The 124,898-nt window shown below is 41.4% G+C and overlaps 5 protein-coding genes across 7 annotated transcripts; 2 read left to right on the forward strand and 3 right to left on the reverse strand.

Annotated features, from left to right (window-relative positions):
• The first annotated feature begins 11,919 nt into the window (after positions 1–11,919).
• On the forward strand, positions 11,920–33,404 carry cntnap1 (contactin associated protein 1). Its single transcript, XM_080512050.1, has 24 exons — positions 11,920–12,523; positions 16,852–16,953; positions 19,503–19,696; positions 19,983–20,136; positions 20,783–20,986; positions 21,167–21,351; positions 21,440–21,589; positions 21,770–22,031; positions 22,187–22,336; positions 22,435–22,609; positions 23,421–23,527; positions 23,648–23,770; positions 24,052–24,252; positions 24,341–24,497; positions 24,579–24,706; positions 24,800–24,973; positions 25,066–25,284; positions 25,363–25,602; positions 25,675–25,914; positions 25,996–26,123; positions 27,146–27,239; positions 27,363–27,593; positions 27,674–27,718; positions 30,076–33,404. The coding sequence occupies exons 1-24, from the start codon at positions 12,463–12,465 to the stop codon at positions 30,273–30,275; spliced, it is 3,924 nt and encodes a 1,307-aa protein (XP_080368176.1). The 5' UTR covers positions 11,920–12,462; the 3' UTR covers positions 30,276–33,404.
• An 873-nt stretch (positions 33,405–34,277) lies between these two features.
• On the reverse strand, positions 34,278–52,874 carry ezh1 (enhancer of zeste 1 polycomb repressive complex 2 subunit). Of its 2 annotated transcripts, none has more exons than XM_080511557.1 (20): positions 52,495–52,874; positions 50,554–50,737; positions 49,553–49,678; positions 48,988–49,110; positions 48,666–48,783; positions 47,842–48,075; positions 47,334–47,436; positions 46,901–47,064; positions 45,704–45,795; positions 45,433–45,595; positions 43,431–43,615; positions 40,966–41,057; positions 40,742–40,770; positions 40,505–40,630; positions 38,441–38,619; positions 36,262–36,357; positions 36,086–36,167; positions 35,913–35,993; positions 35,742–35,826; positions 34,278–35,642 (listed from the first exon to the last, which is right to left on the reverse strand). In XM_080511557.1, the coding sequence occupies exons 2-20, from the start codon at positions 50,731–50,733 to the stop codon at positions 35,582–35,584; spliced, it is 2,319 nt and encodes a 772-aa protein (XP_080367683.1). In that variant the 5' UTR covers positions 50,734–50,737; positions 52,495–52,874; the 3' UTR covers positions 34,278–35,581. The 2 variants fall into 2 exon arrangements, with proteins under 2 accessions (XP_080367683.1, XP_080367682.1); XM_080511556.1 differs by having other exon boundaries at positions 35,913–35,996.
• Positions 52,875–58,609: 5,735 nt separating this feature from the next.
• ramp2 (receptor (G protein-coupled) activity modifying protein 2) lies at positions 58,610–63,278 on the forward strand. The gene is made up of 6 exons (XM_080512041.1): positions 58,610–58,684; positions 59,276–59,338; positions 59,434–59,463; positions 61,342–61,371; positions 61,477–61,654; positions 61,737–63,278. The coding sequence occupies exons 1-6, from the start codon at positions 58,624–58,626 to the stop codon at positions 61,984–61,986; spliced, it is 612 nt and encodes a 203-aa protein (XP_080368167.1). The 5' UTR covers positions 58,610–58,623; the 3' UTR covers positions 61,987–63,278.
• Positions 63,279–72,204: 8,926 nt separating this feature from the next.
• Positions 72,205–73,909, reverse strand: LOC308140853 (echotoxin-2-like). Of its 2 annotated transcripts, none has more exons than XM_080510803.1 (3): positions 73,845–73,909; positions 73,259–73,392; positions 72,205–73,051 (listed from the first exon to the last, which is right to left on the reverse strand). In XM_080510803.1, the coding sequence occupies exons 2-3, from the start codon at positions 73,360–73,362 to the stop codon at positions 72,598–72,600; spliced, it is 558 nt and encodes a 185-aa protein (XP_080366929.1). In that variant the 5' UTR covers positions 73,363–73,392; positions 73,845–73,909; the 3' UTR covers positions 72,205–72,597. The 2 variants fall into 2 exon arrangements, with proteins under 2 accessions (XP_080366929.1, XP_080366928.1); XM_080510802.1 differs by having other exon boundaries at positions 73,799–73,859.
• Positions 73,910–74,556: 647 nt separating this feature from the next.
• LOC308140852 (uncharacterized protein) lies at positions 74,557–76,373 on the reverse strand. The gene is made up of 3 exons (XM_080510801.1): positions 76,263–76,373; positions 76,022–76,130; positions 74,557–75,216 (listed from the first exon to the last, which is right to left on the reverse strand). Exons 2-3 carry the CDS (start codon positions 76,123–76,125, stop codon positions 74,787–74,789), a joined length of 534 nt encoding a protein of 177 aa, XP_080366927.1. The 5' UTR covers positions 76,126–76,130; positions 76,263–76,373; the 3' UTR covers positions 74,557–74,786.
• Between the last annotated feature and the right edge of the window lie 48,525 nt (positions 76,374–124,898).

Raw genomic sequence — 124,898 nt, forward strand, 5'->3', positions numbered from 1 at the left:
GAGCAGTGATTCCCAACCTTAGTCTTTGGAGGACCCACATTTTTAACATTGTAAGTCTAGGCAACCCCACCAAACCACGCCAGGCCCTGTACAAGTACAGAAAAAGTTGAAGCAAGTTCATAACAATGATAAGTTCCTTTTCTCCGAGGGTAAACACTTTGGGTTTACACACATTATCAGTGTGTGGTGGACTGGTGCCACTTTCATTTGCTGGTTCTTCAACAGATGCATTTACCTCTAAATGCGTCTATTGCTTCTATTAAGACATATTCTATGCAACTCTCTTTGTACACTCGTTTCCTTTTTGACCTTTTTCCTCTTTTATGTCTGCCATTTTATCCTTCCGCCATTTACTCATTGAATGTTAACCCTTAAAGCTACTGCTGTGACATAAGTGACATTACTTTCCTTATGTTCCTATTTCATTTGAAGCACCATTATCCTGGTACCGTTGTCTCCAGGTGATGGAAGGAGTAGTTTTGAATCCCACCGTTGTGGTTCCCTCGACTGATCAGGTTTGTATCCAGGACGGCATCAGGTGTAAATCTTCAACTGATCAATTCGTGTGAATCACATTATTAACTGTGGTGTCTCCAGAAAGCAGCTGAAACATATTCACTCTCTCATCTGTCTGATATCCTCATGCCAGCTATCAATGTGTATGTAGGTCTGGCTCCCTGTAAAGCATCTTAAGAGTAGTTTTTTTTTCTTTTGGTGGATTTCCCAAAGGCCATATGGGAGAACCTCCAATGAGGAGGAGGTTCCAGACCCTACTGTCCGTTTCCAGTGATTTCTGCCTCATGTCCTTGTTGGATCAGTTGAGTTATTAGTGAGTGTGTGATTAACAGTATATATAGTATAAATCACCATATACATTAAACCCATTTATGATTTATATCCTGTATTGTTTCTCATGAGACGCGGTGTTCTACTTTTGGATCCCATTCATTCCCTCTTTGTTTGATTCCAACTTAAATTAATTTGATATATATTTAATGCTTCTGTTTGATTTCCACCATCTCTTAATGGTTGCTTTCGATTCTCAACTTCCTCCCTTTGACATCATTGGTTGTGGATCAAGTAGAAGATAACAGGCAGGCTGTAGAGATAAAGTCACCTTTATTTTTTGCATTCTCTGTTTATATTCATCATGTTCCTTTTACTTGTCGTTCTTTCTCTTGCTTTTCTTGCTCAAACTCTCCTCCCCCACTCTTTCCTCTTCCACTTTACTAGACGGTCCACAAAGATGCAGCAGTAGGAGGTAAGGGAGCTGGTGCTAAATCGACACACGTGACATATTCAGCCCCCTCAGCACTCATGCTTATTCCTCCCTTAATATCCCTTCATTTCCCCTTCTCAGCTCTGTGCACACTCCCCCCACACATCTAAGTCAGCTGGCTTTAACTCATTCCTCACCAAGAGGAGCCGTGAAGCTCTTCCTGTCTGCTTCATTCACTTTGGCGTGATGGAAACGCTTCTTCAATTTAGTTTTTCCGCCAACTCCTGCATGCATGCACAAACACGCAACCCCCTATCTGATACTTTTAGCCCGTGTTTCCCTGAGGGCTTTGTAAATCAATAAAGAAGCTCATGGATGCACCTTTTCAGCTCGCTTGTACTTAGCATTATGGACAGTAAGCCTGGCCGCCCCTCACCCCATCTCAGAAACACACACACACATACACATTGCCCCAATTTTAACACTGAATACACAAGAGAAGAGAGGAAACAAACTGGTTTCATGTTTGAATTTGATAAGCATTCATTCCAAAGTACTTCATTGAAAGCCAAAGAGAAGATTTCCTTGTTCCTATGGTTGAAACTCCAGCAGCTCCTGTCTCCCTCAGTATCTCTCTCTAGGCCAGATCCTCCCCCATATCCCAAAACAATACGCTGGGGGCCCCTGCTCCCACAGACCTGGAGGAACATATGTTTTATTTTTAGAGCTCACTCCCTCAGCCCACACTAGTAAAGTGAAAAAAGAGAAAAGCCCTCCCTCCCTATATGGTTTCTGAAAGAGTTGAAGTACAAGGAGCAAAAGTATACCAGCACACAATCCTTTAAATATCATTAAAGTGTGTTACTCACAAAGTGTCTGACACAACTTTTTTTTTATGTCTTGTTGTGGAGACAAAAGCAGAAACTGGAGTGACTGCAACCGTCCTACTTTCCCTGTCAAACGTTGGTTTCAGGCTTTCAGTCTTTTTCACTGTCTTCTTCTTCTTTTTCTACCCCCCCCTCCTGTCCCTCTTTTCCCTTCTTACCGGGAGATGACACACAATTCTCCATTTACACACACACACACACACACACACACACACACACACACACACACACACACACACACACACACACACACACACACACACACACACACACACACACACACACACACACACACACACACACACACAGTTGAATACACGCGAGATAACCTGATACAGTGTGTCAGGTTGAGGCTCCAGATCAGGAGTGGGCCACTTTGCTGTATCGACCCCGATCAGACCGGCCGACTTCCAGCTGCTGCAGGACAGAGGAGGATGAATCTGGACTGACAGTCTTGCTACAAAAGACTCGTTTGAGATTCATCTAAAAGGCAATATTGCTTTAAAAGCACTTGAGTGTCTCAACCGTGGGGTTGTGAGAAGTTTCTCAATCTTTTCTTTGTTGGTCTCCTCTCACTTCCTGCCCGCCGCTCCTCACAGCTCTATTGAAATTGGCACATGAGGTTTCCACAGAGACGAGGAGTCGACGCAAATCGCACATGTCAAGTTGATCAGACGCAGAGCAGAGGAGAGTGCCGTTCCCTCTGCTCTCCGTCTGTCTCCTTCCTTTTCGCCTTTGAGTTTCTGCCCGCGGGATCCGGTTTCACTGCAGCCCGCATCACAGCCAGACTCTGGTGTTGGTGAACCAAATTGATTGTCAACTGAAATGGATGTGAAGCCTGGCCTGCCAGAAAACTCCTTCTATGGTTCACATTTGGGTAGCTTGTTTTTTTCTCTTTACTCGACGATTGATGATGAAATTGTACATTGTCCTGAAAGGGTATGGCAGAGATTTCTGCTTTTGAGGGTTGATGTAGTCAAAAGGCATAGGGGGTGTGGTGGGGGCAATGATGAAGTGCTGCTTCCCTTCAGAAGTCAGGTCCAAGGTCAAAGTTTATCTGACAACTTCAAACTGAGGATTTAGGAAAGGAACCGACTCTCCGTGACCCTCACCTCTGACTTCGGCAGGATTTCCTTCCTGCTGTGTTCACCATTGAACTTAACCCTGGTCCCGCTGTGCCACCGTCCCTTCGGCCATCACTCCGGCGTGTTCAGGCCAGGCAGGATTGTCGGCTATAGGCTGGTGAACAGAGGGCTGCTGTTTGATGGCTGATGGTCCATGTAATGGGATCCGGCTACAGTGAAGCCCTTTAACTACTGCACCACTTGACCTGAAGTTCTCACTGTGCAACATCCAGCAGTGCAAGAGGATTGTTTGTGACAGACTGGATGTTTTTTTAGAAATAATGCTGGAAGATAACTAAGTAAAACATTAATAAAGTCACACACATCCTGCCACAAAGAGTCCTGTAATGAGGATTGTAAAGGAGCTGGTGAGGCTTCATGTGCGGCTCTTTGGCACACCACCGGGCTCGCATGGATAACAAGTCGAGGATGTTCATTTTTTCTGTACTCATGTGTTTCAGAGACAGTATTTAACGGTATTACCGACACCACAGGGAGGTTGGTGTTTCTAACCCTGGCTCTGGGCACATCTGTTCCTTGGGACTGTGTGGCACAAGGGCTTCTATCGGTGGCAGGCCAGGTTAAGGAAAACATTCCCAGCTTCAACTTCTGACCCTTTTGGCCCAGTTAACCCCTCACATTCCCCATTTCCCCTCCTCGCCTGGCTTCATTACAGTGACCCTTAGCACTCCAGACTCCTGCACACCGGCTAAGCCTGTCAATACATAAACTGCCTGCTGCATTTGTGTAATGGATGAATGTATTGCAAGGAGCCTTCTCAGGTTTTAAGAGACTGTGTGATATTTTATACCTGAGGCATCTGTTGTGAGCACCGTTACACCAGATATCCATTATTGACCGCATATTACTGCAGCGAGTGAGGAGAAAGTGACCGAGTCGTTGCCGGTAATTTCCCAAAGCTGATGTGCTTTGGCCAAAAGTTTAACTGTGGGGAACATACGACCATCTTCTTTCCAAGAAGTATATCATGCTTCCATGTTTTTAAAAGGTTTGCACTTAAGTCTTCAGGTATTTTACAACAGTTTCTCAAGCCATTTGTTGAACACAGATAATTCAGTTCTGTGAGCTACGAACAGAACCCACATACAGGTGGCTACAGGTGATTATAATTTCAAAATGTAATCTTTTTTTCAGTTATTTCTCCACTCACAACTTCCATCCATCCATCGCCTACACTGCTTCATCTATCTTTTATTCTGCGAGTTGCTGGAGCCGATAACGGCTCACTGTGGGCGAAGGCAGAGTGCAACCTGCACAGATCACCAGTCCATGGCCAAGCAAACACGTCGGGTCAGATACACACCTACCTTCAAACCTACAGGTAATTTAGAGTCATCAATTCCAACGGAAATCCATAGTTTCCCTCCCAGCTACTGTGTAGCTGAAGAAATAGTCATTCTCCACTCGAAGACCACAGGCTTGAGCTTGGAAAGAAAAGAAAAATATTTGTTCTCTTCCATTAGTGTAATAATTAGAATTAAAAAGGAAATTAAATATGTCATCTTTTGAGTAAAGAATCTAAACTTCATGACCGATAGATGGATTTTCATTTTATAGTAATTTATGGGTTTGGGACAACTGAAATATGAACAGCAAACATTCCTCTGCATGGAGCAAAATGAAAATAAAGTCAAACCCAATGCCAGACCAACATTATCTCTCGCTGTCATCACAAGGCGTGTGGAGGAGTTGTAAAGGATTACAGAGGAAGAGAGATAGATGTGAGATTGATCAGAATCAGCTGATAAAGAGCCGAGACTACAACTTGCAGAATAGACACAACAATTGGCAATGCACACAAACAGCACAGATCTGCCCTCATATTGTCTGGTATTTTCACATCAAAGGTAAAGAATAGACAAGCCCACCTTCAGCACTTGTGCTCAAAACATGGTCTTATTTCTGCTTATGCTTATGCTTATTTCTTCCCAGACTAAGATTCTCCTAAACTCAAGACTACTTGGTATCACACACTGTACATGAGACCGTTTAAATGGCAACAGTTTTGTGATGATTTTGTGGTTTTGGGGCAAAGTGTTGCTGCTACTTGTGGCCCAGTCAAGTTAGAAAGTGTTGGAGTGGAGTGGAAGATAACGTATTGACAGTTAGGTCGACCGGGCAGAGAGCCAGAGTCCTTCAACTATTTTTAGGGTGCTGAGTGTGTGAAAGTGCGTTGAATGCAGAATTGATGACACACGGCCATACTCTGAACTTGTGTCGGATTAGCGGTGTGTGTGGCTGCACAAACAGCATGAAAAAAAAATTAAAAAGTGGGTCAATGTTTAATAATGAGGGACAGTCGTCCTGGGCAGAGAACACAGGGCTGACTTCACGTATGCACATGTGCGGATGGGTGGTCAGTATGGAGAGCGACTGAGAGAAGGATGTGTCGAGACGATTTGCAGAATCACCATAGAAAGGCCGCGGTTTGTCAGAGAGCGTGGCCGCGTGTGCCTGTGCTCGGTCGTGTTTCCTGTGTTTAGATATCGACCTTGAGAGTGGCTGTTACCCGGTACACGCTGTATAATTACTGAATATGGAAAAAAAAAAAGTGCCCACTGCTTTACCTCAGTCTGAGAGCAGCCCTTCACAGAGCGACTGGGCAAAACCTTGATTCCCTGAGTCCACATCGCAGTAGCCGGGTGTCTTTTAATGAGATTCCTCCTGTGAATCCTCCACATCTGAAATATGTAAACAGGAAATCTCAAAGCAAGAATCCAAAACCAAAGCTTAAGTGACTGACATGAATGGAAAACTAATTTCCTGGATGATTTCGTTTCATGTTTGAAGTTTTCACACTTTGATTATATAGTTCAGAAGTTTATTGCGTATAATGTGACACTCCACACTATGACATTTTGAGATTCTCAGTTGAGACGACGGGTCGACTGAAAGGAGACACATTTTATTGTTTTTTATTGAAACGTTCATATGAAAGAACAAAACAGAGAGTAACATGAAACATTAGGAGAGAAGGACTTACAAGATCCAGGCTTCAAACTCAAGTCAGCTGGTTAAATGCTGTGGTCTTATAATGTGTTTGCAATGGTTGTTGTAAAAGATGATGGTCAGATTTATAGATCCATAGAATAAATGGTCTAGGTAGTCAGTGAGATATATATAATATAATATGACAAAGAAGACTTTAAATGCATTTATTTTCATTTTTCAATAAGAACACTGCAGGTCCTAATTTGTACACTTGAAGTCCAGCTATTTTTACAAGAGTAGAAGAAGTAACCCAACACAAATGTTGGGATCCAAGAGATCAGCAGTGAAAACCTGGCAACCCTGTTTCTAGTGAAATAATAGCATCAAAGACACGCTTTGTGATTCAGTCCATAAACTTCAGAAATCCAGTTTTCGGAGAAGTGACAAGCATTTCCCAACATAATTGATGAGCAGAGCTACAGCAGACAGGATTTCAGACTATTTTCTTCTTAAGACCAGAGAAATGAGAAAAAAAAGTGCTTAAGATATGAACAATTCTAGGATCTATTCTTACTTCATCATAAAAATTGAACTGTAACAATTATCATTTATAGATCATAACACTCTCGTCTTTTTGATCCAATTGAGATCAAACTGAACTGTATTTGACCCCTGAACTAAAAAGAGTTTGACACCCCGCTTCTAATCCTCCATTAATGGTACTGAACTATGAGCACGGTTACAAACTTAATCTGTGTTAGAGAAAATGTCACTGCATAAACTGTGTGTGTGTGTGTGTGTGTGTGTGTGTGTGTGTGTGTGTGTGTGTGTGTGTGAGCTGTCTCATGTTTGCTTCAGGACCTGATCCAGGCCGTTGCCATGGCGCTATGACCTCCAACAGCAACATTCGCGGACAGAGGGTGAACACGGTAAGTAGGAGCGGGACTGTATTTTGTTTCCGCACCTCCCCCTCGGTCCCTCCACCCCAAACACTCGCTGTAGACCACAGACCCATCCTGTGACGGAGCTTGTTCACTAATGGTTCATCGTCTTGAACAAAAGCTTCAGGTCACAAGGCACGACTCCTCTCCTCGATCTCCACCCTTTCACCCTTGTTTTTAGTATTAAATTCTTCCCATATTGTAAAAAGGCCTTCCTTTCTATTAGGGGGTCATCAGATACTCATTACCTCCACATTACCTGCAGGTTAAAAGTCCAACATTGAGCGGACAAGCTGTCCCGTGACGCCTCTGCCAAAGGTACCTTACAGGAGCTCCATTCCACGGAAGTGAGCCAGTGAGTGGGAGGACACCAGTATCTTAGAGTGTGTACGTGTGCATAGGCTTAAGTTTGTGAGAAAAGCAGACCTTAAAAATTAGCCTTGCTATTTTACAATTACAGGAGTATTTTCCAATGCTCATTTTAGTCCAAAAACAACCATTTGGACATCACTTTTGAACTGAAACAAACAAACAAAAAAACCCAACCAAGTTGCTGTTTATACACTTTGATCGCCGTCATATTTTGTTCCATAGCATAACCCTCGTCCTCCCCGCTCAGTCATCATCCTTCCAGCTGAAAGAGGCGGCAGCTCTCTTCAAACAAAGCCCAGGGCAGAGCAACAAAAGATGAAAGATGGTGGGCAAACAAGCTCCCAGACAGACTAAATAGCTGTGGCTTGTTTGCTGCGTGAGGAAAATACAGCCTGGTGTCTGTGTGCGTGTCACTGAATGGGGCTTTACATCTGTGTACTTCAATGTATGTGTGTGTGGTTGTGTGTAGGTTGTATCTATTGTGGTTTTTTTTTTTTTTTTACTTTATGCAGGTGGTGGTGCTGTTTTCTTTGTGTAGCTGTCTTCACGTGCATATATCATGTCAGTGCATCAGAAATGCTGACAAACTAAACCCATACATCTCCCATATCAATGCAGTCTCACGGCGGAGCTGATCCCATCTCACTGCGAGTGAAAAGACCGGACAGGTCAACAGTCCAAACACAAAGAAACACACACACTCACATTCACTCTTAAAGGCCATCTAGAATTATTAATTTACATCAAATGTATGTTTTGAGATTTTTACTGGAGTAACAGGAAACATTCCAGGCACCCTAAACAGAAGACGTAATTATAAAAAAAAAAAAAAAAAAGGTTTAAATTTAAAGTGAATTTAATTAATTGAATCCCGCTTTTTTCAAACTTTTTAAAGATACTTGTAATTGTGGAGAGGAGAAAGTACAAAAACCCATAAGAGACACAGTTATGACAGTTACAAAATATTAAAAAAGAAATCATAAAAAATAACCTCTGGATTATTAAATAAAACAAGCACAAAAAAGCCTTTTATTGCATCTGGGTCCACTTTTTGAAGACATCTGGACTAAAACATAATTGGACTGTAACCAATGATTGGTTTTGCCAGTTTCAGATTGTTTTCTTGGGTTTTCCAGATTAAATTCTTCCCCTGAAATAGGTAGAAAACATTGATTAGTGTTTCTCAAACCTTGTGATACAGCCTCGAGTGTTTCCCCCTCTTACCCAGCAGTTCTCCATGCAAAGATAAGAGTTTATTATTAGAAAGGACAAAGACTCAGATAACATATTTCCATTTTTAAATCAGAGGACAACTGAAATGTTACTTTAGGTTTCCGACTGTTGTTTGACACCAAAGATCCGACTTTATGGATTGTTTGTTGAAGCCGCATTCATTAGAATTAGGTGTGCTAAAGCTGGGAGACATATAGAACATGCAGGATTGTGGCCCTCCAAGGCAGAGATTGGACTCAAATGCCCTACATCATCATGCTTTGTGTCTGTGCATACCCGTCTGCAAACGGGATATACTGTATAACTACAATTACTTCAAAGATCGTAACATTTGCAAGTGTCCTTTCATGGTTATTTGGCAAAGTCTAAACATGCCATTTCTTTGTGTGATGGCAGCTGATCATGAAGGTTTTCGTCACTATGCAAACTGAATGCACTGTTAAGCACATATTTGAGCTGCATCATGGTGTTCAAACAGGACATTGTGCAGTAAGGTGAGGCAGATTAACACTTCTGTAAAACAAAGCAAAAAACAGATGTCACAGCACATTACAATATTGCTTGCTAAGTATGCGTCTTTATGAAATATTGTGCGTTTTTTTTTACTGGTCACTGCTGAATTACACCCTCTGACAGGAAAAGGCAAAGTCATCATGTGTCGTTCCCATTAAAACTTTACTTTACATGATATCTTTAATGTCTCAGTTGTCTGAATTAGTGAGAAAAGTTATTTTTTAACATCTGCCTTAGATTAAAATTTAAATCACTTTAGCTTAGGAGTGGATGACTATTTCATTAAGTTGATTGAGACAGTTAATTATATTTTAACATAATATCATTTTTTTCTCCAATAGTCACATAAGTGAAAGAAATCCATACATGGTTGCCTTTAATAGCATGCATGTCTCTAATTGTAATTTAATTACTTTCGCACAAATAAATCAGGGACAAACGGATATTTTTAGCAGCCTAATGTCCTCAACAAAGCCATTAAATTAGGTTAAATCATGAACAAGACTTGGACACATGTTTACTTGTCAACTCATTCCCAGAATCTGTAAGATCCAAAACTGGGCTTCATATGACACCTAGTGGTGAATAGCGAGAGTGTAGCATAGTTCCCATGTATTACGTGCTTTACACAGAATGGAAACGTCACAGGAAGTTGGAGCCCACGCCGACTGACATTATGTGAAAGGCAGCGCAGAGAGGTGAGCGGTCCACCACAGGGCCAGCAAACAGGGACAATCATACACAGTTATAAATGTCAATTTAGAGTTGTCCCTTAACCAAATAAAAATGTCTTTGAACGGAAAGAAGCCAGAGTGCCATGAAACAACCTCACACGCAAACTCACTATGAAAAACTCTGTTTCAGTCCATGAATCTGTATGCTGTGAAAATAACTGTGCAGATAAGGTCTATTAGCATTTCTGCTTCTTATAGTTTAATGTGCGCTTGATCCAAATGAACAGCACCCCATCATATGACTGCACATTACAAAAGAAAGTGAAGAAATAGCAGCATCTTAATGAGCATCACTGACAGCTCAAGGCATATTGTTTTTCAATCGCATTGTCACTCCTGATTTGTTTGATCCATATGAGAGGTTTAACACCAGTGAAATCGCATTAGGTCTTCCCTGAATGGGTCTCCATGGTTACCATGGGGTCAAATGTAAAAGGCCGTAATAGAAACAGATGGCAAAGCAGTCCAAAGACAAGGCTCTCATAAACAAATGTGCAGATGTGTGAAAGAGAGGGAGAAGGTATAGCTGTGCGTATTCGGAAGACAGTGTTGTCTTTACAAGTTGTAAAGGTCACAGGGTAAACACAGAGAGACACACACACTCACATTCACACACAAAGGCTCACGAGGCCGGATTTGAACTGGTGATATTTATACGTTGAGGAGCGAGTGCTTACCAATGCACAACTCTGCTAGTCCTTGTCTTTTTAAGCATGGGTTTACAAAGTGACAAAAAATATATTAAATTATAATGTCATGAGGCTTACTGCATACCACTGGCGTAACATTGTGTGTAATAATATGAACTCCCGGGAGAGTGAAGATTTCCACTGTGACTGAGATAGTTCACGCCTCCTAATTATTTCAGTATGTCTGGCACTTTTCAGTTAAATTGATTCTCCCGCAATGCCTGCTGCATGGGGCCACGTGTGCAGACACTTTCCCCTGCTGACTTCATGTCCCACTTCACCTTCTACAGGCCATCTTCTACCATTTATTCCCTCTGATGATACATTTCTACACTCTTACGGTGTTACAGGAGCAAAACCGGTGGCAGGGAGCTTACAAACTGACAATCTGATTTGATTGAAAACAGGATAAATCCTACGCTGGCGGGGCCATTCAATCTCACATCATCACTGACACACTGCCGTCCCATAAACCCACTTCTTAATCCCAAAGCCTTTTTATTTTGTGGTCAGTGTGCCACCCATTCCCTTATAAATCCTTCTCGGCCTCAGTGTCACCCTGCCCCCACTCCATTGTGTGTCTGTGCGTGCGTGTGTGTGTGTGTGTGTGTGTTTGTGTGTGTGTATCTCTCTTATTGTGGGGACTAAAAATGTTGCTTTAAACTCAGGGTTAGATTAACATTAGGATAATTGTTTAAAGCAAGAAACCATTGCAACATCCCCAGAAGGTGTGCCATTCCATCTCTCTGTGTGTGTATGTATGTGTGTGTGTGTGCGTGTGTGTGTGTGTGTGTGTGTGTGTGTGTGTGTGTGTGTGTGTGTGTGTGTGTGTGTGTGTGTGTGTGTGTGTGTGTGTGTGTGTGTGTGTGTGTGTGTGTGTGTGTGTGTGTGTGTGTGTGTGTGTGTGTGTGTGTGTGTGTGTGTATGCGCGCAGGGATGATTCTGGGTTCAGGCACAGCTGGCATCTCATTCTGTAACCTGTTCTCTTCAGGGCACATTGATGCTGCACTATGAACTGATCCAGTCGCCGCCAGCAGACCTGAGCAGCCTGCAGCTTTCACGTGATTGCCATTTATTTATTATTCTTTTTTACTTCTTCTAGAGGATGTTACCAACCGCCATCCTAATTGTCGGATAAGTTCTGATCTGCATTCCTGGAGAGAAAGACTTCCTAAACACCCACTGACTCAAGCAGGGTGCATCGAGCATGAGAGCAGTGCCAGATGAAGATGGAACAAGCTTGGGCCAAAGGAAAGAGGAATAAATCTGTCCTGCTTTCATGTCCACTGCCCTGATGGAAAGCTAAATGCTGTTAACTGGCTCCAGGATACTGATTTAGGGATTGGAAGAGCAACCATATATTTTGTGGATTATTTTGAGAATATACTATCATTCTGCAGAGAAAAGTTTTTTTTTTTTGTTTTTTTTTTTTGCCATTGGCTCCGACCTGCGGGACAAATCTGAAAATCCAAACAGGAAGGGACGTCCCACCCATCAAGCAGGGTTCTTCACATTTACAAATATGACAAATGCAGGGGCCTCGCACGACGCTCATATAAATAAAACAATTTAAAAAGGATATAAAAGGAAGAAGTGCGCGCTCTCGGCGAAGCGCAGCATCGGCGCCAGCAACCGATGCGCGTCCCCGTCCCGGCAGAGGCTGCCCGAGATCCCGGGGAGAGGAGTTGGAGCCGCGCGAGTTAAAGTTGGGCTTAAAGGGGGATGAGAGGATGCTGCAGACCAACCTACGACCTTAAATAACATAGCCTGTGGCGGAGAAACGCGTCCTAAGTGAAGGATGACTTGCAAAATACTGAGCATATGCCTCTTGGTTTTGGGTTTTCAACAAGGCTCATCACGTAAGTCCTGTGAAACAGCCACTCTTCATGCTCTTGTCGCTTGTTTCGAGTCTAATTTAAGAAAAAAAAAGAAAAAGAATCCAAGATGTTTATAGCCTGCGGATTGTTTGTTGTCGGATCATTTTCTAAAAAGTTACAGGTCTTAATAAGTGTAAAATACCACCGGGGGGGCAAAATGTAGCCTGAGGTTGGGATGTTTGAAGGGCAGCAGCAGCAGCAGCAGAAGATGGTTGCGCCAGAAGAGAATATAGTGTTGAAACTGAGCTTATTCGGGTTTTTTTTCCTTCATTAATTGTTTCAAGATGTTGCAAATTCTCCAAATTGGTTTTGCGCAATAACGCATAAAAAAAAAAAAAAAAAGCAAAGTGCGGCGGTCAGGCAGGAGGCGCGCACGCCGCTCCGCTCCGCTCAGCGCTGCACTGTCTGCATTGCAGTGCTTTCCTCTCAGCCAGCACGCAAGTTTCTGCAGCCCTGCAGCCCCTCATCTACTTCTCAATCACGATTGTCTTTCTCTCAGAGAGAAAAACCATCATATTTTGGTGATAAGTGTGAGTGTGCGCTCTCGTGTAATGCACAGGAGCTGAACATTGTTTTGTGCATGGTGACGGCTGAGAGCGCAGCGGCGCTCCTGACCGGGACCAGCCCACTGCAGTACTTTTTTTTTTTGGGAAGCCTTGCGTACCCATCACCTCCCCAGAAAGCCTTGCATCCCGCGGCCACCTTGCAAAGTAATCACTGTACAAAAAAAAAAAAAAAAATCACTGATCATCTTTTGGTGCATTTAGTTTTGCAGAGAGGTGGGGTTTGCTTTTGGGGCGAGAAAAGGTGCAACATTTAGCCAGGAGATTGTATGAGAATACTAATAAGCTTTATTTGTGATGTCAGCGGAATATATCTAGGGGGATCTTCTTGTTATTTTTGTCGGTGCCATTGCGTGACTCGTTAGTTTAGGTAGGAGGGAGGGGCTGCCACGTGACATTATGGACTGACTGTGAAATTTGGGATTTGGGTATAACAGTGAATCACTTCCTGTCAACATTGCATATGAAATATATATATATATATATATATATATATATATATATATATATATATATATATATATATATATATATATATATATATATATATATAATATTATAATATTATTTTATTATAGTGAATCCATATGAGGGATGCACAGTAGTGGTTTTCATTCCCCGGGCTCGGGGTCCTTTCTGATAGAGATTGCATGTTCTTCCCTGGGTATGCACGCGTCTTCTCTCACAAAGTTAAACATCATGCATTGCTCCATGACGGCCTGGTGATGTCTCTAGGCTAAATTAGACACTGATCGCATCGAAGATGGATAGATACAATTATTAGGTATCAGCTGCATTCCTCCAAGCAGTGTTTGCCTGTTAAATCCCAGGAAGAAAGTTTCCACTATAAACTCCCTTTCTTTATCTTTTCATGGTAACAGCCTCAAGGGCTGGGTTCATACTATTTGGCTTGAATTGCACATCACTTTCTAATTTGCTCATGCACTAATACAACAATTAAATTATTTTGGATACTTGAAGGTCCTTCACACATTTGTGTAGGACTGCACTTGTTTTGCGATTCGACTGGGAAAAGACAGCCGTGTATGAGGATGTATGTGAACCGAGTTTGCTCTCGGATTTCTCGCCCACAAGTGGATGCTTGAGTGTATGGCTTGTAAATGTCCATATGATGCTTTACAACTGGCCTGCAGTATATCTCCAGTGGCTGGGATTGTACAGTGGAGCTGTGCCAGATGTAAATGGAGCCTAAGGCCCCAGGCCATTGCTGTCCATCCTGGGGTGTGGTTGAGGCATATTCTCTATAGTGAATTTGTGTTTTGAAATCAGGGGTGTGTGATATATATATATATACAGTATATATGGATAAATGGGAAATATATGTATTTTGGAACTGACCTTGAGGGGAATTTGTCTTTAAGAGCAGATTCTTGATTATTCTAGGGAGCAAAATGAAGATAAAGTTAAGCCCAAAAGTATTCAGTTTCTCACTGGTTACTAGTTTTCATCCCTGGCAGCAGTAGACACCACCCGCAGCGATGCCTCCTGTGGTATGAATTATTCAGTCAAACTCTTATATGAGAACATGCTGTGTTTTTACTCCCTTACGTCCTCTTCCTGTATTTTTTTTGGACGAGGTATTGGAAGATCCTTTAATTCAGCTGACGTCTACACCTCAGCCACGCTTTGCAGGCCGCTGACAGCCAGGAGGAGGTGTGCTACCATGCATACTGGATGCAACCGGCAGCAATGATGTGTCAAGCCAGACAGGCCAGCCTACACTTACAGCAGACTGATGATTCAGCAGGAGTGCTGCCAGAGCAGTGCATCGCCATGCAGCTCGCCACAGCCCCTTAATGATGAACAGAGAGAGAGAGAGAGAGAGAGAGCCTTCTCTTTGTGGTGCAGAGAAGGGAGGGGGGTGCGAGATGAGAGGGGATAAAGGGTGAAAACCTGGTGACTGGATGCTTCAGGTGCACTTCAACTGCAGCAACATGACAACGCCCACTGGGGGAGAGGGAAGCACTGAGCCGCTAAAAAATAAAAATAAAATGGCGAGATGGTGATAAGCCAGGGTATGAGGTAATGGGATTCAGCGAGGGGAGCCTTTTGAGAGTTTTGGATGGAGATGAAGAGAGAGGAGTCAGGGTGGAGAGAAGGAGGAGAGACAGTGAAAAGGCGGGGGTGCAGAGTGCGTGACAATCCTGTCATATGGAGGTGTGGAGGAGCTGAGTGGCCTGGATTAACCTGCCGCAGTCTGGGACGAGGCTGTTCTTCTATTTTAAAGCCAAACTACCTTCCCCTTTAGTTCTCGCTGGGGAATTAAAGCAAATCAATGTGCAAGCTATTAGCAGCAACTCAGCTTGGCTTGTGTAAGTGCACCACACGTCTTCTAAATATTTTGTGTGTGAATGGGCCTTTCAACAATGGATGTCGTGAGCTGCTTCGCCAGCCTGCATCGCTGAGATTTAGGGAAAGTCACTGTGGAGACAGAGGCAGGAAGTCAAGGTCACATTTCACTTGCTCAGCATGTTTCCTCCACCTGAATGCACAGCGTGTCCTTGATGGAAAGGTGACAGAGCCTGTGAAAGCTTTTACCATTGTATACAAATAACACACTCTCTTTATGAACTTTAACTCATCCAGAAGAGGCGGAAAATGTTGCCTTCATGCTCATCGCCGGTATGTTTCACGCTTCATTTATTGCAGAGTAAGGCAGTGAATGAAAAATCCCTCATTCATATTTCTGCTCTGACACTCGGGGAAGTTATTTAAAATTTGAGGCTCCTCTTGCGTCATCTGCAGTCTGCATGCTAATCCTCCCAACATCTCTCGACTGTAGCAATTGTTTACTGCTCCTTCTCTTGTGCTCCATGACCTCTGTGATTGGAGGCACGAGAATTACTCTGCCAAACTCCTGCTTACCAATGAACAGCCCCCAATGTTTTTCAGAGGATTATACTGATGAAAGGCAAAGAACAGACTTGAGCTGCTCGCTATGATTTCATAGTTACAGATTGAAACACTCATTTCTTTTTTAAATGTGCTATCTCTTTCAAGAATTAAATCCGCACATCTGTGGTTATATTTTATCTATATTAAATCTCCTGTGTGGATATTAGAGGTCATACTCGAAATGAGACCGTGTTTCTTTGGCTGCCTGAGGTGTAAGCATGAAGTATTCATTCTCAGTCACGACAGAGGCGAGATTAGGCTAAATTATGGTCACTTTTAACGGCCTGATTGTGGGGAGAGAGCCTGAACAGATGGGTGGCAACCCTATCAGTCTCATAGCCACATGCTGAATAACAATTCACCGTGACAACACCACAGCCTCACATACATTTGCATGCAAACAAAAATGCCCCAAGTGTGAACAACTACCTCAACGAGCTTGTTCCACACACCCGTGAAGAAATGAGACCAACACGCTGTTCGATGCTTGGGCTTGGTTAGTTCGACATATAAGTTCTGCTCCATCTGCTTAAAAGGAGGCTATTAACAGACAGACTGCTGTCTGTGTACTGGTGCTTGCAATAATCCAAAATGTGTTTTTACTTTGCTTGGAATTGAATGAAACAGATTTGGGTAAATGTGTTGTTCTGTTGTGCAAAGTGTGAAGCAAACCTCTAATTAAACTCCAAACAGTGTTGTCTTATCGGGCCCTCCCTGCCCGACAGACTGCGTCGGACTTTGTTACCCAGAACTGTGAAATCTGAATGCCGCCTTATGAGAAGTTCTTATTAATAACTCCTCACCCTTGTGCCCTACATGTTGTCACTGCAGAAGAATGTGTGGATCCGCTCATCTCCGGGCTCTACGCCTCCTCCTTCCTGGCCTCCTCCAGATATAACTTCCTGTACTCGGCCAATTTTGCCAAACTGTATGGTAAGTTTATGGATCCCAGACTTTACTCACTCTGAATGCAGTGTAGGTACAAAGCATGTGAAGTATTGATTAGCTTCTTTCTTTTTGGTACTGCTGGGTGATGTCAGTGTACACACGTAGAATAAATATTGTATCCCAGGTTTTGAATGGTTCTAATGTCAATATTTACATTAAATACACACTATAGTGGATATTTATTTATATTTTTCAGATGAGGATTTTCCTTTTTATTTTGAACAAAAAAATGGGCAAAAGTGCTGGCATTTTAAAAAATTATTGTCTATTTTATATCATTATGGCTGCAACCATAGTTGGTAGGCTCATATTTCATGAAAAAAAAATATAAATCCTGATATAGGTTTCTCAGCTGCCCTGAAAAAGAGACACAGTATTTCACACTCAAATACAAACCAGTATTTGGATACCTGAGAATCCTAAAAAAAAGTGCTGTCACAATTTATAATTGTTCATGGATTCTACAAAATAAATGAACATTTCAAATCAATAACTATTCACAGTTTTCCTAAGATTTGCTCTGCAACGCAACCTGTTACAGATGGTGACTCATCGCTTTTACCCTGATGAACAATCACCTGAATCGGCAGCTCTTTATCGAACGATTCTGTAATCTGTCTTGTTTCTGGTTGCAGCAGTTGGCTAGCAACATCTCTAAAATATGTTATACTGTACATTAGCTGCTTGGCTCTTAATGGAAGAATGAAGATTTAAAAAGGAGCTGGTAAATTTGGACACCTCGTCATGGACCTGATGAAAAACCCGTGCCATAACTGGACAGTTATTGAAAATACTTTATATGCTTGTCATTTGCAAGTACCTTCATGATTTCTGTGTATCCCTCTAAGAATAAGTAAGTAGTCATGTGAGTGCAACTCACAAATAAATTGAACAACAATATTTATTTGGTTACCTGGTTGGTGGACACAAAATCTTTGGCAACATGAGAACATTCTGTTCTCATTTTGAGTTAGACGTTGTAAAAGTGATGAAATGTAAGAATTTAAGAGGGTTGGACAGCACGAAACGATAAATGAGTTGGACGAGTCTATTAAACTGCTCTGCAGTGGTTTCTATTTTTCAAAAGTAGTGGTAAGAAAGATGGACTTACAGGACTTGAAGAATCACCATCAGAAGTTTAGTGAAGTCAATGTCTCAATGGTTATAATGTTATGTATACAAAGAGGTCCTTAAATTTGAGCTGCTAAAATTGACCAATTCTGCATATTTTGAGTAATTCTTTCTCCAGTCAGTCAGAAATTGCTTAACCAAGTTTCATTAATATAAAAATTCTTGATAAGAAAAATTTACTTTTTAGGAGAACATATTTCATTTATGTGGCTTTAGTCCTCAGTGAGCTACAATCATACTCAAAAATATTCACACCCTATGTAAAATAGCATACATTTTTAGATTTATTTTTTTGTAAAAGCTCTTATTTTGGTGTTTTCTGTGTACTTGTTACTACAGTCGGCCAGACTTCATTTACATAACGATGATATGGCCAGAACCTTGCGTACAGAATTATTCATTCTAGTGACAAAATATTTACACAAATGTGGTTTTCTGATCATGCCCATTGTTTTCACTTCTTGTAAATGTGCTAATCTTTGTCCTTTAGTGATTTCAAGATGTTCAGCATCGTTCTGGGAGTTTAGGAATGAGGTTTAGGAAAAGTGTTCTTGTCACTCTCACTTTCCAGGCAAGAACATGGAGTTCAGTGAGGACCTGCATTAAAGTCTTGTATGAGCCCACAGTGGACCAAAGGGTTACAAGGTCATTTTGAAGCAGTATGATCTCCTTGTTGAACCGTTCAGGGCTTAATCAACAAAAACAGGAAGTTCAACACAGATCAAAACATCAGTGCACATGAGAAAAAGTGCAAGACATTCTTTAAACTTGGAAAATCTGATGAGAGGTCAACAACAACCTCCAGGCCACAACCGAGGCTATAATTGAAATGCTTGAGAAGGCAGGGACAAAGATGTCACTGTCCACGACACAGTTCTCGGAAGACACTGCTGCTCAGAAAAGAAAAAAAAATTTAAATTAAACAAGATCTCAGTTTTTAGTCAACCGTCCTGTGATCTGATGAGATGAAGATGGAGGATGGGATGACAATTACTTCAGGAGAAAGAAAGGAGCATACAAGCTGGAGAACAGTGTGTCCACTATTGAGCATGGTGATGGAAACATAGTTCTATAGAGATGCTACTTTTCCAGTGGTGCAGGAAGCCTCATCAAGGTCTGAGGAATCATGGGAAAGGAGGATTACATCAAGATCCTTGATGAAAACATGTAGGAATCTGCTGAGACACTCCAGCTTGGCCTTTACTGGAAGTACCAGGACAATGAAATACCTCTGGAATGAAGAATAGTCTTTAATTGTCTATTGTTGTTATTCTTGTTGGTCACAAACTTGACAAAATGCATTCATTCCGTCACAAAAATTCACAGGGGTACGAATGATCATGATGAAAACTGTATCTGTTCATTCTATATCAACCCCCCTCCTCCCCCCCCCCCCCCCCCAGGCAGCAGTGGCTGGTCGCCTTCCTCCAGGGACAGACAACCATGGCTGCAGGTGGACCTGGGCAGGAAGTACAGACTGAGGGCAATCGCCACCCAGGGGACCTTCAACTCCTACGACTGGGTGACGCGCTACACGCTGCTGTACGGAGACCGCCCCGACTCCTGGACGCCATACATCATGAAAGGAGGCAACTCAGTAGGTGTCAGTGGGCTGCGGCGGCTGGGGGAGAGGGATGATGGCCTTAATGGGGATTAACTGGTCTATCGTAATCTTTATAGCCGAGTCTGGATTCGCAGTGGAATGTATCATATTTATTGTTGTCGGAGCCCAAACAAAGACAGTGCCGCATATTATCTCTCGCCGCGCTGACAAACCTAATCTCATCATCACTTCATCTCCACTCACTTAATAAGGCGCTAACATTGTCGCAGTGACTTAATAACTTCCCCCTCCGTCCTCGCCCTGCCTCTTCTGTCTGCAGACCATGCCTGGGAACTGGAATTATTATCAGGTGAAAAGAAATGTCTTCCATTACGCCTTCACCGCTAAACACATCCGTCTGCTGCCTCTGGAGTGGAACACAGAGAACGGGGGGAAGATCGGGGTGAGGCTGGAGCTGTTTGGCTGTTCGTACGGTAAGGACCGACGCCACACCAATTCACTGATTCTCATTCACATCCAGGGACGGTCTACAATCCCGGTGGCCTAAACCTCTTTGACAATAAGCCACTGGTTCTTAATTCCAAATATGTTCCTGCTGGATTATTGTTTCTAGCATCACCTGATTTACATTATGGACCAGGAACAGTTGGAATATTTCTCTCAATATCTCAAGGCTTTAATAAGAATATTGTACAAACTAGTTACACATGTCTGATATTGAATGGTGGAAGTGTTTTTGCAAGAAGTGAAATGTTACAAGTGACTTCATTGTTTGGGTTAATTGTAACATGGAACTTTGTTGTTTGTTTCTATTAGTCAACAGAAAATACAGAGATTTAGCGTTTTTCGAGTTCAGGCTCTCACCTACACTCTTGTCTTTACGTCTTAGACAGATGCTTGATTTACCACAACACATCGGAATAAAACACATCACAAGAATTATAATTAAAGGGGATTCAATGTGGCTTCAAAGTGATCTATGATATCATAAAAAATGAAGTAAAAATGAGGTCTTCCATTCCACATGTCTACAGTGGATCCAGTGAAGTGTCTCTTGTTCTTTGCTGGAGAAGTTTGAAAAGGTCACGTCAGTTTGAGATCTTTTTCACCTCGTTTCAGATTCCTATGTGCTGCAGTACAATGGAGACGACTCGGTGGCGTACACGTACCCTGGGAAAAGGTCCCGCACGCTGAGCGATCACATTGCGATAAACTTTAAAACTCTGGAGCAGGACGGTCTGCTGCTACACGGCGAGGGGATTCAGGGAGACCTCTTCACCTTGGAGCTGAAGCGAGGCCGTCTCTACCTGCACATCAGTCTCGGTACGGTCTGAGATCACATCCTGAACATTTATTGAGGGGATTTTGTTGTAGCAGGTAAAGTAAATGATGAAAGTGACAGCAACATCCATCGAAAAGAAAAATGGTCATGTTCAATCAAGCGGAGCTGTCTAAAGTTCCTCACTTGTAAATGATGCATTATTTTTCTTTGTCTTTGTTCAGGAAGTAGCAATGTACACAAAGTTAATGGTCGAACTACCTTGACTGCTGGAAGCCTCCTGGATAATCTCCACTGGCACTATGTCACCATTAAGCGCTATGGTCGACAGGTGAACTTCACAGTGGACAGTCAGACAGTGACAGCCATCTGTAACGGGAAATTCACTCATCTGGATCTGGATTCACAGGTGCCTTGGCGTCTGAATACGTGCAGAGGGGTGAGGGGCGATGGTCGGCTTTAAAAGGATAACTTAAGTCTCGTTGTTTGTCACTCAGATGTATGTAGGGGGCGTAATAGAGCAAAACGTGCCCCACCTTCCGACCACACCAAACTTCCGAGGCTGCCTGGAAAATGTCTTCATCAATGACATCAATGTGATCGACAAGGCGAAGAGAGAAGAAAGTGACATCCGCATACCGAGGAAGGTAAGTCTTCCCAGCGAAAACACAAGTGCCTCATTAAGAAGGATGTCTATTCCTTGTAATTAACTCCGGTATTGGCAATTTGATCTCTTCTTAATTTGTCGTGCCTGCTGCGCAATTGCAATCACAGGAAACTCTGTGTGCCACTGTGATGAATCGGGTCTTGTCTCTCGTTCCGCCTAGAAAAAGATGCATTTCGCCTGCCGAGACATTCTCCTCAAACCAATGACGTTCGCCGGGCCGAACAACTACCTGCAGGTGCCGGGCTTCTTCAGGAGGCCTCGCATGTTTGTGAAGTTCAAGTTTCGCTCCTGGGACTACACCGGCCTACTGATGTTCACGCGCTTCGCCGACGACCTGGGTGCCCTTGAACTGGGTCTGAGTGAGGGACAGATCAACGTCACCATATTCCAGCCTGGCAAGAAGAAACTCCAGTTTGCTGCAGGTGGGATTACAGAACATAAAAGTCATTTCTAGTTGTATAATTAACTGTGCTAAGCTTTGGCTTGAAAGACTCAATCCAGCGAATAACTCAACTTTGTGATTTTCACTGTAACTGTAATGGCCGCGCATCATGACAGGCTTGCCATTGTGTTTTAGGATACAGGCTGAACGATGGCTACTGGCACACGGTGGATTTAGCAGCCAGAGACAATCTGATGACTCTGACTATTGATGAGGAGGAAGCTTCTCCACTAAAGATTACCAACCCTTTCACTATCCGGACAGGAGACCGATACTTTTTTGGAGGTGAGGCGATGACTTCAATTTAATGAAAGAGCAAAAAAAACAAAAACAAAACAAAAAATCACATTTGCCACTTTAAACATTTATTTTCTCCCACTCAGGTTGTCCAAAAACCAACAACACGATACGGAAGTGTGAGACGAAGCTGAATCGCTTCCATGGCTGCATGCAACACATCTTCATAGACAATGAGCAGCTTGATATTGACATCATTCTACAGCGGCAGTGGGGACGTTATGCTGAGCTGTTGTTAGGGACCTGTGGGATCACTGACAGGTAGGACATCCTGTTACATGCACCACTGGGCACATCTGACCGGTTCTACTTTATTGTGAAAGGACTGGTTTTGTGAATAACCATTTATAAAGTTACAGCCACACAAGAAACTCCACCACTTGCTCACTAAAGACTATGTTCAAGCCATTGAGAGCATGCTACTATTAATTGTAATATTAGACAAATCTAGTGGATAGGTGGTTGCTATTTCACTAAACTCCCAAAGGAGAAGAACTTGTTATTCCTAAATTAAAAAGAAAACCATTGGTATGCAACAATCATTCATGAATACATTATTCCATGCCCACATTGTTTGCGGTACCTTTGAGGCACATTACCTTGCTTTTATATGGGCGACCTGCTGTCTCCATGTTTGTAGTGTTTTTCAGCTGTTTTGTTGCAAGTTTCTCATCATTACTTTGTATTTGTTTTAGTTTTAAGATACGTTGACGTACACGTTATAGAGCATCTTCCACCAGCCAGTTGATGTATTTTCCGGTGAATTCAATGAGTGAATCAGTCATTGGCCATATGACAGCAAGGCCTCACAGAACTGTGAAGTAGCTCCATTACTTTTTGAAGAAATCTAATTAATCAAGCACTGATTTTCACCGACTTGAATAAAGACACTCAAAAGTACAAATTTAGCACTGCAGATGGCACTTTATCAAGTAATTATATCCTTTTTATAAAGTGTTTTGTGCTAAGAACTGGATTAACAATAACGTATTTGGTTGCATTTTCCTACCTCATATTCTCCTCATGAATCACCAAATGTGAAAATAAACAGAAACATGCCTTTTACGTACAGATGTACTCCAAATCCATGTGAACATGAAGGCAGATGCATCCAGTCATGGGACGACTTCATCTGCCTGTGTGAGAATACAGGGTATAAAGGAGAAGTTTGTCACATGTGTAAGTGCCTGTTGAAAAATGTCATCACTGTAGTAATTCTTACTTTACACCTAATTGCACCTGGCCGGTGTTGTATTTATTCCTCATGATAACAAATGGCTCGTCCCTCTCCTCGAGCAGCGGTTTATAAAGAATCGTGTGAGGCCTACAGACTCAGCGGCAAGTATTGGTCTGGAAACTACACCATCGATCCTGATCTGAGTGGACCGCTGAAACCATTTGAAGTGTACTGCAAAATGAAATGTGAGTAATCACCGGAACGATGATAAAATACACTCTTTACCAGCATATTTGACAAACCATCTGTGGACTGCTTGATAACGTTGTGTCAAGATATTCTACTTCAGTTATGACAAAATTTGCAGTGATATTTCAAGGGAAATAAAAGGGTTTATATCGCACTGTGTAGAAATATTCTTTTTTTTTAATCAGAAATTTCGTAGATTTGCATTTGCTTGTTTGTTTTTTTCTCTCTTTCCTTCCCTCTCTGGACAGTGACCCATATCTGTCATACCTCTTTACAGCATATAAAGCATGGACAGTAATAATGCATGATCGAGCGGATGGAACCAAGGTGAGTGGAAGTTCAATAGACCGGCCGTACATCGGAAACGTCAACTACTGGAACGCCTCGTGGGATGAAGTCACCGCTCTGGCCAATGCCTCCTTGTACTGTGAGCAATGGATTGATTACTCCTGCTATAAGTCTCGTCTCAACGCCCCCAGTAAGTAGGGTTTTGTGCTAGTAGTTCCTTCTAGTCATTAAGAGAGGCTTCGATGACAAAATCTGGCACAATTTCTGTTCTAAACTAGATGGAAGGCCTTTCGGTTACTGGGTTGGTCGTAACAACGAGAGTCACTATTACTGGGGTGGAACATTCAGGGAAGTCCAGAAATGTGGTTGTGCCATCAACCGAACCTGCGTCGACCCCAAGTTCCAATGCAACTGTGACGCTGACTACCGACAATGGTGAGAGGAGGCCACGTTAAGGAGGTTAACTTGGCTTTCATGATGATTTCAGTGCTCTAAAACACCTTTTGTGGTTTTCAGGTATTCAGACAAGGGCTACTTGGACTTCAGAGACCACCTGCCCGTGAGGAAGGTGGTGGTTGGAGACACCAACAGAACTGGCTCAGAGGCACAGTTTACAGTTGGCCCGCTCCGCTGCCATGGCGACAGTGAGCTTAAAAATGACGGATTGTGATAACACATACACTCACACGTTGATCTCACTGCCTAAATCCGCTAGTCTTTTTTTTTTTTTTTCACAGGGAACATCTGGAACACCATCGCCTTTACTAAGCCCACCTACATTACCTTCCCCACCCTGCGTCCGGGGAACACAATTGACATCTCCTTCCACTTTAAAACCTACCGCGAACACTGCGTCTTCCTGGAGAACTCAGACGACCATCTCAAAAACTTCATTCGAGTGGAGCTCAACAGTGAGTGGACTTTAACCTGTTGGCTGTAGTTTGACGAGATTCTCCTAAACTTGAGGTGAAGTGGAACTATTCTGTCTCTTCTTTCTGTTCAGCCACCCATAATCTTGCCTTGGTGTTTATGGTCGGCGATGGCATCCTTAACGTGACCTTGAAGTCTCCCGTGCTTCTCAATGACAACGAGTGGCACTTTGTCCAGGCTGAGCTGAACGTGAAGGTAGCACGCATCAAGGTAGATTATCAGCCCTGGACCGTCAAACGGCTGCCGGGTCAGACCTTCGTCACCATGGACTTCACGCACCCTCTGCTCGTTGGTAGGTTTTGCTTAACGTGAGCTCACATTTTTAAATAGATCCCTGGATAACCACTGACTAAGACTTTCTTTGTCGTAGGTGCGGCAAACCGCACCCTCAGACCTTTCCTGGGCTGCCTGCGAGGCTTACGGATAAATGGAGTTCCTCTTGACTTACAAGGGAAAGTAAATGAAGAGCAGGGCATCAGGAGGAACTGTACTGGGCAGTGTCTCAATGCCACCATACCATGTCGAAACAGTGGCCAGTGTATCGAGGGCTACGCTTCCTATACCTGTGACTGCAACAACACAGCCTTTGATGGCTTCTACTGCCATAAAGGTGAGTTCACAATCAACATACATCCCTCTACAGCCCCAGTGTCCAGTGTACTAATCCCATGAATCCTCTAAGATATTGGCGCCTACTTTGAGATTGGATCGTGGCTAAAGTATAACATACGTAAGAAACCCGTATCGGATGAAGCAGCGTGGGCCAACTGGATAGATCCACACTACGACAACTTCAGCCTCGGCTACAACGACACGGCCGAAGAGATAGAGTTCAGTTTCAGTACGGTTCACAAGCCCGCTGTGTTGCTCTACATCAGCTCCTTCGTTCAGGACTACATCGCTATCCTCCTCAAGTATGACGGTAGGTGACGCTCAGTATGAACATTCTTTACACCAAAGCAGCTTCTGCTTTTGATGCGTTTTGTTGCGTCTTATCCCGCAGGTAGCGTTGATCTGAGGTATAAACTGGGACTCATAACACACAAGTACCAGCTGACCAACCGAAACCTGGCAGACGGATACCCTCACTATGTCAACATAACCAGACACAACAGAACCATCAAAACACAGGTTTTTAATCCCACTGCCTCCACCTTTTACACCAGAGCTCCAGTTTTGCATCTCGAATGACAAAACTCACAAACGTGAAGGAAAGCAAGAGGATCAGCCAGACCTTGGCGCTGCAATTCTACCTTCCAGGACTAGATCTCTGGTTAGATAGAGACGCTGATACCACTCTTATCAGTAGAAACAACCTGCATCCGACAATCTCAGCTCAGTGTAATAAGTGAAAACAGCTACGTTGCTGCAAAGGAAATCACAAGCAGGTGTGCCATTACCTCCACAATCACAGATTTGATTACTTTCTCTGAGAGAGCCAGACTGGCTACTCTTCATATTGTTCCCAATCATGGCTCAACATTTACAATGCAGACGTAAAAGTGGCATAAATGTTTTGAACTGAACCTCACAAAATTATTAAGACCTGTTGAGTGCGTCTCTATTATTAGTATTACTACTAGTAGAATTTGAAAGCAAAATCCTGCATCATTTATTTGAAAGAACCTTCATGTAAATCATCATTTCAAGAAAAAGGTTTTTTCAAGTCACGGGCCGGAATTTTTCTGGTTTCATTTTCTTTTCATGGTAAAATTACGTTTGGATGACAAATCTATTGATTCTTTTTTTCATATACACTTTTGAAATATTCATTGGAAGTGAAAAACAATTGAAAATGATAAAATAAGCTTTAATGAGTGTAACACAGTTGTGACACTTGCAGGACTATGTGGAAAAGCGAGTATTGTTTTTAAAAGCATGTAACCAACATGAGGTAACTTAAGGTTTTGATTGCTGATAGATTCCAAAAACTATTAAATTATATTATATAATATGGAACATATTAGACAGTCTGGTAAGACAACGAATGTGCTGCATAAGTGTTAAAAGACAGGAGTTCAAACTGAACTCCTTCATTTTCTAACACTTAGAAAAGCTCTGTTATATATCCTGACGATTTACAGGCTTTTCATTCACAAGTGTATTTAATGTCAAAGATGAGGTAATACAACTCTCTTATTGCCTGCATATAGGTGGATTATATGGAACCTATAGTGGAAAAAATCACTTTGGTGGAAGATGCAAGATTCGACTCTCCTAAGTCCATGTTCCTCGGGCGCGTGATGGGTAAAAGTCTTATTTACTATTGCTGTCAGTAAGAAGTTACAATGTATTTCCTATGCTGGCAGAATTATAGCTGGGTGACTCACTTGAAGCCTTAAATTGTGTTTAATATATTTTCTCCTTCAGAGGTTGGTGACATCGATTATGAGATCCAGAAGCATAACGCTCCAGGTTTCATTGGCTGCATATCCGGGGTGCGATACAATGTCTACGCCCCTCTGAAGGCCTTTTTCCGCCCGAATGAAACAGACCCTCCGGTTACGACACAAGGTTATGTCTCTGAGTCCAACTGTGGTGCCTTCCCTCCTGTGCTGGGTTACGTTCCATGGGAGGTGGATCCCTGGTTCACGAGCATAGGTCAGTACAACTCAAAAAGTACACAGAGAAAATATTACCGAAAGTGTTCATCCACTCAACTGTGTGTCTGTTTGTTACAGAATATATTTATATCCACGATGACCTCGGTCTGTTCTGGATAACAGGTAGGATCCGTCTCAACCGACTGACTCCATCAGAACAAACACCAGTCACTGAACATTTAGCCGTTTCTTCAGGTTATTCTGAGGCACCACTCCTCCCTCTCATTTCTATTTTATTCACTTCTTTCCATCCCGTCCCAGATGACACAAATCAGCCTTTTAAAACTCTTTCTTCTTTTTTTCCTAAAATCCTCTAATCCTAAATTAGAGTCGAGCCCTCAGATTCCAGCGAAAGCTTCTAAGTGTGTACTCAAGCACCCGACTGGAGGCATGATTAGAATACATATGGGAGAAAACCAAAGAGCCCAAATACAGGAAATAAACAAACAAAGTCTGACTCTTGAAATATTTTTATTTCATGCCAAACAACAGAATTGATTCCTTTTAGATTAAGACAGATTCATTTCTTTGCTGCGGTTGCGAATGCAGGAAATACTGTGAACTGCGAAATGCAGGCATTCTGTGATGATGTGGCATCGCTTAAATACCTGAATAGGTTATAGATTCATTCTAACACGTAATTTATTACAGAATGGGGACTATTGTGGACTGAATGTGCAAAAGACTGAAAATAAAATGTGACTTTTGTCCAGCTCAAATCCTAACTTATTACTTAACCTATGTAATCCACATTATAACCTTATAAGAAGTGGACATGTTGAACGATGAGGGCAGATCAGCGGCCTGCAGCGCAGCATTACAGATGATGGGAAAATTAGAGCAGGTCCCGCTGATGAGCAGGAGAGGCTGGAGACTGGGATTATACTGCGGCACAGAGACGCCCTGCTCCATCCCTGTCTGAGACCTTCACCGGATCAGCTATATTTAGTCTGCACCGGCCCGGATTACTCGTCACCATTGATAGATGCTGAGGATTAATAGATCATTTATTATCAGAGTTATTATGCTAATGCAGGACATCAGCACGCCATTAAAGATTAGGGCTCAATTCTGGCATCCAAACAATAGTGCATCCTTCCATAGCACATATTGTCCCCGTCTTGTGAAAACCCTTTGAGTAAAGATATGAACCTGAGCTTTGCCAACACACATCTGTTGGGAGTTTTCATCACTTCGTCACACAGTGAACGGCCTGACTGACAAACAAACACACACCCAGAGGCAGTTTCAAGTCTCCACTTCTCCTGACCAGCATTTGAAGGCAGAGCAGGTGGAAATACTGTGATGTTGAAACATTGAGCTGCGAGGCCACGAACCACTGAGCAACAATTCAGGAAAGAAGGCTAACAGCTGTTAATGGAATATGTCATATCGCTGGCTTGTAGAATGAACAGCCACAGTGCAGGTTTGGATTTTAATTAAGTCTATAACTCATCCAAGCATTTCCACAACATGTTCATACAACATTCAGCTGAAGTCTTGCATGAAATGCTGCTATTTCAGAAAGTAGCGGCTTGACGAAGCACTGCAGTCTTCTGATGTCTTGACCTTCTGCTCTGCTCATTTCCGTTCTGGCATCGCTGCATGTATGAGATAATCTTCTCAAATTACAAAAGTAGCCGGCCCATGAGGTCAAAAGATACAAATCTGTCTTATTTCCTGAAAGCCAACTCAGAGTCTACATTCGATATTCATGAAGGGAAAACATATACTCGCTGACGAGGTTGTCTTCAAACTGTCATTTCACTTGAAGTCATCCTTCAGGACATTCAAGAGTTCATGTTGTTATTATTGTCTGCTGTGATTACTATTTTCTTCTCGTTTCGCTTAAATGGGTCAATGTGACAGGAGAAAATCTGAGACAGTAAGACAATGAGCAACAAGGGTTCACATTGTGCCACATGTTGCAGATGTGCAAACAACTACATAATTATTATCATTAATCTATCAGATCAAACATAACATCAAGTTTTTACTATAAAAGTGACAGTCAAGTGGGTGGTGTCTTATATATAGACTGTAACTGCCACACCAAGTATTCTGATTCTTCACTGTCGCTTGAATTGTATGTTATTATTCATCATCATTACATGAAGACTTTATACATTACATGAAGACTACTTTATGAAATAGATAGCATTTTGATCAAATAAATGACAATTGTGAATGTCCCTTTTGTTTTTATCCTTATTTCTTGCTAAATGGATCAGTGGTAAGACAATCAGGAAAAAATTAGCATTGCGCGGCCCAGTAGTTAACTATACGTATATCTTCAAATCATATTTCTATGATTGTGGGAGATGTGAAGGCGATAATTTTGCAGTGGCCTTAATTAACCCAGAGGCTCTGTCTGATTGCTGATTTACCTCTGGAAACTCAGCGCTGCCGCCTCCTCCTCCTCATCAGTATTTCACAGGGCATCTTTTCCCTCAGAGTCTGTGTCTATTTTTATCCTCCAGTTATTGTCATCCTGGCGCTGCTGCTGCTGTTCGGGGGCCTGTACAGCATCTACGTCTACGCTTACCAGCAGAAGGGCAGTTATCACACCAATGAACCCAAAAACCTGGAGTCTCCCAGCAGCTCGCGGCCACTGACGGAGACGCTGAGGAGAGAAAAAAAGAACCTTCCAGAAATCGAAGAGGAGTTCAGGAGTGACTAGCATCACCGGACCTCTGGGACAATGGGTGGGCTTTGACTGGGGGTTGGAATGGGAAATAGCACTAACAAAAACCACAGATACCTGTTCTGAGTTTCTTTTTGTTCTTTTTGATTGTTTTTTTTCTTTACATTTTGCTTTGTGTCCTGTTCCCCAGGTGAGTGGGAAATGATGCCTGGTGCTCTACACAGTATGTATTTTGGTGAATTCTAGTTTTGATGGGTTTAACGTTCAAAAATCAAGCCCCATGTTGCATGAGGAGCCAACAAGTCTCACACTGTATTGCAGGGTGAAATACTGAAGTGCCTCATCTGAGTGAGCTTGATCTGAAGTAACTATGTACATTCAGATATAGGGTTTGGATTCGACTCTGTAGGAAAGAAGATTTTACAGAAAGTTAAATTGGCACCATCGACTTTAAACATTCAGCCTTATATTGACTGATTTATTTTCTGATCCATTTTTGAGAACGATGAAGGCTATCAATAGCTTACTGCATAGATTTATTGCCATCTAAAATGTACCTTTTAATGACAATCTCTCACAGAGCCATTTTTCTCATCACTGCTTGCGATCTGTCCGGGGTTTGAACAGTGTGCGCATCTAGAAGCTGGTGAAGTCAACCAGCACCACAAGGGCACAAAATCTAAGAGGACAGAATTAATGAGCGATCAGAGACCGTTTCACAAGCACGGAGCTCTGAGAGGTTGAGCTTTGAGATGACTCATATAAAGACTGTAAAAGGTATATCTGCTTTGTTGTATTGCAGCCTATAACTGTGCATTACCTATACAGAACGACACACGTACGTGGTTCAGATTTGCCCTATAGTGTCAGTAGATAGCAGCTTTTCCAATCGCATTGTGCTCAGATCTCTAGATTTTTAACTATTGGGCTTTGGAAATGCAAATATGACCGCAGGTGTGGGGCAGAAAACTGAAGGAGGGTCATGAAGCTTGTCAGGGACAGAGAGACTGAAATATCCAAGTACTTATTCCTTCCGTTTTATGTGTAGTTACGTATTGGGATCAAGCTGTCAATAGCTTGGTGCTACAGGGTGCTTGACTTGGCAGACACCTCAAAAGGAATCACACTTCAATAAAGAACAACATTCAGGGAACAGCTATGGTAATGTGGAGAAGCAAACATCTAAACACATACACACACACACAATATCTTATGTACAGTGGACCACAGGAGTGTAAATCTTTTACTTCCAACTCTGCTTGACTATGTTTGCATATTGCTATAGGACAGTGGCGGACCACATCATTTCTGCCGCCGCTGCTGCTTGTTTAGCTGCTTCCAGTGGAAAGTTTAAAAATAATGTATGAAAATATAAAATCCCACCAATAGTTATATGAAAATTTCCCTCCTTGGTGAGATGAAATTTCATTTGCTGTGTGGCGCAACCAAAGCTTCGGGCTCTCACCCCTCACTCCCGCTCACTATGTGGAAAAAAAATATAAATAAATCTAAAAACAAACAAAAAAAGGAATACATTTGCACCATGATAGCTATGCACATGTAGAGCATGAGTGCACTTTGCAGTAACATGCAATAATAATAATAACAGCTTCTTTCCACCACCAATGATGTTATTAATGTCTTGGTTTAGTTTGCAGAATATCAAGTAGGATGTACTGAGTGTATACGTGAATATATGACTAATGTGTTAGGCGACTTTTTTATCGTATTTTTTTTTAAACTCAAAAACAGCTGAATTGGAGCGTTGAATGTAAATCCTTTGACTCTGTAATGTATGAACAGTGGCATTCTCATTGTAGACTGCTGAGCAATGACACGTATTCATGGTAGCTTTTCATTTGGTAATGCTCAGGATAAAGAAAGTACAGTACTTGTTCTCTGTAGCACTGATACACCTCCAAAAACGCAACGTTGTTGGTTTGCTTCCATTACAGATGGGCAGGGCTGTGCGATCTTGTACAGTGAAAATAAAAGAGAGAGAGAGAGAGAGAGATGTACAAAGAACCTGTACAGATTTGGCTAAAAAAAACCTGGCATACACAGGCTATATTTTTCGGGAATGTTCTGTGACAGAATGAATGAAAGTGAAAAGTGAGCAAACAGATTGGAGCTGGTTGTTTGTGAGCAATGCAAAGATTTATGTTTCTATTACATGGACAATCATCACACAGACTCTTATGTCATTCACAACAAACATGCCTGTTGTGGAAAAAAGTCGACTTCTGTTTTTATATAAATGTATACACCTCACTGTATTCACTGGTAAATGAACTATAAACATTCAGCCTAGCAGTGTCACATTATTGCAACTGTACTGGTTCATTCATGTGTGGTCCCTGGAGCGTGTGTTTGTGTGATGGACTGGATGCTTCCATGTTTGTGCTTTGACAGTTTTTCCCCACCACCAACGTGCAACCTGATGATGTTTATGTGCACTCATGCCAACTCTCACTTAATGTAGTGCACCAACAGTGACCAGAGTGAGACAAGAACAAGGCTTGGCGTTTGATTCAGTGTGGCTCCTCCACCTGTAGTCCAGAGTGTCTGTGCTCAGTTATTTCTGGAGTGACCTTTCAAAAATGGAGGCATGGGCTGTGGTTAAAATGGATTCAATAAAACGGCCACTAGAGGGAGCCACCGTCCTTATCTCAGACAGGGTATCTGCTTAACCTTTAACATGCAATACTTACTGACTAATGCTCCCTGGAGATGAATATTAACTGATTTTCAATTATAGAAACTAATCTATTCAAAAGCAAAATGAAGTTAAATGACGCTCTTTAAAGGATTAATAGCCTGCATGTGATTCTGTTCCGCATTCTTAGAGATTTCAATACCTACCAAGGCCTTAATACATGTGCAGACGCCCTGTCAGTGTGTGAAATCGGGTGAAGCGGCGCCAGAGAGGAGCAGGCAGGTTAGACCAGGTTAGACTTATCTGCACCATCTAAGTAAATCCCACTGGAACAAGTACTAGACATGAAGATTGCAGCTGTGTTGTTTTCAATCACGTTGGAATTTAGAAAATTGTTTCGGTTGTTTTCTGTATGCTCAAGTTTGTTTTTGTAATAATTTCACTGTAAATGACCATTACTGTGTAAATTCAAGGCAAAGCCAAACTGTCATCCCAATAAAAGACGCTTGAAGGAAGATGTCTACGTGTTATTTAAGCTGGGTGCAGGCAATATATTGGTACTGTGCTGAGTAAAGTGTTTCTTGTGACTAATAACAGAGCTGCAGACCGTCGGAGGAGCGACAGCACACATGCATGTTCAAGGCCGCAAGGATGAGATTTTTAGGTGTTTCACTGTATTATGCAACAATGTCATTAACATTGGCTTTACATGCCGGTTGTATGGATATGCAGGTTTTTTTTGCAGCCTGCAATATAATTTCCAAAGATTGTGATGCAATGTTGAAAGTCAAATATCCATATTTAAATCCGTTGCAATTATTTCTTCAATATTGTGAGCTAAATCTATTTTACATGGAAAATATTCACATGTAATAAGCTGAATTTACAGCCATTTAGTTCACTCGTCATCATATTACTGTCTCTCTATTCTGACCACAACGTTATTTTATTACATCTCCTTTATATTTATTTTGAACACTTGTTGATCGGCTTGTCATCAATCCTGAAATAACTCGGGTCTCATTAATATTTGCCCGTAACCATGGTGACATTAGTTTACCTTTAAGGACCCGTTTATATCGGCTGTTATTAGTTTTTTGTTACTTTTAAGAGCTGATAACATCCAGATTACAGAGCATCGGTAACTTCATCTGAATTAAATGAGTATCCGTCCTTACCTGACCAACACAGTGTGTCTGTGTCAGAGATGCTACAATAACACAAATGTTCAAGAATAGTTTTACACTGGCTTGATCGTATGAGAATGAAAGTAAAGCACAAGCCTTTAACTTTCAGTTGCTGAAATTGGCTTTCAAAGAAGTAACAACTACAGAATACAGTATTTATATTAACTTGCACGACACAACACAAGACAGCATTGATATTGTATAAAGTTAAACCTTTATTTTTATAGGCATACACTGTACATAGCATTAAACTTTCATTTTGCTCATCTCTACTGAAAATGATCTCATTTCAAAGTGAGCCTTCAATGATTTCAAATTCCAAAACAGCGAATGAAAAATCTGGAGGTAAAAAAATGAAAATAAAAGATGGCAAGTGATACTTTACATTCACATGTTGGGGGACTTTGATATTTGGTCGAAAGATACAGATTTTCATTTTTCCATGGTTAAAAACTTGTGAAGGTCAGCTTTAAAAGAGCTCACTTCATTATACATCTCCATCCACGTCGTTTTCAGCAGTTTTCTCTGTAGACTCATTTGGCACTTTCTGTGACTTTTAAAGGAAGACGTTTAGTCTGTGACTGGTTTCATAACAAGAAGTGAAGATCTCATGATCATGTAAACACAATGAGAAATGTTTGTTTTGAGTACCAAAAAAAAACAAACAAAAAAAACAGGACAATGTTTCAAATGAAAAGAAAGATGAGACCTCTTCACCATCGTCTGGTTACATTCAGTCAGTCGGTCGGTTTCTTGTCTGGTTGCCTATTTTTGCAGAACAGTGATATAAATGCACAATAACTTATTTTTACCACAGAGGTGGAGATGCGAGCTGTTGAGAAGTTTCTCCGAGAAACGACCAGAGGGGAAAAACATCCTACTACGATACCGAGTGACTGCACGGGAACAGCGGCTGACGGAAGCTAAATTCTGCGGCTAACATGTTCAACGGATGGTTTGTCAAAAAACAGCACATGCATTTTACTGATCATCATCATCATTTAGATACGATGGGAAAGCTTGCAGTACGTATTGAGATGTCGAACGAAAAGCCGGTCTATAAGTACAGAAACTAAACTGCTGAGAGCACACATCGTAATAATCTGACTGCAGCCTCTCGTTACCTGGTGGAATAAAATAAACCGAGTGTGATCCTCTTGAGTGCAGTAAGCTATATGGATTAATAGTATTTCCACTTTAAATAGTTGAGTTTAATAAGCTTGGCGTATACAGCCTTACAGGTAGGTGAGAGGGTTTGGGAGCAGAGGGGGGGAGATCTCTTCCTGGCAGAGGTGATGCAGCGTTTGCAGAGTCGGAGCACCTGCAAACAGCATGGAGGGAGGGTTGGGGGGGGTGGGGGTTCTATTTTTGGAAATGCAGCAGTGAGGGCAGAGACGGTGACTGTTGGTGGAAATTTGTCAGCTTGATGTGACGCTGCGGAGAGGAACTGAAGCATTAGTGGGTGGCCGAGGAGTTGAGGACGGGTTGTGTCGGTAGAACTAAGTCATGTCTACCTCCCGCTCTATTCCCACATATTTGAGGGCATCGGCTTGGCTGTATCTGTGGAAGGAATGATCGGAGAGTTTTTACACAAGTAACACAGGCCCAGCGTTTCTTTTCCCCCCCCATTTTAAAGACGTGATCGTGCCGCATTTCTACCTGTAGTCGAAGAAGAGCTCCTCTCCTTGCAGGATAGCACGCTTGGCGAAGATTCCGATGCGGTGGTCTCCGTTCACCATCACCACTGCAACGTCAGCACGCACACACAGTCAGCCAACAGACCAATCCTCAATCCTCAAGAGTTCACACACATCACACACTCGCGCTCACCTTTGGCGTAGCAGTTGGGATTAACCGAATGATTTGCAAAGCGGATTTTGTTCCCCTTCCGTGTGGCATCCACAACAAAGTCTACTGAGAGAGACAGGCGCAGACATTTAGGATATCTCAATACAGGGATGTGTCAGGCTTAAGGCGCGGGGGCGGCAGCAGGGAATACTTGCCATTGTTCAGGTTGAAAAGGAAGCTCGACATGTATTTGTCATAGATCCTTCCACGTCGGTCGGCCTCATCCTGGGAGATCAGCTGCTCGAGAAAACACACAGGAACAGTGAGACTCCAAGTAAAAAAAAAAAAGTTTAATAATTCATGTCGGAATCAAATCTGCCAAGGGACTTGCCTCTCCGCAATACTCGGAGATGAACTCATTCTTCTGAACGGGCTCTTTGATGAAGGTGCCCCACCCGGCCACGTCCGACGGGGCCAACAGCAGGTGCTAGGGGAGAGGTCAAAGGTCAGGGAGGGGCACAAGGTGCTTTGCCTGCTATGACATTGTCAAAATTTGATTTGTCATAGAAATCCAGAATCATTTGTAAAACATGGTGCAGACCTGGGAAACTTTGGTTCAGTTTCAAGAGTCAAGTTAGTCAGAGTGGGTCCGTCTGAAACCGTTTCCCTTCACTGTGATGATCTGACAAATTAGCTCTCATATATACGACAATGTTTTCAAGTGAAAAGGGAAAACTTCTGTTGCGCTTTTGGTGGGAGTTCACACGACTGCAACTTTTTGAACAGGTCTCTCAAAGTGGAACTTTTCAAAAAACTTTCCGACTGTGTTAACAGGGGATAATGTAACTTTTGCAAAAAACACAGCGACTGCACACGCTCACCATGGCCATAGGAAACAGTTCTGCTGCACATACGTGGGCCGATGGACAATGCTTGTCTCCAGAGTGTCGTGACTCCCAGTTCGTCTTCTCGTGGGACTTGGTAGTTTTACAGTTTAGAATCACCGGAATAACAATCCAACTTACTCGTCTGTCCATGCGAATGTCATTTTCCTCACCATTGTTAATGTTTATTGCATATTGTTCTCTGCATGCATGCATGTGTGATGTCTTTACAAAAACAGCCAACAGCTCCCACGAGTGCCCCAACATGAAAGCTACAGAATTTTCAATCATTTCTGCAATTTCCGTGTAAATGGACATCATTTTCATAACGCAAAACTTTTCCGAAACAAAAAGGATTTGGTGTCACGTAAACAGTTCCTTGAAGCATGGGGGTGGGGGTCCACCACCTTATTTTAGAGGCAATCTGGAGCTGTGTACAAAACCCCCCCAAAAAACCCAACTATGAGTCAGAAAACAATGAGCTTAATTTACTGAAATCCTACAGAAAAAATGCTAAATTGAAAGCTCTGGCACAAGATTGAACATTCAGATTGTGTGCGTTTTGTGGGTATAAATTCAATTACCATCTTCATTGTGTGCATTAAGTCCTGTTTACATGAGAATAATCTGCTAAAATCTGTAAAGCTTCCATGTTTATTCCACCGAGTGGCTGGATGAAGTCCAATCTCAAACATTTCATAATGAAAATATGAATTATGGGGAGCCAGATAAAGAAAAACACCTCCTTCTCAAACACGTTAAAAACAGATGCAATCTTTGTAAACATTTTAAAATGTAGGAAATCGCATTGCGCATCAGTCCATTAGTGCTAAACTCTCAGTATTTTGTGGAGCCTGACACACACCCAATATTTCACATCCAGTGTGATTTAGCAAATCTGTCAGTAGCGACCTTCAGTGCACATTGCTAGTAAATCAGCGTTTACACGTGTGTACACAGTATTATGTTTGTCTTCTTCTTCTTCTTTTTTTTTTTACACCCAAACCTTCAGGAAATCATCCCCAGTCATAAATTAGCCATTAAATCTATAAAGTCTGAGTAATTTAAGAGTTACTTAATGTATTATTAGTACGACTGCATCAAAGTAGAGGGGCTGAGCATTAGATTACTATTTTCAGTAGTTTGTGTGAATACCCAGGAGAGTTTGAGCCAACATCTAAAGCGGGCACTGCTGTTGATGTTTATGAGAAATATCAGGGAGTTGGTTCTGCATTCAGATGAGAATTATTAAACACAACTGACATTTGAACTGGTTTTAAGAATACATCAGAGACTTTGATGTTAAAATACTTCAATAGCAGTTTTTTGTTGGCACAGATGAAGTGATAAATGACTTAAAAAAAAAAAACAGACAAAAAGTGAGTAATGTATTTTTCCTTTCATGCGATCTTTAAATAGGACACATGTTGTTTCTGGTTCACTTTCAGCCACACGGTTCCAAATCCACATCACATTGATCGGAGCGGTTTTTCGGTTTCTTTTTTTCCCCCTGTTCTTATGTCGGTCGTGCATGAACTCCAGTGGAATATACATAAGTTGACATGCTATTTTATGCGTGAGTAACCCAGTTATTTCAACTTGAACTCCTGATGTTGACAAATCTTACAACGAGTGAATTAAAAACCCGACAATTCCTGACAAACGCTCGCAGCTGATTGCAGGTACCTTTTTCAGGCCTCTCTGGATGCTGCAGTTCTTGCAGGAGACCGCCTTGCTGTCCCAGTGGTCCGCACCGCCGCAGGTCATGCAGAGATCTGGGTCACACTCTCTCACTGCCAGGTAGCAGGGACACTGCTTGGTGTTGCACTGAGTCTTACACCTGCAGCCGGGAAAGCGGTTCTGGCCTGGAAAACATGTGGACACACAGCTGCTTGGGACAGGAATTTGCTGACAGGCTGTCTGCATATGTATATGTGTGTGTGTGTGTGTGTGTGTGGGTGTGTGTATACGTGTGAACAAATTGCACGCAGCAAGAGGGTAATGTAATACTTTATACGACTTGGCGAAACAAGATATGATTATGATAAATGATTGCTTCTCAAAATGTCGTTGCAGCACAGGATCTCAGTGTCTGAGTAATGGCGGCAGGCTCATCAGTCGGAGACCTCTGCTGGCAGAGGTGCTGAAATACAATTCTGACGGGTGTAACGTTACACACCGACCACAGGCACAGGAAAGTATCAGGGATATTCAGTGCTGTGCTTGCTACTGTACTTGATTGCAATGACTATTTGCTTCTATGGGAAAGTAGTTGAGTTTCTTTAGTCGTTGCCAAAATGTCAGTAACTCTCTAATTAATGCAGTAAAGGTGAGGGGAGAGTTTTCATCAGTTAGACAGAACCGATCATAACACCTTAATTCCTTCAGGGCTTCTGATACTTCTTCAACTCAACACTGATGGCATAAATATTGTGAATGTATTCTATCAGTATTTCATAAATGGAGAGATGTCATTTTTCTGTCATAGGAATTCACAATATTTAAGTATCTGATGAGAGACGCAAACTCTTTAATTGTTGTTAATTTTGGGTAAAAAAAACTCCCAATATTGTGAGAAATTTCCTTCAACTATGAAAAAGTTGGACCACAACCCACTTTGGGAAACTTTGATTTCCAACAAAAGTTATGTCACACAAGCTCATGAAAACCTCAGCAATCGTAACCGTGTCACTCATTTCATAATATCAGATGTTATTAGCATCTGACTGCCAAACCCAGCGGCGATAAAGTGACGTCAGAGTGAAACAAATGTCCTCTTTGGCCAGGACGTGTCGTGTTCTCATGTTATGTCTGGCCCCTGAAAAGGGCTATTTAGATCTTTAACATTTGTATTAAAATGTTTGCCATTTTTCACAGAATACTACTAGTAAAGTAAACTTACGGTAGAATTTCAAGCACATCCAGTGTTTATATTTGTGAAAATTAAAATACGGTCCTCCAACACTGCCTTAATTGCCCTTAACAATATATATTGAGGAAAATGTCCTTTCTCTCTTCTCTGATGCTATTTATCCTGTTCTCGGCCTGCATATGTTTCATGCATCAGTCTCATCAGATGCAGCAGCGTTAAGCTGTGGCCACTTGACCCAGACTGACGCTGGAGACGATGTTGTACATCAGGCATGGAGCCCATCACATCCCTTTGATTCCTCTCCAGGTCTTCAGAGCATGCACATGTGGAACCGGGGGCCGCTTCCTGTTTGGCCCCGGCTCCTCTCAGCTACGGGAAGAGGCGAGGTAAAGAGGAGGAGGTGGTGACTGAACCACAACAGATGAAATACATTAAAAAAAAAGAGGTAAAACCCTCCTTTCACAGTTCTTTTTATCCTTTTTATGAACTGTATAGAGGTTAAAACAAAAACAAAAAAATACATTCCTCTGCCATGTGGCCATTTCAGAAAACACAGTTCGGGGTCATCTCTGCTGCAGGAAAAAAAAACTCCATTGTGAATGCAGGTCTGTGTTAAACAGGCACCCACCGATCGCTGCCAGAGGACGGCTTCTCCTCTGACTGAACGCTGCAGAGTCATTTTACATTCTGCTGCACGGCTCTATTGTGTCACGGTGAAAAGGGCTTTGAAGCTTTCAGGAGAGAATACGGCGTGGACGGACAGGACCGAGTGGGCTGCTTACGTGTTTTTGTTTGTGCAAGAAAGAAAGAAAGGAAGGAAGAAAGAAAGAGGAGTACAGTATCTGTGACACGGCAGGACGGGAGAAGGTGACACTCACACTCATGCTCGCACTGGCAGAACTTCTCGCAGAAATTCTGGGTCATCACACACGGGCAGGAGCTGTCGCACGGGTGGTCCGGGTGGTCACAAGGCTGATAGTTGTACACCTGATTGGAGGAGTTATCTGGAGCAACAGAGGACAAACATCCTCAGACTGGCGCAGGAAGGCGCGTTGCTCAAGGGCGGGAGGGGCGGGGCGTGACGGCCAGGCTCATAATATGTGACGGGAACGTACCTTTTTTCAGCTGAATCTTTGCCCATAACCTGCAACAACAATCAAAGACAGGAAAAGGGTTTATCAAGCCTCTTATCACTAGTATTCTGTCACCATTCGTGGCAAGTGGATTGAGAGCTATTAATAGATACAAGGCAAAAATAAAGTAATTCAGTAGAAGACCAGATGGAGAATCTATCCGCCCAATACATGGAAATTCCCATTCAGAGTTGAACATATCTTGCCTGTGTTTCCTTTTCTTCTTCTGAGGCGAGATGCCTCCATCCTCCAGAGGAACGCGATGGATCAGAACCTCTTTGATCGCAAATTCGTACACCTGTGGAAAATTACAACAACATGAGCAAAACACTGTATCCGGTAAATTCGTCGCAAACATTCAAGGCTGAAGCATAACACCCCAACACCCCAACACCCCAACACACGCACGCACGCACGCACACACACACACACACACACACACACACTTCTGGCTGCCAAAAGCCAGATTTGGCCTCTTCCTGCAGACGCACATAATGATGCAGCTGGTTTCAGCATTTCCAGTGAGTGAAGCAGAGGCCAGGTTTCTCTGAATGTCCCAGCAGTGAGTGACGGTGCAGTCCAGACACAAGGATTTTCTGTGAGTGGGACAGGAGGGGGGGGGTGCCTGCAAGCTTTGAATGTGGAGGAGTGAGGCTGCTGCTTCATCACGTTTGTTATGTATGAACCCCAAGTACAAAAATGTAATTTCGAAGTCACATTATGTTGTGAAGCAGCACCTCTTCATTCGGGCCCAGCTGAAGCTCCGATTACACGAGGCCGGGAATGTCAGAACGACTGCGTCATGAGAGAATACGAGAGACGTCACATCTGGTAAGCATCCATGTTTATGGTGCCACATGCCATTCTCTCTGTAGTCAGCCCAATTATCCACACCATAAAACCACAGGCACAGGACGTGTACGTTATTGCACTCGCTCTGACGCAAACACAACAGAAATCACACGATTTCGAAACAACTGTGCTTCAAGTTTCTTGGAGTTTTAGCAGGAATTCATGGATTGACTTGACAAAAACAAAAAACAAAAACTGAAGTGTGTTTACAGAGAGAAGAAAAGCCTCTTGTGATCATTTCCCCCCCAAAACAATCATGAGGTTAACCATGGTGGAAAGTTATTTGTGACTACTCGTTACGAGAAATTTTACAGATTTAAACTAGATTAAATCCTAAATTTCCATTTGGAGATGTATTCCTATGTAATAATAAAAAAAAATAATAATAATAATTATATATATATATATATATCCCCCCCCCCAATACCAATATATGTTAAATGTTTTTAGTAATGAGAAAATGCAGAAAATATTTTATATGGGCTTTATTAAAGCAACTGTAAGAACATCATACTTTTCAAGATGTAACCACAGGTGATGTGATTATTGCAGTATCAGCATGAATTACAAGCACAGCTGGTCATCTGATTCTGCAGATGATACAATACTGTATAATAATGTATAACCAGTAGCGACAGGCTTTATTGGTAACTTGGGCTTCATTCACACGACAATGCATCGAGTGAAAACACATTGTTTTTGTGTTTGGATCCAGGTGGTAAAAACCTCAAGTCAAGTTTAAAGTTAGAGTCTTCTTTCAGTTTGGGTTAAAAAGTTGAGTCATGTGTAACACAACAACAACAACAACAACAACAACAAAACCGGTCTAGTTTAAATAATGTGGTTCTAAACGAAATAGTCCATCGTTAAAAATTCAACTCTGGTTCAAGAAATAATTATTCTATTTCTACTCCTTTTCAGAGATGTTACAGGGTGAATGCTGTTATGAAGCAAATTCTAAGACATTACATTCACTGCTGAGTCTGAAAACAAGTTTGAAAGCAGAACTTGTGGAGTTGGGGGGTGGTGGTGGGGGTGTTCCTCCACTCTGCGTGAGGTTTAGCCTGCTGGCCACATGGGCCGCTCCAAGCATAACATAAACTATAATACAGACTCTCAGCAATCAGGTTACACTGTTGGGTGTCTGGATATTGACAAAAATGAAGAATGCAAAGGGAATGGAAAAAGAGCACAGCAGCTCAGTTCCAGATATATCAGTGAGTGTTAAATTATGGTGGAATCATACGAAAGAAATAGATATATAAATTGTAAATTACAATAATTAAAAGCAGATAAGCTGAGATAAACTACCAACAGCTAATATGTGTCGCATTAATTGATTACATAGTTAACCTTAATTTTAAGCGGTCTGATTAAAGCAGTACTACTAATATACACCTAATAATGATGGTACTTACAGTCAGACATCTTTCATGTCAGTGTCAGAAAGAGTGACTCTGTTAAGAATTAATGGGGTGTGTCACTTCAGTAAACATGAGTTTAGGGTGACAGTAACTAAAGTTGGGTTCATGATAAATATATTAATTGAATAGAGCCGGGAGAAAGTAGAACTTTAGTTTTTAAATTTAAACAATTATCAATTACCTAATAATAAGCTACGACATTGCAGTTCCAAGCTATTCCCAAACTGGTTGACGCATCACTGCCAGTCAACATTAGTCAGACTGGTGTCGGACGACATCGTCTTCTGGTAAAACCATTAAGGCATGCCGTTTGAGTCAGAGCCGACTCCCAATGGTTGTGGCGCCAAAGGAAACATGCTGCTTTTAGAAAACTGTCAAGTGTGCGAGTACTTCACCTCCTTGCAGTTCTTAGTGCCGATGAGGCGGGCGATGGAGCAGAAGTTGTTGAAGTACGTGCCGTGCAGCACCCTGAACAGTGACTCCTCTGCTCCACTCCACTGGACCACACAGCACGCCTGCTGCACTGCGTCATCGTCCCCTGGACGCAGCTTGGTGGGGGTCTGGCAGCGTGAATTCCCCTCTGTTTCATCCACACATTCAGAGAGGCACATGAACCTCACTGACTCATTTGGGAGAAATAATAGTCATAGTCCCCCCCCTCCACCCCCCCAATGAAAATCTACAGACATGTCTCTGCATATGCAAACATTTCTGGTTTTAACAAAGTTTTTGACACCTCTTCAATGCACACATAACACACCAGCATTGCTAATTGAACCCAAATGTACAGTCTGCTATTTCTAGAGGAGATTTGTGTGGCTCTCTGCACACGCCGAGAGGACCGTGCGCTTTCATTTACTGTTTTGGGATTTTCAGCGTCGCTGCTCGTACACCCACAGCTTGAGCCGAACGTTGCCTGGCAACAGGCTGAATGCAGCATTGCTGTAGCCACATGCTCCACCACTGCGTAGCTTTATTAATCTGCTTGACAATCTGTTTTTTCCACATTATCTCCACACGTGTGAGAGAGAGTCTGCTGAGTCACTGGCTGAGCACCAGTGGTTTCCAAAACTAAGGAGAGAGGCGTTCAGCGAGGCACGGACGTTGATGAACAAGGACCTGAGATATCAGGGGGAGGTAAACCTAAATATGTCAAGATAGAGATAAAAAAGACGGTTTGAAAAAGCAAAGTAGAAGGCAGGGAGAGACGGGAGGAAAATGTTTATATAGAAGCTGAAACATGAAAAGCTAATGGTTGGTTTATTTTGCTTGGCACGAGCGAGCCGATATGAAAAGGGGATGGGAGAGCAGAGAGGAAGGAAAAGGCAGATTCAGACTTGAAAGCTGGCGTCTGCGGCCGAATTTCACTTTTCTAAGGAGCAGCTACAGTGTATTCAGAAAGGGAGGTGTGTGGGGGAGGTTATGGTAAATGATGCACCGCCTCAGTTATAAAGTGGTGAAGAAATCCTTTAAAACGAATCAGAGTGGCATCTGCACCAAGAATGAGACACTCCGTTATCCCTGTCATGACCATACATGGCATTCACTCATAGAGGGTCGTTACAATTAACATCTGCTTCAAACATGGCCAAAGCGACCTTCTCCCATCACATGTAAAACAAATAACTTCTTCCTGATTTCTAGTCACTTTGCTCACAAGCCTCAAAGAGTCAAAAGAATGTGGCCCGCAAGCCACCAGTGTCCCATGTCTGGTTGGAGTGGGATTTGCCAGTAGTCAGGGTGGATCTACGTTCCCTTCCCCCTGAAAACAGCTGAATTCCTTTTGTAATCTATTTCCGTCTAAAAGGGATTAAAGCTACTTCACCAACAGATAACACAAGATGTATAAAATGATTGAAACAAAGTAAAGCTGTTTGCAGTAAAAGTCACACTATAACCTTGAACCTTAGAACACACTTTATCACGCTGAGTGAGAAATACTGTATGTTGGACTTCTCGAAGATTTTCCACAGTAAAAGCCTTTTTGTTCCGTTTCATTTAGCTGTTGGGAATATAAATCATTATCGCAGGGGTGCTAAATAAGTGCCTTTTTTTTTCCTTTGGAAGTGGGGAGTTCCTGATATACAAGCCTGAAACTGTCAAATCTGTCACATTTGTTCACTTTAATTTATCATTTTAATTCGTCTCCATTACAAAATTTGTGAAAAATGTGACATTTTTAAAGCTAAAAACACATGCTGTGGAAAGTAACCACTCCCACTGGAAACATCCTGCCCTCCTGGTTTCTTTACAAATTGCACCCTGTCTGTACTGTAAGCACCCGCAGGCCAGAGAGCCTTAACTGCAATACCAGATTTTGTTTTACAGCCTTAAAAAAAAAAAAAGAAAAAGAATATGCTTGAGGTTTTTAAAGTGGGACGAATGTCAGTGTCATACCTGAGGAAGAAGTGGTTTCATGGTCACTCTCGCCCTCTTTGCCCTCCTCGGCAGACCCGGATGGTCCGGGGCAGCTGGAGCTGGCGGGACGCTGCTGCTTCCGTCGCCTTCGAGACCTCCGTGACCGCAACATGTTCTGATCCACAAATTCTTTAGCCCCTTTCTTCACCAGAGCACGAGGGATTGGAGAGGAAACGGGGAAACTTTAGAAATGGCAACGCAAGAGGCAGCAAAGGCGGGTGCAGAATGGATGAAGTCACAGTGGACGCACCTGTAACAGGAAGCAGTCTACGCCACATGGCTCAGTTTCCATGCGGATCTCCTTACTCTTCCTCTTGTAAACATTGGGTGTAGCATGAAACGCTTCAACAACACAAGCAAACATATGAGACTCACTCTTGTATACGAGACCGTTAGTGGTTATCTGCAAAGGATGAAGAGGCACATCAACACAACTCAAAAGTCAAATGATACCGGAAGACTTCAACTATGAAAATATTGTGGGACGGTAGGAAGACACACATCGCAGTCTGCTCTTTAAAAAAGTCTGATAAGGTTTGGTTATAAGAATTTGTATATACCAACAACAGGCATGCTCTTCATCTTTTAAAAACATTTTTGTGTACTCGAGTTTCGAGTAGTGGTTCCCAAACTCAGTGGGAACCACTACTAGAAGGCCCAATAGAGCATTTAAAGGGGACGGAAATTAAACATGCCACATGTGCAGAAATCAGGCCACAAAAGGGTTCAGGATCGCATTCTAATGCAATTTTCTAATAACTAGCTTCTCATCTGCTGCTATTCGGAGTTTGCCCACTGGGGGTTTGTACAGTTTGAAGAGTGAAACTTTTTGGCTTATGACCAAAATAGGATCACCTCGAGGGTGAATTTGTGAAAACATTCATGCAAAAGGCAAGACAGGCTTTTGCATTTCTATAGATGAAGATGTTTAATGTTGCTCATTTCCAGAGTTGTGGAGATTTGTGAACTTTGGAGATCTAAATGGGATATGTGTGGCTCGGGAAGTGATTGCCGGGACACACCTGACTGAGCTAGAAGAAAAGAAATGTGTCTTTAAAGAATTTGACAACATTGATCTGAAGAAACTAAACAGATTATACAGTATCTGATGAATGCATTGATAGCAACAAAAAATGGACATACTTTGAAAAATGTCCATCAAGATCAGAAGGATTTGGAAAACTACAATGTCCTTGTGAGGTTTGGTCATAGTCGCAGTTGGAATTGTCCATAATAATAATAATAATAATAATAATAATAATAATAAAAAGAAATTACATGATCAGTGGATTTTACTGCAATCTTTACTACATTTAGTAGTCAAACTGTTTGTTGTGTGATTAAAGTCCTTCGGTATATGAATTGAATTTCAATCATGAACTTAAGTAAGCATAAAATTTAAATTATGGGTGAATTCTAAGTAAAAAGTAAGCAGAAAACTCATTACGGTGGAGAAAACAGTCGTATTTGAAGCATCGTCTGCAGAAGAGCGTGTGGAACGAGTGTAGCGACTGCTCCCTCTGCACAGACTTTGCAAAAGGTCCGTCGAGGTTCGGGGTGCAGAGAGGGGGCAGCTTCACCGGGTTGGGGGGCTCCAAGAGGTCCTTGTACCTGCGGAGGAGGGAGGCAAAGCTTTAATGGCATGTTCCATTGTCTGTGTCCTGGTATTGAATGGAAATGGGGGAAAGGATGGAGATGTTTCTTTCGGGGACAAGCTCTTTCAGAGGCTGATGCAACTACTTGTTTCACTCAGAGAGCCCGAGAGGGAGCCACCATTATTACTTTGCTCCCCGACAGCTTGCGTCTCCATGGTGAACACTAGGCAACAGAATGCTCCGCATTGTGCACTGGAGTCTTTGGAGTGACTGCACTTTTCTTACTTTTCCTTCAGCTCTTCTGTGGTGCCCTTGTAGGGGAACATCGAGGCGATGGCTGTAAATATCTTATCATCCGGGATCTTCTTGCTGTCGGACAGATCCCTCACTTTGGGAGACATTAAACAGAGACAAATCACACAGGTCGAAATACTGGTGCACGTATGTTTGACTCATGCACTATCTACTGTGCTTCCATTTTCACCAGATAAGCATTTGTGTATTCTACATAGCCCCGCTTCCCCATAAAACCTGGTACAAGAGGTCATGACTTCTGTAATGAGAGCCGGGCCGTATCAGTGTCATGGGCAAACAGGTTCACTCACACACAGTAACTGTGCGGGGACACAAGGGCAGCTTTAAAACAAACAATGCCAGCTGAAGAGCTGCGGTGGCAGGGTGACCTCGTGGAAGCTGCACAGTGTACAGACACAGACAGTGTCAGCCTTGTTCCCGTCGGCGGCCCGTCGCTCCCTCACCGAGCGATCGCACAAACGCGCCACTCAGGACTCACCCTCGGTGGTGCTCCTCCTCTTCCTCCTGATGAATGCCACAGCGCCAGTTTTTGTCTCCTCCGAGCTCTCGACGGAGCTCCTCCTCATCACTCGCTCATCCTCTTTCCTTCCAGTCGCCTCGGCTGCAGGTCCAGCTCCTCTCGCCTCCTCCTCTTCCTCCTCTTCATGGTCAGAGTACTGGCTCAGAGCTTCAACCAGCTCTTTAAAGACCTCGTCGCTGATGAATCCTCCCTCTGGAACACAGTACAGATGAGAGTATGAATACTACCATCTGCACAAAACAAACATATCAGGTCTCGGTCCGTTTTCAACCAACTCTGGTGTAGTTTCATCAATATTTACATACTGGATTGATGTGATTAGTGTGATGAGCATTGGGTCCAGTGTTTCACAGCTGGTGTGGGCAACAGAAAAAATGTCCTGCTTCTGTTTTCTATCTTTTATAGACGATAAAAGCTCTCGGTGAATTCTCAGATGGCAAAAATACCACAATTATCCTACTTGGAGTCAGAAAAGAGCTTTGTTGTAAACATTACAAATGATCTGCTGCATAATATATGTTATAAAAATACCGGCAGGCTGTTATTTCAGTTCAACGTGAAGACAAATAACTCTGAAGTCTAATGCCTATCTCCTGTCTCTGGGCCGGAGCCTATTTCAGCAAACAATTAACCGTCACCCTGTACTCTGTCTTTGCATTGTGGAAGAAGGACGTAACCCATTAATGAACATAAATGACATAGAGAGATAAAAAAAAAAAAAAGACCATGTCCTCGAATCAACCTCATCCTTCAATAGCTTTAAATAGATTTTGAACACGCACCTCTGTCACCATGTACACCATCATAATTGTCGATGAGTTCCTCCAGAAAGGCCTCATCCTGCTCCAGAACCTCGTCGCCCATGTAGGGGATGTTGTGAAGAAATGTCTCATCCTCCACCTGGAACACACACAAAGAAAAGTGACGACCTGGTCACATGTCCCGCTATACCACTACCAGAGGTTTGTATGTGTACTATAAATTCGGTGAAAGCTTTGGGCAGAAGGAATTAGTTGTCTGTCAAATAATTAAGGTTGTCCAACTGGTTTTGGTGTTTTTGATGAAACAACAGTGAAGTTCGTCCTGCTTCCTTTGAACTCATACCATAAAGTTGTGCTGTAGTGGTGACCATGAGTACATGAAGGGGATTCCTGCCACCGTCGACAGAGGCCTCATGGCAATGGTTTGGGTTTTGAATCCTGGGAAGCCGAACTCCACTGTACACATCTGTGGGAAATACAGAGGCGGGTTGGGAAAAATCAGACTGTACAGCAAGATCCTCCACACAATCATCCAGTTTTATCATGACATAATCAGGCAGATAGGCCGCTTGTCCCCAGTCGTGGACGCCGTCAGCAGGTGGGAGGAAAACCGTGTTCTGCCCTTAGGCTGTTTGTGTTCTGAGCTCCCACAGGGCCACAGACCAACGTCTGGATATGATCCATCTGTGGCACCCTGCTCCGTCTTGAGATATTCTACCAACACCTGACAACCCGGACGGGATCAGAGCCGAACAGCAGGGCTTGTGTTGAGGATTTAACATGATCACCATTATGAGATTTTACCAACAATCCAAATTCGATAGCTGAGAGACGCAATATTTCACCAAAAAAACTAAAGCGTGATGAATGGCATTATTTCCTTGGTCTTTTGAAGACACCGCACATACCTTCTTGTTGGTCTGGGCTCCTCCAGACGATGACAGGGGCATGGACTGAATCCTGAGCTTGGACCATTCTGCATTCAGTAGATTTGTCTGCTGCTCAATCTTTTGCCTGTTTGACATGAACAGGGTCTAGAAACACAAGCAAAGCAAAATCTCACGTATGCTAGAAACACATTGATCACAAAAACACATGTCTGGAGCCCGACACTATCCTGCAAAGGCAGCAAATACAGAAGCAGTGCAGCAAACAATATATTCTAAAACTGGTGGTTTTATCCAAAGCATGTCATTTGAATAGAAAATGGGTTGAATGGGTAAGTTTGCTGTTTGCATGCTGTGCCAGTGTGTTTCAGATTTGACCCATGGTGCAAATACATGCATTTGAGGCTGTAGCTGATGATCTCTGGGTTTTTGAACTCAACCAGCTCCCCTCCCTGTTCAGCTGTTAAATGTAATTTTGTTCAAAAGCTGATCTTAAACCTTCCCCAATAAACATCACTATAAGCACCGTGTTTCATAACATCCGAGTTCTGGTGATGGTAGCTGGAGCCTATTACATCTGACGACAGTTAATGCACAAGCATATCTCTGGTTTGTGGGAAGAAGCCACTGTGGCAAATGTGGAAACTTCAGTGGTAACCACTGCAACTGCATCATCTGCCCTCCATATTTGACATTAAAGTGATATGAGCTATTTAAAGAAATGCTCACGATGTCACTTTGTAGCTTCGGAAACTTCTGCATGACAACCTAAGAAGAAAGTTGTTTACTTCTTTGCTTGTATTCTACGCTTAAAGCGGTGGCACTATGTACAATTTAAGTCATGAATGTGTTACATGTCGACGATAACTCAAACATCACTAAGCCAGGTTCTGGCCTGCATTCACAGCATTTTGTCTGCAGAGCAGAACATTTGAACACACCTGCTGTAATTCCTTCACTAGATGCGTATCGTGCGTGTGGCCACATTTCGGCAGTTGGATGCCTTGAACAGACTGACCCACCTTGACTTGCTCTGCTTTTTTAAGGCGTTTTAACTGTCGAAGGCGCATGTATTCAGACTTCACTCTCCGTCTCCACTCCAGCAGGCTGCGGGAGTTGGCCAGAGTGACAGGTGGAGGTTTTGGAGTTGGCGCGGTGACAGCGGCGCCAGAGGCAGGGACTGCAGCTGCTGTTTCTTCCATGATTCTTCAAAAAGACGAAGAAATGTTCAACACCGATTCAATTCTGCTTCAAAGGACCATCATGGATCACATCAAGACCAGATGAAGGGTTAGCCCATCCATTTCTGTTGAATTAATGTGACTGTAGCGAGAGAACCATCAGAAAATGATCTGAATGTTTTATAGGAATTAATATTACTTCACTAAGAGACAAAACAAATCAAATACACAGAGAATCAAAAGTAAAGCAGATCACTAATGCATTACCTACACATATGCAACACCTTTTCCTTGTGTTGACCAGTAAATTATGGCTGAATTCTGAGTTTATTCTCTAAATAAAAGGAATTGATGTCAATGGCAGATTCATAAATCCCGTACAGCCGTCAAAGCAATGCATAAAGAGATGTAATCAAAGAATATCTTTCACCTCTCGTGATTAACGCTGAACTTGATCTAAACCTCACGTTTAATAGTAAACTTTGGCCAAACTTTGGATTTCCTGTATTATCAAGTATATTGTTAAAAATGACAGATGCTTATGCAATATAATTTGCCTACAAGTGTGAGTTTCCCCGCATTACATAATGGCATGTATTCACAATATTTTTTTCCAGCTACACAGAACTTTAAAGTAAATCACAGCTGATGCATTGAGAGTGGGTGCTTAACTCTAAACTCACACAGAATGTAGTTTTCCTATTCCCAAGTCATAAATGTTGATATAATTTGGATTTCATTTATTTCCAAAACTGCTCAAGTTAGAACAAGCAATGAATGATTTTTACTGATGGGTGCTAGTTAGAGAGGAGCAGGTAATTTATTTGTTATGGTCTTTCATTTAGTTCCATCTGCAAAAATCCAAGACACTCAAAAGGCATTAATTTTACTACTACTAGCAATAATAAATCCCACCCTGGTCTTATCTGCTTCCTAATCTTCCGCTCTTTCCTGATATCACCACTAAACCTAAGAGAAATCGCTATTTTATTGGTGCAATAAGCTTTTACGCAGTCCACTTGCACAGTCTTAAAACTATAGTAGGAGCATTATGTAGTGTCTTGAAAACATGACGCTTCCCCATTCAACCTGACAGAGCCTCTTTTGAAAGAGTGCCCCCCTCTGTTGGCAAAACAAAATAGACATCTGGTGTAAAAAAATAAATAAATAAAAAGAAGCCCTCTACACTGCTGCTTTAAACGCCTGAAGTAGGTTCTCTCTCTCTCTCTCTCTCTCTCTGTTTTTTTACTAAATCGTGGGTGTCCAACGATCAAATGATGGAGAAAAGAGTAAAAACAACGTGGACAAAGTGCTGAGATTAAACAGCATGGGGCATCCACATTGCTCAGGAGTGGGCGTGCCTCTCCAGGAAAGCACAGCAGAAAAGTGCGTAGTACAGTTTCCCGTTTCATAATCGCCTGGGAGAACGTCAACTGCCCCGTGTGCGCGAAAACACTCGAATAGGCGCAAAAAGCATGAAAAAAAAGAGCCATTGGGAACTGCTGTGGTGCCGTTTCACCCCCCCTTACTCGCTCTCCCGGAGGCTACGGTGCGTGCACACGTTCCCCCCACAGCCACGGAGTGCGCGATGTCCTGGAGGTGCAGCTCATGCCAGAGCAGCTACGCAGCTCCCATTTAAATGCACAACTCTTTAAAAAAAAAAGAAAAAAGAAAAGACGTGCGCACGCGGCGGCGCCACAAATGCCTTGCTCACCCTATTCTGGCGCAGGCGTGTGCGCGTCGAGATTCCTACAACCACCAAGTGTCGCAGTTATTAAATACCTTCAAATCCTCGTCTTTTGCGTCCTATTTGGTGCGTCAAGATCCCGCAGCGCGATCAAGTCTCGTGTTTTTTTTTTTTTTCCTTGTATTTTTTTTTTTTTTTTTCTTTTTGCAGAGAGATCCGGGAGCAATTTGAGTCCGCCTTTTTGCTATGGATCTGACGCAGATATCGTGTCCACACGGCGAGGGGATCTCAGCGAAATCCCTGCGTTATCCTCGGGCATGGTGCTGCTGGAGGTTGTTGTTGTTGTCGCTTACAAATAGCTGCGCACTTGGTCGAGCCAACCCGAGCAAGGAGGGTGACGTCTTTATTATGATCACAGCCTTTCCTTTCCTTTCCTCTCCTTTCCTAGCAGAGGAGGATTTATTACTACGCTGCGTCCTGGGAATTAAAAAAAAAAAAAAAAAAGTAGCGTGCATAAGCCACGGTACGGCCGTTCACACGCGCACACAGGAACTGATGCAAGTGTCCGGAGTGTTTAGATCGCTAAATGTGCGAAGTCACACTCCGAGGTTTTTTTATTTTTTTATTTTTTTATTTTTTTGACAGATGCATGGAATTAGACAATATTCTAGTCGGCGCAGAGGAGGTGAAGTACTATTAAGTTAATAAATAGAAATATGCATTGCACACAATTCCAAACCATTATTCAGCAAAAAGAAAAGAAGGTGGTTTAAAGAACATTTATTTATTTATTTATTTATTTATTTATATAATTTTTTAGAGTTGGAATGAGTCATATAGTGTGAGAGTGAGTAATGATTGAGAAACTCGCCCACCGTTTCCTCACATTCCTATGGACTTCTGTGGGATGGAAAACAGATCAAATGCTGTTCAGCTGTCCTCCTCCAGGGAGAGCTCAACACAGTTTGTCGCCCGTTTAGAGAGAGGGAGAGAGAGAGAGAGAGCGAGAGAGAGAGAGAGAGAACGATAACGTCCATCAAAATTCCTTAAAGCTTTATCCAGCTCATAGTGGCAATTTGGGGCTTGTATACAATAATATATACCGGCAAAGCACCGTTAACAGACATCAGTCCATCCTTTACAAGCACAGAGAAACACGATCACACAAGTGCTCATATTCACACCCTCAGGTAATTCATAATCACCAATTAATCTCAAATGTGCGTTGTTGTACCCAGAGTATCTATTGCTAATATCTACCTACACCACTGTGCAGACCTTTAAAACACATGCATTGACTCAAATCTCTGAATAAAAGCAAGGGTTGTTGCAATTTTATGTAACAGGATTTAATTAGTCGGAGCCCTGGACATAGAGCAACACTGAGATCAGTGACAGCTCGTGAATCAGCATCAAGTATCATCAGCATTAAATCTTCAAAGTCTAGGTGAATATGGAAAAGCAAAACACCACCAATACAAGGCTTGGTTTTGAGACATTTTACTGTATTTTGCAACACGATGCATCATTTCAATTTATTCTGGCTTACTTACTCACAACATGCTCATGCCTCTTTGGACATTCATAGTTGTTATGCTGTCATGTTGCTGCCCCCCTCAACATAGAATGAGGCTGAAGCATCTGAACCAAAACAACTTTTGGCACCTTGAGTTGGAATAATGAATCAGATTCATGAATCCTATAAGGATCTCATACCGAAAACAATCCAAATTTAAATCTTAAAACTGCAAGCAGCCTTGGTCAAGACCTTGCTTTCTGGCCCGCACTCTGTTGGGGTCCCCCTTGGGCCATTGATAAAATATACATTTTGAAAGTTTCAATAAACAAGGATCTTTTTTTTTTTTAAGCAGTTTTTGGCTTATATTTTGGAAGCCATCTCACCCCTCACCCTAGCCCAAGGACACCGCTTGACCTCCCTGGAAGACAAGGTGAAGCAGCTCGTTGACAAGATGGAGGCCCTGGAGACTAAAGGTGCAGCTATGGAGCAGCACGACAACAAGTTATAGGCTAAAACAGTCCATTTTCATTTGTGCGACCGCCGACAATAACATAAGAATAATTGGATTTCCTTAGTCAATTGAAGGGCCAAAACAACGCAATTTATTTTTAAAATGCTAATGGAGCTCCTCGGTGACAAGGTTGTACCGTCATCCTGCCTTGCGCCTTACACTGGACCTCTCCAGTTTATTCAGGGACCCATCTGGTCTTGTGCCATTGGCGGTAGGGAGGTTGTTTTTGAGATTGCCACACAAGGTGTCCTTTAGGTCCAAGTTACTTTTGTGGGTCAACAACTCCAATTAATTGTCTGTGTATATTCTAACGCTGGTACTCAAATCCCCCCTCTCTCCCACAACATAACTCATTCCATGTTATTCCCAATCTTAGTGATTTAGCTATAAGTACTTTTAACAAGTAACTGTACAGGAGCATCTTCATAGTACCAGATGACGCACAAAATCCTTTTCACTCCTGGTTGTCAACTTACAAATATTAAACTAAAGTATATCAACAAACTAACTACACAAACTAAGCAACAAAAACAAAACACAACATTGCATTTTCACTTCATCTTAGATAAATAACGATATTTGCTGGACCGAATAGAAAATAAAGCAGTCACACCATCTGCTCAGGAAAGAAATGAGACAGCAGATGGAAAATCTGAATGTCAATAGTCCCAACAAGTTGCTCCCTTCTTAGATCATTAGGGTTGTAAAAAAGTAAATGGTTTCCTACAAAATTTTACAATTTGTCTTGGTGTTGTCGCGGGCCAAATAAGGAAGCTCTTGCAGGACAGTTTTGGCGAGCGATCTTTACCTTTGACACCCCAGATCTACAAGTTTGATTGGGTACAAGTTTTACACCTCTCTGAACACAGTTGGGGGTTCCTGTCCTCACTCATGGACCCATAAGTAACAGGATTCAAACAAGTGAACATCAAGTCACAGGCTCCATTTCCTTTAGACTACCGTGTTGTAGAGAAATAATATTGAAAACAATCTTTTGACATCAGAGCTGCATCTAAAACAGGCTCCTTTTATTCAACCTCCAATCTATTGAAACTATATGGTGAAACTAGATACTGGCAGAGGACACCATCTCTCTCTCGCTCTCTCGCTCTTGGTCTCTCTCTCTCTCTCTCTCTCTCTCTCTCTCTCTCTCTTTCTCTCTCTCTCTCTCTCTCTCTAAAGCAGAAACCTTTACATAAATGCAATGGCTCGTTTCCCAGATCTGCTCTTGTTTCTAGAAATGCCTTATGGTTTTCTTAGAAATATGCAAAACTAAAATAGAACTAAAAACCACAAACCTTTGGCACCTCTGAAGGTGGTCCTGACCCCAGGTTGACAACCACTGATTGAAAACACATTGTCAATGGACACCGGGTATTTAAAATGATCGTATAAAAGGCACAATCATTTTATTTTTAAAAACAATATTTTCGCAATTTGGAACTCTTTGAAGGTGTCTCAATTCAAAACACATAGTTTAGGCAGAGAATTCAAGACCCTGCTTGGCAAGGATGCCACTTTATATCAAAGGTCTGCTATGTCACTTGATTTAACCCACTGCAAAAGAATACATCTTCTTGCAAAAAGAGAACATTAATTAAAAGCTTTTGCTATGTATTTGAAAACGAACAAACAAAACAAAACAAAGCAACAAAAATCCCTGATGTCAAACATAGGGTCTTGTACGGAGTCCTGTACAGACGCTCTGATATGAATAATTAATTTTCAAAACATATCTTTGAATAAAACTGATTTAAGTATTTTAGATATTGTAGAAAGAAACACACATAAATCAGAGTAATGGAGCCACTCAAACATGTTATAACATTAACATTGGCATTTATATGCATACAAACCATGGAGAATTTGAAAGAAGAATAAAAAGTCACATTAATCCCGTTCCACCACATGAAATTAAAGAACTGTTGCAGTAGTTTCAATGAAAACCACATGTCTAGTGAAAAGGAGCACAGAACATTACTGTTTGTACAAATCAACTTCAGGCAAACGCAACATCAAAAAACTGAGGCCACACGTGACCTCTGACCTCATTGTGACCCCACTGATCTGACTGAGCTCAGGTCTAATTGTACAGTTATACCCAATATGCTAAAAGGTCTACCGCTGACAGATCTGTCCCTAACTCACACACAAGATGGCACTGTTCAGCTACTTTTATTGCAACAGGACAAGACGCTCATGCATTTAATTAGAGAAGAAGCAACCTGATAACATGTGATACCCACATACTGGCTCAGTGTGTCTCCCCCACTGTTTTCTGTGTTGCTGCCGATCCACTCTTTTCTCTGGTCGTGGTGTTTATGCCATGCATTCCAGGTTGTTAATTATGCATTCAGTGAGCAAACGTCTCTAAGATAATACGGCATGTTTGGCACGTCTACAGTTGGTATTTGAAGTGGCCTGTGCCATGTTGATAGTGCACTGTCAAACAAAAGCACACATGCGCAGGAAGATGAGCTCGGGGAGCGAGGCTACTATCAGCAGGAAGTTTTTGATTCCATATCATGTAAACTGTGTTTTTTTTTTTTTTTTTTGATCGTGGCACTTCGCATTGGGACTCGATTCTTCAGGCAGGCTGCTCGTTTTTTGATCTGTGGCGAAGGCTTGAAGATCAAAACATGAGGAAATCAGCTCATACACTTAAATCATTCAGAAAAGTGATTGCTAGTAGTAATATAGAGGATGGCTCATTCAATGGAGACACAAGGGCCAAGTTAATATTTGTTCAGTATTTGTGTCTCCAGCAATATATAAAATATGCGTCACACTCTTTGTTGCTTGTTTAGTTTAGTTTACATGCAAGTTTGATATTCAAGCTTCTCTCTTCTTTGATTTGTGAAAGTCGGTCTGTAACATGGAGAAGAGTATAACTCAAGCGAAATGTGGAAGTAATTTTGGCCGGAGCCGCCTGGCCCCTTTCCAGGCCCAGCAGCTGAGAAAGAGAGAACTCATCCATCAGTGACGTGGACGAGTGCCTCAGTTTCACTGAGCTGGACGTCCCTGCCACCTCGCCTCGCCACAGAAGCTCAAAGTGACGTCAGTGGTAGAGGTGGAGGGAGAGGGAGGAAGCTCGTCATAAGTGCAGATGGTGTAACTCCTTTATTTTCCAATCTACGGATATATGAACAGCCTGTAATCTGAAAAACGTAGTTTCCAGGGACTCCACCAGTTTTACAAACACTGGGCTATCTGTAACTACATCAGAGAGATGAAGGAAGCATGCTTCTATCAAAACTATTACTGTTGTAGGTCTTTATCTATATATATATATATATATATATATATAAAAAAACCAACTATTCTTTATTTTCACTTTTCATTGATCCCAATAGCTATCAACAACAGAATCTGTAAAAATTCCCAAAGACGTCTGAGATTAACCAATATTTACAACACAGTACTGCAAATTGTAATTTTATCTTATTAGGACTCCTCATGTATGAGTACACAGCTTTGCTAAAATCAAAAATATTGTATAGCGTTGTGCTATCCTGTCTGCTTGCAGGTGAGGTAGCTTTAACTACTGCAAGAAGGAAATGCATGTATGCCTCTGTGATGTATAAAAAAGGGGATACATTGACTAAACAGGGAGTAGATCTACCATTTGACGGCACATTGCTTCCTGACTAGAGATCTGCCAGGATCTTGAAATATTTAAAAACAACTCAATTGTATTGGCTTTTCTGTTCCAAGTTTCCAATCCAATAAAAGTGTACAAAAACCATGAAATCTCTCAAGATTCAAGTTTATACAACTACTGCTCAATGGGCTTATTTCTACAATCAAATTATTGTCTGTATTGATCAAATCCTGAAGCAAAGGTGGAGGGAGATGGGAGAAATGAAAAAAACAAAAGAGGTGGGGCTCCTCCAACTTCTCCACTTCTGTTTGAAAACAAAGAGTGGGATAGGGGAGAGAGAGAGAGAGAGAGAGAGAGAGAGAGAGAGAGAGAGAGAGAGAGAGAGAGAGAGAGAGAGAGAGAGAGAGATGGTGTCGTTCCACCAATGGGCCACAGTGGTCCTAACATTATCAGAGGCTCTTTGCCCCGTTTGGTGAAGCCGCCCATACTAGGAAATGAGGGCTTCCTGTTGTTTTATAGAGCCTTCCTGCAAAAAGGTTGAGATATGTAATCCTCACCCACCGGGGAAGACGAGCAGAGCATTGTTAGACACAATGACAGTCACGAGGTTCTCACTCTTGCTCTCTGGGTGTTTTGTGACTCTTCTCATCTGGGGTAAGTAAGGGGGATTTACACTGTCCCTTCCTTGTGCTCCTCTGATATAACTGCTCCGCATGCCCTCTTGCTCACCTCTCAGGAGGAATTCTTTGGAAGTCTCACTAATTGAGAAGCTTTTAGAAAAGGAGCTTAGCCCGGTCTCATGATTGAGTTTTACACTTCAACAGGTTGATTTAAGGGCCGTAGAGTGATTTTGATCAAACATTTAATTAAAAGGAGGATTGTGTATCGCCTTGCAACAATATTATGATTGCAAATGGAATATTTTGATGTATTTAGAATCCATACAGTTGTTATTGTTTGGTAGCTTTGTGTTTAAAAAAACAAACAAACATGTTTTAATCATGTGTAACAGGGAATGAGTGTCGATATGTTTAAATGTCCTGTGGCTAAATATATTAAGACTTCCTCACAGCAGTGGGAGACAAAGGGAGGATGCACTGTTCACTCCCTATAGCTTACAGTTATTTCCCTTACCTCCACACTCACAACGGCAACGATTTCTCACAAAATCACTTCAATCGCTGATTTACTGCTAATTTTGCTACTTATTCACAATTTTCTGTTCTATTCTTCTTTAATTCCTAGGATTCTCCTCAGCGGTTGGCCTCGTCAATGAAAAGGTAACAGTCCAACCTGCCACGACAATAGGTACGTGCTTTTTAAATATCATATTTATCTGTATCGATATCCATCTATGAGATGAAAGACTGTATTTTGACTAACCTAAAAGCTTTGTTCCCCAGGTTACCACTCAACAGCGCTGATGGCTGACGGTAAATTTACATCTCTTTTCTATCACGTATCACTAGCTGATAGCTCCGTGTCTCTGCCGTGCTACGAGACTTAAATCATTCCGTTTGTTTTTGAATTTAATGAAACTCTCTTCATTCAGCGAGAATTCATTTGTTTCGATTTTACGTATGTTACAGTTCCAAGTAGTGATTATATAATTGTATCCACTGGGGGATTGTTTTGGATGGCGTCTCTAAACCTTTTCTGCTTGGCCTGGAACTGACAAACCCAGAAAACACAGCTCAGAGATGGTGTACGCTGCCAAGACATCTCCTTGTGTGTGTTATCATGAGGATCCAAGATAAACTCTCAGGGAGGTTTCTACCACCGAGGAGTGCACGGCAGTCGACGTGAGGCCCATAATGGTTTGGGGTTAAAGGTTAACTGGAACCTCATTATAAGCAGACCCCACCTGGCTTCCCTTCCTGAATTTGTTCGTCATTCACCCCATGCAGCGTCCGTGATCAACGCATGAACTCGGAGTTGTGAAACAACTGGAACTTTGGAGCGGCGCCCCTTTCGCTGTTCCTCATACTGTGCCTTCCCTTTTTTTTTTTCCTTCTTTCCCTGACAGCCCCCCCCCCCCCCCCCCCCTTCCCCTGCCAACTCCCCCCAAACTCTGAGCTCCTCCTCTGCTGAAAAGACACATTTCCTGTTGTCATTACTAAATCAAAATGCTGCTCGGCAAACAGATGTTGTGAGAGGCCCAACGTGTGGATTCAATGACATAAATTAACAGCATGGTCGTGAGAAAACCCGGGATCCTTCTTTTTATTTTTTAAATGCCCAAACAATGAGACCTCCCCTGTTTGCACTACTTTTCAAAATGGCACGAGGTGACATACAAGAAACAATTTTACACTCACGAGGTTCTCATATTAAAAAAAGCAAAGGTTCTCACACTTATAGTAGAGGCTTTGTTTAATTTTCTTTTCTTTTTACGAGAACAGAGCGAGTTGGCAACTTGTTCCATGTTTGATGAAATTAACCTAAATATGAAATCGTGGCTGTCTGTGCAGCACACCCTGCAGAGTCATGATTACCTCCACCCCAAAAAGCGAAGCCCTAAATGTTTACTTATGTTTCCTATTTGGCAGAGGCAGCCCAAAAGGCAAATAAATCACATGCTGTGAGCTGGCCAGGCCTTCGACTGTGAGAAACTGAGACTAAAAAGCAGAACAAGAGTTAAAGAGTAAAGGGTTTTCAGATGTGAGTCCAGCCCCAGCTTGGGTGTGCTCCCTTTTATTTGGGAGAATGGAGAGGACAATCTCTGTTGCCTCCACCCCTTTACAAAAAAAAAAAAAAAAAAAAGGAAGGACAACTTAAAGAAACGTGTCCTGGAGAGGGGAAGAGCTGTTGCCAAGGCGCAGGGCCATCAGACAGATCTTCGAAGAACATCTGGTAACCGCGGGTAACATTGTTTGGACATCTGGTAACCGAAGATTACGCCGCGTCTCTTCCATCCTGTCTGGCTTCCTGTTATGCCTCGCCGTGCACAGTCCAGGAGATTCAGGTTTATTTTACATGCTCATCCGCTGGGGAAGAGGCACCTTGATTCATTTTCTCTGACATGATGGGAGCGCTTGGTTTCGTTGGGGTATTCCTCTCCTTTCTCTCTGGTGAGTGTGTGGTCTCTCTTCCACAGCTGTGAATGCCTGTCTCAGTGTCTCACTGTCTCAGTGTCTCAGTGTCTCAGTGTCTCAGTGCTTTTGATGTGAAAACAGTTTATGAGTTACATGTGACAGAAATCCTCATTGTGCTCAGACGTGCTGGGATTTGCATGGCACATTGAAAGAAGCAGCCAATGTTTACTGTTGGGAGTTTTTACTATTCAAATCTCTGTTCTCTTCCTCTTTCAGATGTTACTGGAAAGTCTGCCTTATCATTTGGTAAGTGATAATTTGACTGAATGTCATAGGACTTTTAAGAATGCCATTTACTAATTCGTCTCTTCTGCTTTTTTTTTTTTGGGGGGGGGGGGTGTTTTCATGCAGCTTGTGGAAATAATTCTCACCATTGTATGTGGATTTGTCAGCTCTGTGATGAGTTCTATGCTGCACCGACAATGGAGTGCCTTTCCAGCCTATTTGAACATATGTGCCTGAACCACTTCGAGCGTGCCATGGCATCGCTAAACAGCACTGACTGGTGCATTTGGAGAAACGTGAACAGGTGAGCAGCGTGCGCTAATCTCCATAACTCGTCATTTATTGCTGTAAACATAATCATTACTAAATATTGCATCTCTCTCCAGTTTGTATAGCAACTTGAGCCTTTGCACGGAGGAGATGTCTGACTGTCTCTTGATTCCATGGCCCAACCGTCTGGTGGAACAGACCTTTGTGGACATTCACTCCAGGTTTTTCAAGGACTGTCCGTCAGAAGAGCTGAGCGACCCGCCGCCAGCCATCATTTTTGCTCTGGTGATCACGCCCATCTGCCTGATCCCCATCATGGTTAGCCTGGTGGTCCTCAAGACCAAGAATGGGGATGGGAGCTCCTGATGACCCAGACCGACCTACATCCCCCCCCATCTCTCCCACCCTGAGGACCGCTTGTTTACACACAGACTGCTGCTGTGCTTTAATCTCACCTGTGACCTCAGAGAGGTCTGGATTTCTTCAACCTGTGCTTCAAAACCTTTTTTTCCCCCCAACTTTGAATCTATTTGGACGAAACCACAGAGAGCCAAGAGTCACAATCATTGCTGTTTGACAGCCCACTTTCAGAGACTAATAGAGACTCACTGTGGTAAAATCTGCCTTGTACTATGTTATTATTAACACAAAATGGCTGTGACAAAGGGTTTGTGTTCACTCACCTGATCACCTGAGAGGTGATGATGGTTTGACGTAGTGCTCACTTCCAGTTTGCACCGAATGTTCAGAAAACAGAGCTCCATTCATTCGGGAGTGTTCAGGGTTTTGTTGACAAAAGCTGTGCAGCTTGCAAAGGAGGTGGTAAAATCTTCTTGTGTTGACGCATCTCTTATGCAGGCTTGTGCTGATAAAAGACAAGGTAGTTTTCATTTACTGTACTGCTCACTTTATTCATCCTTGTTTTCTTGCGGTCAGACTCGACTCTGCATTGCGCTTCAAATCAGAGTGTGGGGACGAAGTGTGTGAGCTGACGTGTGTTTTCACGTCGGAATTGGATAAAGGTGTCCACATTTGAGCCATGACAGGGGTTGTGTGTGTGTGTGTGTGTGTGGGTGTGTGGGTGTGTGTGTGCGCATGTAGACAGGACAGGAAAAAGGTCTAATGCATGGATCTGCTTATATGAGTCATGACGTATGGAAGGTTTGGGGTCAGAGGGTCACAGATGGGACACAATGAGTGGGTGTGCCAAAAAAAAAAAAAAAAAAATCCCTTTCTATTTTTGAGCAGTGAAAACGTCTTTCAGTACCTCCTCTTCATGCAAACAATGGCAATCCTCTTGATCATAATGTGATTGGAGGAAAGTTGATTTCCGTCCAGACAGAAGACATTTGAATTGTCCGTGTAGCGTAGAGATAAACACTGAGCAAAGACAAAAAGATAAAAGTGCTATCTTTGCTTGAATCATGATGATTTGATTGTGTACTGTTCAGTTTTAAATGACAACAAAGCCACTGGCGGTGCTTTCAGACTTGTATTTATATACTTGTTATATTCTGCTATTGTCAGGATGAAGTGGACTTACTGTGCGGTCTGAGAGAGCTCATCCTGTCTGCTCTCACACCATGTACTGTATACATTTTTATATCCTTTTTTAATTTTTAATTTTAAAGCATTAAATCTATTGTTGAACTGTTGAATGTTTCATTTTATTTGTACCTACCTGGAGAGTGGAGTTAAAGATCACAGAATTATGATAAAGAACGCTTTGTGTGGAGTCCAGCTCACGTCCACAAAGATATATTAACAGAGTTGCGACATCCCCCCAGTGCACGTACCCTTTCACCTTTGTCAGTACTTGATTAAACACTCCTGTCCCTGGAGTGCAATGCAGATGGCAATGCTTCCTGCCTCAGGTAGTGTTTCACTGTATCTTCGCTGTGCAGTATATTGCTGTGCAGTTGCTATGCTGCACAAGTACTGAGGTAGAGAAGGAAGCAGTGACAGCAGTCATGTATCACACCCTCATCTGGCACACACAACACTGCAGGGTGGGCCCGCACTTGTGTGAGTATGTGTGCGTGTTTGCTGGGTAGGAAAGTGTGTTCGGTGACCTTCTTCCTCTGTAGATTTAGGGTCATCTGCATCCCCCCCCCCCCCCCCCCCATTTCTGATCTCATCCCATTTTGAGTTACTCCTTCTTGTTAAAGCAGGCCAGACACCATTTCAAGCCCATGATGCAAACCGTGGCTGTGCAAACAATATTAATCTTGCATTTCTAACTCAGATTATACGATTAGTTTCACATATGTTGTCAGTAAACACAAGCAATATGAAGCACATTAGATTTTAAATGTCTTTTATCAGGAAACTTTGCCCTCTAGTGGCTCCAAATTATACTGTTACACAGCTTTATCCCAACACACTGGTCAGTTTTTTGTTTTTTTTCCCCAGATAACTTTTCCTTGTTCTCGCAGGCAATAATCCCGACACTCCCTTTCACCACGTCAGTGGAACAGACCTGCTGTTTGTAACTAGAAAGTTTCATGGAAACAGTTAGACTGATTGTCAACGCTTTTAACAGCAGAAAACAAAGTTGTTGTTACCTCCTGAGCTCTTTTTCATCCACCTCTTGGTTGATTTATGTGGTGACCAGCTTGTTTATCTCCTTGAACTCTGACGCCACTGATGATGACGGCCATGTTGCTTGGCTTTATTTTAACCTCCTTGGAGACTATTTAAAAGCAAAATAATGGTAAATGGTAAATGGTCTGGATTTATATAGCGCCTTCTAACCACACTGAGTGCAGTCCCAAAGCGCTTTACATATCAGCTCACTCACCCATTCACGCTCACATTCACACACCAATGGGACCCAAAATAGGGTTGGTATTTATCCCGATTTCTAGTTGCATGAATGCATCATTCAGTCACAGATTTATCTGTTTTGACTTTTTCTGTACAACCTGGAGTCTCAACCTGTGCAAGACGTGCTGTTGCACGTATAATTGTACATCATTTGATCGTGAAAATTGGCTGACAACCCTAAGCTCCTCCTGCAGACGTCATGTTCTTCATATAAGAAGGGATGGCCCTGGCAGCCGTCCCTAAACTCTCTGTGGATAAGGCCTTATGTTGCAACGGAGACCTCGATTTATGCCCGAATGACGTGCAGAGTTACACTGGGTGTCTCTGCAATCAGAGAACATATTTTTGTGTCACAGTGAAGCAACAGTTACTGGCAATCCCCTGCATGACAGTGGAGACAAAGGATAGTTACAGTTTTGTAGACGTATTGTTCAAAAGATAAATGGATGCATCACACAGCAAAAGGATTGATGAGATACAGTTACTCATTTTAGTTACTTGTTTTATTATCCACTGATAACATTAAGTGAGCTGAACCTTCCTTCTCTGAAGTTCTAAATACCTGCTATCATAGTTTTTATCCAATGTTCTGATTTCACATCCTGGAAAAATGTTCAAAATTTCTGAATTTATTCAGTAGATAACTCCACATTTCCATATCCTAATACCACACCTCAGACAGTTTGATGTTGACAGTAGCTTTATAATTACTTTACACTTTTGAAGAGTGTTGACTCAGTTTTATCATAAAGGTTTACATAGTACAGTTTTAGAAATATTTGAAACAAAATTAGGTATTGTTTCTGTATCATACATATTTTAAAAAGTGTCTATTCTGTAAAGTGCCTTTTAATCTTTTTTTTTTTTAACATTCGGTTGTATTTATTGGCAGTTTTACAATTATTTTGTAGACCTCTTTACTGTGCAAATGACAGTAATAGTGGGGAGATTCAATTTACCATAAAAGGCAGGCTTATAATTTTCTTTTTTTTTCTTTTTTTTTAATAAAATAATATTTTCTTTCTGAATTACAATGATCCCTGCATGGTATCTTTGCATTGAGATTGTACTTTCAGAAATAATCTAGGTTGTTCAAATGTGATCCACGTGTCGTGTGACTCCAATGAAAATATGTCTGAGCAACTTTGTTGCACCTCCAGCTCGTCCTCCAGGGAGTAAAACCAACCAAATTAATGTATGGAACTAACCTCCTCCGGTTGTATTCATTTTGTCTCTCACAGCACAAACATGTCAGATACTGTAGCTGACAATGTAAAGTAGGCTACTCAGATACTGTATATCTGGGCATATTTTGGTCGCACTGTGAAGCGTGCCATCACCAGGAATGGTTCAAAGCACAATACCGGGGCCAAAGCGTCATTTTCTGGTCTTCCAGCTATCCCACAGCGCAGTTACATAACACACTGAGATGATTTAACTTACATAAATCAGCTGATATAAATACAGTCCCATGGGCCCCAGTCTCAAGAATCTGAGCTGACACTGAAGCAGGCTGTCTTGAAGCTTTGGGGCTGGGATTACGCTCTGAAATGGATCAGAGAATGTGTCACCAGTCCCCCAGAGACACCGTGTTTTGCTATGAAAAATATGAGTAAAGGCTGATTGTAAAAAAAGAAAGGGACAAAAAGGGAAATACAGGTGGGAATGCCTGTTCAAACCTTTAAAAAGAGGTAGTATTGGAAAAGATAAACGTTTTAGTCTTGAGACTGATTCAGCAAGTTATTGTTAAATTGCACAAAAGCTGTTATTGACACAAAATGAAAGACTGTAACTGAAATCGAAATTGAATGTGTTATTTTGGTAGGATTCACACCCAACTATAAAATCTCAAACTTGATTGAGATGCAAGACAAATGTTACCGAAACTTTTTTTATGGAAACAAAATAAATAGATATGAACATGGACTAATTGCAATAATGTCAACAGGAATTGACCAACACATTTTTCAACAAATTATTTTTGCTGTACTGTCTATCACAGCAGGTCTGTTGATGGGAATTTCGAAAGGATGTAAATGTCCACAATATCTAATTTGCATGTGCCTAAGACTTATCTGGTACACGTACAAGAAGTGATGTGCACAGTCTCCCTCTATTAAGAGCTTTAATGTTTTACTTTTGTTATACTATGTAATACACAATTAAATACCGCAAACGTTTTATGGTACTTATTGTAAATGACCTCTCACTTCAGACCTGCAATACCATCAGGGGGCCGCGAGCCTCACCTCCATCTCCACCTCGCAGGAGCGACCAAGTGGCTGAATCCCTGGTTGCAGGTGGAGGATTTTGGCTCTGAGTTTGAGAGCCTGTGGGTCTCCTCACCACGGGATCTGAGGTTTGTTATGTCCCAGGGATTTGGCAACAGCGGCTGGCAGGACTGCAGGTAAGGACATCTTTGTATCGACTGCTGCCTGGCACAGCTGAGCAGTGTGGCTGCCGGACTTTGGCGTCCGAGGTGGCCAACATTGTCAGCTTCACTGCTCCATATTGGGCGTTCAGAAGTATTAGTGACAGCAGATGAACTCCCACAGCTGGCTGAAATATAGCAGAGTTCTTGGAGTAGTCCTTGCCAAAATTATTGTCAATTCATTTGCAACTTATTGATTTGTGGATTTTATTATGCACAAAAATCAGTTTGCATCACATGCTTGAAGAGTTGGTTCACTGGGACACAGCACACAACAGGCACAATAGAGTTTTGCCAGATTTGAGGAAAATTAAAAACTTGCACCCGTCAAAGCGAGTCATTCAGTATGACATGAGTAATTACTTTGCTGTATGACAGCCAGGCAGCTGGCACTGCTGTGTCAGAGCTGACCCTTCAGCTGGCTGACATCAAGCTGGCAGCAGATAATTGTATATTCAAGTAGGTCTGACATCAGCACTGCTGCTCAATCAGTCAGAATGAACTCCAAAGATACACAGAGCACGAGCAGCCGCGTCCCCCTGCCAGCTGAAAAACTTTAGTGAGGAGGCGGGCGAAGTGTGTTTCAGCTTACCACAAATGACAGATAGAGATACAAGTGTCCACAGGTGAGCAGTGCTGAATATATGGAAAATGACAAATGAGGCAGGCTGGAAAACCCAAATCGTGAATGAAGAGTCAGTGGAAAGCTCCACATGGGAGAGACAGCAGATGGTTCATTATTTTTCTGTGAGGTCATTCCTCTGAGAGTCTCTTTTCTCATGCAAGTGTTGATCGTTTGTTAGCATATAAACAGTGATTATAGTCACTTTATGGAACGGCATTGTGGAGGCGTTTGCATTGTTAGTTTGCAGACTGATTAACAAGCACTCTCTTTCTATGAAAATGGCCTGATTATCTCTCGTACGACGGCCAGAATGGGACATCAAACATCATCCACGCTCTTTCTGAATACAGTGAATACAAAGGGGAGTGTATTCATCCAGCTCTTCTCCTGCCTCTTCACTCGACACGATACAAGACAGAGATCAAGGAATCGAGGCACACTGAACACTTGGCCAGGACGCAGAGGGTGGAGAACTTCAAAATTCTTGATGTCCACATCTCAGCTGACCTCATTAGAGTTACAAACATTCAATTCCATTTCAGTTCATTTCAATTCAATTCGATCAGCGACCTCATCCCCCACTGACTAAGGCCCTGTTTACAAAAATGTTTTATAAATGTATATAAACATATAAACATTATGTACGTAACTGTTCCACTAAGGCCCCGTTTACATCATGTTTTCAAGTGACAACCGAACGTTCGTCATGTTTTGTATGCCTGTTTACACAACAACATTGCTCGGAGCAAAAACGCAGCTTTTTCAAAGCGGCTCCCAATGTGGAACTTTTCAAAAACTCTCCCAATGCGTCGTCATGTACATGGAGGAAAACACAACGTTCTGGAAAAGCGCAGGTTCTTTCTCCTTGTAGATGGTGGAAACGCTGCCACGATGCATGCACACCACAGCATTGTTTGAATATTTTTTGAATATCGTCAAAAACAGAAAACATTCCTTCACGAACTCAAAAATACAGTCGGCGAGTTCATGTTATTATCAGAATAACTTGTCAAAATCTAGAAATTATCTTTAAAGAAGTCATATTATCCAGCTTTTCAACAACTTCACATGGTCTCGTTGTTCCACAAACATTGTTTGTAATTGTTATTGTGATTTCTGATTGGCTGGTTGGAGCAACACACCTTTTAAAACTGAAACAAGCCGGGGAGAGAGATGGCACACTTTCTTCACTTGTAGGGCGTCATTCCTGGTATGGGGGACAATTATTACTGCTGGAAAACCATTAGAAAGTTAATTTTGCATAATATGACTCCTCTAAAGTCAACACATTTGTCACACAAAATCAGTAGTATTGTTCCCCAGAATGTTACAAATATTGTTGTAGTGTTTATGCATGCGTCTGTGAGCGACTGTCACTAATTTGGCTGAAGCTCAATTAGGATCAAGTAGATCAAAAATCCAAACTGGAATAAAATAAAAAAAAAAACCCCAAAGACCTGGAGATCAGCAGAGGTAAATAGAAGATACAGCGTTTAATTCAATCTAGCTAGAGCAGCGATCACAGAAACGCTGAGATACAGGAACAAACTGACAACCAGAACACACAGAAGACACCCAGTATAAGGCACAAACAGCAGGTGAAGACAATCACACACAGGTGAAACACATCAGGAGACACGAGGAGAGGAAGTCAAGGAGCCTGAAACCAGAATACCAGAAATTCAGCTATTACAAAACTGCACAGAAGATATTAAAATAAGAAGATTAAAGAATGATAATTGTCATAATGTAGAAGAAAAAGAAGGTGTAGACATTAATAAGAATTGTCAATAGACACATTACAACATAAAATACCTGAAAAACAATAGACACATTTACAATATTAACAGTGTATTTCAATGTGTTAATGTTTTTTTTAATGTTCGAAATGAGTTTAAAACATCATATATCTTAAATCTAATCGTTCACCCCACAGAATAGAGTCTATTATTTTGAAATCTCACCAGATTGACTGCATGTAGTTTTGTACAGCGAAACATCAGATTTGGCCTCTAGATGGCAGTCTGTGAGAGCATATTCTGCAGCCGAAGACTCAAACTTGTGGCTTCTGAGTTTACTTTGTTCTCTCTGAAAGAGAATATGTGGCTTGAAAGCTGTTTGTAACCGCCATTGTTTACATTCAGAGATTCGGGAGTGCTCCAGTCAACTAAACGTCTTTACTGCTTCTGTTTGGACACTCCCAGTTTGACTCCAAACAGCTCTCATGGGCTGAAGGACTGACTTTAAAGTAAATGTCCATATTTAAACACAACATGAAAGCTGAAAAGTTAAAACTGGTGCATTTCATGACCTTAATAGACCTTTAAGATTGAAATGTATCATCAAAGTGATTTTTTTTCAGGAGCATTTGGAGACTCAAATGAAGACAGATGGCAGGGAGAATGGAAATGGAAGAGATGCTGAGATAACTCCTGTTTTCTTTGTTATTCAGGTTTTTTTTTTTTTTTTAAATCTATTCCCTTTTAAACAAGATACAGATGAAACTACCAAGGCAGTGTAGATTTGTTTTATGAACAGAGAAATACTTCTATACTAACGCCAACGAAAAAAACCTTGTTTGATTTTTAATAGACAAACAAAAAAAAACTAGTTAAGGTGTGTAAGATATCCGTGCTCCTGCCTTTGAGGTGCTTCCTTTTTACAGGATGACTTTTAGGAACATTTTCCTCTTGTTTATATCTGTTGATCTTCCTGCTGTAGTCTTGTTTCAGTGTAATCAGCTGATATTTGTTGAGATGAAAAGAAATGCCAGCGTGGGAAGTTTGATGGCGCACCTTCACCGATCCACCCTCTCTTCACTTTTTTTTTTACGCCCTGGAAGGATTTCGACAAAAGCTTTCAACACGAACGCAGGTAGCCTCACTCCTGTTCGCAGGTAAATAGCATCTGTTTCACTCCACAAAGGCTGAGCTTCTTACATTTATCCACACAGAAAAATACTTTCCCCCTTGGTTTCTGTTGTTTCCAGTTTAAGAAGTCTAATCCTGCACTGCTCTTGAAAGGTTTCTCCACACACTGAATACAAATCACCCAATGCACAATGCAATCTATGTGATATCCATATCTATATGTGCAGGTGCACACCACATGTTTACTGTACATTCTAATACACATCAAACAGTAAACAATAGAATACAGAATATGAAAGCAGACTTATGTGCTGGTTCCATGGACATAGAGGAAAGCTTGAAAGCTGGAATATGAAAGGAATGTGTGGGAACTTATCTTCATTTTAAAGATGTGGCAAACTAAAGTTCCCGCTTATAAACCATCTGTTTATGTAGACCACGTGTCATCTGAATAATTCCTGCTTTGGGTATAGTGAGCCCAAACAGACCTTGGATTTATACCTCAATATCATGTGTGGCTTTTATGGAAATGCAACATTGACAGTGAGCAAAACCTTTGATCCGGGCTCCTTTGTGGCTCGAACAGCAATGCTGCAACAGAAATCTAATGCGGGAACGCAATGAGGAAGGCAGTATTAGGTTTACAAATAGAAGTGGCAGCAGATGATAACTTCCTATAAGATGGGAATTAGCAGCTGATAAGCCTCCACCTTTCTCAGGAGCCCATATTTTCCTAAGGTTAATGGCTGTGTCCATGTGGAATTGGCTGTGAAATTATAGCAAAATAAGGTCTCTGATGATGTGATATCATGTCAAGTTTGTACTTTCTCTATAATTAAAGGTTATATAACTTTTAGTGAGTGTAGTGAGTTACTGAGAAACAATGTGAATGTATTTGCCCAAAGCTTGTTCATCCTACTTGTAGTTGGAGAGAAAGGTATGTGGAAATGTATGCACATACAAAAAAAAAGACACCAAATAATACAATTCACGAATAACCTTTAAATTTAAACTTTTAAGTTTTTATTTGTTGTGGTGCAGGGTATATGGGACGAAAATTGTTATATTTTCATTAAAAAAAAATCTCAATATATAGTCAATTTAAATCATACCATTGGAACATACAGCTCCGTGTGTGAGTGTTGTGTTGTGTCTACTTGTTTAAAAAAAAAAATGTTTTTGATGAATTTTTACCATTTGCCTGGTGGTTTGGCAGCAATATTGGAGTCTCTTGCAGGCCGGTTTTGGCCCACATGCCTTATGTTTGACACTCCTGCTTTAATGGAGTCATTAGTTGTTGTATCATCATTGTGCTATTTTTTTTTTCAAACATTAAAAAAACAACAACAAAAATCCTGCTGGAAAAAAGGCTTCACGCTGACCCTCATATTTTTTGTGCTGTTCCTCAACCTCTTCCCCCCCCAGGTGAGATATAAAATGATAAAAGGAAATCAAATCAAACTTTATTTATATAGCACTTTTAGTACAATAAAATGCAGCACAAAGTGTTTTACAGGCTAAAAATGGCGAAACCTACCCACCGTCCCACCCCCTGCCATTGTACATACATGTCAAGGATAAGTAAATGCATAAATATAAATTCTAAAACCCTACAACAGGTAAAAATGGGTTTAATGCTAAATGAAAACAGCTGAATATGTGTCAAGCAATGCAGAAAAGATTGCACAGTTTCAGGCTGATTTGACAAAACACAAATAATTTAACAATGCAGTCTTTGAGTCTCAACCCCCTCCCCCTCCCACTACCACAGCCACCACCCTTTATTTAGCACTCACGTTTCTAAAGTCAATGAAAAGTCACACACAAATAGCTTCAGCAAGAAATACAGGTTTATTTTATTTCTCTGAATATAGTGTCAAGGTAAATATACAGACAAGCTCTGTGTGTATTTTATTAAGCTATGTGCCCTCATCCTCCTGTGAGTCATCCTTTGATTTCCATTTCTAAAGAGGCCATTTACAAAAAAAAAAAAAAGCACACGCTTCTGAAACAGAGAGGGGCTTTAGGCTATAAAAGGGGGATATTTGCTGCCTGGATTTATACGCAAACTAAACTCTGATCTTAAGCAGATTTGCTTGAGGGTAATACCCAGGTATACAGACACCTGTCAGCAACAATACAACTGGTTAAATCAGGCATGCTGACTGTATTTGAAATGTTTCGCTCTGAGGCGAAGGGAAACAAATACTGGCTACCGGGAGGATCTAGTACGTCTGCTGGCCTGCTGGTGTGAACATGTTGTCCCACACCTCCACGTTCATGATGGCTTTACCAAGAGGACACATGCTGGCCCTGATATCTAGATACTTCCCAGAATAATTGATTCCTGTCCCTGTCGCCTCTTCCCTGACAAACTGATTTTCCTTTTGTTTCTTCTCGTAGTACAGTTGTTTGTACAGCCCCTCGTCGCAATTGACACCTTTCGGCTTTATGCCCACTGCAAACCAGTTCTTGTAGAGGTTGTAGTCCCAGGGGACGGAGAACATGATGAGCACTGTCTCGATGTAGTCGTTCTGTGACCTCTCGAAAAGGTCGTAGGTCAGGACGCCGATGCAGCCGGTGAGCCCACTGGCCTTGATGAACGTGCAGACCTCCACTTTGAGAGGACGCACTGTGGGTTGGGGCGGGTTGTACGTCTCGCCGTTCGCCAGGTACACCCTGAGAACACAGAAACACAGAAACACATCAACACGAGATGTCGTTTCACACACGCACACACACACACACACACACACACACACACACACACACACACACACACACACACACACACACACACACACACACACACACACACACACACACACACACACACACACACATAAAGCTGAGAAAAACATTCAGCTGCACACAGTCAGGGCGTACCTGGGGTTCACCAGGCAGTAGGTCTTGGTGTAATTCTTGATTTCCAGCGTCATACTTCTCTTGCTGTCCACGTCGGCCGCTACAGCTTCAGCTGACTCTGTCATGTTGAGAGGTTCTTATTGGGAAATGTCAGCCTGCGGAAACAGAAGTCCTCTTTAACGCACCCGGAATCCCAACAATCTGACTGACTACAGTATCGAATGTGACTTCTGCTAAATCAACGTACTCAATAGACGTTACCCTGACCTTCAAGAACACACATCAACAGCCACCGAGTGCGAATCATGCACGAGCAAATGTGATTTGAAAGCAGTTGTTAACAATCAGAGTGGCAGCAGCTGAATGAGAGTGTAGCACTTCAATCACAGCCCCGAGTATCGCGCAATAATGAAGTTCGACTGAAAACACTTGAGAAAACGATCATCTTCTTTTTAATCAACAGATCCAAGATACACATCAAACAACTGCCTCATCACATTTTTACATTCTGCAAATGGTGTCTCCCCGAGGAGTCATGAGCCAAAGAGGCAGTTTACGTACTTTTTCTGATCAATATCCTTTTGTCCCAATGCTCCTAGTGACTTACCTGCTCAGAAACCTTGACGGTATACCAAAGCCCAGGTGAGAGAAGCTACCTGGAAGGGAAAATATGCCATCATCCAGACGATCCTCCCTTTCCATAGACTGACCACACCCTGTTTTTAAACACAGCCTTCCATGAGAGGACTATGGGAACAGGCATTACCTTGTTTTTCCCTCTGAGATTAAAACGACCACACCTTATTCTGTGGCAGAGCTGGACAGGTTCCAACAGATTGGATCTCAACCCATAATGCAGTCTGGGATCATGCGCTCAATCTTTTTTCTCCTATGATACACATAGGACACGGATGTCTGGTGGACTAAGGGAGGTGGTTCGGGACTCTCATTCCTGTGGCATTGAGTAAACAGAACGAGTAAAAGCAGACATGTTCAGACTTCAATTCTGTCTCCAACCTCCTTCTTTCCAAATACCACATAATCAAGGACGATGGAGAGGCCGATCCCTAGTGAAGAACAATATTGTTGTCGTGGCGATTAAAAAAACATCTATGCAGATATTCCATCTGTTGCCACTCATTAGAATTGGATGGATTAGGATAAGAGATTAAAAAATGATTACAGTTTGTCAGTAATAATGAAAACATATCCACATAAAGAAACACACACACACACACACACACACACACACACACACACACACACACACACACACAGGGTCTGAGTCTGAATGTTTTATTATTGTAATCACAGAAAAGGCGGCGTACAATGTATATAAGCCAAAAAACTAAGCTAATGGGGAATCAATGAACTGGCTGTCAGATATTGATATCTTTCAGCAGGCACAAAATACAGATGACAGCAAAATCAGTCTTCCACCCCTTGAATGTTTTGTTTTTCACGACGACGACAACAGTTGTCAAATGAAATAAGGTTTATTTATTCTGGGGGGAAAAAAACAACAAAGCGGAAGACAGCAGAACAACAACTAACGACCCATTTTATCATACAGCTCCAGTTTAACGATGGCTTTGCCCACAGAAGACATCGTGGCCCTGAGGTCCACGTACGTGGCCTTGTACTCCAGCCCGTTGCCGCTCTGCTTGGAGCGGGTGATTTTGCTGAGTTCTTTCCCGTCGTACATCTGGCCATATAGCTTTTTGTCACAGGCATGGGATTGCTCCATCACACCCATGGCCAGCTTGTTCTTGTATATGTTGTGGTCAAAGGGCACAGAGAACATGATGGCCATGCGCTCGGAGCAGACCCGGCTCTGCATGTGGAACAGGTCGTAGGTCAAGAGGCCCACGGCGCCCGTCGCAGTGTTGTCATCCTTGGTGAAGGAGCACACTTCTGTCACGTTGATGGGAATCGTGGGCGAGGGCGGGTGGTGTGAGAAGCCGCTTTCCATGTAGACCCTTAAAGAAGAGAGCAGGAGATCAGTCTCTGCCATCACTGCTCATCCATCAGCTTTCATGTCACACTTTCCTTACTTTAAATGAAAAAAAAAAAACAACACACACACACTTTAGCAAGTTTTTGTGGAGGTTGTCGTACTTTTTGAGTGTTGGGCTTTCCACGGTGAAACATTTTATGCTGATGGATGGAGTGTGACTGGGAGTACTACTGTGGACTTCTAAGCAACAGTGAGTGTACCTGCATGCGATGTGCAATGAGGCAGAGTGTGTCACTGCATGATGGATAGGTGGATGTTCTCAGCAAAGTAATGTCACACATGAAAACCACCCATCCAAAATATGGCTTGTCCTGCCACGCCTAGATAAATGCACAAGTGCGGCACGAATTCCAATAGATGATATGACAATATTTCATTGTGTGTGTTTTTTTTTTTTTTAATTCGTCTCAACATTTTTTTTTCTCTGAGTGATAACTCCCATAATTCATTGTTGAGAAATACAGTCGGCGGGGAGAATTATAACACAAATTCCTTATTAACGTTAAGCCATTTGTCACTTGCGATGTCCTCTCTCCTACTGATTAAGTGCAGTGTAACTACACGGAATTAACATTTACTTTCTTCTTAGAAATCTGTGCTTTTGCATAAGTTAGACAGACAAAAATTTCACTTTTTAGGCAACAGGACCTTGGAACAGGCAGTTCAATAAACTCAGTTTCAAGGTCAAAGTGAAGTCTGACCCTGATGCTTGTCTTTATTCACTAGATTTTGCTACTTTTACACCAGTAAACACACTACAGACTTACTTGGGGTTGATGAGGCAGTATCCAGTGGTGATATTGGATATTTCTATGGTGCAGTTTCTGTTGGTGGTGAGTTTGGCTGACATAGCCTCTGCTGTTCCAGGCATCTTTGCTGCAAGAGTAACGCCACAGAAAAATAAGTACAAAGTGTCTTCCAACAAGTGAGCATGATGCAGGTGTTGTGTCGCAATACATAACGGAAACTCCAAAATAACGAAAATGTACAGATCTCAATCATATTCACCTTTTAGAGTTAATCTCCTGCGTTGTACAAGGCAGCGGCGTCGAGCTCTCTTTCTCACGTCGTGCAGAGAGGTGGAAAGAGTCTTCCTCCACCTTGTGTGATCGCACCTCCACAGTGTTTGCTCCGACACGAGTACGGGCGTGTCCACCGTGATGAAACTACCGGGAAAGTAACAGGGAATCATATGTCAGCGACAAACACTTGGGCTGTCCAGTATTTCCTGTGATCACGCAATATAATGATATTTGCACATAGCTTTGTTTCAACAGCACATTCACATTATTCATGAGAATCAAGAACATCGTTTCGGTTCATTCTGTAGAGGAAAACCTTCTTGAGATCATTTATTCTTCACGTAAGTTTAAGTCAATTAATTACAGCTCGCTGTTATATTCAATTCGATTGACAGCTTTTCATTCATTTCAAATATATGCCTGTTGCTCTAATGGGACCGATTGAATGTCCCTTAATGCATTCATGAGGCATCTTATGGAACATTTCATGTTCTGTCTTGCTGAAGACGAAGCACCCCTCTCTCAGACGTTGCTCAACTGGTTGCTTGTTTGCAGGTGATGGCTCGCGACAGATTCCTGCGGGATCCTCCCAACATCAGTCACACATTTCAACACCCACTTCCAGACTCAGCACTCCCTCATTCTCACAGCTCCTGCTGGATTGTGGAAAAGAGGAGGAAGAGGAGGAGACACTCCCTTTTTTTTTCAATGTAACTTAAAAAAAAACAATGTATTATGTAACCCAGCATGGTACAATGCAGTGTTATATTTATCCATAAGATTATGAGGCCCGGGGGTCTGCCCAATTAGGTATGTTTTGCAATGTGTTCATTATTTCTACAACCAGCCCAAGTAGTATTATAGCAGCTGTTCTAGTCCATTTATCAGACGGCTGGAACTCGATTTAAATCCTTCAAGTCGAATGCTTGAAGTCACCAGATGGCACCAAACATGCATTTGCAAAGAAAATACATTTGCACTACACAGACTCTGTCAGTTAATGTTTGCTATGTGATGAGTTGCCAGTGACCGTGGCAGAAAATCTCAGAGAAACATCCTGCATTCAGCAGGACAGTCCCACGATGAAAGCATTCAAATAGTGATAACACAGCTAATAGTGGTGAGGACTGCAACTGTGCACACACAACCAATGATGAAACTAAAATAGAAAAAAAAGAAGACAAAGCCAATTAACATATTTTAACATATTTACAAATAAGAACAAATCTCTTGTCCTGAATCAAGGAGTGAAATCTGTCACGTTGAGCCATGAATGAATCCACGTTACAGTAGCTGTGAAAGTGAAGCTCAACCTGCCCATCGGAGTCTGAAATGTCCTAAAATGACCAGCTGCACAGAGATGAATCGCTTTTGGCATGACCTCTCCTCTGCTGCCACCATCAGGCTAAATTTAGCATGTTTCATATCAGTGGTCTTGAAATTGTGGGAGGATGAGCCCCTTCACTGTTAAAGAACTCCATGAAGTCCAAATGTTTTTGTTTGTTTTTGTTTTTGTTTTGTTTTTTTAACACATTTTAAGACAATATCTTTAATGATGGCTGTGATCCGTGTGCAATCAAACATGACTGCTCATGTGATGGTAGGATTTACTCATGATTTTGTATGTAAATTTCATTTGAGTCCTTTATACGGTTTAAAACACAATTAGTGATCATTTTAAACTGTACCTTTCCTTGTAGCCATAATTTATCCTTAAAAATATATTAATAGGAAAATAAAGGTGTAAGGAAAAGGCATCCATCTGAAATTCCTGTTTTCTTGTTGCCATCTGAAATTCCTGTTTTCCTGCTGCCGCATGACATTGTCTACACCCCCCCCCCCCCCCCCCCCACGGTTTGTTCTGCATCTACCACTGCACACAGTGACAGATCATCTCTCGCAAACATGGAGTGGTGTTTTTCCCGTTCTCCACTTTCCAGGATCTCGATGCAGGCGTCGTTTGTCACACATGAGCACCAATTTGAGAACTCACCCTGAGCCAAACTTAATGTTATTAAGCAGGTGTGTAAAAGCTAATCACACTTGAGTTATCTCTCAGCGAACAGATAGTATAGAGGCAATTAAGAAGGTTACAAAAGAACATAATATCAGTAATCTCCATTCATGGCTTGCTGAGCTTTTTGAAATGTAGAAATGACAATGACGAATGTACGCCGAGGACAGAATTATATCTAATTACGGTGTCTGCAGTAACAGTATCTCCTCCTTATTTCACTCATGTCATTTTGTATGCCCTTTACACACCTTTACTGACAGGAGTCCATTTTGCATGAAAAAAGAAAACACACCTTGACACTGTAATGTATATTTTCTATTAGAATAACATGATAAATTGCACCCAGGGTCCATCTTAGCTCCAAACATGAAAAGATGCTGCACCGATACAACATTTAGCTGAGTACTCCTGAGTCCACCAGAGTGCCTGTTTACTCTTTTGTCCATTCAGCCTTGATTAAACGGTAAAGTGAAGTGTTGTGTCAGCATCTTGACACCATGAATGGTTTAACTGCTCCAAAAATAACTGAACCAGTCCTGCATAGTGCTGGAGATATGGAGATTGATTCTGTTTTTATTTTTTAATGCAGCATACTTATGGAACCTGTTAAAAATAAAGCAGTATGTGTAGACTTTCACCCCCCCCCCAAAAAAACCCCAAAACAAACAAAAAACAAAAAAACCAAACAAAACCCCCCCAAAAAACGGAGTGACAGACATTTTTTATATGAAGATAATAGTTAGAAAGATAAAGTTAGAAAGTTAGAAAGATAAAGCAACCGCCCACACGGAACAATAAGACAGCCTTCACAATAAAGAATAAAGTATTATGAATAAAGTATTTTCACCCCACACTGTGGTACTTTTCTGTGTGAACCTGGAGTTTGTGAAGGTGAAAACCAGATTACTGCAGGATGATTACTCCAGATCAAACTATATTATCTTTGGTTTCTGAACCCCTGTGCCTTGAGTTTGCATGTTCTCCTTGCACTATGAATCTTTGTCCCTTCCCTAACCATACCAAGTTTAGATAAATTGATTACCCTGAATTGACCTTCAGGTATATCTTTCGGTATTTGCCCTGCCACCATAACTGAAAGTAGTTGTATACATTGAATGAATGTTCTTGTGTCTCTTGATTGGAGGTTGGAGGACAACAGGAAGCATTAATATAAACTAATATACATCCATATTGATCCCCATGCCTGATAGAGGTACTGGCAAAGATAGAGAGATATACTGTCTAAAAGGGAAAATTTACCCCCAATGTAAGCCTTATTAAAAATAATTGCTTGCCCTCTCCATTGACATGGGATTTCCGCACCTTCAAACTATGGTAAAAAAAAAGGAAGTCAATGTTTTTTTTTAATTTTAAATTTTTTTTTAGATCATGCAGATTCTTCGCCATGTCTGTTCAGCTCAATGGGAAATTCACATTCTGTATTCCTGATGTGAGACTGGACTCATATGGACATGCCTCATCGCAAGAACAACTCCATTCTGCATTAGCGTGTCTTACAGACACCGATGCTAGAAATTGTTAAATGCCTAATTTATAGGCAAACGATATGTGAAGGCTTTACGTTGCCGTGAACCACCTCCACAGTCTCCATACCTGCTCATGGTATTGGCATCAGTGCATCTCTATTGTTACTGTGCAGAATCTTCACATTCTGGGTTTTCCACCCACAGTCCAAAAATACAAGTTTGAGGTTGATTGCAACGTTGGATTAGACATGGATAGAAGTCCAGACTGAGAACAGCGAGAACACCTTGTGGGCAGGTGTAGGATTGCAGATTTCAGAATATGAAATAATCCCAGGTTTGACTCAGGTGCAGAGGAGCAGAAGACGCGATTGATGGCTGTTGCCACGACAATATCAGTGTAATCCTCATAAATAACATTGCTGGCTTGTGTGCATAGAAATATTTGTCTTTGGGTGACTCCTCACTAATAACAGATCAGATTTGTATCAGAGCATTGAAATGTACCTGCACTGAAAAGAAACACATTTAACAGCATCTGTATTTAACACCCACATTTGCACTCACACTGTTTTATAGCAGGTTTTTTTTCTCTTTCGATTTTCACAAAATCATCAAAAACCTTTTATTCACAATTTTCAGTTTGCATGCTAATGATGTAACCCCGTGGCACTTGTCTGATGCGAAACAGTTAAACACTTAAAAAAAAAAAAAAAAAACACCGGCAAATTCCACATGCTCCTCTCCAAAAACCTATAAGATCTCCAAGCAGCAGGCAGCCACGATGAGGATGTCATAAATTGTTGTTTTAAGGGCGAACGCGCTAACGGTTATTGATTTTAAATGATGTTACAGTCTGTTAAGGATACCTCCCGGCTCTTAAAGCGTGTCCATTATCAGGCAGGCAGTCACGCCTTGTCATTCAATGCTTCATGCCTGGTTTTGTTTTTGACCTCTTCCCAGAATTCCCCCCCTTTTCTCTTGCAAATGTGATCGCAAACATTACGGAGGTCTGGGCTGCAGAATTGGCCACTTAGGATGTGTGAAAACAAAAATCATTGTGAATTGCTCCTACGTCGCTGGCTTCGGCAGATGTGTCAGACTTATTTTAAATTGACTTTGTAGATCTGAATATTGATATAAAACCGTCACACGATATGGTGTTTATATTTTTTTATTTATTTATTTGCTGCTCTTTCATCACCAGGAAGCGAGCCATCGCATTCATACACTTACCACTTCTCGCAAGTGCTTCATTTTCAGTGTATAGTTGAAAGTAGCACAACATCGCCTGTTTTGCTTCAGTTAAACACTAATATCTTTTGACTTATGGGCCTGTTCTCTTTCCACCCCCTTCAGTTTCCAGCACAGCATATGAAGTCAGTTCGTCTGCAGCTCTAATGATGTGTAACAACAGTGACATTTCTCCCTCTTGAGGGAACAATTTGGCTCTGTCTTAATCTCTTTATCTCTGTTGGTTTACCTGATGACTGTGAGCCTGATGCACTGCTGACTGCTTCCTTACGAGTACAAAGCATCATAAATGTATTACATAAATGTATTTCAATACTTTTAAACCGTTTCCCCACTTTTTTTCCTTCTCACACCTCTCGTATTTGTTTACGAACAAAGTGTATGAACATGGAAAACAGCAGAAAATGCTGTTTCTGTGGTGCAACAGAGGGATATGAAGGCTGCTTCAAATACCCACATTTTTCCATCTTTCCAATTCCATAAAGGGATTTTTTTTATTTTTTTAGGAAATTCATATTGTACATGACATTTACCAGTGTTTTAAGAGCCCATGAATATATACAAATAATGGGTGGCGAATGAAAAGTGCACGTCACTGTGATTATTTAAATCCATTTTATAACCAAAAAGTGATAAAAATGAACGCCACTGCTGATGTGTTTCCATTATAATTAGACTGCGAAGAAAAAAAAGAAAAAATCCAACTTCAGTTGTTCAGTTTCTTTTGATTCATCATGTTTTATTGGTTTATTTCTTATCCTTTTTGCATATGACTTCTTAATTTTACACCGTCAACATTAATATTGAACAGTTACACTGTTCTCTTCAGATTCTGCTTCTTCTGTGCAGTTGTAACTCCCCCCCCACTCCCACCCCCTCTATTTTGCATATTTAGTGGCTAAAAAAACATGTAGCAAGATTTGACATGACACTAAATTGATGAAATAATTACTCATCCAAATATATTTTCTGCAGGAGTTAGAATTAAGTTTTAGAGAAATTGTGCTCCTCTCACTCCCCCCACCACTCATGCTGCAGGTTTTGTCTCACATAATATAATATTCCTATTGGCTGTTGGGATCCCAAAGGTGATACAAAACAACAACAAAAAATGTCTGTAATCTGGCAGGTAAAATTAAAAAGGAAAAAAAAAATATTTGAAAAAGCTCCCAGGAGCTTTTTTTTTTTTTTTTTTTTAAACAATCAAAAAAACAAAACAAACAACCTATTAGAGATCAATTTCGCCATTTCCAAACTCAAGAATTCCAAAAAATGACTTAAAACTGCTTTTCTGTTGATATTTTACACATTTTTTACCAATAATTGTCTGGTTTTGTGAAAACATAGTTTCATCATGTGTACGCTGCACCTCTATGGGTTTGACTCACTCAAGATGAAAAAGGGATGCACGTAGCTCCAGAACTTTAAATTGAAAACTTTTGTGAATAAATCCTCAACAATATTAAAGAAATGCTGGATAAATCTTCTTCATTCCTTTCTTCTTCTTCTTCTTCTTCTTCTTCTTGAAAATGCCACTCGTTAATCACAATATAGATACATTTGATTTGGATTTTAAATTATAGTGCAAAACACATGAGAATAACTAGCTCCCATTTATTTTGGCATTCTTTGGATATCTTGTTCAGCTTTTCAATTGTTAATTGCTTTTTAATTGAGGCATAATACCTCATCCTTGATAACTTCCACACTTGGTGCATATGTTTACATCTCATTTGAGCAACATGTTGATGAATAAGCAGGCTTACAAATAGTTTGCAACTACTTGTGCCAGTGCCTTCAGTGATTTTCATAATACAAGTCGCTGGGTTACATTTGGATGATCAATATCATTGATTTGATTTTACACCATTTTTTTCACCGAGCGAGATGTTTTTACATGAATTGCGATGTAAAGGCAAATCTCTCATTACACTCTCGTTTAGTCATGCTACAAGCTATAATTATCCTCTTCAATATTTACTGGCATTTCACATTTAGCACATTTCACTATGTAAATATTGTTTATGAGCGATCCAGCCATCAAGCAGCGAGTCTTGATCACACGAGCTCTGTTAACACATATAAAGGTTTGCCGCTACAAATAGGCTCCATACGGAATTATTCACTTAAATACCACAATATATAACAATGCAGGTGGGAAGCATGCAACATTAATTGTAGGGTGTCTCAATTTATTGAAAATATTTGAAAGTTAATGAACCAAACATTTTTGTTACGTACACACACACACACACACACACACACACACACACACACACACACACACACACACACACACACACACACACACACACACACACACACACACAGTATATATATGTGTGTGCATTGCCTGCATAAACTTGTACGATTTCATCTTCAGCCTTGAGAATGGGAGAATGGGACGTTGTGATTAATCCCTTCAGTCATCCAAATGGTCTTCAAAGGTAAAGGTTCTCGAACGTGGGGTAATGGGTGGGTGTGGGGTTGGGGGGGGTTGGCGGGGGATTATGCAAACTTCACAGTGATTAATTTTGGCCTGAGACGTATCTGCTCTGATGGTAGCCGGGAGAGGAGCATATTGATTGATTGCTGCAGGGGGCGCGAGGTTCTGCACATTTACTTTTTGATGAATAGGCTGTCAGGGACACGAACAACCAAATATGGCCCTGTAAATGAATGTTTAAGCGATTATAGTATAAGTGTAAATATTACACATCCATTAAGGAGGATTACATTTTGGTGCCATTTGAGAAGGGGGGGGGGGGATAAAAGGGACATGCTGGGCAGAATATCCCATAGCGGACTCGGTGCAATGTGCTTTTAATCTGCATGTATAATGTTTTAGAATTCTAAATAGCAAAGTCCTTGACATTAATCTGCGTGAGCGTCGGTGTCCGCACATGCAAGTGTGTACGCTTCCGTGGGCTTGTGTGTGTTTCGGAGAGGGCAGGACTAAAGACGGGGGCTTTAAGTTGACAGAGCATGCCAGTGCATCCACCCGCTCAAATTACCACACGATATAACACATCCCGGGTGTTGCACTGGAGGTGAGAGTGGGAATAAACACTTGCTTCAAAGATGATTTGTGCTTGGCGCGGATTAATTCCCCCACCGAAGAGAAATCAATAGCACCTTGTGCAAAAGGAATACATTTGTGTCACCTCTTGGGGACAAGGAAGTGAAAACACAGCTCAGAAGCAGGTTCAGACAATACACATCAAAATGACTAAAACCCAGCCAACAAGTAAACTGGTTAGAAGGCTCATTCCGGGGAGATGCCTGTAATTAGGGAGTTTCTCTTTTTGTCTGTTCCCCTGTAACTCTCGCTCTTCATCTCACAGCACAATGTGAATTAAATTCACTTTCCAAAATAGAGCTTGTGTAATCCTTAACATTTGAAAATTCTGCATCTGATCTGCTCAAAATATGCAAAGATATTCACCATATTCATCGTTCATTGTTCACGTTACCACATTCCATCTCGTTTTCAGCCTGAATCTGCTCATATTCAACCTTTGTCTTTAATCAAAAAGGGAGATTGAATTCAAATCATTTAAAAGTGCACTTTAATTTATGTAATGTCATGGTTGTGTGTAAACACCAGCAGCTGGTGAGTGTATGCACAGAAAGCATACGTGTCACGAAGAATACAAAGAGACAAACTGATTCTAGACATAAATTCTTGTGGGAGGAACCAAGCGTGTCTTTTTGGGGGTTTTTTTCTCCCTAGACAGCATGTCAAACCACTAAAAGCAGACCTGTTGTCGTTATTGTGCGAGCGTCCTGCCGCATTTCTGCTGCTTAACATATGTGACAAGTGCCTGCTGTCTGAAAAACATCTTGACTTTTGCCCTCTGTAGCCTCGTTCTCCTCTCAAAGACGTTTTGTTGGAATATCTGCATGTAAACATGCTGTATCGCAGAGTTTGCGTGTCCATTTCCATATCCCCAGACAGGGCGTCCTCACCCTCCACATTGACTAAATGATAAACACCAGGGCCTCTGTTTACCACTGATCTTCTGAAGAGAAGACAGGCAGGAGATCGATAAGCTCCCCATCCTCTGTCCCATCTGTAGGCATTGGCTTTTCTTCTGTTTACCCCCCGCCCCCCTCAGACCAACACCTTCCCCTCAGATTGTGGCTCTGGCATGGCGTCCTCACGAAGCCTCTCTGACGACTCCATGCACACGTCTTCCACCCACAACCCTGCGGCGCCCTCCCCGCCACCGCCGCCTTCCTCCGCCCCAGCCTGCTTTATAAGAAATATAATCCCATTGATCCGAAACCCGATGGGAAGCGGTGATCTGTAAACACACGGATGCTCAATAAGAGCTGCCCAGTCCTCTGGAGAGGAGATGGAGGGATGATGGGTGGCGTGGTGGGCAGGTGGTGGTGTTACAGGTGCAGCTGGTAGAGGAGGGGTGTGCTCACAAAAGAACCCCCCCCCCCCCAAAAAAAAAAAACCAACATAAAAAAACCCCCAAAAGAACAACTCTTGCTGTGCGAGCAGTGAGGGTGTGGCTGGTATCTGTGTAGCTTGGCATCATTTATCAGTTTTATTGCTCTCTTGTCTTGTTGCTGACTGCCATCGCCCCTCACCTGGCCATCCTGATCGCGGCAAACCTCAATCCCCATCCCGGCGGCAGCCTCGCTTCGATCAAGCCGCGTTCTACCCCAGCAATTAAAAGTCCGCAGCTCAGGGTGAACGGGTGAGAGGTGTGACATTTTGCTTTTGACTGACGATGAATTCAGAGTGACGGGCCGGACAGACGCATCCAGGCACAGATATGGATTTATTTTTCCCGGTACATTCCCGCACCCTCCCCAGCACTCTCCCTCTGCCTCCCCTGCTGTCTTATTCTGCCTCTTCCTGAGGTGATGGGGCCTGGCTGTAAGGGAGTGTGCCCCACACCCCACCTCATCCTAAATCATTACTTGACAGTTTAAAAGGGCACATCGCAATGGATGGCTTTCTCTCCTTGTTTCCATGGTTATTTTCTTTCTCTTAACCCTTTCCCCTTTTGCGCCTTTGATAAAGTAAGTGGGTCTATCTGTACTTACGCTGCTTGTGTGTCAAGGTCATTTGTCACCAAGAGAGTGAGGCCCAGACTTGATGGCCAGATGGAGGGTTTTTTCACTTGCTGATGTGTGAGAAGTGCAAAATTAGGATTGTTTCTACGTGTTAGATTTATGAGCATCACTGGTGTCATTTCAGTCCAGCTCCACTCCAACACATAATGGGGGGGGGGGCACTTATATGAAGGTGGGCTCCTGACTGGACTGTCGGGGCTCCATCAAGGAGACTTGCACAGCTGATGCAAATATTAAAAAAACAACCACTTCATATATATATATATATATATATATATATATATATATATATATATATATATATATATATATATATATATATATATATGTTATGATAGGAAAAACCAATTCACACATTAAAACCTAAAATTTAATTTATTCATTGTCAGAAAATGCTGTTAAATCAAAAGCTAGATTCTTCAGGTACACTTGTGCAATCTAATATGTTCCTTTACAACATTGTTTTATTTTTTTAACATGTATTCTGCTTATATAAAAGTATGTTGTGCTTTGCTTGGAATGGTTTGAGATTTGGGCTCAGGTGTTTGAGAGATGAGGGGTGTTTTTAATTATGACCACCCACATAACTAATAAAATAATTCTAATAATCTCAAGCAGAATTTAATATTTATGACTTTGTGAATAAAGAATAACAAGAGAGCTCGAGTGCTAAATGCCATTAGATTACGCAGGTATACCTAATAAAGTGGTTTTCTACTACAAGGATGTATCATTTTGTTCACATCAGAGCAGGAATAGGTAACTTAAATTAATCTGATGGCCACTAAAATTCTAACGTGATGACCTGGGGGCCAAAATGGGACTAAGGTGTTTGAACGGTTTCAATTGAAAATGCATCGGTTTGGTTTGACGTCGTTATTACCCATCCATGTCTTCTGCAGGTTGCGTTTTCAGTGGCTCAGTGGTTTTCATATAAACGGATACCCAAAACACAGCGAAAGTATTTGGCTTTCACTTAAAAAACTTTGTGTGTATGAGATCTAGGGCTACTCATTTAAAGAAAAAAAAAGAAAAGATCATGAGATAATGCTCAAATGTGATTTAAAATGATCTTCCTTCACTCTTAAGCAGTGGAAATCATAATGTATATGACTATGACTGCCAAAGAACGCATTTGTAATCTGAACTTGCTTTTTCCATCATAAAAATATTCCTGTCTTTCATTACGTGTCTCAGCTAAAAGTCTCTGGACAGGCTGTAACTGGTCCAGAAGACGCTCTTGTAAGACACTAAACCACAGAAAGATCTTACATATCATTAATCTGATCTTCTCTTCAGCTTCAAGGTATTTGTTCAAACAAGCGTACGGAGCTCTATACGATCTGGCACCCATCTACGTTTCCAAATAGTTTTAACCATACATCATCAACAAGTTGTTGAGGATTTCAAATCAGGACATGCTCGCAGCAACGAGCCATGTCGGGCGGAGACAGGGCCGGATATTTCAGGACTTACAGCTGTTTTTCCCCATTTCTATAACAGGAGTACTTTATGGAACAGGATTGTCAGTCCTCTGCTAATTTAGAATGGTACCAAAATGCCTAAACACACAAAATTCGAAATAATTATTAATAGCATGTAAATGTAAAGTCAGAAAATTATTGACTTATTGTACATGTACATGCTATTAAAAGTTGGAGAGTACTCATAGAAGACTTCATCAAATGGGCCAATTGGTCACTCTTTCTATGTAATATCTTTTATTGGAGCCAACCAGATCAGAAAAAGAGTTGTGCAGCAGTCGACTTTCACAACTTTAAATTCAAAATAAAGGAAATTTGAATTTAATTTAAATGAATTGTCACTGAGAAGTTATCCAAATGTAATCATAATGTAAGAGGCGAACTATTCAAATATAACTTAAATATGTGAAACTAAATCTATATCTGGTGTATTTATGATGAACTCCTGAGACTAAACAATCGAATGTGATAGTCAGAAGATTACCTATTGTGTTAAAATATAAATTTTACTTTTTGGAGTGTGATATCTTTAAGACTTGATGATTACCAGACTGTCACCTCTCAATGTGTTGCACTTTTGATTTCTTCATTGGAGCACTTTGTGACTATTTCTGCATAAAGTGCTTCACCAAATCAATAAACTAACTCACTACAATGGAATTAGCAGCACAGTGGTGATGCTTGTAGCTACATAGATATATATATATGGGACAATAGCTCCATAAACCCCGAATTTTGATAAATGAATAATAGGAATTTTAATTAGATGAAATCCGACTCTGTGTAACCTGCAGAGAAGAGCTGGCCAGCAACATTGATCCAAATGCCAACATTGGTGCATTCATGGACACACCCACAGTATCGACGGAAACGTTCTGGCGAACCAACAAACACCTTAAGGTCAAAGGCACAGTCTTGCTAATGACCTGTAAAATAAACTGTGCAGATAAAGGATGGCATCAATACTGACACCCTGAACTCTTCCAGCAGGATGTACACGTCAATGAAAACTCTCCGTCCAGGGTTTCTTTAATCCAACACTAATCTGATGCAGATCTACGGTAAAACTCATCCGGCCTCAAACCCGGCAGCAGCAGTTGGACTCCGAGCATGCGGCACACGTGTCCTGTGACATCTCTTTACCGACTCTCCCTAACTTCCCCAAATATCACAGATACTGCAAACGTGCTGCTTGACCCCCGACAGCAGCCGGCCTCGCTCCGTTCAGAAATTGGGTCAGCGATGGTCCGAGCTGCGTGCTGTGCACACGGGGAAAGCTGTTATTTTCACTTTGACCCACAACCTGTCACACAATGGGCAAGAAAAGGCTTTTTGATTTGCAATTAAGGAGCACCGTCCCCCTCGGTATAACACACGTCGTGCATGCACAGTGTGCGCGGCGCATGCAAGGGACAAAAAAGGCGGTTGTCTTTTGAATTAATTGACAAATTGCAAGTGGCAAGCAATCCATCAACACTTACCATGACCAAGCAGCACAATTGATCCATCAAATGTAGCAGTCAGCACTAATCAGAATTCTATGGCGCCATTATTTACTTTACATCCCAACACACAGTCCTGCTTTCTGACGAACGACAGAACGAGATGACCATCTGGGCAACGAATAACAGAATTTTCTTCTTAAACATGAGAGACAAAAGGTTGAAAATATAGCAGATCAGCCCAGGAAGTGTTGGCCTATAACAAATCTGACTCATCGAACAAATCTGTGGTATTGCATAAATAGGATGAAAACAAATAAACGTTTCATATGAAAGATTTATCAAACATGTGTTTATGTTTGTTTTGAAATCGACTCAGATTTTTTTGCTAAGTCTGTGTGGTCCAGGAAAGATTATCTGGGTGGAAACGTGTAGCCAAAGAAATTAATAAACAGATTTCCCCCCCAAATCAGAGCTCAAATTGGATATTTTATCATTATGGTTGTTGAGCCAGCTGTAACCTACTTTTATTGCTGTTTTATTGTTTGTCGGCAGTCACACATGTGATGTATCGATGTCTTATGAATGTCATCTTCATTGCCATTCCTCATCCTGTTTAAGATTTGGTCGTTTATAGTGCGCCGCCTCCCTGTATTCTACATGTAATAATTCACTTGTTTTGGCTTTCTTTCTTTTTTTCAATCACAAAACAAAATATTTTTACTCCGACAAATCCAGCATATTTGTTTCAGTCTGGTTATATCAGTGGCAGATTTCCACTTTGTAAACTCTTGTGTTTGAACTGAGAATCAGTTGCAGTTAGCGGCTAGCTCCGGGCCAGTGCTGGCCTTGGAATTCATCCCAAATATAATCAATACACTGTGCAGTATATAAAGTAAACTTTTATTTCCCACGGTAGCGCTGTGTGTAATGCATCCTGTCAATTCCAGTCAATTAAAGTGAGTTGTGTCAAAACTACATTTCGCCGGCTCTTCACATCTCTGAAACCTTTGAGATCTCCAGCACGGTGAACTTTTGTGTTACTGTGGATTTTAAAAAGTGTGTATTTTCCCACTACTGTAAACAGGCTTAAAATGTAAAATATTCCAACCTTCAGCTTTGAGTGATGATTTCCTGCATGCTTGATCTGCCTACTGGTGTACTCGTCTCCTCAGTTATCTATAAATTGCAGTTGCCAGGGACAACCCCAGTGTCAACTTAGCAGGAAGACAGATGGCCAGGACAGAATAATTTGAGTCTTTTAATATCAGTGAGCATTCATTTGGTCAGAATGTGCATTGATATGTGTGACTGTGATAGTTTAACTCTTATGTTCCTCACCCGTCGCTGCTGACGGGATTTGCTTTGCATGCTTCATATAATCGTAATTCCTGGACCGTTTATGAAAATTCAAAAAGTGCCAGAAAGCAGAGGAATATTTATCCATATAGTAGTAATTAATTCAATAACAGAAATGACATAAAAAATTTTCCTGGAGGAAGAGGCAGATAATAAAAACAGAAACCCCTCCACGCCCAGCAGAAGATGTCCAAACAGGCCGTTTCTACTGCTCTTTTAACTTAATTTTGCTTGTGTACTTCTCTGAAACAGTCGTGATGAAACATGGCTCCTGTGAAACAGACAAGAAGCAAACTACCAGACCTCCGACTACTGTGGCACCTTGTTGTGACATTGTTTGTTCCTCGTGTACCTGCTGTGCTTGTGTCTGCACAAGTACACTTTCAGCATTGTCGCAGTAGAATAAAAAGACTCCTAGAAGTAGGACAAAAACACGATTTGGGAAAAAAAAAAGATGGAGAAACTGCGGCTGTCATTAGTGATTGATTGGATATTGACATGCAACGTCAAAAACTGGTGTGGAACAAAACATACAAACAAATTGTTTTGGCAAAAAGCAGCGAAACTGTGTTTTTTGTTTCATTTTGTCATTTTTGTAATGCTCTGCCTTTGAAAGAATACTTCTTTATGCACGAGTGTGAACGCTTATTGCATGTTGCTATAAAAAGTGTGAGGGCCCCTTTTCTTGGGTGCCTGTTTACGCAACGCAACTTTCTGAGAACTGCTTCCAAAGTGTAAATAGGGGAAAATGCAACTATTTGAAAATGGTCAGGCTCCGACTCCGTGTAGCCGGCGGAAACACTGGGGAATGCCTTTTCTGTCTCTTTCAAGTCGTGTTATTGAAATGCTGAATAAAAATAAAGACTTTATATAGAAACTTGAAAACATCCAACTTCTGCTTTCCATTGCCTTGATCCCAACAATATCTTATAATAAGAAAAACATCAGAAAATCTGCCATTTAAATCAAAAACTTCTACTTGGTTAAAAACATTGGATAAAGCGTGTGAGATTTAAAGAAGCTTAGAGGTTTATTGCAGTTCAAACTCTGCTAATTATCTCGGTTACAAGGTAATCCTGGATTTCAGAATTCGAAAAGAAGGATTCCTAAAATGGCCAAAGGTGTTTAATGTGTGTCACAACCAATATGAGACTTCACCATAAATTACAGCTAACCTTCCTGTTAAAAGCTGATTTCTCTAACCTTTAGTTCATCGCTGCCCCAAGGGAGTCTATCCTGCCCACACCTGAGACCAATGATCTGCACTAGATTTCAGAAGCTATTCGTTTGGTAAAGTTTAAGAAAATTATACTTGAATCAAAAAGCCAGTTCAGTTTACTTCACAACAAATAGTTTTGCTCAGGTGGAAAGGAAATCCTTTATGGGTCAAGTGACCTTGTATGGTCACGTTCACGTTTCGATATCTGGTTTTGGTTTTTGTGAGATGGCAACTCTGCTTCTTGCTTCAGGCTCCTTTATTTCCCCCCATCTTGTTTCACCTGTGGCTGAGCTTGTGATTGTCTTCACCTGGTGGCTTTGCTTTATGTTGGGCATGTTGTGTCTGTACGGGCTTTTTTTTGGTTGGTTTGTGTTCCAGTGTTTGGCAAAAAGCAGCGAAACAAGGGACAACCATGTCGTGATTAAAATGAAACCAAAGGGCTTTGTTTGAGAATTTTAGCCTATTTAAACATTTATATTACTCTTCCATTGATATTGAGACATTGCCCTGGTCTTTAGCCTCTATTCACAGCTGGCGCTCGCGCTGGAGAACAAAGGTGTTGAGAAAACATGAGCAGACCCCTCCGAGATAACCTTTACGCGATGCTTGAGGATGGAGAATAAACACGCACTGCCTTTTTTCTACTCACTCGCCTTTTGATTCCTTTGATTGTCTCCAGCCTCCACTACACCTCCCTAAAGGCCACTGAGCTTTAACTGAAGGACTTTGAAGCTGCAGGCTTTACTTAATTGTTTTGTTCACTTCAGGAAAATCATTAAACGTTTGACGATGCACTTACACGCGCACGCACCCACACGTGTGTGTATATGCACGACAGGCCATCCTAAGAGCCGTAGGGACCTTGGGAATAATCTCAGATTGATTCGAAGACATCCAGTTGGACTCCCAGGCTGTGTTTTGGCACCTGTGCAGATGGCAGACCTTAAAATATAAGTTTCATCACAGAGGTGAGATCTTGAGAAAGCGAGACTCCATAATAAAAGTCACACCAACACGCTGTCAAGGGGGGGCGAGAACAATGTGCAATGTGTTGACCATGAAAGTTTTGGTCACGTATGGACAAATATAAAGAGATAATATATAATAGTTAAGAGAGCTAAAAAACACAAACACGCTCAATGTTTACTGTATTTCTATTGTTTCTGTCCAAACAGAATTTTTTCTGTGCCATAAAACAACTTCCATAGATGTACGGTTCTTGTTGTGACGATAAGAGCATCTGTGTGTATGTGCATATACTTCACAATGCTCAGCCAACCATGAAAAGACACACAGAGAATTCCTGTTGCAATATTCACACAAGAGGAGACGTGTTCTGACAGCTGAATCATGGTAGGAGGATTGAGTCGAGAAACTCTCATGTTATAAGTGAAATGCAGAGTGGGAGAAACATCTAATAGCATGTCCCGCCATATGGGAACTGAATTAACAATGACTCAGTCCATTAAAAACAAATGTATCAAGTGACCTTTTGCCGAGGCTATTAGACTCACCGTTGCAACGCCTGCCAAGGAACAAAGCTGATTGATCAACACAAAAGTAACTGTAAATGAGCCAGGTTTAATACAGAAGGGAGTAGCGTATTATAAAGACGAATCACTATGAAGACATTATAAATGCAATTAATACAGTCCCATTGAGATTACAACTTGTTCTTTTTGTGTTACACAAAAACAGTTGTAGAGCAGCCGGCTTTTATCTTCCTCTGACAATGTTATCCAAATGATTTTTATTCCACTGAACTCTTTTTAACTGGTGAGAGAGCATACAATTAATCCTGATCTGACAGCAGCATTAAAGTTGTACAACTAATAGCTGTGATATATTAGCGTTACATAAATGTTCACTGATCAATGTAAGACCTGCCTGCTGTTGTCACTTCCTGAATGAATTCAAGTGAAAATGGGCTCCATTTACACAATATCTCACTGAAAATGCACGTTTTTGAAAACAGAAAGGTGAAGCTCTCGGAAAATACTCTGTCTCCATGGAAACAGGGGATGATGCTACTGCACATGCACACCACGACTGTAGTAAATAGTTCTTCTACACATGCGTGAATTAGTGGACAATAACAACAATATATCCTTCGGAGTATTATGACTCCCAGTCAGTAAGCAAACTAACCTAGTCATCTGTCCATACAAATATCTGTGTACTTTAGAGTGCATTGTTCTCTGCACACGTGAGTGTGTGTGTGTGTGTGTGTGTGTGTGTGTGTGTGTGTGTGTGTGTGTGTGTATGTGTGTGTGTGTGTGTGTGTGTGTGTGTGTGTGTGTGTGTGTGTGTGTGTGTGTGTGTGTGTGTGTGTGTGTACTTTCATTAACAGGACAAACAGCACAAACTCCTGGCCCCAACATCCAAACGCCACTTTTCTGTGTTGCAGTGTAAATGTAAATCATTTCTGAAACAAAAAAGCAAAAACGACGCATTTTCACTCTGTATCTTTAGTTCATGAATCCTTTTCTTTTAAGACATAAATCACATCTATATCTACAGCATCTTCCGCCTACTAATGTAGCTTCAGCTGACCCTATAGTACTGACAGAGCCCAGCTAATGTCTCTGCACCACCTGTGAAAACTGAATAAAACAAAAGACATACAATCAACACCTTTTATTTTCGGTTCCCAGTAAAGTGACTCCATCAATTCTCAAATAGGTAACTGTTAATTGTAATTTAATAGCTGCTAATTTTCAGAAAATATCACAGTTCATCTGATGCATTCAGTCGCTTGCCATTTCTGCTGGGTTGTTTTGCTGTTAGTAATAATTACTACTATTCATACCTTATGATATAAAAAGTTGGATCTCGAAGTATAGTGTGTGCTGAAATGGTGTTTGTTTTTTTAAAGTACGAACGAGCCTGCTGTTTTCTCACCTCTTGATTTATCAATTAAAGCCTGATTTAGGTCTACAGACGTGATATTATTCTGATTACAGAAGTAATATCTATTTGATCGTTTATAAATCCGCAGCTGAGAATCAGCAGCATAAATCATCCAGAACAGACAGCCAGAAGCTGAAACTGGAAAAGAAAGAGAGAGAGAAAGAAAAAGGGAGAGAGTGGAAGGCAAGTGGAGCCAAGCAAGAACAAGATGGGCAGATGAAATTACACCTGCAGGTCTGTTGGCTTTAGCAGAGTCGAGCAGTGTGATGTCCCATAACATACCCCATGGGTCCATGAGGAATAAAGAGTGAGTAAACCTCACATATCAAAGTTTCTTTTCTCACACACTTCTGTTATTGCTCCTGTGCCTCTCCTTGACAGCCCCGTGATTCATTTCCTCCCGCCTGAAAGACGGGAAATGAATAGAAAGCTTGGATATTGTCAGGCGCTAAATGGGAAAGCGGCTGCTCTGGAGACACAATACAGGTGCGGGTAAGAATGGCGAGTTCAGTTTAAAATGCCACTCAGTCCCACGACACGGCACACAGCAGCGCCTGTCTCACATGGCGCCGGAAAAATGGGGAGGGCCGGTTGATTGGGTGTATAACACATCAGCGCGGTTTAGGTTTGAGTGGGTATTCATCTCTTTGCTGTCAGGCAGCCGGATCCTGACACTTTATTATACACCTGCACCCCAGAACCAGAGCAGCACATTCATATTTGCATTAGATGAAGACGCACACAGCTGACCTTAACGTTTAACCTCTTTTGTGGAAAAACAAACTGCAGAGTTGTTCCTGTTTTTCTGCGTTCTTTTCCTGCAACAGAAATCAATGGAGATTCTGAGGAGTGCACGTGGGCCGAGCAACCCACAACGTACCTGGAGTTTCGTCAGTGCCGGCCTGCAGTGATCTGCAGTGAACCAAAGGCACTTATCTCTGCTCACACAGCTGACACACACAGACTACCTTTATGGGGCTTTTTCCATTGACGCAACACATCCTGTAATTCAAGCTGAAGCTCACACATTCTCAAGTCGCAAGTCAAGTGGTAATACTTGGTTAAATTATGGACTTTTTTCACATGATAAGATGCCATTGTTTACATCAGCATTTCATACTAGCTATGGTTTTACTGTGAAATATGTAGTGAGCTCATTAAATTAACTCAATAATGTTCAATTAAGGCAAACTCCTGGATCCGCAGATTTGATTTGTAGACTTCATGACCAAAAACCACTGTTCAAGCATTTTGTCTAATCTTAGTCATTGCAACTGTATTAAGTGGCTTACCTAACACTATAGTAATTTAGTAACTATAATAACAATCCAACTTGGTTGTCCATTCATACAAATGTCGATGGGGAAGCATTATAAATCAATAATGTCGATTGAAAAATATTAATAATTCTGGGAGAAGGCATAGCACAGACCCCTAGATTTTAGAGTTCCTATAAGCTCCAATCAGACTCTTTAATTTGTATGTGCAATTATATATCATATTTTCTCCCTTTAATCTTTTATGATAAATATTTAATGGTGCATGTATTGTTCATTAATGAGAGTTGGTGTCTGTGGACTTGTTTGTGTGTTTCTAAAAGAATCAATAATTCAGGAACTTAGAATGGGTCACTTCTCAATCGCAGGACTGCAGGTTCAATCCCTCATTGGCCAATACATGAAAGGGTACTTGAGCAGGACACAGACTTCCATGAATGGATTGAGTTCCTTCAGTGTTGCTGACAATGTGCTTTAGGTGGAAAAACACTTTAAAAGTTAAATCTATTTACCAATTAAATGCTATTTCTCTTCTTCCTCCAATGAGGCTGTGATGCTGTTTATATACTACACGCACGCACGCAGCCAAATATTTAATCTCTCAAACTGTGGGGGAATGAGCATCAAATATACCAGAGGCACATAAAAGTTGTGCAAAGTGTTGGGGTGGGTTATTTCAGAGTTGTGGATGGTTCACTTCTTTTCGCATGGACACTGGTAAACGACTCGCAGTTGGAAAACCTCCAAGAATCCAAGCTTGAAAGTCTTCCAGTTGAATCATCAGCCAAAAGTTGAAAATACTTACTGGATGGAAAGAGATGAAGGCACATTTCTGTGCTCGTGAAGAAGAGAAGTTAGAATTAACTTTTTATTTTTTTTGTTTTGTTTGGGAAACATTAAGTCACAGTTCTCCAGCTAGTTACTTGAGTAAATGCTAGTGAATTGAGTCCAGCACATTTTAACCATGAGTCTGGACATTCAGAGAAAAGGGGCTTTTTCTTGCCACTGCAGTTAAACTTCCAACTTTGCTGGAGTTTCAGAGAAGAAATGATGTTTCTTTGCCTACAGGTTTTTTTTTTTCTTTCTTTTTTTTAAATAAGTCCAGTCTTGTGCTGTAAGTCAGTCTGAATAAAATCCACAATTACAGCGCTGTCTTTAGTCTCCAGTTTCATGAAATCGCTACGGCTCTGATTCATACCTCTGATTAGCCCCTTTTCCGCTGCAATCACAGCTTATGCTTATGTGCATCATAGTACTTTGAGCCATCTGCCATACCTTTTTTTATGTTGAAAGACACCGAGAGCCTCTTAGATAAAGCTCTGACATGGCAGTTTCCTGGGAGGGAAATACAGACCGTCCAGCCTGACCCCTGGAAGTTCATGTCTGTAGATGTGGCTCTGAGCTGAAATGACTCAACGCTAACGGCTCAAGGTTTTCATACGTGACGATACGGAGCCGTACTCGAGGTCGTTGATCTCTCGGAAGTGTCTGAGGCGGCTGAAGTACATCTGACATAATCAGGATTAACATATGTTAACTTAAGTCGAGGAAAACAGAATATGGAAGATATATGGATGTGTGCCTTGTTAACATAAAAGATTTCATGCGACTGAAATGTCTCCATACATTTTTATTAGGACTAACGTGAGATTGCACGTGAGGCCGCAGTCATGACGGTAATAGAGGCTGACAGACACGGAGCTACCGGGGGGACGTCCAGCATCCCAACCGGGGGGGGGGGGGGGGGGGGGGATCTCTACAAGTTAGCGGTCTCAGACGGGCGCTGGATGATGCCGTTTGTGTTCGGCTGGTTCTGCACGGTCTGTGACCTTCTCTCCACATGCGTCCTCCGTGGGGTCTCACTCTTTGTTTGTGATGGTGTGGGCCCTGCTGGTGCATGAGGCTCAGCATGGCGTGCGCCTGAGGTGATGCCCCGCTGGGATCTGGACTCCTCCAGATGTGAGGCAGTGATAATAGTGTTTGTTAGGCTAAAAACAACAATGCTTTTTGACTTCTTGTTCTTATTTTTTTTTTCCCAACCATGTGAAGGTGAAAATCATTCAAGTTTATTGGACTAATTTCTTTTTGACATTTCGATATTGATACTTTTAATGACAATAATAACATGCAATGGAATTATGATGATTCCATATCAAATAAGACTAATTGCTTTATTTAGCAATGACTTAAAAAAAAAAAAAAGATTCACGTCAGTGGAATGCCTTGCATCAACAGGATTTTCTTCTTTTAGATTATGAAAAGAAACAAAAATTACTACTTGGATAACATTTACACAACAGTGTTTCAAGTGAAAATGGATCGTTTTTGAATTTTCATTTCAGAAAAGTTTCACGTTTAAAAGACAATGTTCTGAAAATAATGTCTGTTTACACAGAAACTGCTGAAAACGATGTAGTTAGGATGCAGGGCCACTAGTGGGTGCTGTTGTTTGTTATTAGAAAGTTCTGTTTTTCTCCCCATTTCCGTGGAGATGGAGTTGGTGGATTCACAAAAAGTTCTACCTTGGATGCTGTTTTCAAAAAGTTGCGTTTTTAGTGGCTCAGAGTATCATTGCCATGTAAATAGACACCCAAAATACAACGAAAGTTTTCTTTTTTCACTTAAAAACACTGGTGCGTAAAGAAGGCCTTGATGTAGGATAGAATGTGCAGAGTGGGAATTAACCTTGAAGTAAAAAGACTTGAAGATAACTGCTCATGATATCTGTAAGACAGCCATAAACACCTTTTATTTGTCACTTTAGCAAGTTTTCAAATAGATATCAAATAGTTTACAAAACCCCAGTACCATTCCTCAAATATATTTTGGAGGAAAACTTTTTGGAGAAAGTATTCATTTATGAAGGAGGCTGCAGCACGTCTTCCATCCACCCATGGGGAAAGTTGTTGCGAGTCAGCTCCGTGGCCATCTATGTACAACCAATCTATTTGAGTCTTTACAGTCAGGATTTAGAGCTCATCACCAAGTGTTGGACTGTTCACCCACAAATAGGGAGCGTGAGCTGACATTAGACAGTCGTGACACAGGCTGATGAGCTGTTGTTGGTAATTGTTTAAAAATGTTCCCTCGTGCTCTCTAATAGACCAATAGATACAATAGTTATACCAAATGAACTTCCTGAGACTTCAAATAGTTTTATAGTCAATTGCATGAAGTATTGCAGCGTTTTGAATGCATGACTGTATGTATATGATGGTCAAATGTGCTCTCACCTTGTGTTTTTGTGTGATTTATATAGTTTCAAATAATCATATGATGATTAATATAATATAATAATTTCAGTTTTTTTTGTGTGTGATTTTTGCCCATGAATAAAAAACACAAGCTGGCTATTCACTAAAGTCTGCAGTAATGACGTGTGTGTGTGTGTGTGTGTGTGTGTGTGTGTGTGTGTGTGTGTGTGTGTGTGTGTGTGTGTGTGTATGTGTGTGAGTGTGTGGGTGTGTGTGTGTATTTTGGTACCTTGTTTAATATTAATTCAGGTTTTTTCTGTCCTTTATGAGCTCAAGGCTGTCAGAAACAGCACATTTTCATTATGGCAGGTACGTACCATTCAAATCTTCCTCAAACATGGAGCGTCTGTCAAAGCATCTTTCATGGTCGCAATAATATGTTTTTTTCTTAGTATTTGAATTGTTACAACAAAAACTTGTAGTTTGTGATTATATTTGACTTTCATCTAAAAGGATTTAAAAATCATCTGAATAACTTCATGACCTTGTTTTTTTTGTCCTCATCTGAAGACTTAAAAAAAGTTACTTTAAGGGAACAAATGTTATTACTACTTGCAGATGGAAATTAACTTTTGACGTAAGTACTTGTACATTTATAAAAAGCTTGCCTGTGCTTCATTTTGCAGAAATATTTGACAAATTGTGCACAAGAGGCAATAATTTAGAGTAAATAACATGAACTCAGGATGAATTCAGAAAAACAAAAACTACTAAATAGGTACAAGTGGACAAAAAAAAACAACAACAAACATTTAAAGGAACTATACATAGAGCAGAGTAAAATAAGGCCTCAAATATACACACAGAAGTGTTTAAGATACAGTGCAGCATAAAAGCTATTTCTTTACTGAAATAAAGCAGCACAATAAGAGATCCTCAGCCTTGAACTCACAGTCAATCGAACAAGTTACAAATATTTATTGTATGAAAACTAAAAGTAGCTTCTGCACGTTTTGGTCTGACTGAAAAAATAAAAATAAATCAGCTTTTGTAACGTAAGAGACGGTCTGAGATATGTTTTGGGCCTGAACCATTCAGAGCTTTGGAGATCAGAAGTGACATTTTGACCAGAGTGAATCCAGCATATTCTTTACAGCTTGAGCGAAAGCCCCGTTCACATGTCAACATTTCAGAAAGTATCAATTTTAGGCATAAAAGTTTAGAAAACAATGTCTGTTTACATGGAAACAGTGGAAACACTGAAAACAATACAGTTAGAATGTTGAGCAAGATCTGTGTTCCAAGTTCCACAGAGTCAGAATACTCTGGTTTGGGTTTTTTCTTGTGTGCAATAACAATAAAAAGCTATTTCATTCTTTCCATTTCTGGCTTTGCAGCTGCTTTTTAATTTTGCAGATTACAGCGAAACACTACTACTCTTATTGTCAAATACTGTCATTATTTTCAAATTAATGCAACTACAAAAAAACCCCCAATTGATTTGTGGAAGGATTGTTGAATATTTTGCCCAATATGATTAATGATTAACTTTTGAAATAAGTCTGTTTTTACAGCTCAATGAGAGGCAAAAGAAACGTGCTCCGATTGGACGCCAAATGTTTGTGTGAAGCTGTCACTCCTCATTATTCAATTAGCTCCATCTCCTTTGGGTATCATGAACAAAATGTTTTAACATGAACAAAAGGACGCAGGTCAATCAGGAGGGAGGCGCCGCTGAAGTGGGATGATTCCGCTGCTAACTGTGTAATCAACGTGCGCTTGTTGATTTTTTAATTCCATAAAATACGTGTTAATTACAGTATCCTCAAGTGTGCCTTTTCTCCGTTCAAGGCACTGTCGAGCACGGTGGGAGAGAGAGTGCGCATTATTGTTTGCGACGCTGGGGATTACGAGTAAGCCTCGTCTGTGCCAGACCCTGCTGCTGCGGCGTCAGACCGGCTCTACATTTAAAAGTCTTCATGCCGGGATGCTGAATTAAACATTGCGTGCGTGCCATCCTCAATCTGCACCCTTTCAAACATTCCAAGAGAGTGTAATTAGTCACACGGTGTTGTCTTCGCTTTTGGAGAAGTGACACAATGACACACACACACACACACACACACACACACACACACACACACACACACACACACACACACACACACACACACACACACACACACACACACACACACACACACACACACACACACACACACACACACACACACACACACACGGCTAAAGTTGGGATTACCACATATGGGCAAAGTGTCCCACAAAGAGAAAGGACAATTATGACAGCTTAAATTCCGCAGCATGTCCCCATGGGCGCCATCGTTTCTTGCTACATTGTCTCCCCAATTTCACTGCTGCTTTTGACAATCAAGCCACCTGTCAATTACGATAAAACACCTGCAGGGAGACGACAGAGTGTGTGCTGTGGGGACGGCGCAAGGAGAAAAAAAAAGTTTCTTTTGTTTCAACCAAGATGCTTGACAGCGCCGCTTCATGACCGGCTTCTGAAGAAGTGAGATCAAGATCTGTGCTTCTGGTGCCACCGAGTCAGAAGAGTTAAGTAGTCCCCTGCAGACAAGCCATATGGCCCAGGAAGACTTTCATGGGTGTCTATGTGTGGCAGCTAACACCATGCCAGTCCCTCTGCTGATTTCTCATTATCGAGGAATAAATAGAACAAGACAACAAAACAGTGGCCCTGTTGTGTCATACCCATTCTGACTTGGGTGTGAGACAGATGGTTCAAACTAAATGGCAAGATTTGAATACTTGGGAAACTGGGCAGCGGCACTAAACACAACAAACGATAAACTGTGATGAAGGAAGCTTTCTATCCTTCCCCCTTTTCTGTGAAGAACGCCAACCAGTTTTGGACTTTGTCACCTGTTCCTTGCTTCATGACCCAGTGTCACTTTCTAACAGCGACCAGAATGACTATGCTCGTGCATTATTGCCTGTACATGCCCAGCGTGTGTTTGTGGCAGTGGCGTGGGAGGGTGTAGGGGAGTCACGGGGGAACAGCAGATGCCAGGTCTCCTCCGAGGCGGCTGACGGGTGGGCAGGCAAGGCAGACAAGTGCGGGATGCAAAAAAAGAAATAAATAAATAGAAAAATAAGAAAAAAATGGAGGCAGAAAGGCTACCTGTAAATATAGCACTGCAGCTCAGAAGCTTGGGTTTCCATTAAATAGCCATGTATTTCACAGCTCCTGGCTTTATTGCACCGTTGCTTCGGGAGCAGGAGCCCAGGAGGCTCTTCAACATTATTAGCAGCTCACAGTACATAATCCCACAGCAGATTCTCGTCTATCTTCAGACCAGACTGAGATATATAGAGTGAGATGAGCAGCAAGAAGAAGGGCGGGCAGTGGCAGTTGGATAGAAGGAGAGGAAGGCAGTGTGGTAGCGATTTATTTTTTCTTGTTGTTATTTTTATGTGTGTGTCCAACTCATTGAAGAAACAGACAGAGAGACAGACATTGTGAAGCCTCTATGTTTGTCATCATGGTGTCAGGCTAATTCAATGACAGACACCAGATGGTGGCCGGTCTTCGCAGGTCCCATGTGCCTCACTAAGTCATGAGGCCAGACACTGTGCCAGTGCCCTCGTCTGCCATTCTGTTAGAGGGGAGTGAAGCCACCTCTTACAGCCTCCCAGATGTGTCGGCCTGGTTCCACGTCAGAGTTGCTGCCCACTCTCAGGTGATGCTCCCCACTGGAGGAACAGGGGGGGGCTGGAAAGAGGTAAATAATTCAAACAAAACACCTGCTCTTCTTCATTGAAACCTCCCAGTTATCCTCATCTTTATTTCCACACAAAGAAACACAGTCAAGTCAATTTGTCATGTTCAGAGGTTGCAGTGATTTCAGCCTGCCGGAAAATGTACACAGTTTAGGAGGAAAACACGAGGTAACGACAAGACCTAACCTAATCTGTTAATTAAGGAATAGTTGTGAGTAAACATAGAGATCACTAAAACCAGTGTCATGAAGACAGATTCAAGTCACACTACAGATTCAATAACACCACACTACTATGAAGCCAGGTGTCACAAGGTTTTTAATCGTTTCCTGTTGTTATAATCACTGAAGTTTTGTTTTTGTATAAGTTATCTGTTCAGTGTGTTTCATATTTGACTTAATGTCATCAAGGAATCCTGGTTGTTCACTCTCTGTTGCTCCAGGTGTGTTTCTATTGTATGTGTTCTTTTGCTTCACTGGTTAGTTGTTTGTCTTTTATGTTTCATTTCTTGGCCACAGTGGAGATCTGGAAAAGCTCCGTGTCTCTGTGTAAATCTGAATGGGGATGAGACAGAGATTTACATCACAATTACTGATTGAAGGATTCTGATTGTATATCATTGCTTCATGTTTCTTGTTACACTGCCCCCTACAGGTTTGGCATGCTCTTAGCAGCTCTTAACCAGGAGTATATGCTGGTCCATATCAATGAAGATTTATTTGTAAATGGAAAGGGGGAAATGTCAGTTTTTGTAATAACAAAACCAAACAGATATGTGTAAACCTGTTCTGAGTCCTTCATTCCAATTCTGTCTGGGTTTAAAGTCCTGGCATGATTCCTAGTTCAGTTTGACTAAGTTGAGTCTGGTTCCCGTCAGCCTGTCTGGCTGTCAGCTTCAATCTGCCTCACGCTGTTCTTTGTTATGTCTGACTGTGTATTATTTCCTCATCCTTGTTCCAGATCTGGCATTGCTTCCTCTCATTTTGTGTCTTCCTGCTGATCACCTGCTCCTCCACCCATCGTCTACACCTCAGTCTTGTTTTGTATGTTGAACACGTGGAGTTGAATCAGTTCCTTCTGTCTTGTTCTACGTTGTTTTTTTCTAGCTGTCTGGTCATATTTTTTTTTTAACTCCTTTTTATTTATTTATTTCATACATCGCTGTCATGGACAGTTCACAGAAGAGCTTCACATTTCAAGATTAAAAAAAAAGTTTGATGAGGAAATAATGACAAACAAACAATAAGCAGTGTTTCCCTCAAATATTAAACCAACAGCGTTGCCGTAAATTAACCGTCTCTTTACATACATAATACATGGTCATCATAGTAATAAAATGTAAATAAACTGAATGTTTTCCCCCGATGATTTTTGACCCTTTTGTACTTGTACTGATCAGAACAAAGCCCCACTGTGCTTTGTGTTGCAGTTATTTGGGACACGCTCCATAAAGCTGCTGGATGCTGAATTAATGACACTAAAGTAGTATAAAGTTGTTCTCACAATATGAGGTCACCAAGAGAAATATAAAATCTCAATTCCATGAAGGCTGTATAAAATGTAAATTGAAAAAAATAAATGCACTCGTATTTTTCCCCCATGAGACAATAGATAACATGAGATGGTGAAAGGAAGACATTTTGATCAATTGATTAAAATATGCATAAAGAAAGCATGCACTATATATCTAACGTGGCCTTTCTGAAATATGTCAGACAATTCCTTGAGAAGAGATGTTTTCTATATGGGAGCAGGCATTGATCTTAACCCTCCATGCACTTCAGTATTGATAGTGTCTTTCCAGATGTGTCAACTGCCCACGCCATAGGCAGCAATGTAACCCTGCACCTTTTGAACTGTGTGCTGATAACAAGCTGGGTACTCCTTCTCCTTTCCAGTCTGCAGAACACGCTTTACTCCTCACTTCATTTCAGTTGACCTTTGACCCTCAGATTTTTGGTTTGGTTCCATTAAGACTTCTTCTTGGCACGACACACTTTGGCGATTTCAACCTTCACGACAGTCAGAATAAACTAATGCCATTCAGAAAATGCTCAGGTGTTTTACTTTTGATGCCTGTTATCTTGTATGGGTTTAATTGTTTCAACATCCTAAACTTTTGGGACTTTAGGTTGTAAAACACACTCGATAAAATGAAAGAGAAGGAAAAGCTAACCAGAATTTAATCCACGCTGTCATATCAGTACGTGATATGTTCTTCAATTAGACGAGCCCTCAGGATGCTGCCATTCTACAATTAGACACTGTGCACGACAGCTCATTGCACACTGTGTTGTTGACATCCTGTGTCATAAGGTGAAGATACAATCTCAATATCCTTCAGTGAAATGTCTCATTAACATGGCTAACGTATGTGGTATTCACAACTCGCAGCACTGGTCCGTTATTAGATAATCAGTAGATTAGAAGCCATGAGAGACGGGATGTTGGAGAATAGGCACCACAACACAACATCCCTCATAGCACATGCTGCTCCGATGTGTCTGAAACACAGAGATGTGCTGCAGGAAGAAGAAAGAAAAGAATAGAAAACTTTAAAAGAACAAAATAATATGTTGCACCTCCTCTTGCTATGTGATCACAGGACCAACTCAGCTCACTCACAATATTTTACAATTAAATCAGCCTTCAATTGATCATGTGAAACCTGTAATATTAAACTTGAAATGAAAACCGAAACAGTGTCTTTGATTGATTAAAAGGATTTGGACCTAAAATCGCAGATAGTTGCGGAAGAATTGTACAAACTGACAGAATTACAAAGTTTGTTTTTATACTGTGCACAGTCTTGATGTGTTGATATACCTAGATAATATGTATTTTAATCTAAACAGACACACAATATAATTGTCGTCAATAAAAGTCCGGAAATTGTTTTTTTTTTTGTTTTTTTTTGTTTAATCAATGCTCTAGAATGTAGATTATTAATTGATTTTTTTTTTTTTAATGAAATGAAATGAAATTTCGTTTCATTTTGTTTCATCTCATTCCTTTTTTTATTCTAATAATAAAAAATGAATCTGTCACTCTACCCAAAATCATAATCCTGACATTCAGCAGAAAAGCTCTCTTTCTTTATTTTTGTTCTTCAACAGATCTTTGGAGCTTTTGGCCAACGAGCTAAATTTCAAACATCTGTCCACAGCATCTGCTTTTTACACAACTATGGGCTTTCCAGATGGTGCCATGTGTACCTAGACTCAGTCATGAGCAGGCAAAACTTCCTCATGAGTCTTCAGGCCTCCCCATGCTCTCCACAAGGCTCATTTGCAGACTGTGCGCAGGTCGCGAGTGATAACATGATTGCATCCATACTACACTCTCGGTTCACTCCATAATGTAACGTAATGATCCCAAAAATATCTCCACTTCTTCTCCACCTTTCCTAAAGTAATTTAGGTATCACTTCAGGAGTTCCGAGCCAACTGGCTCTTTGTTTTCTATTAAAATTGATTGTTCAGACGGGGAGAAGGAGGATCTCCTCACACAAGCGCCCAGTAGGTTGTGAAGCATGCGCAGTCGATGTCGCTGCCACCCTGCCGCCTTTAAAAACCTGCTGGTGGAAACTGTTGGCGAGAAAAGGTGCTTGCCGATATGATCACTGACCTCTGCCTCTCTCGCTTTAGTCATTGCATCTTTCTATTTTGTGCCATTCTTTTTCACTTGCAATAAATTACCAGCAAGAAATTCTCTCCCATCTCTCATTATGAGCCCAACATTTTACCTCCTTTCTTTTGTGTTCTGTCTTTAGTTCCGTGGCTTGGAGCCTGTTCTTGCCAACACAAGATGGGAAACCCCATGGATGGCTTGACAGTCCATGACACCAGTAACATGGACACACACTCCACTTTCTTGGCTAATGAGTTATTAACACCAGTTTATCAAATAATTGTCAAAATCACCAATTTTGTTTGATCTGACTTAGCAAAATAATCATTCAAAGTTACACGTTAAAAAAAGTTTTGTTTTAAAATTAATATTGGTAAAGGGTTTGCTCGATATCTCTTGTAAGTGCAGTTGCAAATACAATGAATAATCCTGAATCTGCAGCATGTTGCAGCCTTCATCATGCATGTTTTTATATAACAAGCCTCACAATATGGCTTTGATGCCTGTGCTACTTTGTCAGTCTAGCAGAATAAATAAATGGAAACATTCCAGTATTCCAAATAAGCCAATGTTTCTCTTGAAATTGTTTTCCTGATTAAAATAAACCAGTTTTGGTCTCAAGGCAGTAAGTTTGACACTCCTGGACAAGACACTGCTTTGTATGCATATGATATCATAGCCTTTAATCATTAAAAAAAAAAATGATATTATGTCATTTTATTCTACTCATGGCCATGATCTGGTGGACCAATCCGAGCTGACTGGATGAAGGGATGTTACACTCCAGGACAAACACACACTCACATTCAAACCTACGTACCCATTAAGACCCCAGTTGGTGATTGGTCATGATCACTATCATCCGTCTATCATCCTGCAGAAACCTTGGGTTCCTTCCCCACTTAACCCCCCCAACCACCACCCCTCAACCCGCCCTCTCACCATTCCCTCATACGCAGCAGCCGCTCTGCTGCCTGGTTTGACATTTGCCATTTATACAAGGGAAAAGGGACACTTATCCAAACCCTGACCTTTCCCTCTCCGGCATCACCAGCCCCTTTGCATTCAATTTAAGTGGCGATGAATGTCCACGAATGGAATTGAAATTGCACATATTGTATGTAACCGGCTTGTGTTGTGAGTTTGTTTCAATGATCTTGACTGGGTAACCTGTCTGGACACTATTCCTAACTGCCTCACTTAAATCAGGTAAATGTTGCGGCTGCAGTAAAGGTTAATGAATGCTCATTGAATGCCACATGCCATGGGCTGCTTTGGGCCATTATGTATTCAACTTATTCAGGAGTTGGCCAACTGATCATCTACTATACATTTTCTTTCCACAGCAGGAGTATTAGAAATATTCTCCTGAGATGGTATAAATATCTCATTATAAATAGACTGTATGTGAAGGGCAAGTGCCTAAAGTTTAAGCCCCAAGTGCAATTTCTTTGGCATATTAAGGAGACAACTTTGCTGCCAGAGCAGTTAAACAACAGGTAAAATTGGGTAGACTGCTGTTGCATAACATGTTTCAACTAATTTAAGTCGGGAAAGAGCTCAAAAGTTCAGAAGTGTTTGCCGAGGTACGGCTTACCTGACATGTCAAAGCAAGAGCTATCCAACAATCACCTTGTCAAAGCTGTGATCTCCCTTTCCTTCCCTCCAGCAGCAGCGCTGGCAGCAGCAGCAGGGTGCTAGTGACACATATGGCCAATTATGGGTGGAAGTAGAGAAGATGATGTGAGCTGAAAGCTTGTTCACACGTGGCGGGTGTCCAGGCGGCCAGGGGGCTGCAGAGCGGAGGGCCGTGGGAGAGAAAAACTCATCAATACCTCCCCTCCTCCCCTCCTCTCCTCTCCTCCTCTCCTCTCACCTGCTGATGTGTGGCCAATCAAAGACTACTTTTTAACAGATCAATATTGCCCCTTAAACTTCCCTTTATTACTCCGTACCCAGAATAAGGGTTAGAGAGGGAGATACAATATTCAGTTCATAAATCATGGAGTAAAAAAAATGTCACGGGGGTAATTGTGGTTTTCTAACACCCTTTAAAGGAAGGCAGATTTTATTAGCGGGTTAACGTCGCCGGGCGACCCTCATTCCTTCTCATTACGAGCTCCCGGAGGCATCAAGTCTTAAATGTTGCAGCACTTCTCAGCGGACCCCGGCCTCATTCCTCCCACAACAGCTGCTGAGCATGCAGATATACAAACAAAACGGGATTTACTTCTGTGTGAAAGTCTTGTCTACTGCATGATCAAACTCATTGGCCGGGCTTTTTAACTGCTAATCATTCATTTATTTTGTGTATTACTTTCCCTCACTGCTGGTACAGCAATGAAATTCAAAGACTCCTTTCTTTCTATGTACAAATACTTACCGCAAATATGTGGAATGATTGCCTTATTAAGCTCTCTCTCTCTCTCTCTCTCTCTCTCTCTCTCTCTCTCTCTCTCTTTTCCCCAATGAATTTCAATTGGCCAATAATTTCCCACCATATCCCCGAGTTACAGCGCTTTTGTCACATCTTTTAGTGATTAAATGGATCGATTTCTGTTCTCTGTGGGTGATTAATCCCACAGGGTTAGAGAGATTACAGAAAGGGAGCCACAGAGAAGGCTTCTTAATGGATTCACACAGAGAGCCTTCCATTCATAGGGCTAATAATATTGGATTAGAGCACTGGGTCTTCAGAGAGGAAAAGGGGAATACTCAGAAGAGTTAAAAAGATTAAAAAAAAAAAAGAAAAAGGATTTCATGATGTGATGAGTGAGCCACACGCCAAGAGTGACCTTGAACCATAAGCGGTCCCAGTGACCTTTCCTGCTTCCTACTGGGGCCAAAAACTTCAACACCTGCTTGGCTGGTGGGGATTCCTATCTCGGCTCTTATCTTGTGTGATAACCTCACATATGATTGATCATAGTCATTATTAATCGGTGGGCTGGGCAGGCGGTTTAAGGGCTGGCCGCAGCGAGCCACTGCAGTCACTCCAGTCATTAGGGTGTCCCATATAAACCAGCTGGCTCTGACTGCGGGGAACGAGCGTACCCGGTGATGCTGGAGCAGGAAGATCGTTCTGATGTTGGTTACAGTGGCTTGCGAGCTCGTAAGAGCCTCGTATCTCTCTCCCACAGCTGGCCATGGAGGGAAAAAAGGGAAGCCATGACTCTTGTGGTCCAGAGGACTGGAACTCTCCCACAGCTGGGAGCTCTGTGTCACGCCCCCCCCCCCCCCAAGCTTCAAACCTCCTCTGTCAGATTCCAGCAGGAGTCCAGAAGAGGGAGGTTAAAAAATGTGAAGCAGGAGGTGAGTGGACTGGAGGGAGGGGAACAGCATGTCGCCGAGGTCTGAAACACACATGTGTGACCCACAAGGGGGATCAGAGGCCCCAATCACAGCTGGAGGTCATCCGTGTTACTGGGAGGGAATATGAAGTGACGCGAGCCGAGGCATGGTTACTCCAGGTCACCGCACAAGCTATAGCCTCATTTCATCCGCAGTATATATGCTCAATGTCGTCAGTGGAGACAGATTACAGGGCAGGAATCACACTCTTTAATCTTCCTCCGGCCTCTCAATGGACGTCTGCATCTGACGAAATGGCATAAGTGCATGTCAGTAAACGACATTCGGAGTGTTGGTTTTTTTTTAAATAATGATTTAACACGTGACTCTGACATGCTTTGTTTCTGAACAACTGTTTTCACGTGTATTCCACTGTGACCAGTTCATGGGAGGAGGCTGTTTATCACTGTGGAGTGTGGAACACATTTTCTAAAATCATGATGCTAAACATTTAGATTTGAATAAAGATTATTTATTTAAAATCATCTGTTTTAAGATTCTGATTTTCTGTGAGCATGCTGAAAACATTGTCATGCAAACGGGGCCTATAAATGTGAAGGTGTGTGATAGGTAATTCTGTTCGAGCTGCTCTGAACGACTTAGAAAATAAATGGATGGTTGGACTTTTGTACGCTGAAATGTGAAGTGAGAGGAAACAAGGGTGCAAAAAGAACCGAACAGAGTGCCTGAGGGTTTGAGTCTCATCATAGAGCAAAGGGAAGATACTCTAAGGAAACTGTTATCCAACTAGGAAAAAAACAAGTTCGAGCGCAAGCACCTTCAGTGGAGAGTCACAAATTGATCCCAACCCTCCCTGTTAGCTGCAGCCAGCCAGGATGGCCCAAACCCCAAACCTCACAGAGGGCCATTGCTTTCTCACACTGGCACAATTATCTACTCTACAAAGCATGTACAGCAGTGCTAACGTTTGTAGACCTTTGTTTCTAATGAGTTGCTTGTCTGTGCTAATGCTCCGAGTTGTAAAAGCAAAACTCAATATTTATTTATTTATTTATTTTTGCACATAGAGGTCTGTATATCTTGGAATACAGTAGCTTATTATTGCATTGAGAAAAGAAGGGGTAAGTGGTAAGTGGCCTATTGTGGCTCCAGAGAGAGGTATGTGACATCTGAAAAATTGCCTTAATTGACTTTACCTGACTCAGCATTAGTTATAGCTGAATGGTAACTGCAGGTTTGAAAAAAGAAAAAAAAGAAAAAAAGAAAAAGGCTGCAACAAAGTGATATCCCTGCTTCACTAAATTCAGGCCTACACGAGGAAGCAAATGGAGACTGTTGCTGGAGCAACTTTACAGATTTTGATCTTCTAACCTTTGTGAATAAACAGAAGCCATTAGACAGAAATCCTTGCCTTTGTTTAGCTCAGGGATTTCCCAAGTTTGGGAGGATGAGCCCCCTGAGAGAGTGTCTACCACACTGCAGCCACCCAACTCACGCCACACATACTTTGTCTCATTCCAAGTAGAAAGTGTCTGTTTGCTGAAAACCTCACTCTCGAATGCTTTTCACATGGAATGTAAAAGCGAGTTTACATGCTTTTACTTTTGTTTTCAAGTGAAAACGTAAAACTTTCAATGCGTTTTGGGGGTCAGTTTATGTGACAGCCGTGGTCAGCGCCACTGAAAATGTCACTTTATGAAACACTCCTACTGCGCATGGCAACCACAGTCTTCGTAAACAGTTCTTCTGTAAATAAAAACAATGTTTGCCTCCAGAGCGTCATAGTTCCCAGTCCATATTCTCCTGGGACTTGGTAGTTTTATAGTCACCGTAATAGCAATTCAACTTCTTTGTCTGTGCATATGAAGGTATGCACTCACCATTGTTAATGCTTATGGTGTATTGCTCTCTGCATGCATGTGTGTGGTTTAATTAGGAATACATAAAGCACCCGGTAGTGACCCAGAATGAAAACTGTTTTCCTTGAAAATGACCGAAAGAACCTTGAAAAAGACATCCCCCTGACTCCAATGTGTTTCATACTGCAGCCCCCCCTAACCTCGGAAGGCCCTACACCCTTTTGAAACTTAAACAAAATACTTTTACAGGCACTTCTTTCACAGTGAATGAAGACAAAAAGATACATTAAATAAAAATGCTCCTAATCTAAACTATTGCTCACTTATAGTAGAAAAACTGACAGGAATTGTAATGATGAACGTAAATGAGAAAAAGTCTTGGACATTATTTCTCATAATAAAATGCTAATAAAGAATCATTTTGAACAGTGCAGGCTGTTGCCATTTTTTCCTCCATTCAGACTGTAAATAACTCCACAGTTTGTCTTTCCTTGAAAAGGGGACACTTAAATGTACTGTTACTGCGCGCGTGCACACACACACACACACACTCACTCACACACACACACACACACACACACACACACACACAAGAAATAAAGACGATATTTACTGTGAAGAAATCTGAGAAAATAACTTTTTAGAATCAAGGCGCTACCAATTACAATTAAATAAATAACAAACAAACACAGAGGCTTTAGCGCCTCACATGACTTCGAGAATCTGGGTGAGCTGTGCCAGTGCACTAACCTAGGGTGATTTTTTGGAATCCAGTCCAAGGGTAGTTTTGTGACACACACTTCTGACATCAGTCAGTTGCAGTTGCTAATTATGGCCCAACGCAGGGGGATTTCTGCCTCCAGTGGAAGCTGGTCACGTGGAAGGGTTAGTCTTTAGTCTTGCTGCTGACTCTTTCAAAAAAACTGTGACTGTGAGTGAAGCACTCCTATATATGAGTTTGTGTGTGTGTGTGTGTGTGTGTGTGTGTGTGTGTGCGTCTGTGTGTACACACGCACCGTGTGCACACAAACCAAATGTAGCCTATATTTTTTTTGCAGTGCAGAAAGTCTCCAGGTGGAGAGGCGAGAGTTTTCCCTCAGTGCAGAAGCCATTAGTCAGAATGGAGGTGATTTATGGGTTGTCTCCTTGCAGAATTTAAATTAACTGCCGTGCTGTACGGCGGCGGGAGGGAGGGTACTGGTGCTTTTTGGGTTGCTCCCCTTTTGCGCTCCACCTCTCTCTCTCTCTCTCCCTCTCTCTCTCTCTCTCTCTCTCTTTGGAGCACTTTTTGGATGCAGGTGTGTTGTCAGGTGGTCAGCTCACTCATGAATCTCGGATGATTTCGCTCAGAAATATGCTCAGCCCTATAAAAACTGTTTCTTTCTCTTTTTTTTCTTCCAATAAGCAGAATCATAAAAAAAGCAGCCTACAAGGTCAAGGTCAGTAGTTACTGCTGAGAAGGTGCTGTTTTCCACGGACTGGCACACAATCCAAATACTAGTCTACTACAGAGTAGTCCACTGGCTGCAGTAAAACTTGTTATAAACAGAACGTATGTAAATATACAGTGTGTACAGTGTTTCCCTTCTCGTTCTTCAGCAATTAATAATTAATGCAGTCCTAAATGTGAAGATACAGCATTGCTAATCAGGAATTTCTCATTATTTCAGGATGTGCTTACCCTGCTCCTAAAACCATACTAATGATTTTCATATTAATTATGTTTTTTTTTTATACTATATACCGTCTCCTCCCTGACGGCTATATGATATATAACTGAGCTGGATGACATGAGTGTGAGACAGAGGAACTTTACTACACTTCATCAGAAATTCCCTTCACGTTGATTCATCGGGAAGCCTTTATATGCATACATACATTCTTATTGCATAATGCTTAATGAGGGGTGGATGGTCCGTGCCGTGAGACAGAGGCTACAGGGCGCGGCTGGCTAGAGTCAGAGGTCAGTGGTCAGAGGTCAGGGGTTCCTGGTGACTGGCGAGGAGAGGGGAGCCGGGTGGATGATGGGTGAGGAAGGGTAAGGAGTGAAGTTGAGTTCAGATGACATTGTGTAACAGTGCTGTGAATATGAAGACAAACATGTTGCATTTTTTACATTTATTCTCCAGATATAAAGATATTTAGATTGAGTTGAAATATGTCTTTGCTGTGTCCGTTGGTCTTTTCTAATGAAGAGATGGTTTACCAGCAGCGTTATTGTGTCTACCCTCCGAACACACACAAGCACACACGAACACACATCTCCTAATTTTCTCCTGCAGGCTCAATGGGCTTGCAGTGAAAAATGGGGTGATTTCATTATGCATCTGTTTCCCGTATAGAGCGCTGACCTTTAGTGTACTTGTGCAATGCTGTTGGAGGTGAGCTCGAAGGAGGGATGAAATTATTAGCTTAGGTCTTTCATGGTTTTATTATTGATATCACTACAAGGCAAAGCATTCATCATTTTGCATAATTTACAGTAATTTCAGAATACACATTCCGCTACTTTAATTTAATTTGTTTAAGGATTGCAGGAGAAAACAAAGCACAACAACAACTGTGCATATGAACATGCAACAGCAAGCAACACTTTCTCAGGATGTTTTGAATTCATGCTAATGTAGAGAAGTAAAAATTATAATTGGGGTTGACTTACAGAAGTTCAACTTGTAAAAAATGGTTGAAGCATTTTTGTCCTACAAAACAAACTTGGTAAGTTTATTACAGGATCAGGCAGTGTTACAATCAGGTGTTGCTTAGTGAATGGAAGTGGTTCGTTGTTAGTTATCGTTAAAAATTTGACTTTTTGTTCAGACCCAAGGAGAGACCGCTCATCAAATAATAGATAAACCTGAGAAATGAATAAGAGGCTCGATTTCCGCGTTGTTTGGAAAATCAAGCTTGAAATAAAGCATTAAGGTGGTATTTTATATTCGGAATTTTTTTAAACAAACACATTAAAAGAAAAGGAAAATGACCCAATTTCTGTTTTTCTGATTTCCAATTTCCAATTAAGAAATGGCTCGTCTATTCTTTTTTTGTCTAGCAATATCAAATCTTAAAATGAACATTGGATGGTTTCCCGTTCCCCAACTTCAAAAGGAAAATCGAATGACCTTTGAGCTAGTTGTTGCAGTAATGGTACTTCCAGCAGTTTGTGAGAAGGAATGGTGAGGAGTGGCTTTTTTATCAACATATTTCATTTACGTACAAGCAAACTGGACTCCAACACAATATGCTACTTGGTATAAAGCAAATGCTTGGTCACGTGAGTGTGTCACAGTGATATGACTCAAGCGTAAGAAGTAACAGCTTTAATTTACTTGGGTAAGCATTTTTCCTCAGAATTAATTTTTACTCATGAGAAAAAGTGTTTGGATCTTGTTGTGAATTGTTATACAGTTGTAAGGTTACTTATTTAACTGTGCCATGTTTCTAGGAAACAGGTATTTGGAGGATGTTCAGCATTGCACTCCTGAATAATAGACCAAATCTTCTCTTCTGTGCAACATTTCAAGAGAAAGTGAATAAGTTTCATTGTTACGTTAAAGAAATGATGCACTAAAGGCCACTTTTCCTCAATTTTTGTTCCATGTTTATAATAAGTACCCAATAACAGTTGAGAAGGGGGCTTCCAAGAAGCAGATACGTGACTCGTATTAATATTGTCTCAAGAGAATATTACAAAAAAAAAATGTAATGTGTAACAATATTATCATTGAGATCTCAGTTTTAATTATGCTGGTGCAATATAAACCTCCGTCGTAAATATTTCATGGGATGACACCTGTGCTTGACCTTTACACATCCACTAAATCACCGCACAATAAATACACCGGGAATTTACCGCCTCCCTCCTAAAGCTCTTCGTCTCCTCCCGTCGTCTCACCTGGAGGGGAAGTAATCTATTACACAGAAGCTTTCGCCTCTTCCCTCAGGACAGAATCGGCCTCTGTGTTTCTCTCCCCTGCAGCCCCGTCATGCTGGGAGCAAGCCCGCTCCGCAGCCAGCCTTTGCTGGACTCCAGCTGAGATTTTGACAGACTCTTGTCTTTAATGCCCGGGTGACGAAAACCACACTGAGGCTTCCCCTGAGTCAGACAAAAAGAAGAAAAACAACAGCAAGAGACAGATAGAGGGGGACATATTAACACCAGATATTACATAAACAAACTTTGAATAGAAACTCTGCAGTAGTGTGGCCATTAGAGCCTATTTAACTTGTTTTTTTGGTTGTTTTTTTTTAAATCTTGATGTTAAACAATAACTAATAATGTATTGCATGTTACACACTCGTGACTTATAAAAGTATAACAGACAGGTTCTGTAACACCGAGATCAGCATGTGACCGACGCATCACTTATCAGCACTCAACCCACACATCAGCGATAAACTGTGAGATTGCGCGACCTTGTAGCGGCAGGAAGGATTTAGTCGGAAAATGGTCATCGATTTGTTCTTTGTTGTACTCTTCACAAAAGAACAATATGATTCACTGAAAGATCCAGAAGTATTAGGATGCCATAACGTAATCCCTTTTCACATTTTTGCTGCTAAACATATTTAGAGACTTGCATTCTACATCATTACGATGGATAAAACTATTACAAAAGAGTTTTTCCTGCATACAAACCAGCATAGAAAAAGTGCAGAGAGAGCACACTGAACTATTCAACTTTTACACGATGGTTGCTGTTATTGAAAGTAACAAAACCTTTATATATAATGTTAAAGAGAAATTCTGATTTTTGCATATTGTAAGCGTTGAACTACTGAGTAAAGTTGGGCTGCCAGAGCGAAAGTCATTCTCATTTTAAATTTTTTTTTTTTTGCTGCAACATTATCTGATAGGAGTGCACCGATACCAGTATGGGGTCTAAGTCACAGAATACTCATACTTTATTCTCTTAACAGATCCCTGATAGGCGTATTACATGACGTCATGCGTCAGCAACATCGCACCATGTTAAGCAAGAGCGCTCGAATGATGTGTACTTATACTGGAATTCGGTATCGACAGCGGTTTGAACTCATACTTGTACTCGTCCATTAAAGAAGTAGTGTCGGTGCATCCCTGTTATTTGGTACCTGTTATTTATAACTTCACAGTAGATTCTCTGTTCACTTCAATCTCAAACTTCCCCATGTTGTGAAAACCACAGGCAAACGAGCCTTTATGTTCACAGGCCCATTTGACTGGAATAATTTAACCATCAACATTAGATCCGCTTCATCAGTCACTGAGTTTAAGTAGCTTCTGTCTTCTCAGCTCGTGACGGACTGATGCTGTTATCAATGAATCTGCCTCTGCTCACACTTATCGCACATCTCACTTCACTGTTATTGATAATGATCCAACTCCGTTCTGTATTTACTTTTTGAAATCTGTGCAGTTGTAATTTGGAGTGTTTCTGCCTGTCAGCAGACTGGCAACTGGCATTTCAACCTCTATATTAGCTTATTTGTATTTTGTTGGGTTTTGTAAACAAGATGATCCACCTTGGAGGAGTTTATCCCAGAAAATAAACTTTTAACAATGACAACTCACTGGATTAATGCTAATCTCACACCCTGCACAAATTTTTCTTCCTGTTGTGTAGCAATTTCTGGATGAATGTGTGATTTCTTGACTAGTAGATTAGTGATTAGTAGAGAATGAATACGAACTGCAAGAAGCCTTGGGTGTGTCTTTATGTTGTTGGATGTGTTACATTCTTAGTTGTGTATTAAAACTTCTTTCATAATTTTAATTCAATACATTTGCAATAAATTCAGCTCTGAATATGAGTTTTTAATGTTCTTTTGATAAAAAATCACAAAAAAAAAAAAAATCATGGTGGGAACAAGTTATTTCCGATGAATAACCAATCAATGGTGTAGTTTATAATCATTAAACCACTGCGAGAAAATACTGATATTTATCTCCGACTGGAATTTTCTTTTTGCATATTTCTTAGAAGATTAATTGACATCAATACCATCCATCCATCCATCCATCCATCCATCCATCCATCCATCCATCCATCCATCCATCCATCTTAAGCTCTTTAAATTAGGGTCGTGGGAATGTAGTAACTGTTATCAATATAATAGCGATCAATGATTCATCTCATTTTGCTGCTCTCCCATCACGAGCTTAAAAATCTCAGAGTGCTCAATAAATATTGCAAATGTACTGTATCCTGAGCATATACAATTCTGACCTTTCGCGTAGGGTTGGATTCAAATCAGATGCGAGTGCAGGAGGAAAGCAGCGAGGAGAGCGATGTGAGGTGTTTAGCGAGTGGATGGGTTTTCGGGTTCACGCTGTGAGTGACGCTTCAGTCCTGGACGAGGTGGAAAGGTCACCCCATCATTTGGGCGCCTGGAGAGACACGAGTCAAGACTGAGTGGAGCCACAACCTGCTCGCCGCGGGCTGCAGGAACGCAGAGACGACTCTGGCTCACACGCATAATCCATGACATTACCACGTTCATTACGACAGCGTATAACAGCCACTCTTGGTCAAAGAGCAAGTCTGCAGTCTCCCCCCGCAGGCTGAAAGAGCAAGAGTTAAACAACAGTTTCCCTCGAGCTTCGCTGCTCAGTCAAGGGAGAAAAAGACAACGTGTAAACACAGAGCAAAGATCAAGCCGTGTTCCTGGGTGACAAAATTCAACTTCCTTGACACAGTCACTAAATTGTCTGTACGACATCCCCCTCCTGGCTGATATGTGTGTCAGCCAGGAAATATTTTAAGAATCATACAAAGCATGGAGCTGAAATCACTTCATCACACTTAAGAGGCATGCGCTATGGCAGATCTGAGTGAGACAAAACATGCAGCGCAGTCACAATATGTCGTAACTGCTTCGGTTTCCGGATGCACCGCGCAAGCAGAAGCCCGTGAATGAAAATCAAACACCAGACTGAGTGTCTTTTTAGTGGATGAGCTGTGGTCTGCCAAGTCAGAGTTATTATGTCTTGTGAAAATGCAACGCTGTCACATGCTTTAGTAAACAGGGCAGACGTCAAGCTTGATAGGACCATGGCCACTGTGCTGAGGAGGAACACATGGCCCGGGGTGTGTGTGTATGTGTGTGTGTGTGCGTGTGCGTGTGCGTGTGCGTGTGTGTGTGTGTGTGTGTGTGTGTGTGTGTGTGTGTGTGTGTGTGTGTGTGTGTGTGTGTGTGTGTGTGTGTGTGTGCTGTGCTTTTCCTCTGGAGTCATGTCCTTCACCATTTCTGCATCCACCTGGATATACTGTGCGCTATAGTGCACGTCAGCAAGAAATCACTGAGGCAAAGAAGGCTTAAAGCAAATACATACTAATTTTCCCAGCATATATATATACATATATATATACATATATACATATATATATATATATATATATATATATGTAACAACTCCTCCCCAGACTCAAAGATTGCCCATTTCCTCCCATCTCCCTCTGTCACGATGAAAACACAACACACAAACACACACACTTATATTCCGCAGACAGTTTACATCCCCCCCCCGCCCCCCCCCCCCCACCCGAACTCTGCCTTTTTCTTTTCCCATTTTCCTTTAAATGCTCAAATGCACCATCTTCGCTTCACTCACCACCTTCAATTTTGACTTCCTTTGCCTTGCCTTCTATGTTTTGAAGCCCACCTCTCCCCCCTTCCTCGTCTCCAAACCACCTCAGTGGGTGCCAAGCAGTCACAGCAGTGGCTTGATCCTGGCACTTATGAAAGGGGCTCTTTGATAAGCCTTGGCCAGGAGCAACACAAGGGAAGCAATCAGAGACACAAACTCAACTAGAGATGAGGCATCGACGCTGCTTGCTTGTGTGTTTGTGATGTTGTTTTGTTTCTTTGACCTGTTAAACTTTCCTCTTGGAAAAAAAAAAAAATAAATCTAATCCTTGAAAGTCTTTTTTTTATATATATACTCTTCTATGTTTTGTGTTTTGTTTTTTTTTCCCTTGTGCACTTCAGAAACAGTTGGAAACACATTTGTTCTGCCTCCCCCTCTCTTTGTAACCAGGGAGAACAACAAAGTGATTAAAAGCCTTTGAGGTGAGTGTTTGGATGTGGATGATGTCTGGATGTTGCCCTTCTGAGGTTGGAGTTTCCATGTCCTCGCATCTGTTTGCTCCTTGTATCTCAACAGCGTTCACTTGTCCCATCAACTGCACTACACCAACAAATACATGTTTGCAGTAGATTTAAAGGTCCCACATTATGCAAAATCCACTTTATAGTGGTTTTCTAACATGCAGTAACTTGTATCCCTTTAGCGAATGTTCGCTCATACAAGCGAATCTGATATTTTCCCTTCATGAGGTCAACAGCGGAAATAACCACTCCCTCTGGTAGTGGTTACTCACTTGGACCCTCCCACAGGTAGATACAAACTGATTAGTTTACTTTTTTTTAGACTACTTATATAATGAATAAATGTAGATTCTAGTTCAAACTAGTCTGGTTGAAAAACAATAGAGGGACTTTTAGTCCGGTTGAAATTCAGGGCCAAGGCTGGATTTTGGGCAAAAAACCTCAAATACATTTATGTTGTACCTTTAAAGCAAACTTCTGTAGCTTTGCCATTTTTCCTATTTACATTCACAAATTCAAATACAGCAACCTTGGTGTTCATTTAAACTTTTGAAACATCTGAAACTGAATTCATACATCTGTAAATAATCTATGAAGGTTTGTAGTGTAATGTAGTCATAATGCATTTGTAACGCTTCAGTTAATAGGTTGTAAATGTTCGCAATTATATATGGAAATGTATAGCAAGGTTTATAAAAGGATTGATAAGCTCATCATTCACACTGATTTATACCCCTGGTGAAAACGTCAGTTTATTTGGAGTAATCTAAAATCCTCACTGTCATAACTATTGCTATAAAACATCACAAAAGCAAATGAATACTGAAGCACTGAATAGAAAAAAAAAGCATAAACATCAATGATGTGTTAAAATGATTTTATTGGCCTTAAGTGTCAGCACTTCTGGAATAATGCCGTCATAAACATCAATAATAAGTATGACTTTGTGAGCATTAAGCTACGAGCCAGCACAAGGTAAAGTCATTTGTAAGTATTTTACACCACATTTACAATGTTAGGAACAGTTCTGTGAAAAGTAAAGAGAATCCACTCAAAGAAACTCAATTATTTGCTCCAATCAAACAGCTATTACGGCCTCATTCAGTCAAAGTTCTACTTGACTCGTTTAAATAATAGTCATTGGAATAATATAACATAACATATAAAACATCAGATTCCGCCATGGAGGTATTAACCATTACAAATAAGTGGCTTATAACACACCATGTCTACCATCTATACTCCTTTGTACATCTTTATATAAGTTTATCATTATGAACTTTTGTAACACGTTTTAAAAGCCAATGCACTCATAACGCATTACACAATAGATCTTGATCAGGATTACCCATGTTATACACCCTCTGTATCAAACACACATGTTCCACACATATTTACATCATTTTGCATATTGTCACTTCTGTTTGATCAAGTTATGGATGAATGTCATGGACTCTGTTAACACAGCCAGGTCATCTTCGTGAAAAATACGTTAACAAATGACAGTATTGGAAGATTAAATGCAGCCTTGAATCACTGTTTGTTTTTCTGGCTTGCAACACGACAGTGTTTCATTATCCTCTCTGCTGCTGCGCAGACCTTTTTCTCTGCATTTAACTCTAAAACTTGACTGCTCGCTGATTAACAAACAACAAATAGTGAATCTAGCGTAGTTGTGAATTTAGTAGTTGAAGAGGTAGACATTTCCTTATGAGTGAAAAAGAAACATGGCGCCAAATAAACGCTAATGCTGCTCAAACAAAGGAAGAAAAATAGGATGTTAAAGTGCCAGATTAAGATTCAAATTCAAAAGATTAAAATTGTCCTACAGTATGTTGTTTTGTACATAAATAGACAGTAAGTAACAGTTTTGTTCCTTCCACTGATTCTGCAATTTTCTAATGTCCAAAGCCAACGTGCCGCAGACCTTGTAACAGATGTCCTGTTGGTCCAGTGAGAGCAGCAGACTGACAACATGCTTTGACACATACTGTCACCAGATAGCTTTCATCACTTGTCAACTGCGGCATCGCTGGGTGATAAGAGATGTATGCAGCTTCATTCCTGCTCCTCCTCGCACTGCGCAGAGTCACAGCTACTGTAACTATTATCAATCAGCGGTGAAGTGACAGAAGCGTTAAAGTTGACATGATATCGGGTAAACTCCTCAGAACTCGGCTTGTTTTGGAGGTCAAAGGTTTCCGCTGACTCAAGCAATTCAGTTTCAAAGTAGCCAAAAGACAAAAGACAAAAAAAAAAGTAGCTCTTGAGGTTGTTTTTTTTAAAAAAGGCCATTAATTCTATTAAGTCATGTTTGTCTATTTATTTCACAGCTCTCTCCCAACAAGCTTCAACTAATCATGCAAAACAAACCAGATCGACTGATTGAGAGCTTGGCTGTTACAGCAGCTTGCTCCCTCTTCAAGTTGTCCTCCTCGCTCCCATCTCTGCTGCTTGTCTCCCCATCTTTCTCATCTCTCTTTCATCACTCCAGCTCCGTGTTTGTCCTCTCCAGTGTGCATTGATCTCTGTGGTTCAGAGATTTAGAGATTTGGGGCACCGTGATCCGACTGGCAGGTACAGCCAGCAGGTGTGAAGAACAAACAATGGCCCCCTAAACAAACCCCAAAACCAATTTAGGACTTGTGTGCTTCCTCATATAGGCAAACTCCGAGGCTGTTATGAGGAATAAAACAAAACAGGCAAATATGCATCGCAGGCACACCTGCTGTATGTCTCACACACACTCAGCACTCAGTGATAGATTTGACAACCAAATGGTGATGCCATAAGTTTGCAAGTGAAGTTTAATGATGATAAAGAGTCAGAAATGCCGCAGGATAACTGGTGATATGTCAAGTGTAGTGGTGACAAATAGTCAGGCATCCTGCTCATTGATCCATCTCAATCCGTCACCGGAGCTCAGTCCAGCTCAGACACAAACTGTTCTCTCAAAGCCCAAAATAGGCAACTCAGAGATCGCCAAGAGATTTGCAATATGCCAACCAATGACCACACAAAGTGACTTCACTAATAAACAAGTGTCATGGAATTCCAATTTATTTGTGACAATAAGAACTTGTCGATTCCTGGTTGTAAGGTGGGAAATTCCCATTCTAGCTGAGTGTGTGCATATGGTATGAGAGGAAATCTTTTTTTTTTTTAAGTGATTAGCACTCCCACTTTAAAGTTTGAAGCTATAATCCAGGTACACAGACTTTCTGTTTGCATGATCTCCCTGTGTGCGGTGGCTTTCTTCAGGTACTCCAACTTCCTTTTATGGAAAAAGACGTGTTAAGTTACCCGGTGACTCGAAATCAAGGGTCTAAAACTCATTTTAGCTCAGTGGTCACATACAGTTCAATTTCATTTTGAGAGAGCCGGACTGCTGAAAGAGTGCAATAAATAACCTTTAAATTTAAACTTTAAAGTTTTTCTTTGTTTTGTTGCAGAATATAGGTGACGAAAATGCCGACACTTTCACAAGACACAAATAGTTACTACCGGAAATTACTACAATCTTAACATGGAGTGAAATGTCCATAAAACTCATATAGCTGTTGCATTGTACTATTTTTTTAAACAAACTCACCCTGACAGCATGGCTTTGAGGTGAGTTTAATTGTTATCTTGTTTGTGTTACTCTCAAGAAGTTTGTTAAAGAATCTGAGTTTTCAATTCAATTCAACTTTATTTATAAATCCCCAAATACATCACAGTCATCTCAAAGCTCTTTTACAGAAAAAGAACCTCAACAATTCTACATGAAGTCTGAGGAAGGACACAATATGGAAACCATATGTGGCAAATAACAGTTAAATATACGAAAAAACTAAATTAAATATGCAATTAAATTCTATTGATATAGCACCAAATACAACTCAGTCATTTCTAGGTGCTTTTTACAGAGAAAGAACTTTTCCTTGAATCTGTCCAGAGTGTACTCTGGACAAGGTCACCAGTACAATGAGAAAGTGCAATACATTAAGTTGTGTCCATCTGGTTTTCATCCACAAGCTTCTGCATTTTTTTTTATTTTTATGAACTTCTCAATGCACCCCATCACTGTTGACGATTGCCAGACACCCGTGTGCTGCAAGACAGTGACAAGCACCAGCAAGCTGCAACTATATCTGGTGAAGCTACAAATCTGACATTGAGCATGAATTATGCAACTTATATACACATTTTGTTTTGATAGAATTTGACCAAGATGTTGCTCTTCATTTGTGCAACACTTGTGCAATATATGAAAAGTATCATTTCAGTTTGATTCCAAGTGAAAATTACTGGTATGTATTTTGCACGTCCGTTTCTTATTTTTGTGTCTCCAGCTAATCACGAGTTGTTGCAGCCCTGAGTCGGTTACAATGCGGGTAGTAAACAGATTGATGAAATAGTATATAAACTCACCCTCAAAACACACTGAGTCATTGAAACAGCCGCAAAGTAAATCCCTACAAAGTTGCTGTTCACTTAGAACTGAACCGGTTACTGACTTTTTACTTGGCTTTACTTTTTACTGAGTTTTACTAACAATTTAGACTTATGGGGCGATTTCTGCAGTAACTGCCGATCGGTGCATTGAAACTGAGAAACCACTGTTTTGGCCTTCAATTTTAGAAATTCAATGTCAATTCAAAAAAGCCTACTTCTGCAGCTTTTTAGCATTGCCTCCTGAGTCTGACTTGGATGTGTTTTTCTCTTAGTGGGCTGTTTATACCAGCATCAGCATGCCAAATTCTCGCCATCCATCTTGATGTAGTCGTGCATTTCATGATCTGAACCATATTAGACCAAAAACACTGAACATCACACTGTCCGTGAGACACAAAACACACAGTCTCTTACAGGCTTTGTCATTTGCTTTCTTTACCATTCATCACTCCGAGGGATGAAAATGTCAAACAAATGACATCACTGCTGTGTATAGATTTTTTTTTCTCCCAACCTGGACCCCTAATTTGATAAAAAAAAAAAAAAAAAAGTGAAATCAATACCTAAAAAAAGACACCAATAAGAACAGGTGTCAGCGTATTCAAGAGGAGAAACAGGCTTATTGGCATGGTGGAAAAGCAAATAGGAAAAAAAGAAAGGCCGGTGCAGGAGCATCAATGTCTCTGACGTGGAAGGAAGGGGACATTGGCTTCCTCTGCAGGTGACGTGTCATTGAGATCACGTTGGAAAAGTTTTCAAAACACTTTCCCCTTATGTGGGGTTGTGTATTTTCATTTGTA

The sequence above is a fragment of the Blennius ocellaris genome (assembly GCF_963422515.1).
Source record: "Blennius ocellaris genome assembly, chromosome: 16".
Lineage (NCBI taxonomy): Eukaryota > Metazoa > Chordata > Actinopteri > Blenniiformes > Blenniidae > Blennius > Blennius ocellaris.

Excerpts from the sequence above, each read along its gene's own strand:
- ezh1 (XM_080511556.1), bottom strand. The coding sequence starts at position 50,733 with ATGGAAGAAACAGCAGCTGCAGTCCCTGCCTCTGGCGCCGCTGTCACC. Across the intron at positions 48,784-48,987 it reads CACTACAGCACAACTTTATG|GTGGAGGATGAGACATTTCT; the intron begins GTATGAGTTCAA and ends TGTGTGTTCCAG. Across the intron at positions 35,827-35,912 it reads TCCCAACTGCTACGCCAAAG|TGGTGATGGTGAACGGAGAC; the intron begins GTGAGCGCGAGT and ends CTGACGTTGCAG.
- LOC308140853 (XM_080510803.1), bottom strand. The coding sequence starts at position 73,362 with ATGACAGAGTCAGCTGAAGCTGTAGCGGCCGACGTGGACAGCAAGAGA. Across the intron at positions 73,052-73,258 it reads TACTGCCTGGTGAACCCCAG|GGTGTACCTGGCGAACGGCG; the intron begins GTACGCCCTGAC and ends CTGTGTTCTCAG.
- ramp2 (XM_080512041.1), top strand. The coding sequence starts at position 58,624 with ATGACAGTCACGAGGTTCTCACTCTTGCTCTCTGGGTGTTTTGTGACT. Across the intron at positions 58,685-59,275 it reads TGTGACTCTTCTCATCTGGG|GATTCTCCTCAGCGGTTGGC; the intron begins GTAAGTAAGGGG and ends TTTAATTCCTAG. Across the intron at positions 61,655-61,736 it reads ATTTGGAGAAACGTGAACAG|TTTGTATAGCAACTTGAGCC; the intron begins GTGAGCAGCGTG and ends ATCTCTCTCCAG.
- LOC308140852 (XM_080510801.1), bottom strand. The coding sequence starts at position 76,125 with ATGCCTGGAACAGCAGAGGCTATGTCAGCCAAACTCACCACCAACAGA. Across the intron at positions 75,217-76,021 it reads TACTGCCTCATCAACCCCAA|GGTCTACATGGAAAGCGGCT; the intron begins GTAAGTCTGTAG and ends CTCTTCTTTAAG.
- cntnap1 (XM_080512050.1), top strand. The coding sequence starts at position 12,463 with ATGACTTGCAAAATACTGAGCATATGCCTCTTGGTTTTGGGTTTTCAA. Across the intron at positions 22,032-22,186 it reads GAAACTCCAGTTTGCTGCAG|GATACAGGCTGAACGATGGC; the intron begins GTGGGATTACAG and ends ATTGTGTTTTAG. Across the intron at positions 25,603-25,674 it reads TGGCTTCTACTGCCATAAAG|ATATTGGCGCCTACTTTGAG; the intron begins GTGAGTTCACAA and ends GAATCCTCTAAG.